Consider the following 115,772-nt stretch of genomic DNA (forward strand, 5'->3'; position numbering starts at 1 on the left):
AGCCTGGGCTCATGTACTCCCACCCTCACGTGTGCCAGCACAACCTCCAACATCCCTGCCTCTACCACACAGCTATTTCACTTCTTCCTTAAAGCATCCTGTCTGGAACATGCTGGGTTTGTGTGTTCCTCTCCAGGCTGTTTGCTGTGAGCTCAGCTGGCAGAGGGGTGTCCGGGCCAGGGAGGAGCAGCTCAACGCCGGCAGGCACAGGATCTGCTGTTCCCTCTAATGTAATTGTATCTAATTATATCTGTATATTTCCAGTGCTGCAAAGCCCCAAGTCTGTGACTTTAACCAGGGTTAAAAATGTTTTGCCTGGTCCAGTAAAGCCAGTGGGACCACGTGGCCTCGTGGCCAGGGCACGGGAGGTAGAATCAGAAGCACTAAGGCTGTCTTCCTAACTTTGCTGCTTCCTAACTTTGCTGTTTCCTAACTTCTGCCTTCTGGGGGAATTTGAACTGCAACAAGCCTTGTCTGCCAGATTTAAAATAGCCTTTCTTGGACTGCTTATCCTCCCTCCTGTCATGCATATCATTCCCTGCTCCTGCTCAGTACAGCAGAGCCAGAAGAGCTGAATGTCTCAGTGGGTAACAAGTTGTGCCTTTCAAAGCAAAAATGCTGCCTCTGCAAGTGCTGAGGAGCCGACTGCTCGATTCTCCTGGTGCCATCAGGCATTGGCCAAACCCAGCTGGGATTGGGAAGCTGGTGTAAGACCAGAGGAATGCAAAGCAGTCACATAACAAGTCGGAAAAAGGGCTGTGTCCTGGCCAGTTCTGAGTGTACAGATCACAAGACAGCAGAGAGTGTTCTGAATTGTTCCAAACCCAAATGCTTTTGTGTTAATATGAAATGTTTACCTTTTTTTTTTTTTTAATATATGACCCAAGGCAGAACTTTACAGTGGTTGCTGTTAACTTGGGGTGCAGGCAGTATTAAACTGCTGAACATGTTCACAATGGAAAGAATATTTTTGGTTGTTTTTTCTTCTTTTTTTAATCTGTATTTTGGCATTGGACCATCATGATTGTCCAGAGGGAAAATCAACGGCATGAAGGGTGTCAGTGTAAATGTCAATAAATCATCCATAAATTCAATTTATAGAAAAGCAGGTTGAGTTTAATAGGAAAAACAAATAGGATAGACTTCCTACATTCTGTAGAGAAGATCAATAAAATAATCAGGACAGAAGAAGTCAGCATGTTGGGGAATTGCAGGGCTGTGTGTGACAGCTTCTGCCTGGAAACAGCCGAGGCTGCATTCCTGCTGCAGGGAGTTGGGAAAGAGCAGGTTGCTTATAGATAAAGAGTGTTTGCTCACAGATCAAACAGCTCGAGGTGGGCCTGAGCTGGTGTGGAACCGAGCTTGAAAATATTTGGGTAGCTTGTGTTCAGCCCTGTTGTTACAGGGGACATGTGCAGAGGGCTATGGAGGAGGTGAAGAATCTGAGAGAAATGGACATCCTTTGAAGGTGGAGGTTGGACAAGTAAACTTCTCCTAGCCCCTATTTTTGGGTTGTAAAAATATTGTAAATAGGTATAAGAGTGAGGGGGGAACACAGGAACTTGCCTTCTGTGGTGCCCTGGGCATGTGGGGCTGTGCTTTCCCGGTGTGTGCAGAGTGAGGCCGGCGTGAAGCGGTTCATGGTGGCACCCTGTGCACAGACACACGGAGAGGGGGCTTTAAGCAGAGCTGGCCATGCTGTGCCTTTCAGTGATGCCCTCTCCAGGTCTGGCTGCCCCCAGGTCTCTGTTCCCCACACTCCTGTGCAGGTGTGAGTGCTGGTCTGCTCGCAGCTTTCCGGGGCTGGGAGAACGCTCTGTGCAGAGACACGGTTAAACTCACACTGCAAATGGAGCTGTGATCATGTGCATGTGCCTTATGTGAGCACAGCCCATTCCACAGGGTAAAGGAATAAGCCACAGCAACACAGACCCCACTGTCTGGCTGCCCCACACCACAGGCTTTGTTTCTTTATGTCTATTCCTAAACAGCCCTGGGTACAGAGGCACCAGGGCTGTGCCTGTCTAATTCACTTCCTGCATCACCTTTCTCTCCACTGCATGTCTGGCTCTGTCAGCCAGCCAGGGTCACTCCAGTGAGTCTGAGAGCTCTTAAGGGAAGGCCCTGCCCTCTGCATTAACGTAATTGCAGGTTATTTGTGAGATTCCTTCCATGGCTTACTTCCTGAAGGTCTGGCACAGAAATCCGGTTTTGTAATTTGAGCCCTAACGAGTGGCTGGATGTAATTATGGTCTCCATTATCCCAGCAGTCTCTGTAGTGTGGAAAGTAAAAGCTGTGTTGCCACTAGCACTGAAAATACAGCAGTTGGCAGCTAATGAGTCCCGTGTGCAAGCAGCGCGTGGGCAGTGTGTACACAGGTAGGACACAGGTTCACTGGGGCCTGCTCTGCTCTGCTCTGTTTATAAATGTTTCCTGAAAGAGGCTGACGAGATTTCTGGTTATACTCTCATTAAAGCTCACCAGAAGGCACAGATTGCACACAAAGTTTGTAACAAATAAGGTTAATAGATTCCCCACTAAAGCAAAGCAGGATTTGTGGGAGCATAATTTACCTTTCTGCCAGATGTCATAAATGGGGGATGAGCTGGACGTGCTCAGATCTACGGACACAGGGATCAGCTGCAGAACAAAGGGACTCACGGCGTGCCAAGGCAGCTGAATACTGGGAATGGCTTGGGAATGCTCTGGTCACTGGGAAAAGGCTGCTGGGAACCAAAGACGGGATAGAGAGCACATTCCTGCCAGACCTGCCATGTAAGCCAATCTGCAGCCATGCTGCGAGGCTGCATCCTGCCGGAGACAGGCCAGCTGCTGTCCGAGGCTCTGGGGAAGGGGCAGTTTCCAGGAAGGGCCCTGGTCTGGGGGAGTCTGAGGCCGGCCCTGTGGTGCTGCCTGGCTGTTCCATCTTTTCAGGCTGCAGGGATGGGATTGCTTTTCCATCTGTGCCTGTGCAGCACTAATTCAAAGGGTCTGGGATGCAGTGGGAGCCCTGACGAGCCCCTGCAGTGCAAACAGCACGTTGTGCAGTAAAGGCTGAGTTACACAACTCAGGCAGACTTACTCACACTCAATCTACATGCAGCTTCTAATCTTTACACTGCAGTTGGAGTCCCTTCCATGCTCCTGGGTCAAAGCCTTCCAGCTCCCACATGGCTCAATCCAGGCCTTTTTTTGGGCTGCATTTGAAGGCTGTTCAGCCGTGACTGTGCAAAAAATGGGTGAAATTTTCTTTTTTAAAATTTAAATTGAGATCCATACATGGAAGGAAAAGATGAATTGACCACTTGAATCCCACCAGTCTAACACAAGAAAATATTTAAAGTGCAATTCCATTACACAAGCTGGAGGAAGCTTGTGAGCTACACAGCTGTAATCTTTTCCTTTCCTTCCTTACTGAGCCTGGAAGCGTTGCCCTCTTGCCTTCTTTCTGTTGGAGCCTGCTTTTCCTGTCATACTGCATACTCTAAGAGAGCTTGGCATTTTTCCCTTCCCTCTGCAGCTCTGGAATGTTTTCTTGCTGTTTCTTAATCCCTGTTATGACTGCAAGCACGGCAGAGGTGGTGTCCTTTGTTTTGCTGCTGCTTTTAAGTCACATGATGATATTTGGGAAATCCATGGATCTGCAGCACTGCAAAATTACACCCACGATGAAAAACGAGTCCAAAAATGCAAAGCAGGTTAATGAGACCTTAAAGGGTCAGGTTCAGGTTTACGGCAAGGAGAGCTATTAATGGCCAGCAGTTTGGTTCTCCAACCTTGTCATTGCCCATGTGGCCAGAGAATTTAAAAAATAAATACAAAGACTGGATCTGTGTTTGGATGCCAGCTGGGGGCTCACCAGGAAAGTGCAAATGTAACCCTGGTGTTCACAAGAGGGGCACAGCTCCAGGGTAAGCTTCATCCCCAGTTTCTGGCTCCATTTAACAGCAGCTCAAAGGCACCATGACCGAGGCCTCTGTGCTGCTCAGCATTATTTGGAAGCCCAGCAAAGCAGCACATGTTTTATCCAAAGGATATTGCCATGTACCATCCATCCAAACTGCTGGATATCTACTGCAAGTAAGCTTTTTCAAAGTTTTATTTTAGAAAAGCTTGTGTGGGCTTAAGCAGCAGTTGCAATTAAATAGGGCAGCATCAGCTAATGGCATGAGTCATGGGGAGGAAACTGAGCAGCAGTTGGGGAAAACTCTTCAGTAACAAAGACTCTTTATATTCATAAATTCATACAGGCTGACACCAGGCTTACACAGAGGTTGTTTAAGAAGCAGAAAACTCAGCTCTGATCTTGACATTCTCCCAGTTGTTAAAGACTTACCTTTCCATCAGACAATTCCTTTCCCTCCTCAGTCCCTCCCCTACACCCCAGTTCTTAAGAAGACAGAGGAGGAAGGAAAGGCAATCTCTGATGGCTGGGCTGCTCCAGTGGCTTTTCTCCCCAGTGCACTGCATCCATGTTTAAGTTAAAATAAAGCCCAGTGTCCCATGTGTAAATGCTGCAGGTCTTTGCCAACCACTGACTCCACCTATGACAGTAAATCCCATTTCTGCCCCCAGCCCTTTGGTCAGTGCTGAACTGGCAGGAGGAGTGCTGTGGTGCAGCAGGGCTCAGACCCAGGGTGCTGCAACAAAGGCTACTCTTGAAGGATGTGCTGATGGTACTGAATCCAAATCCTGGCTCCCAGACTATGTGATTATAATCTAAAATCAGCTGGTCTAACTGAGAAATAATGTCACTGAACTGAATGGGAATTGCACAGGCAAGTTTAATGTGATTTTATGGATAATCCTGCATTGCTTGCAGTGGAAACACTGCAGGATGCAGAGGAGGTGGGGACTGGGAACAAGCTGAAAGCTCCTCTTGCTGACCCTGTTGTGTGATAAACAAGAAAGGAAACAAAGTCAGGGAGGGGAAGTGATAAAATCGAATTATCCTTTGGGGCAATGTTCTAACCTAGGCTGAGCTGATTAGTCATCCAGAACAATTAAAATACTGCTTTATAATATTTAAGTAACTTAACCTCTGCAATGACTGCCGTATATGGGGATGGCATTACTCACTGGGGAAGGGAAAAGTAGATACACAAAATGATCTCATTCTGCTGAAGTCTTTAGAACATGAACACATACACTGGGAGTGATTGTGATCAAACAAACTTCAACTGGGACTCGACAAAGAGCTTGTTTATAGCTCCAAGGCAAACGGGCAGACACTAACAGGGCTGTGTCCCTTTCCCGTGCATGCATCAGCCTCCATTTCAGAAAATACTCTGCTCCATTAAGTGCAATTGGAATATCTGAACTCTTACGAGGCCTTGATAATAGACTATTTCTTTTATCAGATCAAGTATCAGGGATTAAACTCCTGGTGTTTTGCATCCAAATGAGATTTCTACTGGAACAGAAATATTTGCGTTTAGAGTTGATTGTGTGAAACATCGTGCTACAATTTGAATGATCCTTTGATGACTGGGCTTTTTGGGTTACAAGTTCCAATGTGAGTATTTTGTACAGAATCTCTAATTTCTCTGGAGCATAATCCATCATTCTGTGATTACCATTCATCTAGTCAGATCATTTGCTGTCTCTGTTCTTGTTTAACAGATCCTGTTGCAGTCCGGGAGGAACTGGGAAGCAGAGCACACAAAGGAAAATCCGTGGTTTACCCTACAGAAAAGGTTTCTTCACGTTTTGCAATGTATCCGCACGTGCCGGGTAAGTCAGTAAAACACGGTCCCGGAGCGAACACGAACCCAGCGCTCGCTGATGAACAATCGGGCTGTTCTTCGTGGCCAGCCCGAAGCAGAGAGGTTTAGCGGCCTCTAATGCCCTCTGATGGACAAATGCATCGGAGCGGCGTCCTCGGAGCCCGCGGAGAGTGGGGAGACACCGAAGTGTCTGAGCAGAGGAGGAGCTGCAGCTCTGCCAGGGAGGCCCCGGGCTCCCCTTGGGAGCCTGCCCGCTCCGAGTTAAACCCCGCCTTTAAGGGGTTTGTGGCTGAGGAGTTTAAGTCACCTCTTACTAAAACCGGGGAGATCCCTTCCTTTCTCCCTGCCTTCCTCCTTCACTTAGGTTTGTTTGCTTGGCTTCTTTTATGAACAGGGTGGAAATATTTTTGACCCTGATGGCAGATTTGGCACAGTTCCCTCACAATGACACCCCATCCATCAGGAATTGGGATCAAACCTGTGCCTTACAGAGGAATGCTTCCAGAAGGGATGGGAAGTTTCTGTACCAAAGCTGATAAATAGAAACTGAAAAGTGTCACTCAGCGTATTTGAGCCTCTGCTGGAGTGTTTGACAAATGCTGGTGAAAATGCGAGACTGGGATGGGAGGAATGGAGAGAAAAAAGTCAAAGGAGGAAATAGAGTCAGAAGAAGAAAAGGTTTATAAATAAACTATTTGAGTTGAAAACACAAAGTAGAGGAAAGCAGAAGACAAAGATGTGAGCGGGCAAAAAAAAAAAAAATCCATATTGTCTGTCAAGAAGCCAAGAGAAGTGTCACCTCCAAGAGCCAGTTCAGGTGTAATTCCAGAAAGGCCCAGATCTCCTGGGTACAGTGTGGGTGATGTTCAGAAATTAACTGAATCTGAAAGGGTAAAATGCATCAGAAAAGAAGGAAATGCCACAGGGCTTCTACCTTTGAAGGGGACTTTATTGAAGGTGTTGTTAGCTGATGGTATCTATGACATAGGATCAGCACCTTCACTCCCCAGCAAGGACAAAGTGTGAGCTGAGAATTCCCTGAGGTTTTCCTGCAGACCTGGCCAGGTTGTTTTCACCGTGTGCCTCAACCTTCTCATCTGCTTCCTCGTCCTCTAACTCAGGCAAAAAGCAGAAGTGCCAGAATACCTCCAAGGCAGTGATTCAAGGGCCATTTTTGGCTGGATTAAAAACATCCATGGCTGGAAATTTCACGAGGGGGACTCCTCCCACACAGATAGATTTCCAGCTCACACTTTATGCCTTGGCTGTTCAGGCTCTAAAGCTCTGCTGAGAGGGAATAGAGACATGGCAGGGATTTCCCTGTGCCATGTGACTCCTGCCACTAGTGCCACTTTGACAACCACGATGGGAAATCTTTAGTGACGAAAAGTCATTGGCATTCACACCAAAACCTGACAACACTCTGTGGATGCCTTAGGCTACAATTCCTTGTTTTAGTTTACATAGAAGCTTAAGGAAGAACATAAAAAAGCTCTTGCTAAAGTGTCCTTAAAAATCCACAAGCAGGAGTTTGTCAAGACTGCTGTCAAGACTGCTGAAGAAATGGTGGCACAACTCAAGAGTTACCAGAAGCTGGGGAACTTGGAATGGTTCATCCTCCAACAATACCCAGCTGGCTGTTACAGACTGTCCTGTGTCTGCCTGGGGGAAGGCAGAATCAGGTGGGGGGTTCATGGACCCACAGGCAGGGTCTGGCACAAAAATTAATAGTAGAGATATTGTGGGGTTTTGGGGGCAACAGTGGGAGAATGGGTCTCCAGTCTAAATAATGGCTGAAATTTTTCTGTGAGTTTGGGGAAACACTGTGAGAGTTTCCAACACCACCATTCAAACCCCTGCATCTAAAATCTGGGAATACTACAGCAAATCGTGTTTGCTTTTAGGGAACAGATTTGCTTTGGGAAAAACACTGCCAGAAGCAGGAAGAAGCACTGTTTGTTTTGTTTAGTACATTTTGAAGGGAAGAAATAGCCTGTCCTTTTCTACCTCAGTCAGGAGTTCCCAGGATGCTTCTCTCTGGTCTAATCTTATCACCCCGATTTCTTTCTGGCATTTTGGGACATGTTTTTCACAACCATATCAGTCAGCTGAAGCCCTTTTCCTGCCCCTACATGAATTATTATTGTTTAGATTTTGGCAGAACGTAGAGATCCCTGTGAAGATTGTGGCTGGATTGCCTTCAGTGGAGATTATTCCTGCCTGATTACTGTGGGACACCGAGGGGTCAAATATATAAACAGTTGGAAAAGGAGACAAGAAGGGCCCAGCGGGGTCAGTTCTGCCTCCAGCAGGGAAACCCAGCCCCTAGGTTTAATTGTGAGTTAATAAACCGTCCTAGGTAAGAGCTGTGCTGCACTGAACCTGTGGGGTGTTTTGTGTTCATCTCTGTGCATTTGGTGTCCGTGTTTAGTGTTCTCTGCCTTTGCACTCCCTGTGACAAAGCCTTTGCTCTGACTCTGGGATCTCACCTGGTGCTGGCCCTGCCCCAGGTGTCCTCACACCCACAGCAAATCCGGTTGGAGCTGCAGTTCTTGGGAACAGAGCCCCAGCTTCCCCCTGGGGAGATTCTGGTGATGAAACAAAGCCCTGCACAGACCACGCAGGTGTGATTTGGGTACAGGACTGTATAACCAACACAGAGGAGGCTTTTCTGGAGCACCAGACAACAGTTAGCTTTGGAAACCTTCCTGAAGCAGGGTAGTGCTGGTCATGACTGCCCTAGGAGCAGAGGGATCAGTGGCTTCACTCCACAGCACACAGCAAATGGATGCTCCATGACCCAGGGCACTTCAGAGCCAGGGCTGGGCTCCCATCGGAGCCCGTGGGGATGCTCTCTGCATTTCCTGACAGGCAGAACCGCAGCATGTGCAGGCAGAAACGACTCATTATTCTTCAACCAGTTAATTGGGTTTTTTCTTAAATAAGATATTTGCAATTGATTTTCATCTTTTTATATAACATCTGCTCTTCCAATATTAGCTGTCACCCAAGTTCCTGGATTTGATGCTAGAATGCAATGGAATTGTTTGTCCTGTAAATCCAAATTACAGGATTTTTATTGCTCATAATTTACAAGGAAAGTTAACTCAGGATAAATTTGATATTGCTATTGCTGGTAATAATTCCTGTGTGCTGTGATAACAGCAAGACTCTCTGAGTCACATCGAGGCCCTGGCTGAGTTGGGGGACAGAAATTCCGTTTGATTCTCCAGTTCTTCTGCCAATTTTAAATCCGCTGTTCCAGAGCCCTCACCTCAAGCTGCATCTTTATTTATATAATCAGAATTTCAACGGTACTGTAGCATGAAAGAACATTATTTTGTGCTTCTGTTTACCCAGAAGGAAAAACAAATTAACATTCCCAAGAAGGAAAGTGGAAGTGGATGTTTATTTGTGTGTATCCTACTTTTCTGAGTCACCGAGTAAACAGTTGGCCGGGGCTGGTGACCAGGCTGGGGACGAAGGTGCCACACTCGGATCTGCAGTTACTGTCAGAGTTCTGCAGTGAAGACTTGGAACGTTAACAGAATAAGTTAATTTATAGAAACATTCGGGTTTATATTTGAAAGGTAGAATACAGCTTTGTATTCCGGCCTGAGACAGCAAACCTGTGGGTGATCTGTCAAGCACAGCGGTTGGAGGTGGCCACCGCAGGGGGAATAAAGCATCGGCCAAGGGTCCTGTGGGCAAGGGGAGCGGAGATGGTCCTGTGAGATGCCGCGGACACGCTGGGCTCCGCGGGGCGGGCGGGTGGAACAGTCACCGACACCTGCGGCCAGGGCAGGGGCGGGGGCGCCAGCAGCTGCGGGGTAACTGCGCTCGGGGGGGGTTCCGAGTGCGGTTTGTGCCATTCCAGCGCTCGGGATGCCTCTTGCGGACCCCGGCCCCGCCCCGCGCAGGCCCCGCCCCCGCGCAGGCCCCGCCCCCGCGCAGGCCCCGCCCCCGCGCAGGCCCCGCCCCGCGCAGGCCCCGCCCCGCGCAGGCCCCGCCCCCGCGCAGGCCCCGCCCCCGCGCAGGCCCCGCCCCCGCGCAGGCCCAGGAGCGCGCGGGCGGGGGCGTTGCGCAGGCGCAGTGCGAGGCTCGGTGTGCCCCTGGCGCGGCGGGCGCGGCGGCGGGGGCGGCGCGCGCTCCCGCTTCCGGTGAGGTGTCATGGCGGGCCCCTCGCGCTGAGGGCCCGCGACACCGACCCCGCCCGTGCGCACCCGCCGCTCCCCGGGCGGGCGGCGGCGGCGGGACATGGCGGCGCACAAGCCCGTGGAGTGGGTGCAGGCCGTGGTGAACCGCTTCGACGAGCAGGTAGCGGGGGCGGCGGCACGTCCCCCTCCCAGGGCCGCGGGGAGGGCCGGGGGCGCGCGGCGGGGAAGCGGCCCCGCTCCCCGGGCGGGGGCGGCCGTGGCAGCGCCGCTCCTGCCGCCCCCCGCCCGTGCCGGGGCCGAGGCCCCGGGCCCCGGCGCCCTTTGTGCCGGGCGGGCCCGGGGCGGGGCCGGCGCTGCCGCCGCACGGGGGTCCCGGCGCTGCCCGGGCCCGGCGGCTCCAGGTGCGGTGCATCCGTCCTTGTGCCGGCAGCGGCGGCGAGGAGGGGCCTGGCTCCCCTTCGCTGCTTCTCCCCCGCCTCTCCCGAAGTGTCTCTGCTTTCTCTAGACATTCCTGTGAAATTCTCGTCCTTGCTTTACATCATCTGGCTCTCCAGAAGGGAGGCAAAGCCTCGAGAACGAGGTTTGGGAGGGCTGGAGGCACCGCAGCGGCGGTGCTGCCCCTGCCCCCCGGTGCAAGGGCGATGTCGGTGTGCAGTCCCATTGCCAGCCCCGCGAGCACGGCTCTGGGGCGTGAGGAGGGGCTTCTAGCCCCTGCTTTCTATTGCACTGATGGATATTTACGTCTCCTCGCAAAAGTCAGGACTAGTAGCTTGAAGAAGGATTTTCTGAATGGAAGGGAGAGGGATTTGTTGGCCTTAGACTTTATATTTCTCTGATCCACCAGCAGGAACTGCTTACTGGGATTAGGTGGGTGACTCTCAGTGGGGCTAAGCTCAGTGCTTACACTCCGTCCCTACTCCCAAGGTGCTTTCCTGACGTGGGGGAGCTCCCTTGAGGCTCAATGATCAGTTCCTGTGTTGTCTGTCTCATTTTGCCACACTGTCAGTGCAGCCTTTGTGTCACAGGAGGCCCAGCTCTATGAGACCCTGCTTGGTGTAAATCCATCAAAAACGTGGAGCTGCTTCTCCAGACTGAGCCTTGTTCCTGTGCTGCATCTGTTCCTCAGTGCTGCTGGGCTTCAGAAAGATGTGGCCTGGTGCAAGGAAAACAAACTGTTCCTTTTTACATTTATATGAAGTTTGTTTTGAACAGGAAAATATCAAACTTTGTCTTTTGACATTAAATTGAGGCAGATTTTTGCAATATGTTGTAGACATATTTGTATAGTTACCTTATTCTCCCCCTTGAGTCACAGATCATTTTTTCCATAAACTTAGAAAACATAGGATTTATTATGTTCCCAATAATGCAAGTAAATATTTCTTGATGTACCGGTGTTAAAAGGCCCTGGGCTTTCTCTTCTGCTTTGTTAAGTAGATTGTGGAATTGGGCTTGCCAACGTCTGTTAGGAGTTACGAACTTCTTGGAACAGAATTCTTTTTCTGTACTTTTTATGGCGTGATTACGGATAGGTGTAGGGGAGGAATCCTCTGTAGATAGGAAGGAAGCTGTTCTGATTCTTGAAATGCTGAAATACTGGCATTATAGCGATAATACACATCAAATACATCATTGTCAGTCACAGTCATGGTGTCTTATCAAAATACACAGAATATATGCACATTATTTCAGTGGTGTTCATGCAGGTGTGAGGGCTTGCATCCTGTGTCTGCCTGAATGCAGGACCTCTCGATTCAGCACCAGGAGCCGCTGCTTGGCATGTCAGGAGTGTGTTTGAGTGAGGAGGGGGAGAAAGGCAGCTTGGGTCTGTTGTGTTTTGGTTTTTCTATGCAGGGGAAGACAAACTTTTCCAGGGTTTCTTCCTTCCTTTGCAAAGAAGGAAAGTGTAACCATCTTTCCTCCAAATTTACAGATGTAGACAGGCTTTTCATTCATTTGCTGAGTGCTTGAATTCATTTTAGGAAAGATGAAACAGCAAGCTGAGAGGATGTTAATCTGTATTGAGAACAAGGGAAATCAGGACAAACCAGTCTGCTCTGGTCTGCTCTTGTTTATTGTTATAAATGCTGCTTTAACCAAAATCTGCTTTTGTGTGTACAATTCTGTGGGCCTGGAGTGACTGGCAAGCAGAGTTTAGTGAATTAACCAGTGCCTGGCTCATGGAATAGATCCCTGGAGCTCCTGCCAGTCCTGCCCTGTGCTCCAGTGAGCCCTCACTTGCTGCAGGGCTGTCCTGGGGCTGCCCCCAGGCTTCAGCTGCTGCAGAAGAAGCTGTTGCTGGTACCTGTGAGACCAAACCATGCTGACATAGAGCACAGGGAGAGCTCTCAGCAGAGCCTGTGTGTAGTACTAGTTATTGTATTTCTCAAAACTTGGGGTGAGCAGGATAAAATTAGACTGCAGTAGCACAAAGAGCCTGGAAATTAGTGGAATTCCCTGTGATTTCAGACACAGAGCTTTGGAAAATAAAATTTTCTCTGTTTTTCCCCTGGAAATGTTCATTTCCAATTCTATGGGTTGTGTTTTCATAGTGCTTTAAGTGTGTTACAATGTGAAATCACAGGAAGGCCGGCACAGTGCTGGAATAGTTGTGAGCATAGTTGGAGGAGTCTGACTGCCCAAACCATTTACATCTAGACTGGTTTAAAACTGTCAGATGTAATAAAAAGTATTAATCCTTTGTAAACTTATGGCCATGTAAGTGGTTATTGTGGTCGAGTGCCCATCCCTGGAAGTAGTCAAGGAATGACTGGACATGGCACTCAGTGCTCTGTGCTGGTGAAAAGGTGGGGATCACAGGTTGCACTCAATGATATCAGAGGTCTCTTCCAACAGCAGTGATCCTGTAGTTCCGATATGCTTTAAAGAAAGAAGCCTTTTATTATGTGGATTTTAGTTTAGGCTCCCCATTTGCAGTTCATGAGGTATGATGGCTTTCAGTTAAGAAAGTGTGTAAAAACTGAAAGTCAGTAGTAATGTTCCATTCTCCCTTTGGTTAAAAGGCATTAAGTTAAAGCAAATATTCCCTCCTCCTGTTGATTTTTCTCCACAATGTTTGAAATTTGTGCAGAATCAGAGACCTGCAAAAGCAGTGGCTGCAGGTACCAGCTCTTGTTTTCCTCGTGGCTTGTTAGGAAATCACTTGTAGTAACGGGATGTATTGTGGGGCGTTTCCTGTGTTGTGCTGGCTGTGCCCCCCGGGGATGTACCTGTGCCGGGAGGTGAGGCTGGGCTGGGCAGAAGGTGCAGCTCCTTTCCACAGCGGCTGTGTGTGGGGCGGATTCCCCCAGGAGCTGAGGGCTGAGCCAGGCTGGAGCCCTGCCCTGCAGCTCAAGGTGTGCTGTTTCATCTTTCCCGTAGCAGAAACCTGCAGTGGCTGTGATGGGATGGTTCTCAGAGTGTGTGCAGTGGATGGGCAGCTGAGGTGCTGCTCTGCACAGGGCTGGTGCCCAGGGACAGGGCAGGGAATGGCCCAGTGCCACAGGTGTTACCTGGCTGCAGGAGGGAGCTGCTGGAAGTGTCCAGGCGATCCATGGCCCTTCCTCACCTAACGCAGTGTTTGTGTTGGCAGGATGGATAAATGCATAGTTGGTCACAGCACCAACTTCTAGTTCACCTTCTGAAAATGCTTGGTTTTTAGAGCGACCTGTTTAAAACTTTGGAGAGTTGTGTGTTCTTGGGAAGGCTGAGCAGTGAGGTTCTTTTTGGGGATAGTGCCTCTTTAGCAGGTGTGTGTTCATAAAGGGGAGGAAGATGCCTGTTGATTTTGAGGGATTTGTCTGGTTCTGATAGTGCTGATGCTGAGGAGGGGTGGTGCTGTGGGGATTTTCTGTCACCAGTTCGTGTGTGTATTATGGTCTGCTGAAAAGTTCCAAGAAATTGTTTGGAAGGATGAACTTAGGTGGATTTTGGGGCTGTTAAGAATAGCACTAGGGATTTTTTCCTAGATGTTGTGTGTTTCTCCAGACTGTTAAGTACAGACTAAATAGAGATGATTTGTGTTCATTAATTACAAGTGATAAAATCCATGGCTCAATGTAGCTCTTCTCAACAGCCTGAGTGCACAACTTACAGACACACTCAGGCCTGTCAGTGGTGGTAGCTCCAAACCAATGTCCATGTTCATTTAACAAGAGATTGGACCTTCTTGCATCAGACTAGAGAATACCTGGAACAGGTGCTGATCACTTCACTGCCATGAAAAACACGCATTTTTCTAAATAATTAGTATCTATGACCAAGGCAGGATTCTTTAAACTGAACGTTTTTGGATAAAAGTTAAAAAAACCTCCAAACACAGTAAATCTTTTTTCTTTCTTCATCTTGAAGATTTACAGTTTGATAGCTGTAAAGGTTCCAGATTTCATCTACCTATTTTGTCTTTGTCCACTGCATGAAATAAGGCCAAATTTAGACCCAAGTGGCATTGTTCCCTGTCCTCTGTGGCGTATTTGACCCCTTAAGGAGCCATCAGGCTGCATTAGGGCGGGGGAGGGCATGTGGAGCCCACCTGGGTGTAGGCTGTGCATGCCCAGTGCAGTTCCAGCCTCCTTGGCTGGTGCTTCCTGTGTCAGTGGTGACAGGAGCTGAGCTGGGGCAGTGACTGTCCCTTTGCTGCACTGGGGTGAGCTCAGAGCAGGGCATGTGTTCAGAGTTTGAAGCCAGTTATATTTAAGCTTTGTGCTCTAATTTCTGTTTCTAATTCAAATAGCTCTACAGGAAACCGTTTGTCAGTATTTCTTTTTTCTAAAATAAAATCAAAGTAAATGAAAGTAAAATTTCAGCTTTTTTCCCCCCCCAATGTTTGGATTAATGGATATTTGTAGAGAAGTAAAGTAGATTCTCTTTAGTCACTCAGCACTGGCACTACATTCTGTGAGGGGAAATAAAATGTTCCCGCGTGTCAGAGTGCACAAAGAAAAGAGCTGAGAATTAAAAAAACCCAAAATAACAGTGCTAATATTTCCTTTTTGTATAGTTTCTTATTTTAAATGATAGTATAAAAAGCAGTTTTACTTCTAGGTGACCTTGTTGTAGTGGCTGTTGTGGCAGGAAGCTCCAGAAGTGTGTAATGTGATGTTTCTCTGGCATGGGAGCACACAGAACTAGATCTATGACACAGTTTCTTTGAGAGGCTCTTCTCAAGTGTTTTAGCACTCGGTAGTATCGAGCTTTGCTGCTGCTGTCAGCACAGAGACTTGAAAATTCAAATAAAATGTACTGGCAATAGTGAAATTTTAAATTAAAGGTATCTATCATCCACCAATGACTTCCAAAAATGTACTGTAAAAATAACATCTGACAGTGAAAACAGAGCTTGAGTCATAAATGCTGTTTATTCTGCTTTTCCAGGGGTAAAACGAGCACATTAGAGCACCTCGCGCTGTTATAAGGCACTGCAGTCCAAACTGCCAGGGAATCACAAATTCGAGTGGAAATTACCTGGACTGCCCCATGGAACTTGTTGCTGTGGGTGGCTTTGCAGGTGGAGTCTCAGCCCTCGTCCTGGAAGGGCCATCCTGGGAGCAGCGCTTGGTGCTGCAGCTCCCGGAGCCTCAGGGACCTGCTGCTGCTCCGGGGTCTTTGGTCTGATCCTGAGTGCTAGGACCAGCTTTTTTCTCCATTAAGAGTCAGCCATTCTCTTAGGAAAGACCCAGCCAGTGTCCATAGGGATCCTGGTCCATGGTATCAAAAGAATTGAGCTTGAACCCACACCAAAGCACGGCTTACGTGGAGAGGGAGTCACCCCATGGCATCAGAGCAGGACAGTGTGTCAGAGGCCCTTTCCCTCCCAGGGGACAGGCTGGGTTAGGCACACTGCATTCAGAACTGTTGGACAAAAGTGTTCCAAGGCCCAAGCTGGAGTTCTTCAATACCATTCCTTTGGACTTTTCCCAGCAGACAGTGGTGTCAGGTGGCTGCACAGGGGGCAGTGGGGAGGGTGCCCTCCCAGAGCACCCAGCCTGGGAGGTGCCTCCTAAAGCACTTTGCAGCTGTAAAGCTGATTGTAATTCCTTGGAATCCTTCTTTTACCCTTTCTTAAATTCTCTCTCTCTGAGATAATCTTTTCTAATGCACAGACGTTACACCATGGCATTTCCATTGAGGTGTTGCTGTCTGTCAGAATACACCTTTATCCACAATTCTGGTCAAAATTGGTTAAAACTTGTAGTAGCGATTCAAGTTTTTATGGATAGGGAATTCCAAGGTCACACTTTACAAGTGGCATAAATTCCTGTATTTGTTTGCTTTTAAGAAATATAAATCCTGGGTAAAACAATTGCTTCTGAAGAGCAGTGTCCCAGAAGTGGCGGTTCGGAGCGGGCAGGGGGAGTGGGTGTGTGCCTGGGAAGTGACTCGTTTGTGACCCCTGAAGAATTTGGGTACAGCAGGAAACAAAGTGCCCAGTGTTCCCACAGCAGCAGGAACATCTCGGGGCTGTGCAGTTGCTCTCAATCTTCTCTTTCTGGGAAAGGATGGATTTCAGGTCTGGTTTTTACCACTGAATGTTAGGCAGGGACAGGTAACATGGGGCTCACTGGTGCTTCAAGTGTGTTTGAGGCTGAGATTCATCACTGAGGGTGTTTGTGGGGGGACCTCAAAGTTACCCACGTCCCTGGAGGCCACAGGTCCACTGCTGGTTCCTCCTTGGCCAGTCCTCTCCTGTGACAGAGCAGGGGACATGCGTGGAACAACTGCTACTGCTCACCTGCTCTGGGGTTTTGCCTCCCTTCAGGTCCCAAGATGCATTTTTTTCTTGCAGATGTTAGCCTTGGATGATTTTTGGTCGTTAATGAGCCCATTTTTAAAATAAAGGATATTTTCTTAGAATTCTATCTTACATTTTTCTACTCCTTTTGATTGCTTTGACATTCAGGTTGTAGAAAATTTATCACAAAATAGAGGTTTAGTTTCAGTTCAGAAAAAGGAACAGGTGAACTTAAGCACTTGGTTTTATAGATAGCTAATGGGAAGATTAATGTAGAGAAGACAAAGTAATGCGTTTGCCGTTGTCTCTTGTAGAATGTTTTTCAAGGTGGTTTCTGGTGTGTCACAAGTTTTTAACACATCTTTAAAGCTGTAAATTTCAATGTGTAAAAAGCTTATAACAGTTCTCTCTTGTAGCTTCCAATAAAGGCTTGCCAGCAGAATACCCACACCAAAGTCAGCACGGAGCACAACAAGGAATGTCTCATCAACATTTCCAAGTACAAGTTTTCCCTGGTCATCAGTGGTCTCACCAATATCTTAAAAAATGTTAATAACATGGTAAGTTTTCTCATTTTGCATTGTTTGGTGATTTTTTTCAAATAGTAATTTGGCAGAGAATTACTTGAAATTTAGTCAAATTGTTGCTTGCCTTTTACACTTAATTATTTTCTGTTCTGAAGTTCACCAGCAGCATCTGTCAGAGCCATGTTCCAGAGAAAGGCATTGGGATTTTGGGGCAGGGAAAGGATTTAAAACTTGGGCTATTTGAATTTTCCAGGCTGTTTGGGTGTTTTACTGTGTGTGTATATAAAGTATATGTATTTTTTAACAACCAGATGAATTTTAGTCAGAACTTTTGCCATGAGAAAAGTTTAGTTCATTGAGTTTTGAATCCATGGAATTTGGGATCATTTGGAGTCTCCCCAAATAGTTAACAGAAGTGGCCAGGCTCTGGCAGTACTTTTTATGGTTTTAGAGAGATTCTTTGGAGTGAGCCCTCAGCTGTCAGTTGTACAGGGATGTGCATCTGCTGTAACTGCAAAGGACTGATAAAATGAGAAAATAGGTTGCCCTGCTGCTAGGGATTTTAGGCTGCTTAAAGCTACCTGTAATCCCTTTGGGGAGAGAATTTATTTTAATTAAACTCTACAGGCATGAGGGAACATGTTGATGTGCAAGATGATTGGGTGATAAATGAGAGAACTGTACAGTTGAAAGAATGTATGTGATACACAGATTTTGAGAGGAAAGACCTAGCTAAAAGTGTCAATTAAAAAGTCAGCTTTTGCCCTTAGGAGCAAGTCTGAATGTTTGTCATGTGTGATGGTCTGAGCTTCTGTGGGAATCACCAATAATTCAGAAGGATTTCTGTAGCTGGAACAAACCAGTCCAAGAGACTGTCGGTTATAATGGTCTTGGTTTCAGAAAGAGTCTCAGCTGAAACCTGGGCTTAGGTGAGCCACCCTTCCCGTGGGTAAAATAAACTTCTCTGGGTGACTCCAACAGGTGCTCTGTCTGTGGGCACTTGTACCAATGTCTTTTTGGCTGAATCTTTCCTGCTTTATTTTGCTGTCTTAATATTGCTGGAGCCAGTGCCTGTTGCTGGCACAGACCTGTGTGCTGGCTGAAACACCCGAGGGAATCCTGCCTTCCTCCTGTGTCTGCAGTGGGACATCTTTTGGGAGGCTCTCCTGTGTTTCTTCCTGTGGTCTGGGCTAAATTTTGGAACAGTAATAAGCTTGTTGATAGGGATTTGTTGCAACATCCATTCTGTTAAGCCATTGGCGGTGAAATACGTAATTGGAAAAGAGTCAGCAGTAATTGATACCAAAATAGGTTCTGAAAAGGTGGAACCTGCGTTTTGAGCAGCTGATGGGCTTGATGGAGGTGAGGGGCTGCGGGGCATCTCCAGTCTTACTTTGCAGGGGCTGTTTGTCCCTTGTGATGTTTGGCATTGCAGACTGGACAAAGATATTTCTTTAGTGATAAGGTTTTAATTCCTATTTTAATCTGATTTTTGCTGGCTTTATATCTAAACTCCAAACCAGAGCAGTAATGGAGCCATAATTTACTGTGCCACTTTGCTGCTTCACTTTCGTGCATTACAAGTCAAATATCTGTGTCTCAGATGAATCCATATCCTTTCTACTTCTAGAGAATATTTGGAGAAACTGCTGAAAAGAATTTATATCTATCTCAGCTGATTATCTTGGATACACTGGAAAAATGTCTGGCAGGGGTGAGTAGGCTTGCAAAAGCAGTTGCTAACTTGGAATCCAATGGATTGGAGAATACAAGTCAAATGCTTGTGTATCTGTTGTTACTGCTACTAAACTTAAAACTCATCAGATTTAGAGCAAAGTAAGGTTAATGCCATTTAAAAAACACTAAAACTTCCTATGAATGCAAGTAGTTGATGTAATTGATGCATTAACGATAATTTTTCATGTTGTGCTTCGTTCTCTGCAGTGCTGAGTTTTCTTTAAATGTCTTAAAACTTTCATTTGTTGAAGTAATTTTCCATGTGCTCTTATATACCACAGAAACTTTTCTGCCACTACTCTAGAGATGATTTCTGCAGGTGTTTCCTAGATTACATTAGTTAATCATGTCCAAATGTCCACCGGGAGTCCAGGCCTAAGTTTCCAGTCAGAGCTGCTGCGAGGCAGTTTGCTGGTCCCTTTGGGAGGAGAGTGGTGCTGGTTGTACAAGTTACTGTGCTGAGCTGGAATTGCAAAGCCAGACTTCACTGAGAGAGAGATTTGCAGTGGTTTGTTCTTTTAACAAGAACGGGATTTTATTTTTAAGCTATATTCAATTTCCAGCTTGTACGGCTGAGGAAAATACCTCTTTTTGGCACTTTTTGGTTTTGATGCATTGAGTCAAAAAAACAGTTTGAACTTCAGAATTTACTTATTTTTAGATACTTCTGTGTATATTGTTTGAAACAGTGGTTTTCCTGATAGGTCATGATATTTAAATAGATATTTAAATTGTGCTGAATGTTTCTTGCTCTGTCGCTTCAAATGAGAGCAGTTTGAGGCAGAATATGTTAAATCAGAGTGAGCCAAAGCCCTGTACAAAGCGTGTTGTGTTCTGTGGTATCTTCAGATGGATTTCTTGCTCAATGTTTCATCAAGTTCTCATGGCAACAGGACTCAGGTCAACTAAGTGGGAGTCTCTGAAACTTCCCAATTCCCTATGGAAAATTCGTTGGTAGAATTTTAGAAAGCTTTAGTGCTGACCTTTCTGTTAAAACTTGCTCTTAGTAGAGCAAAGTTTCACTTTGAATTCTTTTGTAAATAGTTTCCTTATGTCTCACACTGTGCAAACTGGCAAAAATTAGATTTTTCTTTTGCAGGGAACTTAAGCCATTTTTGACTCGTATAGAGCAATTCCCGGCAAGAGTGAGGGAGAAGCACCTTTTTTTGGTTCATTTTTTAATATAAAACGCTCCCTGTCAAAATATGGCCACCAAGCCCCTACCTGAAGAGAGGTGAGGGTGGGGTTTGCCCTTTAGTCCTCAGTGAAAGCCAGGGTAGTCAGTGCTGTCCTGATCCTCACCACAGAGCAGCAGGGTGCATTCATCAGAACAAAGGTGTGCTGCTTCAGAAGCTGGTTTGATGTTTTGCTTGATGCCCGATGAGGTTGATCAGCTTCGTGTCTTGCGTTTCTCAGCTGAAGATGTGGGGTGGGTTGGCTGCAGTGGGGCATTGCTCAGAGGGGAAGGAGCCTTTCTGTGCAGGCTCTGTGCAGGTCGGGAGGTTGGATCCTGAGCAGAATTGAGGGGAACGCTGTTTGTTTGTAGCAACCGAAGGACACCATGCGCCTGGACGAGACCATGCTGGTGAAGCAGCTGCTGCCCGAGATCTGCCACTTCATCCACACGTACCGCGAGGGGAACCAGCACGCGGCCGAGCTGCGCAGCTCCGCCTCGGGGGTGCTCTTCTCGCTCAGCTGCAACAACTTCAACGCCGTCTTCAGCCGCATCTCCACCAGGTACTGACTGCTGCCTGCAGCCCTGGGGAGGGACAGCATCTGCACTGCTGCCTGCAGCCTCTGTCTGCCACCAGCTGTGGGCTATTCAGAGGAGCCAACGCTTTAAATGCTCTTCAGTAGAATAGTTCTCAAGAGGAATGCCCTCAACCTTTCAGGGTTTTACTTGGGTTTCAGGTTGTGAAATGGACCTGTTTCATCCCCATCCTGGGTTACTGCTGGCTGCATTTGTTGCTTCTTTAATCTGCTCTCAAAAGTACGAGTGAAAATAGGGAATGAAAATAATACAGCGGAAAAAGTTGAGTAAGTCCTTGTGGGTGCAAGGTGTCTTGGAAAAAAAAAGGATGCAGAAGTTAATGGTTGTATCCATTTACTTAAAAATTTAGAATGAAAACTGGTGATTGTCCACAGCTCTGCTGGAGCCCCATGGTTGTTTTCCTGCTAGGAAGCTTTTATGTTAAATCTGTCTTATGCCTGAAGGGGACAAACATCTGGGCTGTTTGTTAGTTGTTGGAAAAGACCCATTTGTCTTCTGACTGACTTGAGTTTCACAGCACATTTACTGTAAAAAATGACTGGATTTTCTGCTTTTCTAAGTAAGAAGAGAGACAGGCCCAAAATTTCCATCTATTCTTTGCTCTTTTTGCTCTGTTCCAGATCCTTCTGATGCTTCAGCATTTGTCAGTCCCTTAGAGTGGTGTGCTAAGCTTTTTAATACTGAAATACTTTGATGTTTTTTGAAAGGTGCTTGCAGTAGCTTAGCTCTTGTCACACGGTGTTACAGTTGACATCATTCTTGATTTATTAGAAGTGGAGCTTGGGCAGCCTTACATGGTCACACAGCAGTGAGTGAACCAATTTAATTGAAACAAAGATTTATTTTTTCCTTATATATTTATATATTTCTTTGGAAAATGTTTGTGTTTTAGAAATCAGTCTAAAATGATTGAGTAATTTGAAATTTAAAGTTTGTTCCCAAACTCCAAAGCCCCCGTCCATCATCCCTTTGAGCTGGAGCAGAGTGCTTTTCCCCTAACCTGTTTTCCCTTGCAGATGGCTTGTACAGCAATAGTTAAATGTTTGACCAATTGTTGCTGGTCTCCACAGGGGTCAGCCTGCTGCCAGTCAGCACTGCTGATCCCTGACCTGGGTTTCCTGTTTAGGCATATTTCTGGGCCTTGCACAGCAGCTGGGGGATTTTTGGCATGAAAAGCACAGCAGTGAGGACCTTCCCATTCCCAGTGAGGCCTGTTAAGTTTCCCTGGCGCTGAAGACATGAAGAACTGCCTTTGTGTCTAGTACTAGAAATCACATTCCATGTCTGAAACACATCTGTAGCCTTGGAAGGAGCCGTGGCAGTCCTGAGTTTGTGGGAACAGACGCTTTAGTGATCAGTGGCTGGGTGTCTGGGAGATGCTGAGTAAATTCTCTGAGACACGAGTGTGAAAAGATGCTGCTGTGTTTAAACTGGTGTGATTAAACTTCATCCTGTGTGCTCAGGCCAGAGAAATGTGGACCAAGAATGGTTGTAGCTTGCTCCACTGATATCCAGTACCATCAATCACTGCTGTACTCTGAAACCTTACTTGGGGCAGGCTGTGCTGTGAAGGAGCAGTAGCCTAAAGGTGTCAGGAGTCCAGACTTTAATGTTTAGTTGAAAAGATGACAAGGTTTCTGCCACAGGAGGGTGGATAACAGGAGGATTTAGGCAAATCTTGGGCACAGTCAATCCCCAGAAGGTACTGGCACCTTGTAAGACTCATCACTGGTTTTCTAGCTTCATTTTCAGTATGAGGATGGCACAAGGCTGTTACATTAACCCTTTATCATTCAAGATCTGTGTTTTATTTCTAAATCTGGAAAAGTTTTTCTGAGGTGATGGCACATTCCACTGCTATTGAAATGTACAGACTCACAGGTGTGTTCATACCTGTCTGACACAATCTGATGTAGAAGTGTATTTACTTTATGTATTTTCAGATTGCAGGAACTGACTGTTTGTTCAGAAGATAATGCTGATGTCCATGATATTGAACTTTTACAGTACATCAGTGTGGATTGTTCAAAACTCAAGCGACTCTTACAAGGTATGATCTGACCCTGTGTTTTGAAATATTTCTATTTGAATCTGGTTAGTCAGAGATGACACAGTGCAATTGATATATCTGGGTTTTATTGCTCTGTTTTACTCTAAAAAGTCATATATTTACTGAAGTATTTAAAAATAGTTAAGTAATATAAAAACATTGGTTTGAAAATTGGTTTGCACTTCAAATATCTTTTATAACCTGTGTTGCTTTTTAGAACAAGTTTCTGTTCTAAATGCAGAAATGTTTTATCTTTACAGAGACTGTATTCAAGTTTAAAGCCCTTAAGAAAGTAGCTCAGTTAGCTGTTATCAACAGTCTGGAGAAGGTAAGTGTTCAGTACTTCTGTTTCATTGCTTATTTGCAGACTTTCTCCTAGTTTAAGAATAGTTGCAATTCAGTAGTTTACTATAAAGTAAAAGTTGCTGCCTCCCTTTGCAAATATGTTTTGCAAGAAATTTTGAGTGGTAAGAATAAAACCGCTCTTTGTTTAAATGCATAATTCAGTAAACCTGTTGCAGCTCTGGAATGTAAAGGTGTTTTCCATTATCTGCAGGCATTTTGGAACTGGGTGGAAAACTATCCTGATGAGTTCACAAAGCTGTACCAAACCCCCCAGACTGACATGGCTGGTAAGGCATAACACATGACAGTGTTCAAGGTTGGTTTCTCAGACATCCCCAAATGCATTCGCTTGCATTTTGTGCCCTCTTTGCTCCTCGTGCAGCCTGCAAATAAGCAAATTTCTGTCACCCTTTGTCAGGGCAGGCAAGGGTATGTTCCTGTCTCTTTTCTTTCCTGGCTCCCCTGCTAAAGAGATTCATTTTGTGCTTCACAACACAAACAAATAAACCCCAAAAGATGGAGACTCTTTAAATGTATATTTTTCATCTTGATACAGGATAAAAACTTAGAGAACATCACCTTTACTTGTCTCTAGTGAAAAAGAGAGGAGAATTTATATTTTCAGGTAAACCATGTCTTTAACTGGGTTGAGACCATTTGATCCCCAGTAGCATGTCAGTAATGTGCAAACCAGAACTTTCCTTCTGTGTAGGTGGAACTATCCCTCTGCTCTTTTATACCTGTTCTTTACCTCTTCATAGTTAAAACTGGTATTGAACTTGGGCTTATGTTTTATGCAGATTGTGCCGAGAAGTTGTTTGATTTAGTGGATGGCTTTGCTGAGAGCACAAAACGTAAAGCAGCAGTGTGGCCACTGCAGATCATCCTCCTGGTCCTGTGTCCAGAGATAATCCAAGATATAGCAAAGGATGTGGTAGAGGAAACTAAAATGAACAAGGTAAGAAAACTATCTAAATTCTGACTCTGGTTTCTAGAGGATGCTTTGTTTTGCTGATTCTGTATTTCAGGGATATTTAATTTTGTCTTTCCTCCTTAAAGAGCACGCTGCAATTCCATATGTAAATTTATGCACTCTTTTTAAGTTCTCACCTTACATATGTTCTTTCACTGTCAGTAATTCATACAGATAGTTTGTCCCAAACAATGTTATTTCAGAACTTTTCCATCTCCTTGGAGATTTGAATCTCTGTGCTGTGATTTCCTCTGCCTCCACCTGCAGCAAACGGCTGTGCTGAGGTTCTGGGGTCTGCAGGGGGCTGTGAGCCCCACAGTTACAGCACCTGCAGGGTTTGATGTGGCTGCAGCATCATGGCTGAGAGCAAACAAGCCCCTCTTGTGCTGTTCTGATTGCCCCGGGTCAGTCCAAGGGAATGTCCTTAATAACGACAGGATTTCTCCGGAGTGCCGCATCCAGTTGGTTTTTGCCATCACAGTGTCTGGTTATAACTATTCCTGGTTTGAATTCTGCAGAAGCTGTTCCTGGACAATCTCAGGAAGGCCCTGGCAGGACACAGTGGGAGCAGGCAGCTGACTGAAAGTGCTGCTATTGCTTGCGTTAAACTGTGCAAAGCATCTACCTACATCAACTGGGAAGATAATTCCGTCATTTTTCTGCTAGTGCAGTCCATGGTAGTAGATCTTAAGGTAAAAATGTCTGTTTCCTAATTGCAGTGAAGAAAATTGAATTTTGAAATAATGGAGTGAACTTTCAATTTCTTCTTAATTGAATACCAGTGGTTTTCAGTGGAAAGTTGTATTTAAAGTAGCCAAGAATAATTATGGTATCTGATCTATATATTTATATTTTTCTGAATTATATAGAATTTGCTGTTTAACCCAAGCAAACCTTTCTCAAGAGGCAATCAGAATGCAGATGTAGACCTGATGATTGACTGCTTGGTTTCCTGCTTCCGCATAAATCCTCACAATAACCAGCACTTCAAGGTAAGAACACTGCTTATGGTAAGTCATTCTCTACATGCTATTGACGACCTGTCAGTTATGAAAGCTGTGCTAACAGCAGCTTGAAGCTCATAAATGAGTTCAACTGTATAAATATCCCTTAGTAATAAATCCCTGCATGTTTTGATAAATCTTTTCACAGCTGATTAGGCTTCTCTTGTTCAGATTTGACAGCATTGTCAATTTAATAAAAAGGCTCCAGAATGTTATTCAGGGTGATAAGAAAGATGGCAAAGACAAAGATGTTCCTAAGTGGCTTTTATGTATTTTTATTGTAGATCTGCTTGGCACAGAATTCCCCATCAACATTTCATTATGTGCTGGTAAATTCACTCCACCGAATCATCACAAATGTAAGTTCTGGCAGTATTTCATCAGCCTAGTGGTGTGGGGCTTCTGTTCAGATCAATATCTGCTTAGTAAATACAATTTGGATAGCGGACCGAATCTTGTTGCTTCTTGTATCCATGCAGCAAGAGTTGCTTGCTACTAAGGAAGGAGGTGCAGATCTGTTCCTGCTGTCCACCAGGGGATTCCCAGTGTGAGAGCTTGGGTTCCAGTATCGCTCTCTTACATAGAATGGCAAATGAATTGTATGGTCTCTGGTGTTATGATAAATAATGATACCCGAAGTTACTCTCAGGGACATGCACCACCTTCTGCTGCTTGCACTCTATTGACCTGGGGTAGAGTTGGCCCTGTGGTGGTCTTCGGGGATTTGGTGCAGTGAGATTTAAGTAGTGTGAAACGGTAGTAAGTGCTGGGCAATGAAAATATTTTGAAAGTCTGTGCAGTGTTCATCTTCAATTGTTATTGTACTTTGTCAGTAAAATACAACTTTAATTTTGACACTGTTCAGAAATATTTTCCTGACCAATATGAAAATAGAAGCAGTAAGTGTTGAGCAACCAGCAATCACTTAATGTATATAGCGTTTTCTATTTAATGTATCCAAACATTGTAATGAAAACACTATATTTGAAAAAAAAAAAAAAGCCTTAGGGGAGAAAATGCTGTGAGAGATGTGGTGGTGTGTGTGGTGGGGTAATACAGCTTTTGAGATATTATCAAGTATTTAAAATACCAATTTTCCATTTTGTTTAGTGTATCACAGGGAATTGAGTGCACGCTGTTTTGAAGTATTCCTTCTAGCATCCATCCACTCCCTTCTGCTCTTGTGAGTGCAGAGCAGCTCAGGGTTGGTGCCTATTCAGGAGGCAGAGTGACGTAGCGAGCAGCTAGGTGGGAATTTAAATGTTACGCGTTTGGTGGTGGGCGTGCAGAAGAATGGTGGGCATACCTGCACTCGGGGTGAGGGCTGGCCACGCTGCAGCCGCGGTGGCCGCGGAGCGCGGCTCGGTGTCAGCGCCGCCCTTGCCTTGCAGTCGGCGCTGGACTGGTGGCCGCGGATCGACGCCGTGTACTGCCACGCCGTGGAGCTGCGCAGCATGTTCAGCGACACCCTGCACCGCGCCATGCAGGGCTGCGGGGCGCACCCCGCCATCCGCATGACCCCGGTAAGCCTGGCGGGCCCCTCCCGCCTTCCCCGCTGCCCAGCCCTGCCCTCCTCTTCATCACCTTTGTACTGGAAACCAGAGGGGAGAAGAACGTGGTGATGCACAGAGCAGCAGGGAGCCATACGTGCTCTGTAGCCCTGCGGTGTTGGGGGATTGGCTGTTGGTAGTTCGATGTCTCTCAGTTTTCCTGCTGCTTTTAAACTGGCAACGTACAAGTATTTCTCCTGTAGCTGTCCTCTGTGGCTAACTGTCCATTTTGAGCTTTCTGGCTCTGTGAGTAGCCAGCTAACATGTCCATCCTTGCTTAATGTGGAAAACCAAAGCATTCTGTATGTGAAGATAATCACTGAAAACTGCAGTACTTTTACCATGATTGGCATGTTCATTTGTCTTGCTTTATGTTGAGCAAGTGACTGGTCTTGGTGACAGCAACAAAGTAAAAGATTTTTCAACCGTTATGAAATAAAGTCAGTATTCTTGGCTGTCCTGGAGAAAGTCTTGAGTAAATTCAGATTTGTAGTTCATCCAAATTCTTCCAGTAAGTCCACACACAGCTGTGTTGCCGCATTCTCCTCTGAACATTCCTGCTGTGGCAAGTGGTCTTGGTGGGTTGGTTTGGAAAGCCTAAAATGAGACATAAAAATACTCCTGTTGGGCTTCTCAAAGGAGAGCAAATGAGCACAATGCTTTTGGTTGAAAGCTACACCATGTTTAACTTGCTTTTCACCTGTGTGTATTCATCTGTTGGAGAATAGTTGCCCTGACAATACCCCTGCTCTGACTGGTGGTGCTTTGTCTTCTGCTTCTCACTTTCCCTCTGCCTGGCTGCTGTTGCCCACGTGGTCAGACGCCTGCCAGCCCCTGCTTTGCATGGCCCTGGGCCTCTGCTGCTGTAAGTATGACCCGTAACTACCGCAGAAAAGCCCTGCCTTGCTCTGACTTTTCTGTGCATAGTTACCCGCAGAGCCCGCCAGGCCCCCGGGCCGGGGGCTGCAGGGAGCCCTCACAGCGCCAGTGGAGCTCCTTCCCCCAGGAAGGCACTGTTGGTTCTGTGCCCAGCACCATGCTCTTCCCCAATCCCCCCGCTCTGGTTTAGAACTGGTTCCTAATATCCAGCCTGAACACACGGATGTTGATCCCCTCCGCGTCTGTCCTTGTCCGGTGCTGTCTGTCGGCGTCCCGCCGCTGTTGGTCCGTCGGTGCATTGCACAGAGCCTGGCCTGGCTCTGTTACTGGCACTCTTTAGTTTGGATTGTGTGGAGGCCATAAATGGCTTCACAGAAACAGGGCCTTTTCCCACATGCCTCTCCTAGAAACCCCTGAACTGTGGCAAACTAAGGCTTAGCACAGAGTTAGTTACCTCTACCACCATGCTATTGATTTCTTGGTCAGATGCTTTATGTGGTAGGTTTTATTCCATATATTTGTACAATAACTAATTATTGAAATAACATGAGGTCCTAATTTCTTGTAGAATTTAATCATACAATGTCATACCTCATCAGTTACCTTGAAGATGATTTCAACCTAGGCTTTCTCCTTTTGTTCAAAACTTACAAGTAGTTCACTAGTTTTTCACCTGGAGGCAGATTATTTTTATATTTGAGCGATGCCCTGTGTGCCTTTTAGAACTGAAAGGTTCATTTTCCAGAGGTTGTTGAGGTGAACGTGCAAACATCTGGGGCTGTTGCAGAAAATAAAGATATTATTTTGCCTTTGGAAAAAATTCCCTCTCATGTACTCAGAATGAGTTGGAAACGTTTATTTTTATTTCTATCTTACACCAGAGAAATACCCGGTAATTCTTTTTGGTCCTTTTTCCACTTTTCTTTCACCACAATTTGTCTCTTATGCAAAACATTTTCTAATGTCCACATGCAGCTCGCTGAAATAATTGTTAAGGGAACTTTAAAGATATAATAAAGTGATTGCCTATGAGAGAGGGAATTTCAAAGTAGAAGGCTATGCAACTATACTTGAGTTTTGTATAGTTTTAAGCTTTTTCTTGAATTATGGATGATAAAAGCAATACATTTCATAAGATGTTTAATTATAACTGTTATGTTTGACTACCTTCCTGACAAGGACTGTTATTTTTCTCCTTCCATCAGAGCCTTACATTTAAGGAGAAAATGACAAGCCTTAAATTTAAAGAAAAACCTACTGATTTGGAAACCAGAAGCTACAAGTTCTTGCTGCTGTCCTTGGTGAAACTGATCCATGCAGATCCAAAGCTTTTGCTGTGTGTAAGTAAATCCTACTGTCATACTGTTAAGTCGTAGTGGAATTTACTTTTGAAGCTACTAAATGAATAAAAATTAATGGCCACCTGGCCACACTTCCTACTCATCTTTTTCTCTGGTTATGATGCTCCTGTGGTTTTAAAGGAAAAAGAATAAAAACGAAACTGTAGGAGACTTTACTGGAGTAAATCAGAGTAACAGGAGAATCAGAGTAACACAGCGAGAGGGAGCATGAAGTTGTGTGACTCTGAAGAGGAAGGTGGGGGAAGGAGAGGGGAATAGAAGAAAATTGAAATAAGGGGGTTGGAAATTAGTCATCATTTCAGTGAGTACTGTCTTAGATCTTCCATTTTCTCAGGCCTGTGGTGGTTTAATATAAAAATATTCCAGTTCTGTCAGAGACATGATATGCAAGGCGTGTTACGGATTAAAAATAAAATGACAGATTCTCTGAAAGATCCCAAAATCCCCCTAGTTCAGCACCAGGAATGCTGCAGTAGCTGTCAGTAGTGTGGTCAAGCACGAGAAGGTTTTGCAGCTGAGCGTGTGTTGGTGTGTTTCCATGCAGAACCCCAGGAAGCAGGGCCCCGACTCGCAGGGCAGCACGGCCGAGCTGATCTCGGGGCTGGTGCAGCTGGTGCCGCAGTCCAGCATGCCCGACATTGCCCAGGAGGCCATGGAGGTGAGCGACAGCCCTGGGCTCTGCAGCTGGGCACTGCCACAGCCTCTCCTTTCAGCTGTGCCTGTGTGTGTGTGTGTGTGCGCAGCATGGCTTTGTACAGAAATGCCGGGGAAAACCGCTGGGTCTGCAGTATGAACGTGGAATAAAGATTAAAATGAAATTCTGCTGACACAGACTAACTGAACTCTTGCTCTTCTGTAGAAAATGCATTTTATATCTTTTGTTGTTCTTGAAACAGTGTAATGAGTATATGACTGTGCCTGTTTCTCTGCCTGTGCTCAGGTACTCTGTAAATTTCAGTCTTTAAGTGAAAGTCTCTTTGGCTTTAGGCCTTGCTGGTTCTGCACCAGTTGGACAGCATTGACTTGTGGAATCCTGATGCTCCTATAGAAACATTCTGGGAGATCAGGTATGTAAATTAACTTCTATAAACGAGAGAAATAGCTGTTTTGATTTGCCTTCTCTTTTGAAATAGCTGTGAGTGTTTTGGGAAAGCTTTGCAACAACAGCAGGAATCTTCAGTCAGAATTGTTATGTGTATTCATGGAGAAGTTGTATCTTCTTGCACTATACGAATTTACAAAAATGTAACAAACGCTTTGCTGCTCCCTTAAATGGCTCTCTTCAGCAGATGGTAAGGTGTAGAAATGATTATTAGTTTGAAAAGCTGGAGATTTTCACCCTCAGTCAAATGTTTGCTACTTTTTAAATTATATTTCATTCTTTCGGGACTGAGGGGGGAGTAATGCTGAGCAATTCCGGAAGTGTGGATTTGCTAACCTTGACTCTGAAGCTCTCACCTGGGGAAGGTGACCTGTGATCTCCACTGGTCTCTCCTGTATATTTATAAAGAAATCTAATTCATTAAAGTTGTCTTGCCTTTTATAAGTTCACAGCAGCTGTTGTGGTTGATTTCTTGGAAAATATGAAGGAAAATAAAGTTCCAGAAAAGTCAAAGTTACACAAAATGCTAAACCAAAAAGTAGGAATCTGTAAACTCAGAATTCTAAGAATTACATAAACTAAATAGTTAAAATTTTAAAAAATAATATTTGATGATCTGATCTGAGTTGGTGCTGATGTTTGATTGGAAGAAGGAAACAGCAGTGTAGGAGGAGTTTGGTTACCAGCATCAGCAGGTTGGGCTCGTGACTTCTGAGTGTGGGTCAGTCTGGGCTGAGCCCCTCCTTGTCGGGCCAGAACTGACACCTAGGGTTGTCATTTCAGGGAGTTCATGGTCTCTTCGGGCTGGGGGAAAAACCCATCACACTTGACACTAATTTGGACCCTTTGGCAGTTTTAACAGAGAGTGTGAGGCCTGACTGGATATGAAGAAGGAACATCCCTAGATGTGTTCCTTCCAGAGCAGAGTTGACACGTTGTCAGAGCAGTGTAGGTAACTCGTGCTGGCCTGTCTGTGCTGTCTCTGTCCTGGGCAGAGCTGGAGCTCCGGGCCGGGCTGCCCGCGGGGCTTCAGCTCCTGCAGGCCGCGGGTGCTGGGAAGGGTCCCAGGGGAGCTTGGCCTGTCCATGCACACTCTCACCTCTCTGTTGTACCGCTGAAAGCCCAGGGTAGTGTTTGCACAGGGTGTTCATGCTAAGTGCCTATTTCTATGTAAAACGTAGTGCAATACCTTCAGAAGTGTTGGTGCTCCATCAGAAGGCTGATGCTGAATTTCATTTTGCTGCAGTTCACAAATGCTTTTCTATATCTGCAAGAAACTCACGAGTCATCAGATACTCAGCAGCACAGAAATCCTCAAGTGGCTGCGAGAGATTCTCATCTGCAGGAATAAATTTCTGCTAAAAAACAAAGTAAGTGAACGTTACCATCTCCCTGTTGGGATCATTAACATGAATTGTTCTCTGTTTTGTTACTTCCTTTATTTACCAGGTTATTTTTGATTGGAAGAGATTTAATAGCTACTCCTACATGTTCTGTTCTCTGATTTCCTCTCTGGTTTGTGAGGCACCTTGGTTAGAATTGGTGACCAAAGTTAGGTTTGGGATTTTTATTTTCTTTTTTCCTTTAGCTGCACAGGTTGCTGTACTTGCCTGGAAAATGAATGTTTCACAGAAACCTGTGCCTTGTGCCTCTTTGCCTAATACAGGGAAATAGTCCCCAAGGTGAGAAAAAGGGAGGATAGTTATGGTAAAATACACATGTTCATGGATGAAATAAAAGTTTCCTTTTGGATCTCATGTTCTTCTGAGTCCCAGAATTCTGACTTCCTTCTTTCTGATATTCCTTAAGTATGAAGTAATGTATTTCTTAAGGGGAAATATAAGTCTAAGATACCATTAACATGAGGAGCTTGATAAAGCCCTGACAGCAGCAGTGGAAAAAGTACTGTGTAAATGTCCAAGAGCTTTTTACCTTCCTCAAGTCTGTGCCTTCTACTCTTCTAAAATATCAGTTGATACATTCTTTTCCTCCCCTCTCTTTATAGCAGTCAGATAGGAGTTCCTGCCACTTCCTCTTACTTTATGATGTCTCTGGAAGTGGAACTAGTCAAATTTCTCTTGACCATGATGAAATGATACGCTGTGCACCAGGAGCTACCCTCAGGAAAGGGAAGGGGAATTCTTCCATGGTAAGTAATACATGTTGATAATTAATTTTAACACTTGAGAAAAAAACCTGTGGGCAAGTAGAAATTAAATTACTTTTAGAGTAATTTTTGAAAATAAAATCAATAATTTCTGAGGAGGAAAAGACATATGTATCCTAAATAATGTATGTATTTAATATGCTGGTTAACAGTGATGTTTTAGACCTACAAAGTCACGTTTTTTCAGTTAAAATGTTGGTGAATATTTTTTTATTAGGATTGCAAACAGGATCCCTTGTGACAGCATCTAAGAGCTCTGATCCTGTTTAGGATGGCTTATTCCTACTAGAACAAAAGCAGTTTCAAACACAGATTGGCCAGGGCTGAATTTTAATAAAATTGCAGTATTCATAAGCAATGTTCCCCAACTGGGAATTCTGTTTCCCAGGAAAGCACCACGGGCTGCAGTGGAACACCAATCTGTCGCCAAGCCCAGACCAAGCTGGAAGTGGCCTTATACATGTTCCTGTGGAGCCCAGATATCGAGGCAGTCCTGGTGGCCATGTCCTGCTTCCGTCACCTCTGCGAGGAGGCTGACATCAGATGTGGAGTAGATGAAGTCTCAGTGCATAATTTTTTGCCAAACTACAACACTTTCATGGAGTTTGCATCAGTGAGCAACATGATGTCAACAGGTAAGTCATGAGTCAGTTAAAGTAAGTAACTTTGTACCTGGACAGAAGACTGTTACTTGTGTTTAAGTTCTTGAGGTTTTTGATTTGAGGCTGCTCTGGCTTTTTCTGGAATGTCTTGAATATTAGAATTACTAGAAAGTGTAAGGAATTTGGGTGACTGAGCTCAGGAGGATTTTACAATCGTGTAACAAGAAGCTACTTTTCTAAAGACTTTAGGGGGGATATGTTCCTCTTAATTTAATATTTACTTTCAAAGATCACAAATTTGTGTAGGTGGGTTTCCAAAAAACTTGGTTCGATGTTCTGTGTCCTTTGCAGGGAGAGCAGCTCTTCAGAAGAGAGTGATGGCGTTATTGAGGCGCATTGAACACCCCACTGCAGGCAACACAGAGGTGAACTAACTTCTCACTTTATGTGCTCTGAGTGCATATTAAAAAAGCAAACATGAAAATACTGTTGCTACAAGTAGTTTTGAAGTTAAATCTCAATCTGTCTTCTTTCAGGCCTGGGAGGATACACATGCAAAGTGGGAACAAGCTACAAAACTAATCCTTAACTATCCAAAGACCAAAATGGAAGATGGGCAGGTGACTATGAATTTTTCCAAAAGTTCAACCTTTAGAAATTCAAAATAAGTCTTTAAGCTTATTTGTTTTAAGGAATTTGCATTTACCGTAGCAAATGACCATTGTCTCCCAGGTGACTGAGAGCCTGCACAAGACGATCGTGAAGCGGCGGATGTCGCACGTCAGCGGCGGCGGCTCCATCGACCTGTCGGACACGGAGTCCCTGCAGGAGTGGATCAACATGACGGGGTTCCTGTGTGCCCTGGGCGGGGTGTGCCTGCAGCACCGCAGCAGCGCGGGGCTGGCCACCTACAGCCCCCCCATGGGCCCCCTCAACGAGCGCAAGGGCTCCATGATCTCCATGGTCTCCACCGAGGGCGGCGTGGAGACCCCGGTCAGCAAATTCATCGACCGCCTGCTGACCCTGATGGTCTGCAACCATGAGAAGGTGGGGCTGCAGATACGGACCAACATCAAAGACCTGGTGGGGCTGGAGCTCAGTCCAGCACTTTATCCAATGCTCTTCAACAAACTGAAGAATACCATCAGCAAGTTCTTTGATTCTCAAGGACAGGTAAAGTGGTGATAGATTATTCACATTTGTGTCAGTCCTGTCTTTGCCCTGGGTGACCGAAATGGGTCCCTGTTTGTGTTCTGTGCACACCCCCTGTGAGCAGAGTGATCATCACAGCATGTGTTAATGATTATTGTGGTTGTGATTCCAGGCTTTATTTAACATTCTTGCATTAGTGAGCTCTTGAGTGCAGAATCTGTGAGATTGTTTGTGGAATCCTTATAGCTGGCAGTGTTCACATGTTGAATCTTGACATGTATTGGAATTCTGTTGGCTTGGTGGTAACTAGAAAAATGCTTGTCCATGAGATTTTTGAAATGCTGCAGTATATTTGGCAAATACTCTTTTGTTTGGTTTTATGTGTAAAAAATTAAGACCAGACATTTTCTTCCTGTAGGTCTTGTTAACTGACACCAACACACAATTTGTAGAGCAAACTATTGCTATAATGAAGAATTTGCTTGACAATCACACAGAAGGGAGCTCAGAACACCTTGGACAAGCGAGCATTGAGACAATGATGCTGAATCTGGTTAGGTAAGGAGCCCTCTTGCCCTTCCTATACACAGGCATTATGTTTAAGAAGTGAATTAGAGCCTTCTGTTTTATATCTTTTCTGCTTGTGTCCATGGAGAAGCAGCAGCTGATTTTCTGAGCCTCCTCTTGGTTCTGACACCTTCAATAATCACGGAGATTGGTTTTGTAGCATAGAGTGCATTGCTGGAGAGTGACTTTTGTTTTTTAAAGAACTGACCATTCCATAACTTGGCCCTATTCCCCTAGGCATTCCTGGTTACTTTTTTGTACATTGGTGTTAGTGGTTAAAAACCAGCTGAAGGGCAGCTTTCTGTTCAGTTTTACACTGACAGAAGACTTCTTTGGCCAGAAGAAATTTGCTACTGATGCAGGGCCTTTCTGGGGGGGAGGAAGTGAGGTAGCATGAAGTATTTAATTAATCTTTTTGGTTTTTTCTTCAGGTATGTGCGTGTGCTTGGAAATCTGGTACACGCCATCCAAATCAAAACAAAGCTCTGTCAGTTAGTAGAAGTAATGATGGAAAGGAGAGATGACCTTTCATTTTGTCAAGAAATGAAATTTAGGTAAGAATGGCATTACATAACTTCCAGAGTAGTGTACTGTGGGCAAGTGTAGTTTACTTTGGTTATATGGTTAAAAAAAAGAAACCAAACCCCTGTCACACCATTCCTGCGATAGGGGTAGTTCCTTGTCTTTGTCTTAAGAATGATTCTGAGCCTGGTGCTCCGTTAAAATATTATTTAGTTTGTGGTGATACTCAACACACGCAACAGTTTAATGTGTGATACAGACTGGTTAAAAAACCCAACAAAGCTAAAGCAATGTATTTATATGTAACAGGAACAAAATGGTGGAATATTTGACAGACTGGGTAATGGGAACATCTAATCAAGCAACAGATGAGGATGTGAAATGCTTGACAAGGTAAGAAGGGACACTCTTCACCTGTAACAGTATTCCAGCTGGCATTTGATGTCCGTGGATTGGCTGGCATGTTGGGCTTCCTATAACAATAATAAGGAAGAGATGAAAACTGAAGCTGGAGCTTTGGTGAGCAATAGCAGAATTATATTTAATGCTTAGTCTTAAATGACCTGGCTCCTTTTAATACATTTTCTGGTTTAGAAACTGTAACACAAAATATCAGAGCTGTTTTCATGATGGACAGAACTGTAGTAGAATACCTTTTTATTATTAAAAATGCTATTTTTCATCTGCAGTTAGAGCTATAGGAAAAAGTGACGTATATTTTATTTGTTAAATTTTATTTTTCAGAGATTTGGACCAGGCGAGTATGGAAGCAGTGGTCTCTCTTCTTGCTGGGCTTCCACTCCAGCCTGAAGAAGGAGATGGTGTTGAGTTGATGGAAGCAAAATCTCAATTATTTCTCAAGTAAGTAGTGACTTTTAACTATTTCTCTATGCAATCGCTCTAAAGAGAAGCACTATATGACCTTTATTACAAACTGTATTTTCCTTCCAGCAGAAATAATTTTATTATCCCAACAGGCATTACCTCTTCTGTGTCCCATTTCAAAATCTCTGCCTTGCAGGTTTATTATTTTCATTTAGAAAATAATAAGAAAATTTGGCTTTGTTTCTGCTTAATGCAGATGTGTGTTTCAGTCATGGCAGGGATTAGCTCAATTTGATACTGTATTTTTATTTATTTTTATCCACAAAACTTAAACTCTCTTTGAAGACATCTGTTAGTAGAGGTACACCAGTGTTAGAGAGAATGTGCACAGAATTTGGGACACAGTGAGGTTGTTGGAGCACAGTTAAGGTTTGGGCTGTGCTGCGAGGAGGCTCTCGGGGCGGGGGTGAGGTTTTGGGGGGATTTGTTGTGTGCTGGCTGCCGTGGTGAGGTTTTGGGGGGATTTGTTGTGTGCTGGCTGCCGTGGTGAGGTTTTGGGGGGATTTGTTGTGTGCCGGCTGCCGTGCAGGGCGCGTGTGACCGTCAGGGCCTGTCCCCAGGTACTTCACACTGTTCATGAACCTGCTGAACGACTGCAGCGAGGTGGAGGAGGACGGGGCGGCGGCGGGCGGGCGCAAGCGCGGGATGTCGCGCAGGCTGGCATCGCTGCGCCACTGCACCGTGCTGGCCATGTCCAACCTGCTCAACGCCAACGTGGACAGCGGCCTCATGCACTCCATAGGTAACGCCCCGCGGGCGGCGGGCGCGCGGCTCCGCCTGCCGGGCACATCGCTGTGCCCCGTGCTTTTACATCCTCCTTAGTACTTCCGGCTTCTCTTCATCAGGCTTGGGCTATCATAAAGACCTCCAGACAAGAGCCACGTTTATGGAAGTCCTCACCAAAATTCTGCAGCAGGGGACAGAGTTCGATACCTTAGCAGAAACGGTGCTAGCAGATCGCTTTGAGAGATTGGTGGAGTTGGTTACGATGATGGGTGATCAGGGGGAGCTTCCTATTGCTATGGCTTTAGCCAATGTGGTGCCTTGTTCTCAGTGGGTAAGTTGATTCATGCATTTTATTTCCTACATTTTTTTAAAAATAATAAGATGTGAAATAAAAAGTGCAACAACAGTCTGGTACACAGAGAATAGAGCTACCACTGACAATAGCTAGCCTTTCTTAGTATGTTCTTAAAAAATTTACTGAATCTAAGTTCAGGTCTTGATGATAAACCGCATTTTTATAGTAAATTTTCAGTTAATGTCTAGGAATGATTTTATATACAGTTATTCTAATAAATGCATCTGGTCTGGTTATTTGTTACAGGTGGTGTGTGCTGTAATGTAGACACACAGAATTGTATTTGCTCTTCTAGATTTTAGCAAGAGGAGTTGGCCTTTGTTATACAGCAGAGTAACTGCTTGTCTGTCTGGATAACCAGTATGAATTTGTATGGCTGGATATCCTGGGGCAGAGTTTTAGACAAGCAGTAGCGTAGGAGATGTTTGCAGAGAGATTGTGTTTGTGTAATTTGATATTTACCTGCCAGAGCCCATAGCAGACATAAAGCTTTATTGTGAACTGCTTGGTGGTTTTGTCATAATAGTGAGTTTTATACTTGCCTTGGTTCCCTGCGAGTCAGATTAACACTTCCTCCTCCCTCTAAGGATGAGCTGGCTCGTGTCCTGGTCACACTCTTTGATTCCCGGCACCTGCTCTACCAGCTCCTCTGGAATATGTTCTCAAAGGAGGTCGAGCTGGCAGACTCCATGCAGACACTCTTCCGAGGAAACAGCTTAGCCAGTAAAATAATGACTTTCTGTTTTAAGGTACATTATCTCTTTTTTTTCTCTGCTACAGATCTCTTCAATAGCAGGAAAAGTTTAGTAATATGGAAATACAAACCTGCCAGTCTGGGGGGTTAAGCACTTGAGTAATGGGATTAGATGAAAACCATACAGTGTTGCCTTTGGGTCTCAGTTTTACTTGGTCTCAGCTCTCAATCTGTTAAGTTTAGGTAGTTTTCTTTTTCTGTTTTAACATTTCATGAACTGAATCTTGTAGATAACTTATGCTCAGGCCCTTAAAAAGTAGGTATCCCCCTGGCACTAACCCTTTGCCTTTCTGACTAATTCAATTATATGAGTGATTCTGGGCCAGTGCCAGCTGGAAGACTGTTCCTGGTAAAGTCTGAGGTCTTGTCTGTGCTCCCATTTCAGTTTAAAACGTTGTGTACAAACAGAGGGGAAGTGTGGAGTCAGTGCTCTAAGAAAGAATCCCTGCTTGTTAGCATCGTTGTTAGTTTTCTCTAAATTGGAAATTAATTAAAATACCTGTAGAAATTGATCTCAGTTGTGTTCCAGAGGGTGAGACTATAATATGCAAACCCAAATTTTTACAGGAATTTGGTTTATGCCAGAACAGATCAAGTGTTTTCAGGCTCTTGAAAGCTTCCAGAACTTGGTGGCATTCCTGTGAATTGCTGTGTCAGTCTGGCCTCTGTTCTTGTTTCCCCTGCACACAGGTCTATGGTGCTACATATTTGCAGAAGCTGTTGGAACCTTTGCTGCGGACTGTGATCACATCCCCTGAGTGGCAGCACGTCAGCTTTGAGGTGGATCCAACAAGGTTTGAGATTCAGGGCGAGCAGCAAATGTATTTATCTGTAAACATGATTCCCAGTCATTGTTTCTAATAGGATTCCTTTTTCCTTGTTGCAGATATTTTTCTCATGCTTTCATACTGTTGTACCTCTCACTGTTCCAGACACATTAATTGCCTCTGCAGCCCTCTTGCTCTATTGCTTTAAATTATCTCTAACCCTTAGAAAAATTATAAGTATTCATCTCTTAAGTAGCTTACCCAAAGACAGACCTTCTAACTGATATTTTAACCATCAAGTATCTGTGTCTACCTTAAAAATTCCTTTCAGATAAACCATCATGAAACTGATAATGCAATTATCAGTTGGAATTGTGTATGCATGTTGTATGAAATGGTCTGGGAGAATCCCACCTACAGCTGTCTGTTCCTTACTGAGTTTTACATGACCTTTTATTTGTACCTTATGTGGGTTAAAATAGTGATGGAAACTTTTGTGTAAAAGATCACAAGTATTTTCATAAGAAAGAGATGAAATGAGGTTCTTACCAAGGATGTAAGTGCAGCTTGTGTCGTGTTTGATTGCTGGTCATACCTGTGTGGGTCTGTTTCAGGCTGGAGCCCACAGAAAGCCTTGAAGAGAACCAGCGGAGTCTCTTGCAAATGACAGACAAGTTTTTTCAGGCAATCATTAATTCCTCCTCGGAGTTCCCACCCCAGCTGCGCAGTGTGTGCCATTGTTTATACCAGGTATGCTTGCAGTGGTTGCCTGCACCTAAGCTTTGGGGTTGGTTTGTGAAATTCCAGCAGTTTGTTTGTTTTTCCAGCAGTTTTCCCTGTGCTGTACACAGGGGGCATCTCTAAAGACTCTTCTCAGACATTTGTTAAATGACACAAGTCTGAACACAGGGGCTAAGTGGTGTTTTGAGGCTTGGGTTGGCAATCAGGAGGTGACTCAAAGTACCCAGGTTCCCTGACCTCCATCCCCATCTCCTCTGCTCTGTCCTGTGGCTGCTGAGCCCTGTGTCCTGCTGGGTCTCCTTGTGTGTTTCTGATGGATTCAGCTGCTGCTAAAAATCCGAGTAGGAGTTCCCTCGGGGCTCACAGGGAGTACAGTTTCCAGTCCAGTTGGAGGACTGTCACAGAAATGCTGTGCCTGGTGGAATATTGGAGCTGTGATCTCAGTGAAGTGCTCTGGAAGAGCTACTTCTGGCCTTCCAGCCACAGTCTGTGTTCAGGTCTAAAGCAAAGCCAAACAAATGGATTTTCTGACCTGTGTGAACTAATGAGTAACAAAAATCCTCCCCAGTCACATTTGTACAGGGAGTGCTGGGTGATCAGGGCAGCTGCTGCAATCCCCAGAGCTTGGGAGTGAGAACAAGGAATGTGTGTTGGAACTGTTGTGGTCTGGGGTTGTTCCTGTGAGCCCTTGCATTGAACCAGGTGTGCAGATGCTGAGCCTTGTTCCTACTCTGACAGCTCTGTAAAAGGCCTCTGAAGCCATCGGTTTCTCTTCCTGACTGTGGCTGTGTTGGGGTTGGTGGCAGAGTGACTTGGGGGTTTTTTGATGTGTTTGGTCTTTGTAGTCAGCAAATGAGGTGGGCAGATTGGTCTTTTTCATGGCCACGGTGTCACAGATGTCAACTAGAAGAATATTTGAGTGTTACTGAAAATATCACACACAGCCTTGGTTGTTCCTTCTGTTATTGGATGTTACATTCTCCCACACCTCATCCCAGAATTAGGTTTATGTGCTGTTACCAGGATGTATCAGATTACTGCCATTTCAGTGGTATGTTGGTAGAAATTATTTCTGTGCAAACCATTGGTAATTCCTACATAAAATGGAATTTATAAAATGTGCTCACCAGAAGGCGTTCCCAAAGATTCTTCTATGGAAGCCTTTCCAAGTCTGTTGGCTTTATTCTTGCCTTTACTGTGTGTGGTAATAAGGGTAATTTGTTCCCAAAAGAGACGATTTACTGGCAGGTATACAAGTGGTATTAACTGATATTTAGCTTCAATATTTACTACTTTAACTGTTTCTAGTAACAACTAGGTTTCTGTGCAAGTGTTTGTTCATCACAAAGTGTTAGTCATTCTGTACTTAAGATTCCAGAGAGTTTTGAAAAGTCTGGCCTTTATCTGAAAGAAAGTACAAACAAGATCTGATTTGGGGGCATTAATCCATTTTTATCGTAAGAACCAAATAGGTGATTTTTCTAAGATAACTTCCCTTTTTAAAAGGGGAATGTGTTCCATCCCAAGCCACTAGTGTGAGAGTAAATGAGGCTGAATTTTGTGGGGTTTTTTTTTGCTTAGAGTTTTAAAGTAACTGTGTGTGAAGAATGCTCACCAGGTGTGTTCTGTAAATGATCAGTAGCTGATTTTAGTCACTGTAGCAACCTGACAGGATCGGTGTCTTTAGCTGGATATTGGTATCTTTGCTGGCTGGTGTTTCTGTTTTGGGAACAGAGCCCAGTGAGTGTTTTCCTTTGGAAACATCAATAACTGGCTACTGGGACAGATTCGCCTGGCTCCTTACAGGTAATGTATGTTCAGGAGTGTGATGTGAGAACAAGCATGCTCACAGTAACTCCTACAGAGAATCTGTGCTGGCTCTTTCATCCCCACAACCATACATGTGGTTTTTCTTATGAAAGCAAGGTGGAAATTTTCCTTTAGCTGCAGTATGCCAGTGAGTAGAGTGTGTGTACAACTGCTCCAGAAGCCACTCTTGGAAATTACACAGGGAAAGTTGGCAGAGGTGCCACTGGTTAAATATTAATAGGTCCTGCACATGTTTCAGTTCACCTTGCTTTAGCAGGGAGTTTTACTGGCTGGTTTGGGTTGCGGTGTTTGCTTTTCATTCTGTTCCATCCTTAACTTGTGGAAGCTCTCTGCCAGTGCCAGTGTGATGCTCTGGAGGTGGCTGAGTGCTGCAGGCTGGCTGGGATCCAGCCCTGGGTGCTGCTGGAGGCTTCCCAGGGATGCCCAGCCCCGTCCCAGCTCCCGGGAGCATTGATGCACCTCTGGCTGGGGAGCAGGGCACGAGGGGCTGGGGCTTTGCTCAGATCCTGCGGGAATAGGACAGAATTGGAGTCTTCTTGGTGGGTCCCTTTGCATCTCAGTGAAATGCAGAAATAAGCACAATCAAGTCAGATCTCTTGATTTGGAAATCTCGAATAAATTAACATAGGCTGTAGCTTTTTTCTTCCTTTGTCCAGAGAGTTACCTCTCACAGTGGTAATAACCCTGATGCTTCACAGGTCTAACCAAATTGAAGGACACACAGAGAAACATTGGGAAGATTTAAAACTCTAAATTTAATTTTAAAAGTAATATGTATTTCAAAGGTATAACACTACTATTTGTACTGTTAAAATTATTTGGGGATGGTAAAATACATTTGAAAGCTGAGTACACCATTTCAGGCCCAAGATCGTGTATCATGAGCACATTGATGTGGTTTGACTTTTAATCTAGCCAGAAATAGTAGAAATGATTGAAATTCAACATTTGCTTGTTTTGTATTTAATGCTTTGTAAATAAGATGTAATAAAACTGTGGAATAAAAACTCCATCATCAGTCTTTAGTTTATATATTTCATTTTCTGTTGGTTATGTTTGTTACATTTTACTGTGTAATTTATGTACAAGTCAACGTTGGTTTTTTGTTGCTGTATGTAGTTGGTGCTGTGACTTGTTTGTGCTCATCTCTGTTCTGTAGGCAACTTGCCACTCTCTACTGAATAAAGCTACCGTAAAAGAAAAAAAGGAAAACAAAAAATCAGTAAGTTTGGAGACCTTTTTATTAGCCATTTCTTTCAAAGCACAACAGAAATCTTTTGCTGTTTGTTCAAAATATCTTCACTTCAGTCTATTTGACCTCACTGTAAAATCATTCTACTAATTCTGGCACAAAATAGCTTTCATTTCAATTAACACTGGAATTAAGTTAGATTTAAAATATTCTCTGTGTGCCTATTTGAGTAAATGAGACATTTTTAACAATACTGCTTAGTATTTAATATTCTGACTCTTCTAGCCTTGCCACCATCTTCAGATTAAAAAATTGTGGAAGAGAAATGTTTTCTTTGGTTTTGAAAAAAAATCTGGGTTTGAGCTGCTTTAACACTCTGGCAGATAACCTGAGCTTGCATCCTGGGCAAAGAACAATTAATATTTGTGGGGTACTGGAAAGAGGCTCGTGGGTCTTTTTGCTGACACATTTTCTTTTGTTTGCTTTGTGATTAAGCAAGAAAACCCCAACTTTAGCACTTGTATTATTTCCCGAGGAAAGCAGATTTCTCATTTTAAGTAACTTGCTGTGTTAGTTTAGATCTGTGGGTTGCTTTAGAATGTTGACTTTAAAAGTTCAGACTTACTCTTTACTTACTCTTTTCTTTGGCAGTGACCTCAAAATATTAACTATGAATCAACCAGAATGGAAATTTAGACTTTTATTAAATGCTCTCTTATTTTTGCTGTAACTGAGCAGAATAGTGATCATGTTTAAAATGCAAAAGCTGTGGGCAAACCAGTATTTTACAAGAAAATATCAGTAATTGCATCACACGGTAACTGACTGGAGTTGCTACTGAACCAAAGTGATTCTTGGTGTATTTTCTACTAATGGCTTTATCTGGTTTAAGCAGCATGGTCTGAAATTGCATTAGTTATGTTTTGAAGTATTTTACTAAACTGGGATTTGTTTGGAGTTTTTTTTTTTAATTTTAAACTATACGTGATAATACCAAGCTTGCTAATTTTATTCTGTGGAAAGGAAGAACCTGACTCATTTTGATTAACCATTGTTACTCATTACAAAATACACATACAGACATTGATGTTTTGTAAAACCACGTTGCATACCTAAGAACTTTATTTTTGTCAGGAAACTGTCTTTAACTTTTCAAAGTTAAACGAAAGATATCCAAAGAACAACTCTCCTCTTAATGAACAGTTGATTTCCTAACAGAAAAGAGATTTCTTAAAACATCTTCAGAATTATTTTTTTTTTCCTGAATGGCAAAGGACAATATTTTAAATCTGCTCAGTGCTTTTACACAGTGTATGTGTAGGCAGAGGAGTGCACTGGCCATTTAGCTCTGGCTCCTTCTGTCCTGCTGTGGACAGATGATGGTTCTGAAGGGCATTTCTGCAAATAGCTCCTCCTCACAAATTGAAAATTACTCCTGAAGCTGTACAGCACCAGTGTTATTGCTGGAGAGGCTCCTGGCTCAGTTGTGGAGTTACAAACACACAGAGAAAGGACGCAGTAGTTGAAAGGCGTTCCCTGTGCTGGGGGAGGGCAGTGCACACCTGAGTCCAGGGCTGCGGCACTCCAGGGGCAGGGCCCTGCGTGGGGTCAGCTCTGAGACGTGGCCAGGAGCTCTGGGAGCCATGTCCCTGCCAAGGGAGCTGTGCAGCAGCTGAGGGAGAGCCAGCTGCTGTCGGAGAGCCCCACTCCTTTCCCTCTTGTTCTGATTCTCTGGGATGCAAGAGAGTCCCACTCCAATGCACTGAGCATGACCGGTGTGGAAGGAATGCTTAGGCTTGGCTTGCCATGCAAGGCTTTTCTCAGCCCTTGCCTTTTGCTTAATGCAGGACTGTTGTGTGTAATTGTCCGTGCACAGGTGGTGAGCCAGCGCTTCCCTCAGAACAGCATCGGGGCCGTGGGCAGCGCCATGTTCCTGCGCTTCATCAACCCCGCCATCGTGTCCCCGTACGAGGCGGGCATCCTGGACAAGAAACCCCCGCCCAGGATCGAGCGGGGGCTGAAGCTCATGTCAAAGGTGAATCCAGAAAGATTTTTATGTGCCCATATTTTATGTTCTACCTGCTTCAGTATACTGCTCTTTGACCAGTATGAGAAAATGTAGGAAAACTTGGGAGTTTTTTTCACGTTTATTGAAAGTGCAGTGTCTGTGCTGTGTTTATGCATCGTGGCATTGTTCGAGCTCTCAGCAACGTACGGATGGGGACAAACACTTTGCCAAAATGATGGATAAGAGAGAGGAATTCCAGCCCTTCTCTTGAACTTCTCATTGGGAAACAAACAAAGAGACTGATGTTCCTGTGAGCACAATGAGGGTAACAGCAGCCAGCATTGATCAAGCTCATCCTACTACTAAAGAAGGAATTTTTGCTGTCTTTAATCTCATTTGGTCATACTTCTTGTAAAAAAATTTTAAAAAAGGTTTAATGATGGCATACAAATTCTGTGGCCTGTGCGTATTATACATTGTAAATGTTGAGAAATTGTATTTTTCTTTAAATAGGAGTGCGCTACTGCTTTTACTTACACGTCTTAAGTTCCAGGAGAAGTAGTTAATAACTTACTGCTGGTTTGAAAGATGATTTATTTTCCTAGTTTAAAGTTTATGAACAAGTGAACTGGTTTGCTGATATTTAAAAGTATGTGAAAGAAAAGACTTTGAAAGTGAATGTGTTTTAAATTAGTTGACTTACTGGCCTTTTGTTGTGAAACCTCAAGAAAACAAGTAAAAATAAACTGTTTCTGCCAGTTTAACTTCACTGGCAGAAATATTTGTGTTAATTATTGTAACAGTTAATGCATTAAGCCTTTGTGTGTTTTTGCCATCTTTTTTTCCTTTAGATCCTTCAGAGTATTGCCAACCACGTGCTGTTTACAAAAGAGGAGCACATGCGGCCTTTTAATGACTTTGTGAAGAGCAATTTTGATGCGGCACGAAGGTACGGCCTGGGGCCGGCACACAGGCTGTGGTGTGTGGAGAGAGAGCTCCGAGTGCCCTCACGGCCCTTTGCTCTCCCTCCCACACCGATGGTTATTCCTGCTTTGGAATGCAGGTTTTTCCTTGACATCGCGTCCGACTGCCCGGCCAGCGACACCGTCAACCACAGCCTGTCCTTCATCAGCGACGGCAACGTGCTGGCGCTGCACCGCCTGCTCTGGAACAACCAGGAGAAAATCGGCCAGTACCTGTCCAGCAACAGGTGAGGCTGCAGGCCTGGGAGGAGGGGTGTGCTGAGGGGAAAGGTGTCAGAGTCCTGGAATGGTTTGGGCTGGAAGGAGCCGTAAAGCTCATCCCATCCCATCCCTGCCATGAGCAGGGACACCTGCCACTGTCCCAGGCTGCTCCAAGCCCTGTCCAGCCTGGCCTTGGACATTTCCAGGGATCCAGGGGCAGCCACAGCTTCTCTGGGCAACCTGTGCCAGGGCCTCCCCACCCTCACAGGGAAGGATTTCTTCCTAATATCCAATCTAAATCTCCCCTCCCTCATTTTAAAGCTGTTAAATACTCTCCAATGCTTCTGTTATTACTGAGAAGAATATCAGTCATCATCAAAGATTTCTCATACTTACTTTAAAAATGAAAATCCAGCTTGTTGCAGTTGAGGGAAGGTTGGTGGGCAAAAAAGTGGGAATTGCTGAGTAAAGAAGGACTCTCCTGACAAGGAACATGCTGTTTTAGGGACCACAAGGCTGTTGGGCGACGACCTTTTGACAAGATGGCAACGCTTCTTGCCTACCTGGGGCCTCCTGAGCACAAACCTGTGGCAGATACACACTGGTCCAGCTTAAATCTCACTAGTTCCAAGTTTGAAGAGTTTATGACAAGGTAATGAGATTATTGTGGTGGGGACACACAATGTGGTTTTCTAGACTTTATCGTGTGAGGAGGTGTCAGCAGTTCTTAAGACTCTCTGCTGTCAAGACTCTCTGTTTTGAAGAGGAATTTAAAAAGCTGAGGCTACATAAACCTTCTAGGTTTCTGAGTAGATTTTAATTAAAAAACTAAATTGAGAACCAAAGATGGCAGTAACACGTGACCTAAGGAAGGCTCAGGATTGTGTGAACTCAATACTTTTGTTTAGAGATGGAAGTAAAGAGGGTTTGGGATTTTTAAAATTTGTTTGAAAGGCAGTTGTGAAAGTTGCTGTCAATGTATTACTTTTTAGGCATCAGGTTCATGAAAAGGAGGAGTTCAAAGCACTGAAAACATTAAATATTTTCTACCAAGCTGGGACATCCAAAGTCGGCAATCCTGTTTTCTACTACATCGCTCGGCGGTAAGAAGCCTTTCGCCTTCCCAATCTGAAATGAACCTGTCAGTCAGAGGTGTCAAGTGTATATAAGAGACACCAGCTTGGTAACAAACAAAAGTCTGAAAATAGCTTATTTGTTAAAATTTGCTGACAGTATTTTTGAGTTGTTTCCTAAACTAAAACTGTCATTTCATAGTAATTACACCCATGACAGGAGTAATTCCTAGAGGTGTTAAGGAAAGGGAGATCCCTGTGCTCACCCCAGGTGTGGTCAGAGCCAGCTCTGAGGATTGGATGAGCTGCTGAAGCTGGTCTTTGTGCTGAGGTGCTGCTGGTGGAGGTGTGCTGGCAGCACTGGGGAGGCTGGTTTGCCTCGGGGGGCCGTGGGAGAGCTGCCAGGGCTGGGAGTTCTCCAGTGCTGGTGTCACCAGGCACTTTGGGGTGCTGGCACAGCCCCTGGGGTGTTCATGGCCTGGTCATTGCTGGTGCATTCTATGCCTGTGGTTTATGCTGGTGCTGCAGCTGGAGCTGCCTGCGGCACCAGTGCTGGGAGAGCTCCTGGGGTTGCTTTGGCTCTTCCTGGTGCCTCTGCTGCTGGTGGGCGCTGGTTGGTGATGCCAGCGGGTGCCCTGGCAGCTGGTGTGCTGGGCTGTGACACGGTCAGGTGGGGCTGTGGCCCTGGGGACTCCTGCTGGGCTGGGGCTGGGAGCAGAGCCCTGCCTGGGCATGCTGGGGTTGCTCCGTGGGTTGTGCTCTGTGCTGGCTGTGGTGCCCTGGGTGGCAGTGGCATTGGTGGGGCCACTTCCTGTTGTCATGAGGGGCTGTCTTCAGTGCTGAACCTTCTGCAGAGCCCTGGAGTTGATGTGGGAACATGGAAACAAGCACAGGAAACCACTTCTTTAGCAGCATTTCTTCTGTATCCAACAGTTTAAACAGCACAAATGTGTTAACAAGTCACTCTTCAAGTTGCATGTTTCTAATGAAAGTAGTACCCAACAGGCATGTGCAATTTTTTCAATTAATTACAATTTTAGATCCTTAATTTCATTAAATTTCAAAATTTTTCACTAGGCTCAGCAGTGCTTTTTACTCTGTAGGTTCAGTTACAAATCTCCTTTGGCTTGGGAAATTGCCTTCCTTAAACTTTTCTTCATTTTCAACACCCTTGTCTCTGTGGATGGTTTGAAAGATGAGTAGCATCACTTATCTTCTGTCCTGATTTTCTGTCTTCAAAAGTCACACAACAGTCCATGAAACCTGCAGGTGTGCTGACAGAAGGGGCTTGCTCAAGGGCAGCCTGGATGCTTTTTCCCCCCCTTTAAAATTTATTTTTTTTTTTAGCAAGATCCCTAATGTTTAAGCCCCTTACACACAGAGTTAGAAGCGAAGGCAGTCTTTTGAATTCTCATTAAAACCTCTGTTTGCTTGCCACATTTTTCTTCTCCATTTTGTTCCATTAGACAGAGTCTTATTTCATGTCAAGTAAAACAAAATGCCTGTATTGTTATCCTGCCTTGTTCAGACAAGAAATTAGGCATACAAATGCAGAGTAGTGATAACCCATCTTAAAAAGTGTCTGTGCCTGGCAGTGATCCGAGGCATCCTTATGTATTCTGTGCAGACCTGACATGCAGTGTTTCCTTCGTTTGCAGAGCAAGAAATGGTTATTTCACCTGCAGAGAAAGAGAATTTCTGGAAGTAAATCAAGACAAAAGTTTGCACCACATGTTTGCTAGGCCTAGCTCACCTCCCTCTTCTTTAAAAGCAGAAAAAGTAATTTATCCAAAGCTGCCTCCCTGGGCAAAACCGTCACGGTCCAGTCAGCCGAGCGTTCCTGCCTTCAGAGAGAGTGGGAAGGAGCAGATTTCTGACCATTTTATCCAGGTGTGGGATATTAATGAAAATATTGTCGTTCTTTGACATGAGCCTTGCTGCTAGGTGAGTTATTACCTTTCTCTTCAGCAGCTGCACAGTTCAGTCGTCCTGGCGGGGCTGCCTTTCAAACCAGCAGGAAGGGCTTTGCTCTGGGATGATGCTCTGGCGTCGTCTCTTTTCATAGGGATGTGGCTAAGTGGAGCTTATTTGTGGTGTTTGTCGTCTGGTTCTGAGCCAGGTGTTGTATTCTCAAGGTGTGAAATGCAGAAAAACCGTTTAGATTGGAGCTGCCAGGCTGTTTGAGGGCTTGTGTTTTTTGGGGTTGTTTTTTTCCGAGTTTCTTTTTTTTCTTTCTTTCTTTTTTTATTTTTTTTTTGGTTTTTTTTGAGATCTTGTTGCTAAGGCATTGTTGAGTCATTTTACTGATATATCTGGATCAGTTTATGTCCTTCTTGTGCTGTGAAATTTAATTCCTTCTGTCATCTATCTTCACATTTTGTTTCCTGGGCAACAACCCAGCTTCTGGAGCCAGTGCTCTTCTGTTTTTAATCCCTACCCTGTTACTAAAATGATCCATAAATCAATAAATATTGATCCTGAACTACTGCCATTAGGTTTTAAAGCTGATCCCAAACTAATTAATAGGAATAAAACCTCTGAGTTATTGCTGCAGACCGCAGCAATCCCCACAGCAATTTTACCCTTTCCAGAGCGAGCACACAGCTAATAGAGGTGTGCCAGAGCTTTCCTGGGTATTTTGAATATGGCCCTAAAGTGCTAAATAGTTATTGTGGATACCAGTTTCACCGAGAATAGATTATTTTGTATTTCTGGAGGTCTGAGTGCGCAGCGTGTTTACAAACCCAGGCCCTCGGGCTTAGCTCAGAGTGGCTGCGCAGTTGCCCAGCAACAAGTGCTCGACTCCCACACTTCTGCCTCCTCCCTGCTGCCTTATCGACTCATTCGTATTCCAGAAAAATACCAGGAAGCCTAAATTCCAGTCTGCCTTACTGAAAGCAGTCTGAGCGAGAAGCCCTGGTGCTGCACAGCTCAGGCAGGGTTTGGGAGGGAGCACAGCCCTGGAGCTCACTTCATACCCAGCTGCGGGTCTGGGATCCAGCTTCCCAATCCTGCACGTGCCTTTGGAAAACCCCACAGCCCCATTTCCACTTCCAGGCTTTTATTAGCATGCTGAGGAGTTGGAAGTCTGGATAGCAAGTCCTTTAGGGTGGGGGCTTGCAATTTGCCCCAAATAACCTCTGGAAAACAGTGATTTCCTGTTGCTGGTCACCGGATTATCTCATTATGGGTGAAACATTCTCAGACCCTTTAAAGTTGATTCCATATAGGTTTTTTTAAGGCAATAGAATTTGGCATCCTATACTGATTCTGCAGCAAAGGCACATGCAGTATTTCCTGTAATTTCCTCAAATCAAGCAGTTCAGCCACAGCACCTCATTTTGTGATCAGTCCTGCCTTGCAAGCCCATCTGACCCACAGCGTGGGATGAGGCCATGTGAATGAGGCAGTTCTGGGAATGGCTGAGTTCTGAGCATGGGAATTAGGTTGGGGCTGTGTTACAGTCAGCCAGCACTTAGCAAACACAAGGACTGTCCAAAGAGAGTGGCAGCAGAGACATTTTCAGTGTTTCAAAGTTCTAAAGGGTAGGAAGGGAAAGGATAGTCCCAGTGTTGAGATCATCTCATCAGCTTATTGCTAAACAGTATTAGAGATACATCAGTATCTAAATAATGCAATTTAATACGACCATAATTTCCCCCATAAGGCATGACGATGGTCTGATAAAGCAACAAATGTCTGCTTTAAACAGGATTGTATAATACAATGCTGTGTATTTATTGGTAGTACTCTGCTTATTTGAAAAGACGCACAGTTGCTAGTTCAGTTCAATACAAACATAACTTTATTTTTACTTAAATGCCAATGAAACAACTGTACAAATCCATTGTGTAACATTTACTGTTAGAAATTAAAACACGTTTCCGGTTATAGAAATGCTGTTCACAATTGGAAAGTTGTCATTTCTCTGATACCAGTGGTTGTAAATGATCTACAGCCCCCATTGACACCTTAGGAGAAACAGGTGGAGGACTCCAGTCTCAGTTGTGAGGTTTTCTGGGTTTTGCAGCACCCTCATGCTACAGTAACTGGAAATTAAATGGCCTGGAATGAATGGAAAACATTGTATAAGATCTGTAATATTAAGTGGATAATACTTTTTCAATTAACTTGTTCTTCAGTTTTCATTTCATGCTGTTTGCAAAACTTCATCTGTAGTATATCAAGTACCTTTGCCATAATTTAAATAATTTTTCTAGAGTGGACAGAACCATGCGTGCAGCTATTTCTACTGGCTGACGGTGCAGATGTCGAGGAGAAGAGCTTCCATGCTCGCCCTTAGAAAGCAGGGATTTGGGCATGTTCAGTGCCATGGACTGAATTCATTCTCTTTGAAGTCACAAGAATCAGGATTGTTTCGATGACAGCTCGCCAGCTAATTGCTTAATTAATTTGTTACATGACTTGTGTTAGAGATTGGGCTGGTATTTCGTTTTACTGATAGTAGTTTGCTATGTTCTGGCTGATGTGGTAGTATTCTCTTAAGCAGAACATATTAACATTTCAGGATGTCACTTGACATAAAGTCAAGGAGTTCCAGGTCATTAATTTGGGTAGATAACTCCTTGGTGTTTGACAGTGTCACGGCATTGAACATCTGGCATTTTTCTCTGCTTTTATCTCTTTTTTTTTTCATCTTTTTTTTTTCTTTTTTTTAATATGGAGAGAGCAATAACTTGCCTGCAGTGTCTAAGTCAAGCCAGAGCAGAAGGATACCAGCCCCTACCACTGTCCCATGCTGAAGCTGGACCATGTTGCCTTCTCAGTTTACACTCTCTTAGCAGACATCATGGCATTGTCATATTTAATTCCTAAATTCAAAACTGTTGTTCTTCATATTTAAAATACTCTAATACATATGAAGCAAACGTAGATATACATGCTAGCGATTTTGCTCAGGAATAACTTCTGATTAGTGAAACAGCTCAGTTTAGTTCCTTTATTTTTTCCCTTTCTTTTGCATGTCATCATAACTTACAAAGAATCTGTGCTGCTATATTACAGGAATTGCTCACTGGCAAGTCAAGCAAGACAATGCAGATATGATACAGGCCTTCTGTTTTTTTCCAGTTGTTCAATGACAAAATCATACATAAAATCAGTACTTAAAATTCTGATGTTTTTATTCTGTGCAAGTAAAATGAAAAACGTAAATACAAAAAAAGCACATTTTTAAAAACAAAATAACAGATTAGTTGTACTCAATTAAGACATATGAAAATAAGTAGCAGCTTAGTATCAAGACATTAGTGTGCACGTCTTTAAGAACTGTTACTTTCTTTAGATCAGAGTCAGAACTTTGAATTTCTTTCATTCAGCTGGATGTGTTAACTCCAGCTGTGATCAGAGGAATAACCTCAGTGATTTCCACGAGGTGCAAGCCCTTAGTCCACAGGCAGGGCCACGGCGTGCAGCACTGCGAGATAAAGCAGCAGCCCCATCTCCCAGCGGCTGGCGCAGGAGGGCACGCGCGCGTCTGGGGCGCTCGGCGTGGCCTCCTCCTTCCTTAAGGTAGCGGTTGTGCTTTGAGGCATCTTGGAGTAGTTTGTTGGCATTCCACTGGTGATGCTTAAAGTCATGGGAGTGGTGGAGGATCCCGTGGCAGGGGCCAGGCTGGCGTTGCCCTCGGTGGGGTCCTGGACGTGGATTGTGCGTGTGGCTGCGGCCTCCTGGGGGCCGTCGGGGGAGTGGAGCAGGGGCCGGTCTGTGCCAGGGAACAGAACCGGGTGGCTTTGGGTCGCCAAGGGAGTGACTTCCTTGGCTTTAAATTGTTTGTGCGTTTTGGTCACTTTGGTGGGCTCAGGTGCCACGGCAGAAGTCTCCCTGTCCGCTGCCTTCGTGCCTTTGATCATGGGGCTGGAGTCCAGGGCCGTGGGCTGGGTGGGGGCTGGCGTGGTGCTCGCCCAGGGCCAGGGCTGGTCAGCATAGGGGGCCCCCACGACATGGGCAGCTGTGCCCTGAACCCACTGCAGCACGTAAGGGATGTTTTGGTTATCGCTGCAGGACCAGGGGTTGTTGTACAGAGTTACTACCTGCAGCTGGGAGAGCTGGTCAAAAGCTTTGTCAGGAATGTATGAGAACTTGTTGTTGTGCAGGTAGAGGCTTGTGAGGTGTTGCAGTCTCATCAGTGTTCCTGGGAGTATCTGGGACAAGAAGTTATTGGATAGATCCACCGTCTCTATGTTGTAGGGCATATTGGTTGGAACTGTCCAAAGTTTGTTGCTGCTGAGATTGAGAAACTTGAGACTGCTCAGTGTGTTGTTGATCAGGACAGCTCTTTCCACCATATTCCTGGAAACATCGAGTACTCTAAGATTCCACTGGTAAGCTGTATCAAGTTTCTGAAGAACTTTAATGTTGTTGTTTGTGGCATATAATTCCCATAAAGACTTGGGCAGATGAGCAGGAACATTCTTGAGCCAATTATTTGAAATATCAAGGGTCCTCAGATTGGTGAACCTCGTTAGCTGATGATCGAGATCTACAAACTGGTTAAAGGATAGATTTAAATATGTAAGGTTGTCTTGAAGTCCCTGGGGCAGTACAGTTAAGTTTCTGCCTGAACAGTCCACATTCCTGTCGTTTCCTGAGCACTTACAGCTAGAAGGACAGATACCCAAACCAGTGGGTATGAAAACCAGAAGGACCAGCAGACAGGTAGATGTATTCAATATGTGGTATTCCATTGTTGCCTGGAAATAAATATACCAAAATGACACCCTTTAAATCCATGTAATACATTTCATCTCTGTATAAGGGTTGTCTTGGCAATGGCCACTTGCAGGAGAAATTAAGTAAAAATATCAATAACCCCCTTTGTGGCACGGTCCTTTTTAGAATTGTTCAAGAGAGACTTCACAAAGCATCCCTTCAGCCTGTCATGTTGTCTGGCAGAATGAGACTTGTTTTTTTCATCTCCCTTTCCCCCTCCAGCTCAAATGAGGGCTTTCTTCCGAAAACGCAAGTCTCTTCCAAACGTTATACAATGTCTGCTTCTTGTTTTTAGTGATTTCAAGCCTATATTATGTTTGGAATAATGTGTTCATTTATAGAGGATGAAAAAATGGCTGTCAACGGGATCTTCACAAATCTCTGCAGTAATGTAGCAGTCCCCCCCATCCAGGCATGCTGTTTGCTTAAGTAAATTGGTTAAAATACATTGTAGGAATTTAGCTTGAAACCCAAATTCCAGTGTTCATGCTAACATGCACTGTAGCATTTTTCCCTCTTTACAGTGTTAATTACAATCTCAAAGCTGGAAACACATGTTTAGAACCCGAGTTGCCGTTAATAAGAAATCTCTGACACTGCAGCAAATTTCTGGTGCAAGCATCTGTCATCAGCTACTAATTCCATTCCCGTTTCCACCTCTGAGTTGGTAGTAGGCTTTTGTGAGTAAAATCAAAAAGCGCAAACTTACCGTGGTGTCCTGCAGTATCAGCACATCGTTTCTGTGATGGATTGGAGCTTAGAGGTCGCCTTGTTCTGGAGAGCAGCTCCAGAGGCTGCCGGGGGCTGTGCTTGTCTCAGCTGCATCGTACGGCTGCGCCCGGCTCCGCAACCACCTGATCCTCTGGGCACTGCAGAGCCGGCCTCGAGCACTGCCAGCGACCTGCCAGGGCTGGGCTGGGCTGGGCTGGGCTGGGAGCAGTGCTCCCTCCCTGCTGCACAGCCCTGCTGAGCTCCGGCTGCCTCCCGAGCACAGGCTGCCTGCAGGCACGGCTCCCCCAACACACCCGCAGGCTCTGGCAGCTTGGGCTGCAGTTCCACTTCATGTTTCTGTTTGAAAAGTCAGGTTAACTTGGGTTCTTTTTGCCTTCTGTTAACCTCTCCTCCTGTAATAGAGGTTAATGTGAACTTAGGCTTCCTAGCTTAAGGTTTTTTTAAGGTATGCTGCCAAAATATATTTTCATAATTTTAAAATGCTCTGTTTTCTGTTCCTTGGATCAGGCTATCACTGCATTGTCAGGTATAATATAGCTTGGCTTGTAGGATTTTACAGATTTCTACGGGAAATCTCTATCTGATTTTCTAAAAACAGTGTGAGAGTGAGAGTGTTTATAATGTTTCATTTATAGTGCTGTTAATTTTAACAGGGTGTAATGCAATGAGCCTTACAAAAATCTTTGTATAATTATAATGCTATTCTTTAGGCATACCAAATCATACAACTTATGTAAACTGTAAAGAAAATTGAAAATATATTTTCCTGTAGCCATTGTATGCACAGCAGCCTGGAATTGCATTTGCATAATGTACTGCTCTTTATTAGTGGTAGTTTGAAAATTTTGAAGTTTATTGTGTGCAAACCTGTGCTCTGTGCTCCATCCACAAATCTATTCCCTCCTCAGGTGAACTCCAAACTCTGCCATTTTGCACAGCTCTCATGGAAAGCTAGCTTCAGCATCTAGCAGCTTCTTTCTATAAATATAAATGTTTAACACTGGTAAAAAAAACCCATTAAAATGAATTTACTTCTAATACCAGCCTGCTATTTCCCACCCAACAGTCAGCCCAGCCAAGGCTGGTGTGGAAGAGATGAGCTGTGCTCAGGGCCCAGAGAGGAGCATGTAAAGCACTTGGACACTGGGAGTTCAAAGGAATCTGGCATCTATGAACCATTAAATGAGTCTGTGTTAGTAACTGAGGGCATTCTGTATCTAATCAAATATTCAGTTGGGCTTTAAGTGACCAAAACATCTTTAACTCAGAAAGCTTTATTAAAAGGAACTGGAATTGGTTGCATTCACTTGCACAGCCCAGTGGAGCAAACCCTGGTGAGAAGCCAAGTCTCTCGGAAGCTGGGCTGTCTCTGACATCTCCGTGTGTGTTACCTGTGTCTGGCTGTGCTGGCACACACAGCTGTGTACTCTGGCTTCTGGAATCTCTAGTTACGGGTGATGACAGGGCACAATTTGTATTGTAGTCAGAAATTTGCTTCAGGCAGAAGCAAGTTGTTCTCTCTTGTGAAAGCTGAAGTTGGGAAATACCAGGGAAATGCCAAAGAAATGCTGGGGCCTCACTTGCCTGCATCAACTTCTCCTTTTTTCACTTTTTTGAAAGTTACTCCACATTTTCCTTAAATCAATTATTCTGGAAATTAATTTGGCAGTCTACAAAGAGTGTTCTGGCTGGGGCAATGTTTCATGGATGGCCTGGATCAGTAGCTCAGGTGGTGGGGGCAGTGGTTCCTCTGCTTCCGAGTGAAGTGCTGAGTGCTTGCTGGGATCCGAGCTGGGCTCCTCGGTGGGTTCCCTGAGCCAGTCTGGGGGTGGTGGCAGGTCGGAGGACTCGGGTGGCGTGTCTGGGGGAGGACAGGGGTCAGCTGCAGTGTTGGCTAGCTCTGAGGCAGGAGCGGGAGCTGGGACCGTGCCGGCTCCGGAGCAGCCCGCGGCCGGCAGAGGCAGCTGCCCGTTCTCACTACTCGTAGTGTGCTGGGGTGGGTTCTCTGGGACAGTCGGGTCCTCCTGCAAGTTTGTGCCTTGTTTCAATTTCCAAGGCAACATAAATAAGACTGAAGAACGCTTGGTGCCCTGGTCAGAGTCCATGAAGAGATCTGGCGTATCCCCATCCGCGAAGGGAGACCGGCCTGCCCAATGGGACTCGGCCAGAACAGGCCTCATGCAGCATTTCCACAGAAGAATTACAATAATCGCCAGCATCATCCCAATCAAAATTATGCCAATTATCAGTGCTGCTACCCAGCTGCCATCCCCGGCATCCTTCTCTCCTGGGAAGGCCTGGGTTTCTGTAACAGCCAGGGATGTGTCAGACTGGTATAAACTGGGCCCAGTTGCTTGCAGTTGGTAGAGAATGAGTTTGTCTGCTCTTGGACTCCTGGCAGTGGTGTATTTGTGGCTTTCAGTCATGGCAGCGTGGTGAGGTGCTGCTGCAGAAAGGGATCTCCAGATCTCCCCGCAGAAGAGAACCAGCATGACCTGGTTGCTGGCCATTTCCCTCCAGCCTCTTCACAAGTGTCCTCTCCTATTGCAGGGAAGAGGTAGAACATGGTAACTTGCAAACTGCATTTTTGCACTTTACTGCTGCCAGACAGTTTTGTGTTAATACCATCACAGTGAAAATAACGCTCTAACCAATATTTCACATTTCAAGTCTGTTCCTATCTGCATGATCAGCAGGTTTGTCACTGACTTTACAAATAACAGCAGATTTTCAACATTATCGATCGTATTAATTAAGCGACTTGTTTGAAGGTAATGGCTTATTACCATCTTTTTTCACCTTATCAGAAAAAGACATTGGCAGAGCAGTCCTCAGAGGGTTTCAAAATAGCCTTTGTCAATCATGTAACTGGTTATGGACCTGGAACAAACTCTGCAGCATTGACAGACAGGGTTGTCAGAAGTGAAGAAATGGCTTGTTGTGATAGAAGCTGAGACAGAAGTGAAAGGCTCTTTTACAATTCTTTTCAACTTTTATTTCCTGTTCTCATCTTTCTTCAGCATAGCAAAATATTCAAAAGTTTTCCAAGTACTGATGCTGTAATGACACAGCATTCTAATGGCAAAGTGTTTTATAAATAAACTCCTGCATGCAGACTGTGCAAATGTTGAGTTGTTGGCATGAAACAGATTTTTTTTTTTCCCCTGTACTGATTGGAGTTCAGCTCTCTAAATGTCTCCATATGAAATAAATGTTATAAAATCTGTCCCCTACTTTCCTTCTGAAGTCACTTTCAGGCAATTTGAGCTAATTCATTAGCTACTATAGTGCTAGTCCTGTGAAGCTATTTCTGGGAAATTAATATGCATGAGTCTTTATGGGTTTACAAATACGCAAAATTAAATTTTAAATGCAGCAGTGTAAACACACATGAGCAGTAAGTTAATGACTCGAGAACGACGAGATCTAAACTGTCAGATTTGTAACGGGTTAAAATGATTCAATTCAGCTTTTATCCAGCTCCCCTCTTTTCAAAATAGAGTTAATACTTGAAGTTGATCCTTACCTGTACATTTATCTTCTCTCAAGCAAGCACCGTCTGACTTTGTTGTTTGAAGGCTCGGGAGGGCTCAGTGTGCTCAGAGTCAGACAGCGTAAAATGGCTCTTTTCATGCTGAAGTTTGTGCAGAGAGAGGAAGTTGCCAACACTGGCAGGAAGCGTCCGCGCCGGGCGGCTCGGGGACTCTTTATCTCGGAGATCGTGTGTTCTATGGGCAAACTCCTGCTCTGCCAGCACGGCTGGGCTCGTATAAACATGGGCTTGTGGCACCTCCGTGTGTTTATGTGCAAGTTCTTAAATACCTGTTTGCCTGTCTTTGTAGAAAATAGAGTTTCTTCTGTGTGAATCAAAAAGTGTGCAAGTTTGGGCTGGATTTGAGTTGCTGATGTAATCCAGTGGTGGGTTTGCTGTGGTTAGTGGGAAGCCACCCCGGGCTCCTTGGTGAGTCATGGAAAGCTGTGTGATCATGGGATGCTGGCTGCTTACACATCCTCTGTTGTGTAGCTGCATCAAGAGGCAGAGGGCAAAATCTGATTTCACCCTCAGCCTGTCCCTACTCGCTCGGTTGTTTTTCTCTGTGGACAGGGTTGGGACCTGCTGCCATCACTATGGAGGGCTGTGCTCTGTGCAGCTGCTTCCCCCGTCTGTCCCTGTCCATTCCATGGAGTGTAACTCAAGCTGCTCTCTTTGGTCTCCTGGAGCATTTCTGCCTGGAAAGGCTGCCTGGCAGAAAGAAACCCACACCAGATATGTCCTTGTGGCATTTTGCAATTGTGTTCTGCCTGTGGCTACTGACAGATTCCGCTGCAGCCCTTCCTGTTGTGCCTCTCTTCTGACTGCGCTGCTTCTCTCTTTCTTTGACACTCTGCCTGCTGCTGCAGCAAACATGCATCCTGATCACATACTCACACAGTAACTCGGTGTTTCTTGTCCGATTTCTTTGTCTCCTCCCTGTTCTCTTCAACCCCTGCAGTTGATTCCCAGTTCTAGGCTGAGCATGCAAACTCCTTCCAGCTTCGTTTTCCTCACTACACAACCCACCTCTGAGCCTGGCAGTTGCATTTTTTGAGCTGTGTCTCTCCTCTGGCTGCCACAGTGCTGTGGTCCTGCCTCTGCTGCTGCTGTAGCTGCCCTGCCAGCCAAATTAATGGCTGATCTAAAGGAATTGGGGTGGGGGATTCAGTCATGCTGGTCATCTCAAACTCGTGCAACCATCTTATGCGTCACAGCTGTTGGTTACAGCTGCACAGGATGTTTGGAGCTTTGGCACTGTGCAGTCTCAGCACTTGTAACCACAGCGCAACAGAGTTTCCACAGCCCGAGGAGCAGCCTGTGGAAAGCTTCTCAGGTTTCTTAAAACAGCAAAGCTCTGCTGCAGGGAGAGCAGCCACAGGCACCTCCCTGGAATTATGGGACGGTCAGGCCTCTGAAAATAAAGAAAATAAAAGTGGCTGTGGCTTGAGGAAATTCTTGGCATGTTCTTATTGGTGTCAGGAGAAAGTGGAGGGTATTTCCATGATGCAGAAATCACAGCGAGTCATCAGAGACCATTACTGAGCTCAGCCAATGTTACAGGAATATAACATTCCAAAATGCCTGGTCATGTTTTTTCTAGCATTTTGACTTGGAGAAATAGTATCACGTAAGTCATTTAGAAACTGATACTGCAAGTTTATTGAGGATAACAAATTGAACAAGTTCTCATATTCTAGGAAATACTACAAACTTCATTTATTCATAGACAATGTCAAAACACAATAAATATGGTTCAAATCAGTCTGCTTCAAATGTAATTAAGCTGGTTTAAGACATTCTTGGTGGAAAATCCAGAAGGGCATTTTGAGAGGGACTAGATCCTGAATCAGGGGTTGAATCAGAGTTGTGACTAATGTATGGTTTTCTTTAAAAAGCAACTTGGTTATACCTGTGCAGCATCTTAGTGTTCAGTGTGGTGGTCAGACTGACAGTCTGTCCCTTGTTCCCCTCCGTGGTCTTTGAGCATGGGCAGATTCTGTCCTTTTGGTTTATCCTGATCAGCTTCTGTCACCCTGATTTCTGGTGAAAGGAGTAAAACCAGTGTTGACACTACTTACAGAAAGCTATTTAACATTCTTACTGCCTTCTGGATCCACACATGGCTGCAGCATTCCCACTGGCATCAATAGAAAAACTCTAAACTCTGGCATTTCCTGAGGGGAAATTCTTGTTGTTACTTGAAAGTCATGTTTTTGCCTTACATTAACAGTGTAACAAAGGGAAAAGATTAATTTTTACCTGAGTGTGAATTAAATCTCAACTACAAAATTGGTTAAAATGGGATTGTGTGACTGGGATGGTTCTTTGCTGTCTTGTTCATTATCTGCTGCTTTGGTGAGTTTCTCAGTAGTTTCATCTTTGGTTTTCCTTTGGTTCACAGCATCCCTCCCTGGTATCAGCTCCTGCATTATCAGCTCAGTTCCACTTGTCTCCTTGGGCATCCTCTGCCACGTTCCTGCTGCCATGGGCCATAAGCTGTTGGTGGCCAGGAGGTCACCATTGGTCCTGGGCCTGCGTTTGCCCTGCTGGGCTCTTTTGAGATAGGACATTTTGTTAGCTACTACAACTGTGGACAGAAACAGGCAGGTGCAGATGAGCACAAGAGCTGCAATGATAATGAAGCAAATCAGTATGAGAGACTTATTGTTGTCACAGGTTTCTTTGGTCATTGGGCTCTTGGGTTTGCTGCTGGTCCCCAATCCTCCAGTGGTGGAAGCTGCACTCGGGGCAGGGGAAGTTGAATTTTGGGCCATTGTGGAGGAGAAGAATGGCAGGGTACTTTTAATTTCAAAAGTAGTCATTTGGCTGCTGAAATTGAGGCTCAGAGCAGAATTTGTACTTGCTTCTGTCCTGTTCCGGCTCCCACTGAGGTTTTGGCCGATGGGACTCCAGGTTTCATCTCTGAGCTGAGGGTAACCGGTGTGGTTTGCACTTGTTTGCAGCCACAGGCAGAAGATGATCATGACAGGGAAGGCCAGGTGTGGGTTACTGCATCTCTTGGTCTTCATCTTCCTGTTGAGTCCCCTGCAAAAATACAAATTATGGTGTTAGTTTAGCAAATGCTGGTTCTTAGAGGTTTGGATTGGACTTCTCGGGGAATAGCAGCCTTTTTGATGAAAAATACTTGGCCTCATTTTGGGGGGATGTAGGAGGATGAGTTCAAGCGCCCAGATTGTGAAAGAATAGATTGTCTCAAACTTCTGACAGTTTGAAGTTTATAGAAAACATGCGAAGATCAAAAAAGAGCATGGAGCAGAGAGAGAAAGAAAAGTGTTTCCTACTGAGTGCTTCGTGATGTGAGGGCAGACTCTGGGAGTTCCTCCTCTCTGGAGCTGCCCATGTTACACCCAGTCATCACTTCTGCTTTTACACGGAGAATGGAGAGACCATGAGGAGGTTACAGATCACTGACTGCTTCTCACCTCCCTGAGTTCCCCTGGGGCAGGCAGGGGAACCCTGCAGGTAACAGATGGGCAAGGGAAAAACTTGAACCCAAAATGTTCCTGTAAGTGACACCAGTAACTTACGTGAATTGTGTCTAGTTCCTAGCACAGCTGTCTGGAGTACTTTAAAATGCCCAGGAAAATCTTTGTTCTCTTATTTGTTCTTCTTTTTTGTACAAGAAGCTCTTTATCACAAATGTACTTCTTGTATTTTTCTCCCAAACATGCTACAGATTGTGACATTTTCTTTAAAACGCCACAGATAATTATGCAAATGAGAGTAATTATTCATATGTTCTGTTTCACATTTGTGGGGTATTCAAATCTGTACCTGTTGGATTTGTCTGGAGGGTAAGAATGTGAGAGTGGGGTTGGTCTGATACTAAGATAATAACCTCAAATTAAGAGTGACAACTCAGCCAAGCAGTGACCAAGGCACTGCTGCTGCTTGGGCCAGGCTGCTCCTGACCTTCCCGGGGCGAGGCTGGTGTCCCACCAGTGTCTTTCTTCTGTCTCTAGTAACAGATCCAAGTGTCTCCTTTGGTTGTTAGACCCTCTGCTTGGTGCAAATTTAAATGCTACAGAGAATGACCAAAAGTAACGCTGTTAATTTTATGTTTGTTCTTGAATAAATTTGTTTGTTGCCTGTAAAGGTAACAAAGTGTGCTTGTGTGTGTGTGTAAATATGAAAAATGAGAGAAGTGATGTTCCTGGTGTGTGCCCAGATGAAGGGAAGGCAGGGATGATACACCTGGTGTGTAAGGGGATCTCTCCTTGCACGACAAGGGAGCAACAAAAGATCTGTGTCTTTAATTTTGCAGTTCACCCGTAACATAAAATTATTCTCCATCCTGAGCTGAATCCTGTTTGTTCAGTTTGAACTAGAAACCATCTTAGTCACAAACTACAGCTCAGGTATCATTTTTGTCTGTATATGGTAGAAGTCACCTGAGTGATGCCTTGTGGCATACTTTGAAAAGAAAAGCAAACCCAGGAAACCTTGGGGTTTTTTAACAACATTTCAGCTATTTTGAGCAGAACAGGCAGAGCCAGCACAGCCACGCTGCAGTGTTCCTGTTCCTGCCCCGGGTGCAGCTCCCTGCTCTGCCTGGGGCACACTGAGCCCAGTGTTCATTGTGGGCTTCCAGACCAGATGTGCTTTTCTTAGAAATCAGTGGGCTCATGGTGTGAAGGGCTGCACTTGAAACCATGAGAGCAAATGAGCTGGTCTTTAAAGAGCTGGTTTTCTTTTTAGTTCAGCCCTTTGTGTCTGGGTGTTGATGGGGTCTCAGTACCCAGCAAGATCTGCAGTGCAGGAACAACAGAGCTAAGTAGTGACTGTCACTGTTAATGCCTAGGAGTCTGACTGTGAATAACCTTTAACATGACTAAAATACAGTTTATCAGCTTCCCTCATTCAGTTGGAGATAATATTTCTACAGTTACTATTTTTGAGTTACTCGAACTTTAAAAATACTTTTGCATATAATTTTCTACGAAATGTAGGAAACTTTGAAGTACAACTTAAAATAGGAGAACAAAAATGTGTACTTACCTTGCCAAGATGTAGTCAACAGAACATGGGTGTTTCAGATATTTAGTCCTTTGACAATAAGATTTCTTTGTGCATATATGTTGCTCCTAGGATGCAAGCAACCATCAGTGTACAGCAGGGAGATTTGGGCAGTGCTGGTGTTTTTTAGGCAAATCTGTAACTGTGATGACATGTGGCTCTAAGTGGGGAACTAAAACCACAGTGATGACACACTTCCTTTGGGTAACAGCTATACCATGAGACGTTGGGGGAAAAACACCAACTTGCCCAACTTAGCTCTCAGAACCACAGGAGGTAACGGGAAGAATAATCTCCTGTGCAGTTGAATGCTCTGTGTTCTGTCTCCGGTGTTGTCCTGCACTCAGGTGCTATCGAGAGAAGTGTCCCAAAACCCTTAAAGCTACACCTGTGCTGACAGCATTTATCAGCTCCTATGTAGCCTGTTGTTTGCCTTGGAAGAGTTAATGACAGCTCAGAGCAGTGACAGGTATTTAAAAGCACCTTAAATTTTCACAAGCTACTGATTAATTTATTTTTAATTAATTCTTCCTACTGGAAATCTGTCTGCTGTGTGAACTCTGGAGATGTGGTTTAGGCAAATGCATTGCCCAGTCTCAAAATTCAGAGAAACTTTAAGTGAGAAAAAATATTCTCAATTATGTGAACGTTTTTGAAAAGAGTTGTTTTTGTAGGCAAATCCTCTGTACTCCTCAGAGGACTGACCATTCTTAGAAACACCCCCCAAGCATTAGAGTGCTGCAGGACAGAGTAATTGGAGTGGCCCTGAGACCCTCTGAAAAAGTTGGGGTGTGGATGTTTGATTATTCTTAAGACTCCTGAGATAAATATATTTTTCCACGTACAAATATAGATACAATTTGAATCTCTAAGGTTGTTAAAAAGTTGTGGGGCTCTTCAGGAGGAAGTTGAGTTAAATCCCAGCTCCCTCATCCTGGGCACTAAACGTGGCTGGAGTGTGAGGAACTGCCAGAGGCAGGTGCGGTGTCCCCGCTGTGGCCCGAGGGTGTTTGCAGGACCATGAGGAGGGTCAGTCTGGCTCATGGACGGGACTGTGGGTGCTGTTGGTATGCCTGGACACTCAGGTGTTTGTGCTGTGGGCCTCAAATGTGACCCAGCCATGTCTGTCTTGTCTTACAGGTTCAAGACTGGTCAGATCAATGGGGATTTGCTGATCTACCACGTGCTGCTGACCCTGAAGCCATACTATGCAAAGCCATATGAAATCGTGGTGGACCTCACACACGCTGGCCCCAGTAATCGCTTTAAAACAGACTTTCTTTCTAAATGGTTTGTAGTTTTTCCAGGCTTTGCTTATGAAAATGTCGCAGCAGTTTTTATTTATAACTGTAACTCTTGGGTCAGAGAATACACCAAATACCATGAAAGGCTCTTGACAGGTTTGAAAGGGAGCAAAAGGCTTGTTTTCATAGACTCTCCAGGGAAGCTGGCAGAGCACATCGAACACGACCAGCAGAAGCTCCCAGCAGCTACCTTGGCTTTGGAGGAGGACTTGAAAGTGTTTCACAATGCTCTCAAACTGGCTCATAAAGACACCAAAGTTTCTATTAAAGTAAGTGCTTTTAATGCTGTTCCTAGTGATCTGTTACATTTGTATAAGGATTGGAATATGATTTTACTGTCCCTTCATTCTCCTCCCCTGTCTCGAGGAGAAATCACAACTTTCTAGTATACCCCTTTAGGAAGTACAAAATTTGATCTGTTTATCTTTTCTAGAAGTAGAAGTGTCAGGCTGTTCTCTCTTTATGTGATTACCAGGAGGTGCTGCAGCAGTTTTTTCTTGTCTCCCCAAGGTTGGCTCGACAGCGGTGCAGGTGACATCAGCAGAGCGTACGCGGGTGCTGGGCCAGACCGTGTTCCTAAATGACATCTACTACGCCTCCGAGATCGAGGAGATCTGCCTGGTGGATGAGAACCAGTTCACCCTGACCATTGCCAACCAGGGCACCCCACTGACCTTCATGCACCAGGAGTGTGAAGCCATCGTCAGGTCCATCATCCACATCCGCACGCGCTGGGAGCTGTCCCAGCCCGACTCCATCCCCCAGCACACCAAGATCCGCCCCAAGGACGTGCCCGGGACGCTGCTCAACATCGCCCTGCTCAACCTGGGCAGCTCCGACCCCAGCCTGCGGTACAGGGCTCTGGCATTACTGCCCCTCTGCTCACAAACAGGGAGCCTTCCCAGGGCTGCTCTAGTCTTAGAAATTCTCTCTTGAATTTTTCTTCTGCCACAGCTCCATAAAATGCAATTTTTAATAATTAAATATTGAGTTTCTATAAGTGAAGAAGGGCACACACTGTCAGAGGAAGTGAAGGCATGAAGGAAGCTTAATTTCCCTTTATAAGGGAAATACTTCTGCTTTGCACTCTGCGTTTATTGGGTACATTTGATTTCCATGGTGTTGAGCTTCTTGTTTAAGAACGTGGGAGCTGTACCCCTTAGATTTGTGTCAGAACAGGCTCCCCCAGGCTGGGTTCTGGCCAGGGGCACCCCTGGGCCCTGGGCAGGCTCTTTCCTAGCAGCTCAGCTACACCTGGAGGGATTTAGAATTTCCTGGAACTCCAAGCTGTTCTGAGAAGTCCAGTAAAAAGCCCTTCAAACATACTCTGTAACCTTAGCAGAAATTGTTCAGAGCAAGTGGAGGAATAATTTCTTCTATTTCTCCAAAGAAATTTTTTTTTTCTCCTAATTGTAACCAGTCCAGGCAAAAAGTTCAGGATTTAGATGTAATTTCTACTACAGCAGCATTGATTTGCTGTTTGAAATGTCAATACTGTGGTGTATAACATGTATATGTTCAAAAGTACAAGAAAGCTCTTACAAATCACATTGTTTGCTTTGTTACAGGTCTGCTGCCTATAATCTCCTATGTGCCTTAACCTGTACCTTTAATTTAAAGATTGAGGGCCAGTTACTGGAAACTTCAGGTCTGTGTATTCCTGCCAACAACACACTCTTTATTGTATCTATCAGTAAGACTCTTGCAGCAAACGAGCCACACCTCACCTTGGAGTTCTTGGAGGAGTGTATTTCAGGATTTAGCAAATCCAGTAAGTAACTCCAGTGCTTGTTAGTGCCAGCCATGAGTTTGAAAAGATTTTAATCTCTAGAAAGATTTTAGAGCTAGCTTAGTCAACTGAGCTTCCTCACTGGCTCTGCTGCCCTCTCCTTTTGCCATGCCTTTTTGAAGCTTCTCTGATCGCCCAGTGTTCTTTGCCCAGCTCTGACAGTAACTATTTTGGGCACTAAAACTGAAAGGAAAAGCGCTGAGGAAGAGTTATTTATGAAGAGAGGCCGGTGCTGGCTGTGTGTGACGAGGTGGGTGTTGTTGCAGGCATTGAGCTGAAGCACCTGTGCCTGGAGTACATGACCCCCTGGCTGTCCAACCTGGTGCGCTTCTGCAAGCACAACGACGACGCCAAGCGCCAGCGCGTCACTGCCATCCTGGACAAGCTCATCACCATGACCATCAACGAGAAACAGATGTATCCTTCCATTCAGGCCAAGATCTGGGGGAGTCTGGGACAGGTACAGTTCTGCATTTGTAAACAAACACACGTTTTCTTGCACTTCAAATCAGGTTTCTTCTTACTGAGGTCAGCATTTTATAAATAGTTATACTTTAATGTGGGAAGTAAAATACAAATAGTGCTAACTAAATTACAGTTTCTAGTTCTGAAGGATTGGGAGTAAAACGTAATGGAATTCAAGTCACTAAAAGCGATGCTTCAGTTTCTGGTAGTTGTGCATCTTCAGCTGAAGAAATTAATGATTGCTGTGTAAAGGGTGGTTCACTGTGGAAAAGTAAAGTTAATCTGACTGGTAAGAAAGGAATTTTTTCTCTGTCAGATAACAGATCTCCTGGATGTAGTGCTGGACAGTTTCATCAAAACCAGTGCCACGGGGGGCTTGGGCTCCATCAAAGCTGAGGTGATGGCAGACACAGCTGTAGCACTGGCTTCTGGCAATGTCAAACTGGTGTCAAGCAAAGTGAGTTCCCTCTTTGCCTTCATTTCCTTTCATAGAATAATTTCAACTTGTTTGCTAATGTGACACTGAGATGCTTTCTGGTAACTCAGGACAGGCAATTAATGCAAAACCCTCGATAAAATAGGTTCCAAGCAGAAGAATAATTTCAGTGTTAAATGGTGATGGGTTTTACTGAAATTCTGAGCTGTGCTCCCCGTTTGAGTAGAACAAAATGGTTGCTCTCTTTTCAGGTGATTGGGAGGATGTGTAAAATCATTGACAAGACCTGTCTGTCCCCCACGCCCACGCTGGAGCAGCACCTGATGTGGGATGACATTGCCATTCTGGCACGGTACATGCTCATGCTCTCCTTCAACAACTCCCTGGACGTGGCAGCACATCTCCCCTACCTCTTCCACGTGGTGACTCTGCTGGTGGCCACGGGGCCCCTTTCCCTCAGAGCTTCCACTCATGGGCTCGTCATCAACATCATTCACTCTCTTTGCACTTGTTCACAGCTTCACTTCAGTGGTGAGCTTTTTTGGATTTTCAATGAAGCTGATTGCTCCTTAATTTGTTTAACAAATACTTGAGTTGTCTTTCTCTGCAAACTATTAAGAGAGTTTGAAAATAGTGGGTTGTAGTTCAGCATGAATACAAATCAGAATGAGGATATGATCAACAAGAAATGAGTATGGAATTAAAAAATATCTCAGAGCAGGTGCATAATGTAAATTGTTTGTATAATGGGTTTTAGAAAAAGAGAAGAAAGTAACGTGATTTTCTGGCAAGGCAAAGGAGAAAATACATCTGTGCTAAAACTGGCTCATGTGCATCTTGTGAAGGGTTGCATAACATGATAACAAAAATACCAATTACATAAGGGAATTGTGAAGTTACAGTGTTAAAACAGGTCTTTTATCTACTGTTGTATTTTAGCAGTCCTAAAATAATTGATATTAGCAATTTGGCACTTCTTACCCCAGAAGCACAATGTAAAACCAGGCTGTATTTTGTGCAGAAAAAAAAATCAACGTTTATGTGATCTTGCCTTTTTTTAAGTATCTGAAATCTCATTTTATGTCTGTACCTATCATCAGGAGAGTGGGTGCACACACACACACGCAGAGGTGTCTGTGTGTCTGTGCTCTGATGCACGGGGGTGCTGAGCCTCCTGCTCACGTAGTGGGTTTGAAGTGCACTGAAATCAACTGAAAGGTCAGAACTGTGAAGATATTCAGTGCTAGAGCAGGGCCATCATTTTCTTCTGCTTTAAGTGGCTTTCTTCATGTGAGTGCCAGAGCCAAAGGCAGAGTCTGCTGCGGTTTGAACTTCCAGTTCTGTTGGTATTTCAGAGAAGGAACAATCTGGATTTCCATTTTCTGAATCACTGTGAGGAGAACTCACAGAGCCACATCTTTAAACAAGTTCCTCTGTAGCAGACTCTAGAATCCATTTCTTGTGCCTGGTTCCAGCAGTCAGGGCAGGAGAGCAGAGCTGCTGTGCCTGACTCGGGGCAGTAGCGAAGGGAGCAGTGTTGCAATGGGCGCAGGGACCTCTTGGCTGTTGGTGTTCCTGGGGGAGGAGCCTCAGAGGGGGGAAATGTGGATTTGAATTTCCCTGGTGTAAATCTCATATGTACAACTTTATTCAACAGAGGAGACCAAGCAAGTTTTAAGGCTGAGCTTGACTGAGTTCTCTCTGCCCAAATTTTATTTGCTGTTTGGGATCAGCAAAGTGAAGTCGGCCGCGGTGATCGCGTTCCGCTCCAGCTACCGCGACAGGTCCTTCTCACCCGGCTCCTACGAGCGCGAGACCTTCGCCCTGACCTCGCTGGAGACGGTCACCGAGGCGCTGCTGGAGATCATGGAGGTGTGTGGGGACAGGGGAGTGACCCCTGAGGGACAGGGGCACTGCTGGCCCTCTCAGCAGGCAGCGGTGCCGGGGCTGTGCCTCCTCCCTGCTGAAGTTAACAGCTGATTTCTGAGAGCCAAACTTCTGCACATTCCCAATTGTACAAATACATCTTCTCCATGTTACATCCATTCAAACAATCTATTTTTCTCTTTAGGCTTGTATGAGGGATATTCCAACATGCAAGTGGCTGGACCAGTGGACTGAACTAGCTCAAAAGTAAGTCATAGATCTCAAACCCTGAGCCCTCTCTGCCTGTGCAGTACACCCAGAGTTTTCAGCTTTTCGTTATATGTATTTTTGTTTTTGTTGTTGTATATATGTTGTTTAATGCAGTGTACTCTGTTTCTTCACAGGTTTGCATTCCAGTACAACCCCTCCCTGCAGCCAAGAGCACTGGTTGTCTTTGGCTGTATAAGTAAACGAGTGTCTCATGGACAAATAAAACAAATAATCCGAATTCTCAGCAAGGTATATGGGTCTGTCTGTTTTCTTTTGTGACTCATAAAGTAGCTATTTTTAGCTTTATCTTCCCATTAAATATAGAACTTGGCATAATTTTAGGATAAATGTTTTTTCAAGCATATTCTTAAATAGAACTGATTGGAAATACACTTTCTATAGGCCAGGCTTTTGAATTTAAATTGACTTAGTGGCAATAAGTTCCATCACTGCTGTGACTTCTAGAGTATCAATAGGTCTCAATATTGAGTTTAACATTCCTGACACAGGTGGATCCAGCAGTCAGTATTTAAATAAATGAGAAATTTTCTCTTAAGGCATTTACCAGCACGCACATGATTCACAGCTTCCTTTTTCTCAAAGGAAGTGAATAACCTCGTGTGTTGTGAGTAAGTATAGTAAAGAGCTGATTTGTATCAGAAAACTTTGAAGCAGGTGCCTGGCTTGACAGTGATGTTCAGTCATTCCAAAGTAGGTTGTGTTCCATAGCAAGTGAGCAATGTACTAAACATGTGTCCTTTAAGCATTTTATTAGAGTTTTAGAGACACAAACTTTAATTTAACAGTGTCTAAATGATAAAGAGCTTTTCTCCAGCTCTTATGCCCCCCCTGCAGCCTGACTGTTTGGGTACACATTGCGCAGCCATGCATTTATTTCTGCTGTCTAAATCTCCATTTGGAAAAATTCTCGAGAGTTGGTTTAGAATGAGCTCAGGCTTTTTAAATAATTGAGAAAAACTGTTATTGTGCAGAGCTTTGATCTTCTTTTTACGAAGCAAAATGTAATTATGGTTGTATTTTTAATTACTCTCTTTTTTCAAAAAGGGACTTGAGAGCTGTTTAAAAGGCCCTGATAATTATAATAGCCAAGTTCTAATAGAAGCCACAGTTATAGCCCTCACCAAGCTGCAGCCTCTTCTTAACAAGGTAAATAACTGGCTTTTTAGAATAAGCAGAGAATGTAAGTTGTGATTATGGGTGTAATCTCAGAAATACAAGTAAGTGTTGGGGTTTCTGAAGTTCACACTTCACTGTGACTCAAGCATGGAAGTAGCACATATGGGAAGTGTGGCAGATTGTGGGACCAGTGCAAAGGCTTGAGAAGTGCTGGGGAACGTTCTGTTCTGCTTCCCAGAGCGGGGCCCTGGCAGTTGGGCAGAGGCTGTGCCCAGGCTGTGCCCGTTCCTTCCACAAGGCTCCAGTCCTGCCTGCAGCTGTCTGTGCTGGTGCCCTGCACGCCGGGGCTGGGGGAATGGCCACGTGTGGACTGCTGCTGGTTCAGCCAGCCGGGGTCACTGCCCGGTCTGAGAGCGCACCGGGGGCACAGCAGGAACAAAGAGCCCCGTGCTGCTCCTGCTGGTGAATAAAACTTGTTCTCAAAAAAGCTCTGCTCAGGAGACCCAGGATGTGTTGAACGCCAGTTCCTCTTGTGTGTAGTTCTGATTTTGACGAGGAAGTGCCTGGGCAGGTCTGTGTGCAGAGCTGCAGTCCGTGTTCAGACTGAGAACAACAGACCCATTTCTGGTCAGGCTGGCACAGGGCAATGTGGGTCTGACACTCTGTGGGCAGGCAAGGGATGTAGGAGAGGAAGAATGACTTGGGAGGTGCAAACAAGGCTTGAAATTAATTTCCTTTCTACTGTTCACCTGTGAAGTGCATTAACAGGTCCATATGAGCACCTGTTTCCTTGGAATGGCTGTGGCTGAGGACAGAACCTGCTACGAGCGGGACAAACCCTCCCCTCTGTCCTGGTTGTCTTTCACCCGCAGGAACTGACTCCCAAGTGAAATGGTGGCTCTTTCTCTCCCCCCAGGACTCCCCTATGCACAAGGCTCTGTTCTGGGTAGCCATGGCTGTGCTGCAGCTGGATGAGGTGAATCTGTACTCAGCAGGAACAGCCCTGCTGGAGCAGAACCTGCACACCCTGGACAGCCTGCGTGTGTTCAACGACAAGGTGAGCCCGCAGCCTGCACTCATGGCAGCAGTTAGAGCTGATAGAAAAGGGGAAAAAGCCCAACTTTGTCCTTGTGAACACTCATTAAGCAACTAAACCTGAAGATTACATTAGAAATTGTTTCACTTGGGTGGTATCCACAGACAAAGATGTGGAGAGAAGCTGTCATTATTCTGTTCGAAACTGGAGCAGAAATGTCCAGGTGTGATCTGTGAGAAAGTGTTTGATATTTTCCTGTAACCTCTTAAAAGAACTGTTCTGTCACTTAAACAAAAATCTCAACAAACTTGAGATATACTGAGTAACTTTCAGTGAGGTGCTCTTGTGTTTTATCTTTGTGGGTCAGAGCCCAGAAGAAGTGTTCATGGAGATCAGGAGACCGCTCGAATGGCACTGCAAGCAGATGGATCATTTTGTTGGGCTGAATTTCAACTCCAACTTTAACTTTGCACTAGTGGGACATCTCCTGAAAGGTAGGACTTCATACTGCTCTTTGAGATGAGCACTTGTACTTGAGGAATAAAAACAAGTCAAGGGATAAAGGGGCCAAACTGGGTGGTGGATTTTAAGTAATTTGGATTACAGAGTAGGTACAGATTTAAACAGTCTTGGATTAAAGGACTTTGCCAGGTTTCCTTTATAGTCTTCTGTGAAGGTCTTTAGTGCTGCTGCTGAAAGTTACGAACTGTCACAGGGTGCAGACCTTCATTTGCTGCACTCTTTTACTTCTTCCTCCAAGAATGTGTCTCTTTGCCTGTGCTCAGGCTCACCAATTTTTTTAGCATACTGATTTTCGAGATAACAGATACAATGTATTTACAGACATTTGAAATGATGCAGCTTTGAGGGGAGGGACAGAAAGCATTAGTCTTAAATGTGCCATTTCTGGTAGCACTGTGCTCTCTTACCCTTGAGATGGAATGTCTGAGGATGTGCTGGAAAATATTTATAAATGCTTTCAGAATATTAGTGCTTCATAAATACGGATTGAAAAGTTAAATACAATCTTTTGTTTCTCAGGGTACAGGCATCCTTCCCCTACCACTGTAGCAAGAACAGTGAGGATTTTGCACACACTCCTTGCTCTGGTTAACAAACACAGGAACTGTGACAAGTTCGAGGTGAATACCCAGAGCGTGGCTTACCTGGCAGGTAATGAACCAAACCTGCTTTCCAGTCTGGGCTGACTGAAAAGGAGTGGATTATTGTGGAATTCCTTCAGGTTCAGGTTGTTAGAATTGTACCAGCACAAAGAAAACTTGTAACTGGTGGACAGGAGTGTGGGCAGGGTGGGCACATCAGGAAGGCTTTTTGGGAACTGAGGGCTCTGCCAGCACAGCACCTCCTCTGCAGCTTTGGGACTTCTTCAGGAAGGCTGGAGGTTTCTTGGTGTAAATACTCCAGTGTGTGCCTGAGAGCTTCAGGTTTCTAGTGATCTGGACATAAAAATTATGACCATGTGAGGGCAAATGTGTAAATCTTGTCATTGTAACTGGATGGGGAACATAATTCTTTTTAAACAACCTGCTTTTAATCTGTACATTTCCTAAGGTGTAACTGCAGCTCAGTGGTGTTGATGTAAATGAACACTGATGTATGCAAAAAATGCAAATGGATGGAATATTGTTTCTGTTGTTCACTGCATTCCTGCTGTGGAAAGCTTCCTCTCCCTTTGTTTGGCTCTGCAGCCCTGCTGACGGTGTCCGAGGAGGTGCGGAGCCGCTGCAGCCTCAAGCACAGGAAGAGTCTCTTGCTGACAGACGTCTCAATGGAAAATGTTCCTATGGATACATACCCCATCCATCACAATGACACTAGCTATAGGTTGGTTGTCTCACTTTTAGATGAGTTACCCACATTGCAAAGCCTGTTTCCTTTAGTAAGTGATCTGTGGTGTGCTGGGAACTGAACCCCACTGATGGCACTGAGTCCATGGGCTGTGATGAGCAGTTTGCTCCTTACACTGGGATCAGGAGTCACAGAGAAATTTGGATGTAGAATTTGTACTGATCTAATTTTCAGAGCTTAACTGCTCTGGAGGCTGTTAAACCTTTTGCTAAATCTTTCTACAAGACCTGATTTAATCTCATTTATATTTTAGAAGAACATTTTGTTTGTCCTTTTAAGAGCTCCAGGGCATATACTTGTCTGTGTCACTGGGAAACCTTGACACCTTGTTACAGCCTGTGTGCAGCCAGAGAGATCAGCCAGGAAATCAACTGGAAGTGCCATGGAGAGCCTGTGTCCTCAACAGGAAGCACTTCACTCAGGATCTCTCTTTTTAGCACTGAGATTGGAGTAGCTGATTACTAAATATGTTTCATCTTGCCCCATAGGCTGATTTGCTTGTGTTCTTTTCATTGCTTTATTTTTTTATCTCTTCAGCATCACATTCACATCAGATTGTTTGTTTCCACTAGCTCAGACATCTTTGCAAGCAAAGTAATTACTATTTCTCAGTATGTATTTTGGGGAGATTAACCTGGTAGGAAAGATGGGTTTAAGAAAGGATAGTTTGGCTGTTTGGAAAACCTCTGCCTAAATAGCACAGTTTTAAGATTTTCTTAATTGAATTTCTCTGCACTTGCAGGACACTAAAGGAAAACCAGCCCTGGTCATCCCCCAAGGGGTCAGACAGACACCTGGCTGCCAGTTACCCAACAGTGGGACAGATCAGCCCTCGCACCCGGAAATCCATGAGCTTGGACATGGGGCAGCCTTCACAAGCCAACACTAAAAAGCTTCTAGGTTATTAACATAACTAATTTATTGGTCTGTCTACAGAATACCCTGGGAAGCGTTACTGGAGAAAAATTGTTTTAGTTATGACTTTAAGGGCTTATTCCTCATTCAGAGGAATAAGTGCAGTTTCTGCAAAATGCAAATTTCAGGGCACTGGACAGTTAAAGAGGACTTTTGGTTATGAGGGGGGAGCGAGAGCAATGCTCAAAATGTGCATGTTGAAGTGGACAAAAAAAGATATTCCAGATGCTGAAGATTACTAGTGCCAGTTTTGTGCTCCCAGCCCTTTCCAGCAAACCCAGGAAGTGGATATTTAGCTGCTCCATTGAGTGCTGTGGTTGGGGCTGGAGGAGATGGTCCCAGAACACGGCAGATGTGTGTAAACAATCTGATTTTTACTCATGGCTTCTCAGTGCATCATGTTTACAACAAACTCGTGTATCAGAGGAACGAGCTGAGTTGCTTTCCAGAACTTGTGGAAGCCCTTTGGCATTACACAGGTGGAAGAAGAGGGGCATTTCCTTCATTCCAGCCCTTTCCTGCTTCCTTTTCAGTAACCACGTCCTGGCATGTGTATTCTGTGTGTGGGGGCCAGGAGTCCATGGCATGCCCCCCTGACTAATTGCATGCTCCCTCCTGTGTATTGTGAAGCACTTTGGAAGCTGTGATGGAGAGCGGCATGGTGTGATCGTATTTTCTGTCCCATCCCTGAAAATGGTGAAAAGGTCCCCAAATTCCTGTCAACACATGGTAGATAGGGGAGTAGCTTGGCCAGAAAATCAGAAGAAGTTAGAATATGGATTTAGGTTTAATGTTTTTAATTGCCTGATAAATTGTTTTTAGGTACAAGGAAAAGTTTTGACCATTTGATATCGGACACAAAGGCTCCTAAAAGGCAAGACATGGAATCTGGAATCACAACGCCTCCCAAAATGAGGAGAGTAGCCGAAAATGATTATGAAATGGGTGAGACACAGGACTAACATTTTAAGAATAATACTAATTATAAACGCTTTGTATATCTATACAAAGGACTATTTCTAAATTCAGTGTTCATTTACCAAGGTTACTCCATGGTGAGGGAGAAGCACCTTTCTTAGCAATGGCTTTTGCAGGGTGCAGCCTTCATATCTCTGGCAGCTGCATTGGAGCTGCTCAGTTTACAGGTGCAGAATCAGGGGCAGCTCTAAAGGACTGCATACAGGAGTGCAATGAAATAAATAGCATTTGGCTTTCTATAAGTTAATAAGCCCCAGCTGCAAATTCCTGCAGGAGATGGAACGTGAGCTGATGCCTGGAATGCCTCTCTTCATCTTCTCCCCCATCTGCTTCCTGTGCCCCCACCCCCAATTGCAATGCAAGACCAGGGTTCTTCTCTTGTATCTGCCTGACCCCGAATTTGGTACTTACACCCCTGGGCCTGTATTTCACTGAAGAGGAAATTGGGGTTTTTGTTTGCCATCCGATAACACATCCCATGTAGTGGTCCAGTGCTGCTGCATTACAGCGCAGTCGTTGCTTTGACCTTTGTGACAAGGCCGGTGAATGCCGAGGTTTGCACATGACTGACTCTGTTGTGCAGAACCTGATTCTGTCTTGCTTTGGGTTTATTTTGCTCTGGATGAGTTGCTCTTTTTTATCTGGCAGAAACCCAGAGAATATCACCACAGCAACACCCACACCTCCGGAAAGTTTCCGTTTCCGAGTCAAACGTCCTCCTGGATGAAGAAGTTCTGACTGACCCAAAAATTCAAGCACTGCTGCTTACAGTTCTTGTAAGCTTTCTTCTGTGTGTTGTTTGCTATTTTCTGATGTCCTTTTGTCTCCCAGCAAAACAAACACGTTCCTTGGAGTGTTTCCTGCCTGAGTTTTATGACACGCTATTTTGTATAATAAAAGGTTATTGATATCTTATAGTTTAAAAGAAATGAGCATTATTGGAATCCCAGCATAATTCAGTTTAAAAGTCATTAACTAGTAATAGAGGTGCAGTCTGATAGCACTTTCTTCAGCTGTACCACTGCAGTTCCCACTCCAGGTACGATTCAGAAAGACTCAGTTTTGTAAAAAACTGTCCAGATACATTTATTGCCAAAATACTAGTTGTTGCCAATTGGTTCTGTTGTTTCTCAATAGAGACATAAATCAATCTTTTGTAATGCTGCTTTCTGCTAGTCAGAAATCTTAAACCCTTTAAAGCTTAAAACCTTTAAGCAAAGGCTGCAACCACCCAGGTGAACTAACGGCTCCTTCCCTGCCAGGCCACGCTGGTGAAATACACCACAGACGAGTTCGACCAGCGCATCCTCTACGAGTATTTAGCAGAAGCCAGTGTTGTCTTCCCAAAGGTCTTTCCTGTTGTGTGAGTACCTGAAGTTCTGGTTACATTAACTCTGTACCTGGCTCTTCTTTAGAGGTCTCTGGTCCAGGACAAGCATCTACAAGGCACTTGCTTGTGTGGAGGTTACAAGCTGCAGTCTGTCCATGCTGGTTGATTTTAATTTGTCCCGAGTGTTTCAAAGCTGATTTAAAACCTAGTGCAGGGGCTCTTTGGGTGTTTCTTCAGACACCTGTTGTAGTTTTGCTGGAGTGAATGTGTGTAAAGGAAACCCAGCTGTCAGAAGTCAAGGTGAACAGGCATTCACAACTGACCTGAGCACATCATCAGAGTTGTCATGGAACAGAGTTAGGAATTGTGTTCTGAAATCACTGGGGAGATGAAAATCCCACCTGAACTGCTGTTTGCTAAAGTCACTTGGGAACTGCAGGTTTATTTTATTTAATGACCAAAAACTAAGCCACCTCTCCTTTCCTCAGGCATAATTTATTGGATTCCAAGATCAATACCCTTTTATCGCTGTGCCAGGATCCAAACTTGTTGAATCCAATTCATGGGATTGTGCAGAGTGTTGTGTACCATGAGGAGTCTCCACCCCAATACCAAACGTCCTATCTACAGAGTAAATATTTTATCTTTTTTTTTTTTTTTTTTTAAGTAGTGCTGTACTGGGAGCACTCTCTGGCGGCTCTGTCAGGTGAGAGCTGGGCTTTTATGGTGGTATTCCATTTGTTGTTGCAGGTTTTGGATTCAATGGGCTGTGGAGGTTTGCTGGCCCCTTCTCCAAGGTAAGAGCTCTGTGGGGGTCTGGACTGGCCTTTCTGGGGCACATTGGTTCTGCAGGAAAGATGCTCATAAGGAGCACCACTCACTTATGAATGAACAGAGAATGTCAGGGGCACCTCTAGGACTAAACTCAACCCTGGGCCTGCAGCAGGTGCTGGGATAGATAAGTTACCAGAGCGGGGTAAAAGCAGCCAGGTGTGTAAGTGCAACTTTCCTGCTCCCAGGGTCACTTTATTACGTGTGTCTTACAGGGTAGGGGGTTAATTTGATAAGTGATGATTCCACGAGGCTAAATTTTGTGTTGGAGCAGAGGCAGTGGAGCACTGCCCATGTGTCCGGCCATCCCAAGGGAAGTGGCCCAGGTGTGGGGCTGGGGCAGGGGCTCTGCAGCCCCTCTTGCTGCCCCTGGGCTCCCACGCACTGGGGTCACACTGACGCCTGGTCTGCAGTGTGTACATTTAGATTGGTCTGGACAAGATCACTCAAGTCAGTTTGTAATTACAGATACATCAAATGCTCTTAAAAATTTGCAGGCGAAGCAGTGGGACTTGAGGGTGAGCTCTGGAGCAAAGCTCAAACTGACAGGAAAGTACAAAGGAAAAAACAATCTATTTTCCCCCCATCTCCCACAGCAAACCCAAATCCCAGACTATGCTGAGCTCATAGTGAAGTTCCTTGATGCCTTGATTGACACGTATTTGCCTGGAATTGATGAGGAAACCAGTGAAGAATCTCTCCTGACCCCCACATCTCCATATCCTCCGGCGGTGCAGAGCCAGCTCAGCATCACTGCAAACCTCAACCTCTCCAACTCCATGACCTCACTTGCCACTTCCCAGCACTCTCCAGGTCAGTGCCTGTTCTGGTACCACCTGGGTGGGGGAAATGTGGGAATTTCCTGGTTTAGGAGGCTCGCTGGCTCTTCGGATGTGTTTATGCATCAAACATTGGTGCATTGTGGAGTCAAATGAATATTAAACTGTTCCTGAGCTATTACCCTGTTGGTTCAGATCCTGGATTTTATCCATCACAAAAGCTGTCTCCTGGGTCGCTCCATGTGAAGGGAAGAACATTAAGGGCATCAGAACAGCAGCACCTTCATGTGGAACATGTGCAGCAGTGAGAGCTTGAAAAACTAATAAATATAAACATACAGTCAAGGTAATTTGCTAGGAGAAAAGGCTGATCTGGGCACTGCAAGGTGTAGCATATGTTGGGAAGAATAATCCCTCAGTGCCCAGCAGACTGGTGTGGGCTGACACTGCTCCAGTTGCCTGTGTGATCCAAGGCCAGTGCTCACACGGGCATTGCGCTGGGGTCGGGCTGTGCCTTCCAGGAAAAAGAGTTCATGTGGGTCCTTTAGACTGTTGTATTGCCAGAAATATGCTGATGGTGAAGTAAGGGTGTGCAGAAAAAGTACAGTCATCAGAGGCAGTAAATGGATAAAAATACCCAGCTTCTGGCATGGGAGAAGGGAATTGCAGGGGAATGCGGAGGTGAAATTAAACAGCAAAGATTTGCAGGGTGAAAATGAGTAAAGAGTTATTCAGTACAGCAGCACAAGCCAGAGAAATTAAATATAGGAAGAAAATAGAATTTATATCAAAGAAACCTACATGAAGACTCATGAAGTGGCTTGGGAGGGGTGGCTCATATATTGAGGAAATACTTTACTTTTTAAATAAATATTATACTGTGGGATATTTCTTCAGTGATGATTTAACTTCTGCAGTTCTGAACACTCACATCAACCAACCTTTTATTTCTGCCTCATTTCTAACCTTGATGGAAGGCCAAAACCCCCTTGTACTGAGGGATAGCCTTTACAGAGGTGTTGCTGGCTGGGCTTGGCTCTGTGCAGGAATCTGCCCTGGCTCACAAGCACTGGGATGGTTTGTTCAGGGTGCAGAGGAGCAGCAGGGGTAAGGCAGGGCTGTTGGAATGATTTGGGGACAGGGGTTTCTTTGGGAGCAGACCTTGCTGTCAGTGTAGAAGGACATTTGGGCAGCACCTTTCCATTTGGAACACCGCATGGGTTGCAGCTCCAGCAGTTCGTTTCCAAGGATGAGGTGATGGTGCAGGATTGAGCTCTCTGCAAGGGAAAGAAGCATTTTGCTCTGTAAATGTCCTCCTTCCTTCTGCCCCACTTTCCATTCCCTCTTCTTTACAAGCTGAGAGGAAGGAATTAATCCAGCTCGTCAAACATTCCTTCCAAGTGCTGTGCAAACAGATGGCTTTTGTCAAAGGCTGGTTAAGAGTCTCCACAAACAGAGTTGGGAACTAGGGAACTGGTTCAGGTTAATAGTGAGTCTGAAACAACACACTGGCATTCTGAGCACTGTTTGCTTGGAAATTAAATTTCAAACACCAGTGTGAAGGCCACGTGTTCAGCAGCACTGAGTTAAAAGAAACATTTTCAGCCAACTGCATTTTTTTTATTATGGCTACAAATACTAAGTTGCAGATACATGAAAATTTCATTTCTTGCATCTGGAAACAACTAGGCAGGATCATTGTTTATAAATGTTTTGTCTGTCACCATCTCTGTTTCTTTCCCTCCCCGTCCCTGTCTCATGGACATTATTCACTTACATTTATTTCTTTCATTCTGTGTCTGTGAAGCTTCTCTGCCTTGCTCTAAGTCTGCAGTTTTCATGCAGCTGCCTCATCCAGGTACTTTCTTCTTTCATCATATTTGCACGAAATGCTGCTTGAGCTGCGTTAGGGCCGGGCTGTGGCATGAGGAGCAGTTTCTGACACGGGAATGGCTTCAGCAAGTGCTAAGCTGGTGCATTTCTTGGGGGATGCCAGTAATACCTGGTGGTAGAGCAGACAAATTCACCCACAGCCTTGAGAATAAATCTGGTAACAGACAAGTGGATGCTTAATACTGGAAATCACTCTGCTGCACGTGTGAAGCTAAAATGAACTGTTTGGTGTGAGCTCTAGATTCACCAGGACTCAGCTCTGGCTGCAGGGGCACACGGGCAAACAGACATGAGTTCTTTGGACTAAACTGCAGCAGACAGAGGTGCAGTAAATCAGGAGCTGCACACTTCTGCATTGCTGCCTTGTGTGGAGAAGTAAGAGAAAGCTGCAGAAGAGGGTTTTTTGCTCATGCCCATGGGTTGTCCCTGTCCTCAGCGTAGTTTGGGGGTTTTGTGCTGCCGCCCACACAAGGAGAGGATGGTGCAGCCTCTGCAGGGTGTTCTTTGTTCTCACTAATGCCAACGCCAATCAATTTCTTGCACATAATTGTGGATATGTCACTTACAGGAACAGAACTTTGTTCTAACCTTTGTATTTGCTGTCAGACATCCCAACTTTTGCTGCTGATTGTACTTGCATCCTCACCAGACAGACACAGTGTGGCAGCTACACAGAGAGGCTGCTGCAGGGGGGTTAACTCTCAGCAGTTCCAGCGTAGAGAGCAACAATGGATCGGGAGCACGTGTGCACTAAGCTCAGCTCGGGGCTTTGGGTGTGCAGTGACAGTGCCCGAAGCCATTGCTGAGGGCTCTAATGCCAGTGGGGTCTTCACTAAAGCACTTCAGTTTTGAGGTTTGTTTGATAGGAGACTTTTAGCAAAGCATAACAGAGTTTTGCTCTGCAGGACCTTGTCCCAGCCTCACCTCCTCTGTGCCTGTTTCCTGTCAAGACCCTCCTTAGGAAACTCTTTCTTTACTCATTAAGAGTGAATTTAATGGTTTGTTTTGCGTTTTCCTCCTTCCCTCACTTAAGCAGACTTTGGTTTTCAGCAGGACACCAAGTTTTCTTGGTTTTACTCTCCCTTTGCTCTCTGCTGGCTCCACAGGCTCGAGGGCAGGAGCGAGCGGCTCAGCAGCCCTTACCTGCCACAAATCGTATTTGATTCTTTTCAAACACGTCCCGGCGGTGCCGGGCGGGCGGAGCTCGGCGGGGTCCGGCCCCCTCTGGGACCCGCCCCTCCGGCATTCCCGCGGCTGGGGCGGCTGGGGGCTGCCGGCAGCGGGACTCAGCGCGGCCCCTGTGTCTCCGCAGGGATCGACAAGGAGAACGTGGAGCTCTCGCCCACCGCCGGCCACGCCAACAGCGGGAGGATGCGCCACGGCTCCGCCAGCCAAGTGCAGAAGCAGCGAAGCGCCGGCAGCTTCAAGCGTCACAGCATCAAAAAGATCGTGTGATTGTCGCTTTTTAATTTTATTTTTTATTTTTGGACCTGATGACACGCGCGGCCCCTCGCGAAGGGCCCTCCACCTGGTGTGATGCTGCACTTGATCTGTACAGTTCCCATCCCGCCAGCCGCGTTGCCAGATGATCAACTCCTGACCCACTGCCTGAGTTAACGCCTTCATCCCCCCGTGTTCGGTTTCAGCCGGTGTTCCAGAACCACGCGTGTGCCCCGGGGGAGGTTGGAGTTCTGTAGCGCTGCAAAGCCGCGTCTTGTCTGAATCCAAAGCCATTTCCCAGCCCCGCCGTGTGTCTGTTCTGGCCTCGGGTGTTCCTGCTAAGGGAAGTGTTGATCCTTAACCCTGTTTGCACACCTCAAGGTAGTGGCTTCCTGAGCCGGGGAAGTTTCTCTAATCCTGGTTTTAATCCAAACCTGTAAGATTTTAGCTGTGTACTTTTTTTTACCACACTGAGAAGTTCATGATAGCTGCAGTACAAGGCGCTTAACAGAAGTGGTGATTAGGTTAAATTTCAGGTAATTAGCAATAAAGGGGAGAGGAAAAGGAGGCTGCAGGAGTCCCTCATTCCCCAGACCAGGCTTCACACGCTTGGACTGTACATGGACCAGACTGGACAAACTGGCTTTTTTCCCCAAGCTTTTTTTTTTGTTTTGCTGTACTTTATCTGCCCTGAGGAGGTTGTACAGGGGAAAATCCCTGGGAACTGACCCTTGGGCTGTCATTGTAGCACCTGCTTTAGTTCTGCCCTTCCCAACAATGCACACCTTCCAGAGCTCCTGGCAGAATATCTAGTAGGGAATGGAGGGGAAATGGAGTAGATTCATCCCAGCTCTGGGGGATAGTATGTGGCAAAGCTGCCCCTGTGCTGCCCGAGCAGGGACAGAAACAGCCACATTGCTCAAGGTACATGAATTTAAATTAACTGACACTGTGTCCAGTCCCAGGGCCGTCTGGCAGAGTCACCTCCCGGGGCGGGTTCGGGGTCCTGCGGGGGTCACACAAGCCTGAGGTGCTGTCACTGTCAGGGCTGCGGGTGGCAGTCGGCACCGGCGCCTGGGGACGCGCACCGCCGCCGTGCTGGCAGGGGAGGGGGCGGTGCTGGTGCTGCTGTGGGGCCCAGTGCTGTCACGGGGGCTGCTGCTGGTCCCGCTGTGGGTGCCGCTGCCCCGCGGGCACGTGCAGGGTGGCTGAGTTTGGGCTGAGTTCAGGCAGGGGCTGCGTCCCTGGGGGCTCACACAGCTCCTGCTCAGAACCAGATCCGCTTCCCAGTTTCAGATCCCTCTGCTGTGGTAGGAATTAACAATCCTTCAGTGGCTTTAAAGGAAAAAAAAAAAGTATATCCATTAGGTAAAAGCTAGTCCTCCAGTGCAATCGTTAGTGGCTTTCAGTAAATCAAACTTCACAGCTAAATTATTAGAGAATGGTACAATTAAGGGTTCCGATTTTATTGCTATAGCACATAATTCCCATGTATCCACACAGTAACAATGTAACATTTATGTAAATAAAAATACCTTTATTGTATTGATTCATAAAATAACAATTTCTTTAATTTGTTTACAGTCCTGGAAAAACTATGAACACAAACTTCATATGCAAATAGTTTGCCAAAACAAGAGGAAAACTTAGAATTAGCAGTCATGGAATAAACAGGTTAGAAAGATGAACTGGTGCAATTAACCAAATCCCCTCACTCGGGTGGTGCAGGCGCCAGGGCAGGAACATGGTCACTGGTGACACAGAGTGGGGTCCGAGCAGGGCCGTGAGGCTGAGCTGGGCTCAGGGACAGAGCAGGGGCTCAAGCCTTGGCTTTGGGGTCCCCAGGTTAGAAACCATTGTCACCCCACAACTCAGATTGTGAGGAGCCACCCCTGGTGTCACTGGGGTTTGCACTGGGTTGTGCCCAGTCGAGCTGGTTCCAGCCCTTCCCGTTTTGCTGAGGACAAGGAATTGTAGAAGCCTGAGGATTTGGAGGTGGGAGGAAAACAAGAATCTCTTGTAAAGGTGGTGTGCTGTTTTCAGTTGTTTGTCGTATGAGCAGGTCTGCAAACAGGAACTGCCCAACTGATTTTGTTTGGGCAGAGAGCGAGCCCTTCAGTGTTGTGCATTGCCCATGTCAGAAGTGTCCCTCCATCAGAACTGATGTGTTTGTTCTCTGCAGCACAGAGATGTGAGAGCAGAGGGGACAGGGATGAAAGTCACCTTCCCTGTGAGAACTACTCCAGGCTCTCAGTCCCAGCTGAAAAACTCGTCTCTTCATAAAGTCAGTGAACAAAACTGAATTTCCTCTTTTCCTGGAAAGAGGGAGTCGGTTGGAGTTTTCCCTGTATGAGAGATTCATTGAGAGGGCCTGGGCCCTGGCAGAGCAGGGGTGTCAGACACCTGTGCCAGGTAATGGGGGTGGAATTGGGGTGTAAGGACTGCTGATGGCCAAGGTTTAATTTGGGATTGTGTGTGCCCCAAGAGACAGGGACATTGTCTTCTAGTACTGGTGCTTGGGAAGCTCGTGCTTGGCTCCTAGGGAACCATGGCCTTTGTGTAATGATTAAACTCCCATCAGTAATTAGTTGTTGAGTGCCTTACTGTCACTGCATCGCTCTCCCGCTCCCTCCAGCAGCCGCTGCTGGGATTTGCCTCTTTTTCTTTCTCACGTCCTCCTTCCTTTGTTCTTTCCCCGTTTGAGCACTCTCCACCCTGCCCATTCCATCCCTGGGAGCGCTGCTCCCATCCCGGGCTGCTCCATCCTTTCTCCACCTGCTGCTCTGTTCTCTGGTGACCAGCAGGTTGTTGCTGGTGACAGTGTAGGTGTGAGCCCTGACCTGACACGCAGGAGCCCCATCCCAGGGTCCCCAATGCCGCTGCACTCCAGACAGCCCGCGGGCTGCTGGCAGTGGCTGCTGCTCCAGGCTCTGCTGCAGGGCTGGAGCTGCAGCCCCAGAGTCCCTGTGCTCTGACATGAAAACTTAAGATTCAGAAAAATCCAGTTGGAACACGTGGACCATGTAATGCCCTCCTGGGGAGCATGTGTGACCCCCCCGGCTCAGAGCCCGTTCCCGGCCCGCACTGACCACAGCTCAGTACTGTAAAGACAATTAACATTCTGTTTGTGTTTGTATTTTCCCTGACTTAAAGATAACGCAGTAGTATTTGAATAGTGCATAACCTACCTGTAATGATGCCGATGTTTCTGCTTTACTGTGCATGAGGTTTCCCAGGACAGGGAACGTTTCACTGAGTCTCGTGGGCTGAGCCCCCGGCGCGTGCCGGGGCTGGCTCTGACCCGGGTTGTAGGTTTTAGGGCTTCTTCTGTTTCATTCTAAGGTTAATTTTTTCCGATGTCACAAAGCACGTCCTATTGTTATGCAACAAACCACAGACAGTCACTCAGAGTGTTGGTCCCACCTTTTTTTTTATGCAGTATATTCACCTGTAAATAGTTTTTGTGTAAAATTTGACAGAAAAGTATATTTACTACACTGTAAATACATGTGACAATATATTGTATTATTTTGCTTTTTTTGTAAAGCAGTTAGTTGCTGTATATGTATAACATACAAATTTGATTATTCTAGTGTTAGTAACTGTTAACTACTCCTCCTCCCTCCTGGTGCGTTACATCATTTAAACCAGAAGCTGTGTACGACACACTCACCCCGTGTATGATCTCACTGCTTCCATCCGGCCTCGGCTTCCAAAGGGTTTCCGTGATCCCAGTCCTGGTCATGCCGTAAAACCGAGCGTGTGAGCCTGGAGACCCCGCTCGTCCCAGCGCCGGTGGGAGCTGTGGGTCAGAATGGTGGAAACCTGGTTTCAGATAATTATTGTTCACCCCATTCTCCCCTCATGTATGTACTTCCCCCTTTTTTTTGAAGTAAAATGTAAATTCAACCTGCTCCCAGTTGTTTGAAGGTCATTCCCGGGCGCTGCGGGGTGAAGGTGGTGTACACCGATGTCCTCTCTCTGTTGGGACAAGTTTGGGTGGGCTTTTTGGGGCTGAACCAAGGGATCCGGCCCAGTCCCAGACCCAACCCCCCACTTTTTCTGGGGAAAATTAAGATTCCAGTTAAAATCCAGTGTCTGGGGTTTGTGTTCCCAGACTGGTGCTGCTCTGGGTGTGGGATCCTGCACAGATCTAAGATTGCCTGCGGTGACTGAGGAAGAAGAAAGCCCATTGTCATGAATTTCATGTCACTTCAATAAGATTATCATAACTGAATAATAAATCAGAATATTTCTTTTTAAAATGTAAATTTAATATTGTAATAAAACAGCTGCTTGGTCTTTAAAGAACAATTCAGTATAATTTGTCTATTTGAGCTTTTTTAGCCTAGAAGCTTGAGGTTTCAGCTGTCAGGCAACTTCTCTGACAAAAGATTAATCACATCTATTTTTCTTTTAGGGGGGATACATTACTTTCCCATTAAAAATGTATAAGTACTTATATTCTGGCTTTGTGAATCGTAAAAGGATGTAAAGACACATTAAAGTGTGACTGCATTGACTTCTTCTGAGACATCTTATTGTTCCTGCACGGTGAACAGACAGACCTGCAGACACCTGGACAGGTGATTCCCGTCGTGCTCCTGGTGCCAGCTGGGGCTGCACGAGTGGAAGAGCAGCAGTGTGTGAACTGTTAAATTTAATTTTCTTTACTTCAGAGGAAATGTTCCTTAGTTCTGAGTTGGACCTGGAGTGGGAGCCAGGCAGGAGCCAGCCCCTGAGCAGCACCTGCTCAATCACTGCTGCCAAAAACATTCCTAAAGTTCCTCTTTTGGACAGTCAAGCCTCCTTGCTGCTTGAGATCACAAATACACTGTAGCCACAGGGAGGGAATGAAAGGAAAGTTTTATTTCAGTTACGTATGCAGTTGGAAAAACTGTATTTAGGGGAAAATTGCACCATTGGAGCGGGCAATTCTGTCTAAGGAAACGGCTTCAAAACCCCTGCCCAGCTGATGCGGCTGAAATATTTTACAAAGGAAAATAATAAAGTAAAAATGCAGAACTTACTTATCTTAGGGTATGAATTCTGTTCTGGAGCTAAAAACTGCACAAGGAGGAAAAGAAAGAAAGTTGTTCATGGCTGACCCCAGGATGGCTCAGAGCTGTTGGTGAAGGTGCCCCAGCACTGTCCCAGGTGAGATGGGCGATACCTGTTCCCTTAGGTCCTGTCATAGGATTGGATTCTGCCTGGTCACTTATGCCATTACCAAATGCGTTTCATGTGTCCGTGCTCCCTCAGCCCCCTCTGAGGACAGGGGACAGAACACCTGAACTCAAACAGCTCTGAGGTGATGGATGAGTCACCTGTGTCACAGAACTAACGGCCAAAGCCGCCCTCCTGCAGCTGTGCAGTGCTGAGTCCCTCTCAGAGCAGTGAAATGCCTTCCCCGCTACTGGAGTTAGGATTTTCAGGTGTGAATCCTTTGTGCCTTGCAACAGCGGCTCCTCGGTTGGCTGCTCCTCTGCTGAAGCTCTCAAATGAAAATCACTCCCAGGCTTGTGTGGGTGGAGAGCGTAGAAAAACAATTACCATGATGTGACTTGTTCAAACAAGTATGGGTTTGTTCTTCAAAGGAATCGTGAAAAAACCTGATGACGGGATCTTCTGGGATATTTAAATGACAGTGCTATAAATAGCCAGGAGTAACTATGTGCTCAAGAAAACCCCCCTGAACTATTAAATTGTATTTTAATATTTTTTTCTCATAGCATACTGTCCTTCAGACAAACTGGAAATATCTGTTTTGCTGCTTCCACCCCCAGTTAGGAACTGGGAGAGTGAGGTCTGCCCCGGAGAGCTGGCTGTGCAGCAAGACACGGTGCATACGCTGAGGAGCTGCTCATCCAACCCTCCTCCTCCTCCTCCTCCTCAGGCTGTGAGGACACGGGGCAATGAAATGGCCAGGTCCACAAGAGGCTTCAGCTGTTCTGGTCCCACTGTGTGTCTGACACAGGCTGTGGCTGTGACCTTGACAAATCCCTGAATGTTTGACCACCAGGCACCATAAATGCTGGAATTGCCCAACAGTAACAGCCAAGTTACTGTTGTAACTTCCAAGAATTCCAAGCTGGGAATTCTTAACGGACAAACTTCTGAGATCCTCAGATTAGTGACATCAAAAGGGCAAAGTCCCCACACCGATGGATTTTTTCCACTTTTATGTGTGGCACAATTTGTAGTTTTTAAGTGGGTATTTAGTATTAACTCCCAACTGCTCTAAACAAAAAGATTTGAGGCAAATCAGGAACTTTCACAGAAAAATACTTACACGAATCGGTGATTTAGGAAGGGCAATCCTGCTTATACAGGACTGTGATTTCTCCAAGTTACTCATTTATGCTCTCACGTACCAACTGCCTGCTGCGGGCACGTGTCAATAAACAGCGGGCAGGTTTGGCTTCAGCCAGCCTGGCCAGCGCAGCCCTGAGCTCCCCCGTGCCTGCAGTGACGGCGTGTGCAGCAGGTTTGTGCAGCATTACCTGGTGCAGAGGGTGCTGCTCACACCCAGTGAGCTCTGGGAACAGCAGTGGCTCTGCAGGATGAGCCCGGGGTACTGCAAAGGGAGGAGGCTGACTGGGGCTAATCTGTGACTGCCGGACGAACAGAAAGCTCAGGCTCTCAAGCTGGAAGGAGCCTTGAAGTGCTTTCCTGCACTGCTGCGGCCACCAGTGGATACCCCCAGGAGCTGCTCTGGTTTATAACTCACTCTAGCTCCGCTGCTCCCTGGCCCAAAGCATGAGCCACCTCTCCCTGACCTACTGCTTCCCTCTGACTTTGCTGCTAAAGTTCCAAAAGATTTAAAAAAGCAGCTGAAGTTGTTCCACTGGGAAATCCAGAGCCACCTGTCCCCACAGAGACAGGTCCAGTGACAATCGCAGAGCAGTCTCCTCAGAAGCCCCAAAGCAGCACAGCATCCTGTGCCCTCTGAGCTGCCTGGCTGGCTGCATGGGAAGGAGCAGCACCCACAACACCTGGCTCCTGCCACTCCGTGTGCTACCATGCAACTCCGCTGGATTGTTTGGAGAGAGGATGCACCACTCCCAAACAACTCTTCCCACACAGACCCAGGGTGGAGGCCTAGCCCCTCCCGCTGTCACAGTAACACAGAATTCCCAGTGATGCCCCGCAAGGGTCAGCACACTCTTCCCAAGACCTGGCTTCTGCTTGGGCTGCTCCTGCCACACCCTGGGGCCTTTCCCTCTCTCACCAGCCTCCTCTGGAAATTCCCAGCCTCCTTAGAACAGCATCAACGATTTCCCAGAGTCTCCTCCGAGTGCCTTGCCTACAGTTGTCCTGGAATCTGCTGTCACACAGCCCACAGAGCGTGGCAGTGCCAGCGCTGACCAGCCGTGCTTCACTACTGTGTATCCCCCCAAAACCTCAGAGGTTCCTTGGGACACAGAAATCATTTACACAATGGATCTTCTGTAAGGATGCCAAAAGCCCTGGCGGGAAATGTCACAAGTATTACACAACAACGTGAAAAGTCTCTATTAATTCCAACTTGGTACTGCTGGAGCTGAGCAGTAACCTTGCCTGAACACAGATTTGCATTTCTCATTGCAGTTCCAATCCATTGCTGTAGCTTCTGGCTAATATTTGCTCACTGATGTGTCACCACCAGCCTAACGTTTGTGTAAAATTCTGTCTAAAGCTCAGATTCAGTGCTCGCGTGTCTGGCTGTGTTAGCAGGCAATGAGGTGCTCTGGCTCCGGGGCCGGGCAGGCGGAGGATGCTGTAGCAGCTTTCAACAGCAGTGACAGGAGCCACTCCAAACGATTTGTGGAGGTGCCCAAGGCCCGACCGGAACACCTGGCAGAGGCCGGGCAGGGAGCGGGGCTGTGGGAAACAAACCCGCATCAGTGCAGCGGCCGGGAGAGGCCCGGGATGCGGGACACGGCGGGAGGGGGCCGGGCTGGGCCTCGGCGGCCGCACGGAACTCGTCTGCGCCCGTCCCGCGACTACCGCGGGAGAGAGGGAGGAGGGGAGGGAGGCGGCGCGTCCGGACTGTCTCGGAGGCTCGGCCGCTGGAACGATCTCGGCCGGCAGCACCGGGCCCGTCCCGAGCGCTCCCTCAGGCGCCGCCACCTCAGGGCACGGGGCGGGGCTGCGCGCGCGCGCGGGAGTCTCGCGGGGAGCGGCGCTCTCGCGAGAGGGGCGGAGCGGGGCGGGGCGGGGCGGGGCGGTGCCGCTGCATGTCCGAGCCGGGCGGCCCGGCCGGGGCACGTGGGGCGGCGCCGGCACCGCTCCGGACCGGGCCCGGCACCGTTCTGGGCTCGTCCGCCGCGCCAGAACATCCGTAAGTACCGCCCTGGGCCGCTGCCCGCCTGCTGGCGGAGTGGCGGGGCCCTCGGCCGCGGCTGTCAGCGGCGGCGGCGCTCCGGTCCGGCGGCGCTGAGGGTGCTGCCCCGCTGAGGGTGCTGCCCCGCCGCGCTCCCGGCCGTGCTTCGCGCGGGCCCCGCGCGCGGCCCGTGGCGGGAGCGCTCCCGCGCGGCCCAAGGTCAGCGCTCCGGCCCCGCGGTGATCCCGGAGCCGTGCGCTGGGGCCGGTCGTGCCGCAGCGCCCGGCGGGCACGGGCGGGCGGGGGCCGTGCGGGGCAGGGGCGGGGAGGCGAGCGGCCGCTCTGAGCCCTGCGGTGCGCTTGTGTGTTGTGCTCGCGCTTTCCCGGCCGGCAGCGGCCGGGCCGGTTCGCCCGTTCTGAGGGGAGCGCTGCGGCGGTGGCTCCCCCGCTCGGGGCCGGCCGCGGCTGCTTGGCGTGAGGGCGGGAGATGGCACGGGCGGTGCAGACTCGGCAGTGAAGGTTAAGGCACCTTGTGCTGTCTGCTGTGTGTCTGGTCTGGCAAGCCTTGCTTGTGTTATGGTAATGGCCGTAAAAACTGTTATTAGCAAAACTTTTAATGTGCTGCAGTGACTCCCTTTGTTTGTAAGCCAGAACAGAATACAGGCAGGAGCAAAGGAATTAAATTATATTGCTACTGAGGAAGTGATGTTTTGGTAGCCTTGCTTTTCTGGGAGAATCCTTGTTGTTTGCTCTTTCTTTTTCTTCTTCCCCCTGATTGAAGCAAGGGAGATCTAAGTTAACTCCTCTTCCAGCGATGGGCAACTTGATCTGTGCCGTGCCAAGTTCTTTATTGCAGTCCAGTAATTCCATGAGGTGGGGATCACAGAAAGGACAGGCATCTCAGCAAGGGCATCCTCTTCGTGGATGTTATCCATAATAGCAGGAAACAGCACCAAAAGCTGCATTTGGCCACAGCCCATCTGTTTAGGAAAAGTCAGGGCCTTTCTGTGTTGCCAGGGTCGTGCTGCACCTGCCGAGCATTATCGGGCTCTGTGGACTTTGTCTCAGGTGGAAGGAAGTGGCTGGTTGCTGGAGAAGGTGTAGTGCTGGTGTAACTTGGCTTTGCTGCCGGTAGCTTTGTGGCTGTGAATGATCTGCAGAGCAGCCAGGCCACGAGCACATGGGGTGTGGGAGTGCAACACAGCTCCCCGGGACCGGACCTCTCCTCGGGAGCACTTGGGCCAGAGCTGACAGAGCAGCTGAGCAGAGCTTGCTCCTCTGCTGGGATCACTGTGGGATCCAGTTCAAGTTATTTAACCTCCTCATTCTTTAATGAGCTGCCTGTGTAAGGGGTGAAGGACTGTCCAGGCACCTCCTGACCTCCTGTACCTGTCTTCTAGTGATGCCCATGGGCCTGTGACTCTGAGAAAGGGCAGCACAGCTTCAATGTGTGTATCTCATTCTCAGTTCCCTGGTGTGCTTGCATGTGCTGCAAAGTGCAAATGCACTGGAGGAAATGACAACTCTTGAGTAAGTGAAAAGCGGGAAGAAGCCTGTTGAGCTTGAGCAGTGCTTGAAGTGGGATAGAATCCACTGGAATCCATCCATGCCTCGCGTGCTGTCCTGGTCTTGCTCACCTGACAGTCCCTCAACTTCTGCTTCAGTGTTTCATTGAGCTCCTGAAGGACTTTTTAAAGCTCTCATGGGGTTTATGCAGGTCAGTCTCTCACCACAATTGTAGCAGTGTCTTCTACACCAGGCTGTTTGCTCTCAGACGTGAAACTAATGATATGTTGGGGTTGGAGGGTCTATGTGGATGGCAGTGCAGGAGCCCAGTTGTTCTGTGTGTCAGTAGCTGTTTCTTACTCAGGAGTGTTCTCTGTATTCACCCTGGGTTTAGAAACCCATCCTAGGAATCAGATTCCCTCGGAAGGAGCTTTGGAGATGCTTTGAGATACTAAAACTGAAAATTGCGAACTGCCTAGAAAGCCTTGGCTTTAACCTAGACACTTCACAATGCCCAAAGTGGTGTAACAGGAATTCCCTCACTGCTCAGGATGTGAGTTGACAGGACCTGCAGCTCAGATCCACCACAGTTTCTCTGTTCCCAGAGGTGCAGATTCCCTATGGAGTTAACTGTGACAGGAGTTTGCAGCAGGAGTGCAGCCAAAGCTCTCAGAGCCAGCAGCAGTTTGATTTGTGATGGCTGAGACTCTCTTCACTTTGAAAACATTGCAGGCTGGCTGCAGGAGGATTGGAGAGCAAGTGCACTTCTGCAGGAGCAGTTATCTGAAGAGCATAATGCTTTTAAAGCAACATAGCCCACTTATCTGTGCCTCTCATCCTTCATGTGCACTTAACTGATGTGAAAAAACGATTTAAGGTATTTCTAGTGTCCAGGGAGCCTGTAATAGAATCAGGGCTGGTATCCCAGTTGCCCCTAGCAACATCTAGAACTAATAAAAAGCATTAATTGCAGCATTAATTACTTATAATTGTTTCATGTTTCTGATCTAATGATTAGCCTTTTTAAAATCCTGATTTCTAACTGCAGTGCTTCTGTGGAGCTCTTAATGCAAATGGCTGGTTAGGCTTCATGAAGTGATGATTAACTTCAGGCAGCCATGCTCAGATATTCAGAAAAAGCTATTTTATTCAGCAGGTGTTTAATATTTCCTAGAAATTGAAGCTGTTGCATTTGTTTCTCGTGGGGATTGCTAGAAGGGGAGATATTTGCATGTCCCAAACTGCTTTTTCAAATGTTCTGTCTTCAGCTGATTCACTGAATGTTTTTTTATTGTCCACCACGTGGATTCTGGTCAACTTTACTGTTCCTGCATTTTGTCAGCTGGAAGCTGACTGGATTTTTGGCTCCTGTACACTTCTGCTAGCAGAGATGAATATTTCGTAAAAGATCATTTAAAATCATTTTTGAGCAAACAAATCACTGCTGCAGACCTGTCCTGGTCGGGGTTGCCTTTGACCTCTGCTGCCACCTGGCACTGAGGATGAGAAACTTGCCATGTGCTGTGGCTGGTTTTTGACTCTGGGTATAAATAGCAGCAGTTCCTGGCAAAAGTTCATGATTTTCCTGTGTCTCTGGTATCAGGGGCCTTAGCTTTGCATGGGGGTGAACCTGGGAACTGGGAATTTTGTCTGGGACAAGGATTGTAGTGTATAACCCCATAAGTCTTAGGGCTGTGACCCTGTGCTTTCCTGTTCCTTAAAGTGGAGCCTCTTTTGTTATGAACTTGGACTTGTATTCGGTTTCTTGTTAAAATGCAGGGTTAGGAAGAATTCTTTGGTGTCCAGGGGTGCAGGAAAAATTAGCATATCCCTTTCCTTAAGTATTACAAGTTGAGGATGGGCTCCCATCTCTCCAGATGGAATACCTGTCTTCCTTTTCTTGTGTTTCCTCCAGCTCCACGTGGCTGTAAGAAGGTCACTTGATCTGTGCCCTGGCTTTGCCTTTTAAGAAAAGCTGAGGAGAGGAGCAGCCCCTGTTCTGGGGGAGGCTGTTGTGTGTGAGAGCTGCCCTGCAAGGGCTTGGGGGTGCTGGGGTGGTGTGGATCACAGTGATGTGATCTCTCTGGTCAGGTTGGAGTGTGCTGTGTCACCCCTCATAGCCCTTGTTCACGCACACAAGTGTCTTCCTGCTCATTCACCATGAGCAGCTCTCAGTGAGCCTTTGCTGTTCCCTCCCAGCACAGGTGAATGCAGGGCACCCTCCTCACTGTTGTTTGCTGTCCTCCCTCTCTGGGCGCTTCTGTGACTTCTCCCCAAGCCAAGGCTTGGGCACAAAGGACTCCGCTGCTTTTTGCTTTTCTGCCTGAGCCTAGTCCAGCTCTTGTTTTGGGAAGCTGGTTGTCAAGGTCTCGTGGCTGTGCCCAGCAAACATCCTGTGAGCGGAGCTGCTGCTGCTCCCCAGATACCTGGGGACCTGTTTGGTCTTTGCTGCTCCTGGCTCTTGCAGCCCTATCAGTGTGTTTGATGTAAACCTCCCTGCTCTGTCTCCTTGAAAATCAAGCCTGTTTTTTGTCTCCTGTGCAGAGTATATTGGAAGCACTTGGTTAGTTTAGTCTCTGTTTTGTGGAAATTGATAGAGATGCCGGGCATCTGACTCAGGTGGCTGCTTTTAAATTTTCATTTATAAGCTGTACATGTAGTGGCCACTACACTGTGTAGCCCATAGCAAGGGCTGCATTGGCTTCCTTGTGTAGAAGCAACCACGGAATGCTAAGTATTGGATGTATTTTTTTCTGAAATTCTGGAAAATAATTTGTTCTATTCTCCAACCTGAGTGAAAATGCAGAAGGAATGAAAGATGATAAAACATTTCCCAAATCCAAATTTTTGTGATGTGTTGATAGGTTATTAAGGTAATAACAGCTGCTTTGCCTGTACTGTGGGGGTACTGGTAAAGTGGTGCAGAAGCAGTTTTTGACATTTGCTGAAGTATCTGAAAGACTTCTCTGGGAAAGTGGGGTAAAAGCTCTCTTGCCTCCCTCTGCAGTAGAGGATTCACAGGGAGACACTAACTTGGGTGAGGAAACTATAAATAGTGAAACAACTGGAGCAGGGAGGCAATAAGATATAAAGTGCAGTGCAGAGCTTGATAACCTGATAGGGTTAATGTTAATTACAAGCTGTTCATTACTGCAGAGCAGGAATACTCAGGGCCCTGCCTGAGTCCATGAGAGCAGTGCTGAGGGTTGCTGGGGGTCAGTGTTTGTGTCCTTGTGAGCTTCTTGATGATTTCCAAAACATCTATTAAAAAAACTCTACAGGTTGGCTAAGCTGATGCTTTTATTGTAAAGCTCTGAGTGTAGAGATAAATAGGAACTGTTCTGAGTCCTGCATTCATGCAAAGGCTGTTGCAGGAGCTGTGCTGGGCCAGGGTTAGGCTGCTGAGTGGGAGAAAACACACAGAACCAACAATCAGTGTGGCAGCTCCAGCTGAGAGCGGGGACTGAGCTCTTGTAGGAACAGCACTGATGCTGATTACACTGAAAGCAGTTTTTATCTCGGAGATAAAAGACAGCCTGGTGTTGGTGGTGTTTCTTGTTCCAGAGCACTAGTTTAGCTCTACATCAACCAGCTTTTTCAGCCTTTTATTTAAGTCACAATTTATCCTTTTGCAAATAGGAGACTGCTTGTTCTTAAATATTCTAAGGTTGTGGAGTGACTTCACTGGTGGTTTTCATTCACAGAGGAGCCTTGGGCTCATAGCCTGTGTTCATTGGGCTGTGAAAAGGTGGTGTTGCTTAAGGGGTATCTCTTGCTGTTCTAGTCTTTCAGTGCTGCTGTTTGAAGCAGAAATTGCTGCAGAGCACTTGCCTTTAATTAGTTAAGTACAGAGAGACTTCCCTGTTGGCTTCTTTTTAAAGTAAGTGCCACCCAGTTTGAGATCTTGCTGGCCTGGCTCCTACCTGTCTCTGGGTGTTTGCAGCTCCTGAGTCACACTGTCTGAGCTCCTGGCTCTGGGTGGTGTTGGGTTTGATGGGGGGTGCTCCAGGCTGGCCAAGAAGAGGACTGGAGAGGCTGTGGAGTCTGGTGGCCGAGTGACACCCTGGTGATCCAGAATGTGATGCAAGGGCTGACAGGCTGCTGTGGCTTCACAGCTCCCTCCTGTAAGCTCAGCCCCAGGGGTGCTGCCGACCTGCATGGCAGAAAACCCCCTGTGCTCTGCAGCTGGAACAGCTGGAACCACGTGCTGCAGCAGGACCTGGCAGGAGGTCCCTCCATTGTGGATGTTCTGCCTCCTTCATCTTGTATGAAGCACAAAGAAGCTGCAGTTAGATAATGCAGTGCCACGTGCCAATTCAGCTTTCGATGAAAATATGCCTCATGCCAAGGGTGGGTTATGTAAGTCCTTACGTCTGTTTCATTGCAGCAATTTTTCTTATTTTAATCTTAACAGTAGGGCCTCCAGTTTCTTAGGTTTTTGTTAACTCCTGTTCTTATGCCTCCTATAAGGCAGAGCATGTGCTAACAGTTATTTTTAGCATAGAAAATTTTAAAAGCCCACGTGGTCCCATTTAGTTTGAACCGTGCCAGCCTGTCCAGTTCTCTTTCACCCAGATAGTATTTATTTCCCAAGTGCTGCTTCACTAACTGCAGGGTTTGTCAGGAGGCATCCTGGCCTTGCTATTGAAGCTGCATTTCCAATTTGCTCTGTGGTCCTTTAGGACGGGCTTTAATTCCAGCCTTGATTTCCACAGCTTTCAGGGTTTGCAAACCTCTCAAGTGCAGGGGCAGAGGGAAGCAGAGGAGCTGGGACCGGCTGAGGGTACATCCCTGCAGAGCATGGGGGCTCAGTCACTTGGGAGTCACTGTGGCCTCTCTCCTGGTGGAGACTCGAAGCAGCTCACCCTCAGAACAGACTTCCTTGTGTGTAGAAAACCCTGAAATTCTGAGCAAGTGCTTGCTGAACTCCTCTTGGACCTGGAGAATGAATTATCTGGTGTCCTCGGGAACCTCATGCTGCGAACATTTCTGACCTTATAAGGCTGTGAGTGCTGAAGGCTCTGTGTCCTGGCCAGGAAACAAGGTGGCTTAGAACTGCTCTGGGACCTTAATGCAAACGAATAGAGTAAGTTGGCTCCCCTTGGCTTTTTTTCTCAGGTAGGTGATGCGTGCATTCTTTCTTGTCTTCGTCTGCCTGCTCTTTACCAGGAGTTTTCCATAAATCAAGTCAGGACACAGACTTGGAGACCTGACTGACCCCGCTCTCCCCTTGGTGTGTTAATCCCATCCTGACGTGCTGTGGGAATTATTTAGCGTGTTGGAGAAGTCTCATGCCCCAGCTGCAGCTCTCCAGCCCCATGGTACAAGGTGTGACATTTAGGCCGGATTCCCGGCGTGCCAGAGGGAAGGGGAAGTGGCTGGTGCTGGGGTGAGCGCACACAGTGCGTGAGCTCTGCACTATTTTTGGTGCAGGGCTGATGGGGCCCTGCCTCTTGGGAATGGTGCTGGAGATCCAGCGTTTTCTGCGGCTTCTGGCTCCTACAGGCTGCTCTGCTCCTGTCCAGAGCCTCTGGAGCTGCTGCCCTTCCCAGCTGGCTCCTCCTGCCCAGAGAGTGCGGGGCCTGCCGAGGCTGGGCTTTCTCCCACTTGGCAGTGCTTGAGGGCATGTGATTTGACGAGTTGCCATTTTCTGTCCTGCTGCTGGCAGGAAAATCCCAGGCTTTCTTCCCCCCACGTGTTAAAATGATCCAGTTGCTGCTGCAGTCCTGAGCTGGCTGTCAGATCAGCAGCGAGGAGATGGCTTGGCTGTTCTGGGACAGGTTGGGAAGTGGGTGTGGGCTTTGGGAGCTCTCCTGGGGACGAAATGGAGGAGGAGCAGTGTCCCAGCCCTTGGGATGGGCAGGTTCGACCCACTGTCCTCAGGCATCACACACAGCCAGGCTGTGACCAGCATAGCAAGATCCGGCTGCCAGAGCCCTCCTGCCACGTCTGTGTAAGGAGATGTTTGTTGGTGTTGAGCTGTTCCCCAGCCAACCCAGCACTCCGGGATATCTGCTGGCATCTCGTGGAGAGCCACTGCCTTTCAGCCTGTTCTGTCTGATGGGAGGATGTGGAATTCCCATTTAACATTATCACTGGTAGTGATGCGGCTCTGGCTAAAATAATAAATTAAAAACATGAAATCAAATGAACATTGCAAGGAGCCGTCAGCTAATCCAGTAGTCCCCACTCATCCAGGTATCACAGAGGAGTGAAGATCTTTATCCTAAATGATGATAATGTTCAGAATGACTCATAGAACTGTTTTGTCTGCCAGACTTTGGGACAGGCTTGTCCCTCTGTGGGGCATCCTGCGACTGTCTCCCTGCGCTGCAGAGCTGTGTGGGACTATTGTTTGGACAGTTGGTGCAACTTAGTAGGGAATCGGATAATAATAGGGCTGTCTGTTTAATTGGGAATGCTTGCTGGGAATGGACTTATGTGAGCTACTTTAATTTGGGTTTGTAGTATGCCTGAGAGACAGCTTGTAGGGTAGTTCTGCATTAATTACAACAACTTGGGCACGCAGCAGGTGAGCACTTGCAGCTCACAATGTGCCATTGTGCTGGGCAGCATAAAGGGGAACCTTTTGTCCTGGGAATGTACAGCCTTCGTTCACCCTTTCCGTTTGCCAGCTTCCAAACACCGAACAGCCACAGTACTGCATAGGTTTGTTGGTTTTTTAATTCCAAGATCCCAGATGTTGCCATTAACAGAGGTTTCACCCTCAGCAGTGAGCCCTGCTCCCTGACTATGTACAGACAGCTGGAAGTAACTGGGATTTAGTTGCTTCTGAGTTACTTAGTTTATTTAATCAGATACAAATGTCTGATGAACACACTCATCATTCTCCTGTGTAGAACAACATGAATGCCTTATTTGTGATGTACTGGGGATATTACTGAACTCCTTAAATCATGTCTGCAGCTGACCTTTAATTTGGGATTGAACAAGCAATTTTCTAGTCCCTGCCTTTGCCATTCATTCACTCATTTGTGTGCCTCAGTGTCTGGGCCCTGCAGGAAGCAAGGCAGGGTCTCAGCTAGCATGGTTGAAGTTGTGTGGATGCTCCTGTGAAATGGAGAGTGCAGCTGCAGGAGGTGAGAAATCTGGAGTGAGTATTAAATTATCTGAGGCTCTGACACTGGGTTTGAGCCTGAGGGAGGCATAGTTTTATCCCTCAGCTAGAATGTCATCAGCTCCTTGTGGAGATTGTGGCCTGAAGGAGTGTTGCACTGAGAGCTGCGGTTGGGGCATTTGCCCTGATAACAGAAAGGGGTTTTTTGTTTGAGACACACTGAGCATGGGGCCAACTGCCTTGGTTGTCTTCTTGTCACAGAAATATTATACTTCTAAAGAGGAACCAGATAATGCTCTTTTCCAGTGGGTGGCTCCCATTCCTAAGACTTTGCTATCTCCTGAAAACAATCTTTATTTTTGTTGCTTGCTGGCAAGAGTCTTGAGGGCTGTTTGGATTAAAGCCTGTCTGTGTAAGCACCCTCAGACACGTGGTGTTTTGCTTTAATTCCTGTGCAGTGAAAATATAAACTGTAAGTGCTTTGCAGCAAGGCTGTTTGGGATGTGGTAGCAGTTTAGCTTTGCATTCCAGTTGCAGACATTCCTCAAGCAAAAGGAAAGGCATGGCAGCCCTGCCTCGTGTCAGCCAGGTGAGGCTTGCCAGTGAAGGAGCATGACTGGGTGTCTAGGTGGGAAAGAAGTCACAGGCCTTGCAGAGGAAAAGGGAGAGCTGTCAGCTTTTGAGTCAGGGGAGTGGCAGCTGTCAGTGTAGTGGATTTGGATGTAGAACAAACTTCAGAGCTGGGTTCCTAAGGCTCGATAGAAGTGTGTGTCATCAGACTCCAGAACCCTCAGGAATGGAGTGCTGCCTTTCAAGGGGAGAGCTGGGGAGCCCTGCTGTGTGCCAAGCCTGTGCTGTGGAACGTTGTAGTCCAGCTGGGCTGTGAGCCCAGCCTGGTGCTGGAGGAACCTGCTGTGCTGGAGGCTGTCCTGGGGGCAGGACTGACGTGCAGAGGTGTGAGGCAGAGGAAACAAGGGGAAATTAAATGCAGAGGTGAGGTGGGGTTAAGTCATGGAGTATGATGATGAGACATGTCCAGATATCCCTAGTCTTGGGTAAGGATCTTCTGTGGAGTGCTGGCAGAGCAGAGATATGAATTTCTAGAGCAGCTGGAAAACAAGCCTGACCGTGCTAATAGCAATACCTCAAGGCACTTATGGGACTTCAGCCTTCCTGTCACCTTCCCTGTGACTATTTTAAAGTGATTTCTGTTTCTGCTTCTAGGTATAACTGCTGAAGGTCTGCAAGATGGCTTTACGCTTCCGCAATTTCGTCCCGTATGCCATTCCTGGAGTGCTGGCACTTCTTGGCTGCTGGTGGATCTATTCCTGGAGGAAAAAGCACTCAAGCTATCGTGACAAACAAGCAATAGCCATTCAAAGGGAGAAGCAGGAAGAAGTATCAGAGAGTGATTCACGTTCCAAACCAGAAGCATGTGTTCCTCGAAGACTGCCTCTTCCGTCGGAAGAAGAGTGCCTGCAGAGCCCAGCCCTGACCTCCCTGCCGTCCGCAGGGCCGACGACGCCCTCTCTCCTGCGCCCAGCTCACGAGAGGCCGGATCTCTCACGGGACCTCCCAGACCTGTCGGCAGCGACAGCTGGGCCCAGCACCCGCGAGGACGACAGTGAAAAGCTGGAATCGATAGGATCTCGAGAGGGAAGCGGTGTCCCCGCTCGTGCCTCCCCCCCTCTGCTCTCAGAGAGCACCGAGTGTCGCCAGAGCGCGGCGCTGAGCCACGCACCGCAGCCAGGCTCGGGGACAAAGCAAGGCCAGCAGCCACCCCCAACACAGGAGTCTTTGGGAGTCAGGGAGGACATCAGCAACGCAGAGCAGTCAGATGAGTTTTTGTTTAAGCCCCCTAAGGAAAAGCAGATGCCAGGAATTGTGCAGTCGGATACTGGCTCTATGACAGCCCGTTGCTTGGGATTGGAGAAAGAAGCCAATGCCCCACAAGCCTTTCTCAATGAAGCTGAAGTTGTATCAGGTCACGAGGATTCTGCAGTGAGTGTGTTACCAGGGAGTTTGGAGTCTGCCTGTCCAAAGCAGTCCAGGGAAGAAGAGATGTCCGAGTCAATCACTGGTACTGTACCAGTGTGTCAGAAGGACACACAGCCTAAAGGAAATGAGTCTGAAAGAGAGAAGATTGGGGGAGTGAGTTTGGACAAGGAAGTTGAGAAAATTGAGCAAGTAGCAATACAGATCATTTCCAAGGTCATTTTGGCAGCAACTGAGGAAGTGCTGTCGGGTTCTGCAGGGGATGCATCCCCTTGGCTCTGCCAGGCCACTGCCAGCCGAGCTGAGGCACCTCTGGGGATGGAGAGTGTTGCTGCCTCTGGTCAGGTGCTTGTGGAGGGAGCCACGGCAGCTGATGAGAGCATGGCTGCAGGGAGCGGTGCAGAGGAGCAGAGTCTGGGTGTGACAGATTCCAGCTGCTCATCACACGGCTGTTGGGCCACCCCTGTTCAGGGAAACACAAAGGTCTGTCGGGTGAAGAGCCAGGTGTGCAGGGAGTCCCAAGGAGATGATCGGACTTGTGTGGAGAGCTCACTGGAAAAGTCTCCTCTGGCCATGGAGGACTCTGGGTACAGCACGCACACACCCGGAGGTGGGACGAGTGTAGAGGACACCCTGCAGAGCACAGTGCTGTCTGTCACATCAGACCAGCACTCGGACTCACTGAGCACATCCTCAGCCCCAGACACGTCTGCCGAGCAGAGCTTGGTACCAAGGGAAACCCCCCCTGCTCCTGGGCTGCCCGAGGGCAGCACAGTGCCCTACAGCAATGGGATCCTAAAAGAGGATGGGCCAGACCTGAGTCAGGAGTGTAGCAGTGCACCAGGGACGGATGGAGACCATTCAGAAGGTAACGGACTGGAAAATCATCCTGCAGAACACATGGTGAACAAGCATTGCTGGGGAGCACCTTGCAGGTGTGAGACCTGCTCATGCCAGTGGTTTCTAGTGACCTCTAGGAAGCCCTGGGTGCTTACCCCTGTTTATGGGCTGCTGCTGACAGGAAGGTGAGGCAGCTTCTGAGGTGCTGCTGGAGGAGACAGAGCAGAGCTCTGATGAATTGTGATAAAATCAGCCGGTTGCAGAGCAATTACCCTGAAGCCTTTTTGTTTGGAAGGGCAAGTGCATGCCAAGAAATCCCAACAGGGAGCAGTATTCATGGCGTTCCCCCATCTGTCTGTGTTGCTTTTCCCTTGTAGATGCTGGATGATGTGCGCCTGGCACAGTACATGTAAAGCTGTCTGAGCAAACATTAGCCTGTGTGACCTTGGGGATGGATGTTCAAATCCTTTGTAGGGCCCTGTGGTGCCAACAGCCCTTAATGACTGGGGATGTCTCTTGTAATTGCTACAAAGCATTTGGAGCATTGCTTGTTGCAAGACATGGGGATTGAATTTGCCAGCAGTGAAGGATGGAACCCACAGAACGTTTTCACTAGTGAGAGTAACCCCAGGAGGAGAATGATGTCGCATTGTCGTGAATGCTGGTGTGACAGGAAGGCCCGGGAGCGAGCTGTGGAGCCTGGTGGCACTGAGACCCTGAGGGTAGGGAGCGGGGAATACAGCAGGTAAAGCTGGTAAGGTGGCAGTGTTGGACAACAGGTCACCAGCTGACCTTCATGTCCAGGCTGGGAGTCTTAAATCTTCCCTTTGCCAGTCAGTGCCAGCAGCTGCACTCTTGGCCTTTCTCAGCCTCTCTGCTGTGTTACCCATTAAGATGTGGCAAATGTGAAGCAGCTCTTGGGTTCATTTTTCTCTTTGGTCTCTCACTGCATGGTCTGAATACTTGCAAGCAAGTGAGGATCATCATGCTTCTGTTTGTTAATATGGAGGAAGGACCAAGCTTATGTGCCACCAGCTGTATCTGGGATCTGATCAGGAGGAGGCTGTTGGAGTTTGTCCTTTTCCCAAGCAGAAATGTTCCTGGTATTGACCCTTGGTTTGGGAACAAAATACAGTTCAGCTCTTGCACCTCGTTTCTTCAAGCATAGGGCAAATTTGGGCAAGAGGCAGCCCCATACCACCCCTCATAGTGGGCACACCTGGCACTGGGGTCACTCTGCAGCCCTTCCCTTTGGGGTGGGAATCTAAGTGTGGGTCACAGGGGCTGTCTGAATGCTTCTGCCTGTCTTGTAGGTTCAGATGTAAATAGTGTGGATTTTGTGGACAGTGGCAGTGCCATGAGGAAGACAGTGGCTCGCCAGAACGCGAAGCTGGAAGGAGGATCCAGCAAGCCTGACTTCGTTATCTGGGAAATCGAGGTCCCGAAGGTAACCAGCTGCTGGCCGGCTCACCATCCTGCCCTGCCCTACACAGCCACCTCTTGGTCCTCCCGGTCTGGTGCTGGCCCAGTGCCTTCCCAGGGAGATCAGCAGCAAGTCCAGGAGGACTGGAGTGTTCTGCTCCCGTTAGGACTCACAGGAGTGAAGAGCCAGTGCACAACTGTAAACAAGCAGCACTCCAGGGCTACACCCAGGGGAATGGTGCTTGTTGAACTTGTTTTTCCCCATTATCTTCCACCCAGTCTGGGAGTCCAATGCTTTGAAAGCATCCAGGAAGCTTTGAGGGTACACAGGTATTAAGAGCACAGGATTATCAAAATGAACTGTGCTTACTGGTCTGGACTCGTCCCAGACCAGCTGAACTCTGCACTGGTCCAGCACTGCCTTGTATTTATCCTGCCTGTGATAGAGGAACTGAGAATGCGGGTGGTGTAAGCCACAGAGAGCAGGGATGTTTGATCTGCGTTTCTCTTCCTGACTGTTGCTTTCTTGTCCCTTTCCTGAAGGAATTAGTTGGCCGCTTGATTGGCAAACAAGGGAGGTTTATGAGCTACTTGAGGCAAGCGTCTGGTGCCAAAATTTATGTCTCAACACTACCTTATTTCCGTGACTCCCAAGTCTGTCACATCGAAGGTGAGTGGAATGTGTCTCTGTTCATGGTCTAATGTGTGTCTTGGGGGCCTTAATTAGATGGGCAAGGAATTTAAATGGATTTAGTGCCTTCTGAATCCAGTGCTTTTCAAAACTCCTCTGGCCAGCCTGTTAAAACTTACATTGTTGATGCAGTGCAGGAGGATCCTGGCAGTTGTATTTCTTCAAGTGACAGGACTGGAGGTGTCCTCAGCATGTCCATGCTACAGAGTTCCCGTGGGATTTTTGTCTTCCAGGGACCTCGCATCAAGTAGAGAAAGTCCTGAGCCTGATTGGCAAGAAGTTTAAAGAGCTGTGTCTCACCAACATCTACACCATCCCTCCGCCGATGCCGCTGCCGCTTCACTCCCTGCTCGTGTCTGCCTGGGTGAGTCCCGGCTCTCTGGCTGTGCTGGGGCTGGAGCTTGCATTGCCAAGAACACTCATGACAGTTTTTCCTCCTCTCCCACGGCAGCTGTTCCTCCCTGATGGAGTCACTGTGGAGGTGGTGGTGGCACACCAGGTGGATGCAGGGCACATGTTCCTGCAGCAGCACACGCACCCCACGTTCCACGTCCTGCGCAGCCTCGACCAGCAGATGTTCGCCTGCTACTCTCAGCCCGAAATTCCAACCCTGCCCACTCCGGTAGAAGGCAAGTCATGGATGCTCATACATTGAGAAAGTTCTGGGCTCCTTTGCAAGCCTGTTGTCCCTGAGTTCAGGTGTGGGAAGTTCGCAGTGGATGAGGATGTGATAGCTGACATGTCACCTCATCTTTAAACTACTGCCAGAGTGCAGATGTTGCTCTGCTCTCCCTTACCCTGCTCATCCCTGGAGTACCTCCCGAGCCACGTAGCTGCATGTTGAAATTCAGAGTGAGATCAAGCCTGTCTCAGCTTATTTCCAATCAATGTGGCATCTGGGGTATTTCTGCTGACAAAGTGTGGAGCTGCTCCCAGACCTTCATAGTGTCACTGTGTCCATGCTGTGTCTGCCCCTGCTGTGAAGTGAAGGGAGCATCACATGGAAAGGGGTTGTGTATTCCTTTGTGGAGACAGACCTTGCTGTTACTACCCAGAGGCTGGAAGGGAACTGGGTACCTGGGTAGGGCAGCTTGGTTGTGGCAGCCAGAGCTGAGAGTAAAACCCACCAGTCCTGTGTCTCAGCTGCAGGCCTGGTCTGCTGGGGGTGTGGAGGGGTGTTGGAGGAAGATGGAAGCAGCCTAAGAAATGCTGTTGGTTCTCCATAGATAACTGAGCAGCACTGCTCATGCCTGAAGTGCTGGTTTTTGGAAATCCACTTATCCTGAGCCTTTCTTCTCTGCGTTCTGGTGTTTTGCAGTTGGTATTATCTGTGCAGCTCCAGGCCTGGATGGGGCATGGCTCCGGGCTCAAGTCATCAGCTACTTCGAGGAGACCGATGAAGTGGAGCTCAAATATGTGGACTATGGAGGATATGACAAAGTGAAGGTCGACACACTCAGGCAAATCAGGTCTGTAGATCCTTTCCCATGGCCTGAGGCCATGTCTGGCTCAAATCCTAATCAGAGGGCTCTGTATTGTTTGAATTCTTAAAGGCTTTTCCACAGCTGAAGTGGGAAATGGTGGAAAAGTTCAGCTCAGCAATGAGTGTGGGTTCTTGGGAGCACAGCAAGCTCCTGCAAGGCTTTTTTGAAGGAAGGGGAGAGGAAATGGCAGCTTCTGCCACTTCAGTGGGGAAGCTGAGGAAGAGGATGCCTTCAGGAGACCTCAAAGTGTAATTGAGTGATGAGCCAGGAATAAGCTCGTGATTCTTGATGCCCTGGCCCCACTGGCTGAGAGAGCTGTGTTGGATCAGGGGTTTCTTACAGAAGCCCATTAAATACTTGATTGTGCCCCAGAGGTGGGAGACAGGCAGCACAGCCTCCCTGGCGGAGGTTGGTTTTGCTTGGAGCCTGATCCAGCTTGGCATGTTAATCAAACAATTTATTGCTGCTCTTAAATTGCTGGGAGAATAGTCTGATTTTTATTTTTTTTTTGTTTGACTGTCATTAATTTAAAACCGAATTCCTGTTAGAGCAATTTGATTAATCAATGTCACATTGAAGAATGCAGGAGTGATTTAAAGCCCTGTTCTTACTCTGATCCTCTTTTCTTTAAAAGGTCTGATTTTTTAACACTACCTTTCCAAGGAGCAGAAGTTTTACTTGACAATGTGGTGCCACTTCCAGGTAATGGAGCTCTTGATGTACTGTTTGTTGGTCCTTCTCCTGCGGGTTTCCATGGATGCCAGATGTGTCCAAGCCATGATTCTGTCTAAACCTTCTAACTTCTATTGCCAGTGCAGCCTCTGATGTGACAAGAGGAAGGATTGGAAAAATTGTATTGTGTTCTTCTAAATGTGCTAGCATGGCATAACCTGTCAGAATCCAGGGGAAAGATGATAAATGTCCAGGCCTTTTCCTGCTTGGAGGAGAGAATTAATTACTGTCCTAAGCAGCAAGTTGGCAGGACTGGCAGGGTATAGGTGCAGTAGCTGTAACTGCTCTAATTCTTCTGTCATAGAGCTGCTGTAAATGTAAACTTAGTTTTTAATCTGCAGACAAATACCTGACATTTTCCTCTTGAAATGACTGATATATCAAGTTCTGTGTTCAAGAGCCAAGCCTGCAAGCACTGGGACAATGTCAGTCAATGCCTAGAAACACTTTGGTTTGCTTTTTTTGTCCTTGGCTCTGCTCAGGTGCTAGGCACCCGTGGTACAGACACTTTTAAGTTCCCAGAGCCAGTGGTGCCCCATGTGCAGGGTCAGCAAAGCCCTGAGGGACCTGAGCTTAGTTTATTGAGGATCAAAAAACCAATGGCAGCTCCAAGATTCTGCAGAAATGTACTTTGCTGTCTTTAAAGCCTCCTGATTCATCAGCCACTTGTGTTCACACAATCATGGCTGGTGGCTATAGGAAGCTCTTCATCCCTTCCCTGGAGAACCAACAGCTCCAGGGACGGGATCAGCTGGGCCATGAGGGTTCTCTGGCCTAGTGTGTGTAGGAGGCCAGAGAGTATTAGCTCAATAGTCCTTCCTGGCCTGTGAAGTCTGTGAAAGACCTCATTTGTTTTCTCTGTTGTCCTTTTTCCACAGACGAGGATCGCTTTTCCCCAGAAGCCGATGCCGCTGTCAGTGAGATGACCAGAGGCGCCGTCCTCGTGGCACAGGTACAGGACATGTCTGCTGCTGGTGGCACTGCTGGTGTCCTCTGCCCTGCCCTCTGTGTTTCATAAAACCCGAAGCCAGAGCCTACCAGCCAGGCTCCTGGGAAGTCCTGGGGCTGGGGACTTCCATGAGCACCTCTCGGGACGGGATGAGTATCCCCTCTTGTTTCTGGTGGACGCAGGGGGAAGGGGACCTGGATGGGTTTACAGAGCACGACAGGAGCTGTTGTCCACTGGATCTGAGGTCCCCTGGTTCTGCACTGCTTTGCCAGTCCTCACTGGCTTTGCACCATGGACATGTGGGATCCAGCTCCAGCTGGCCAGAGGCTGCGTTGGGACTTCTGGTGATGTCCCAAGGACTTTTGCAGGCAGCACCTGCTTGCAGTCCAGTAGTGCTTGCCTCTTCTGAAGTGCTTCTGGTAGTGGCTGTAGCTGTCCATGTAAGTGAGTTGGGACCAGAATTGCTGCACACTCACATTTTTCTGTGTTTCCAGGTCACAAATTATGACAGTGTCACGGGACTGCCGCTGATACAGCTGTGGAACTTGATGGGAGATGAGGTGGGTATATAGATGTATATGTTGAAAACTCCTTAATCATAAACCTTCTATTGTTGATTAGGAACTTGCAGAATCCATGTTTGTTGCTGCGGCTTGTTCACTTATCTACTCTTTTCTGGGTTTTTTCCCCCTCCTTTTAGGTGGTGTCAATAAACAGGACTCTGGTGGAAAGAGGGTTTGCTCGGTGGCTCGACTACTAGCAATGTCCTAGATGCCTTGACAACTCTTTCTGCAGAGAAAAAACAAAAGACAAAATCTTGTTTTGCACTGTTACAATTCGGTTTGGCAACTTCCCCCGAGGAGACCTGTTTACACCTGCCTGCGGAGTTTTGTGGTCCATTGAAACATGTTTTGCTCAACTGTTACCATTTCACTAGAACAGATACCTCATCTCCTGAAAGGGGGTGTTCAAAGCCATAATGACAGATACTGTAGCTTTAAAGCAAAAAATCCTCCCTGGCCTCTGCTCAAAATTTAAATGGAAAAAAACCTTAAAACCTTTGGGTCTGGCTCGAGGCAAAGGCCCCCGAAACCGTAACCGCGCTTTGGTTCTGGCTGTGTCGTGCCCCATGAACTTGGTGTCTGCTTTTTCCAAAAGTTGCATCGGTTGTCCTTTTTTAAACAGGCCCTGCCTATGGAATTAATGGATGTTATTAAGGAATTTAATGTTCAGTTATGGATTTTTCTGTATTGTGCCAGTAACCTGCACAAACAGCATCCATCTTGTGTCTTCCTTGCGCCGGGAGGTGGAGGAATTGCGTTCCCGTGTCTCACTGCAATCATGGATTTTAGGCTTGATCCGTTCTCCCTGCAGGGGCTTGGAGTGCAGGATGTTACCACTACAGTTTTTGCTCTGAAATGTCATGTATTTAAAGAAAAGAAACTGCTTGCCAAGCCCAATTGTAGTTTATATTTTTCTAGCCGTGCAAGTCTGTAAATATATATTAAAAAAATCATTGTAATATTTTGTACAAGAAAAACACTGGAAACAAAGGGAACTTTACAGAAACTTTTTCACACCAAAATGTCCTATATAGGTAGAACTGGTATGGAGTGCATTAGGGTAGCCAAATTATTTGGAGCACTTGAATGTTGGGAGTGTTTCAGCTCTGCTGTATGAGGATTAGTGTCCCCTTAGGTTGCTGTCTGGTTGAAATTGTGATCGCTGCATCCTTTGCTATGTTGCTGTACAGGTCTGTTTAAAAAAAAAAAAGTAACAACTTGGCATTACTCTTGCAGTGGTGTTCTCTCTCAATTTTTTTTGTTGCTCCTTTTTAGATTTCTATTATATATTTAAAATTTCGCTCAAGTAATTTAAGCTGACTTAATTCTCTTAAAGACATGCCCTCTAATGTGTGTCATTTTAGATATGGATTAAGCTGGGATTTATTGCTGGCAGAGAAGATGCTTGCCAGAAATTGTTGATGTAGTCAGTCCTCAGAAGTTGCTTCAGGTAATTCAAGGATGTGCTCACATCCTGTGAGCTGACACACCAGGGCATCACACATTTGGACAGTGGCCTGCTAAAGCCTTTGGTCCAATCCCCTCTGCTAGGGAATGGTTATATCCTTTCTTGGGGTTCTCTCCTGTTCGGTGCTTTGATTTAATGTTCATGTTTGCAGTAACATCCAAGGAAAACTAAATTTGGTAACTCAGATCTATAAAAAATATATCCTTTTGGAATGTTTCTTTCCATTTCAATTAAAGCTCAAATTTTAAGCTGTCTTAATGAAACTGTGATGACTTAAGAGCCTTCATTTCCTGCCTCCATCAGAGCAGCCCTGGGCTCCTTGCTCTGCACCCATGGGGTGGGTGTGTTGCTGCTTATTGTTCATGGCAAAGTTTGGCTTGTCTGAATGTTGGTGTTTTCCCTTCTTTGAGAGGTGTGGAAGTCAGGAATCTACAACAGGGATGGGGAGCTCTGCCAGTCCCTTGTTTTCCTCTGGCCTGCACTGTGGAAGAACATCCTGTTCCCTATTTGTGTTGAGCACTGCCTGGTTTTTAAACTGCAGTAAAATAGAACATTGCAGGGTGACAGGAACTGAAAAAAGGAGGTGTTGGCAGGTAAGAGATACACAGCTCTTTTTTCTTTAAAATCATAACTCTCAGCCTGTACATGAACATTAATGGGGGGGCTGTTTTAGGTTTGAGGTTTTTTATACTATGGACAAAAGTGAGTGGATTTATTGAGATGGGGGAGGGTGTAGTTGAATATGGACTGCTTGGAAAAGGCACAGATCAAAAAAGGCCCAGAGGAGGTTGTGGCAGTGGTGCTTTGTGCCCTGTCAAACCTCAGGGACGAGGCTGTGCTGGGTTTGGAGTGGGTTGTGCTGCTCATAAATCCATCAGTGGCCCCTGAGCAGCCCCATAATCCTTGGCTCAGGCCTGAGGCTGAGCACAGGCACATGGAGCTGAGCTGTCCCACGGGGTGCTTTGACTAAAGCCCTTCCAAGGGGCTTTTCCCTTTGGAAAGTGGTAATTTTATTACGGGTGAAATGAATGAGGTCTCTGGAGATGCCTCATTTATAGCCTCCTGGAGAGCTTCCATGGGCTGCACGGCACACTCCAGCACTCCCTGCCAAGCAGCCCCTGGATGCCCAGATCCCCTCTCTGGGCTCTTTCCATGGATGAGAGGTGCTTCCTAGGAGGCCTCCTTCCCATGGCTGCTGCCCCTTGTCCTCCTGCTCTGGGTGCAGGATCAGGAGCCCATCCCTGGGCAAGCAGCACCTTCCTGCCAGATCCTCTGGAGTGCCAGGGCTGCTCCTTTGGCACAGCCTGGAGCTGATTTCCCTTTGGCACATTGATTTCAAGGCTCCTCAGGGAGGGAAGAAGGCAGAGTTTTTGGAGCAGATGGAGAGTAAGGGGAGCCCCTGCCTGACACTGGTGTGTGGAGCACTGACACAAGGAGCGGCTCAGCTCCCACAGCCACGGGTGCAGCTTGGAGCCTGGCTCAGCACATCTCTCATGGGAACTTCACTGGCAGAGGCTTTTTCCTAAAAGAAAGAAAAATGAGGTGCAAGCTGTATTTTGCCTTCCATTCCACTGCATCACACAGTTCCACGAGTCCCACCTCGGTGCTGTCCCTGGGAAGCTGGTGTGTCGGAGGCTGCTGAGCAAGAATTAGCGGACATGTGTCTTGCCTTTAGTTCATTGCCTCAGGGGCTGTTTTGGCTTCAGTCACCTCTGCTTCCTCCCCCCTTCCATCCCCACCCCATTCAAAAAAAAAAAACCCAAACCCCAGCACCGAGAGATGAAAAATTCTGACTGCATTGGGCAACAGGGGCAAGGATGGCAGCTGGAGGAGACACCTGGGGCTCCTTGCTCCCCTGACACAGGGGCAGTGTCAGAGCAGTTTTGCCCGGACAGCCCCTGGTCCCAGCTCCTCAGCACTGCTCAGCCTGGTGCTGCACACAGGCTCTGAGTCTTCACAGAGAACCTCCCCTGTGAGTTGGTGTAAGGGCATTTGAGGCCATTTGTCCTTCTGACCTTCATGGCTCCCCCTGGCAGTATGTCCCACAACTTAATTATGTGTGAGTGGAAGAAGTGCTTCCTGTTTGTTTTCGAAATTGTCCAAAAGCCTCCCTGGCTCATCTGTCATCCCGGGAAGGTGAGTAATGGCCCTGCTGTGGTTTGTCCACACTCCCCCTGAGTTCACAGCCTCCTCTCCTGCCCTGCCTCTGCTCAGGCTCAAGCTGCTGAGTTTTGCTGCCTAGGTGGGAGCAGGGGGCTGCCAACTTCCCCTCAGACCCTGAGCCCTGCACCCTCTCTGGCCCTGCAGAGCCTTTGCTGAGGTGAACTCATGCTGGAAACTTTCCCCCTCTTGCGGAATCAAGGTTGTAAAGAAGCTGCTACACATGCCCAGGTGTTTTAGTGTCTGAAAGCAGGGTTGGATGTTTCTGACTACATTCTTCATCCTCGTGGAGAGCAGGAGAAAGCAAAGGGAGTTGTGCTGTAGCTGTGAGTGCACCAAGGTTTTAACCTCCCCCTGGGAGAGGGATTAGAGGGACTCTGGTTTGTGCACTTCATGTCCCAGCTTCAAAACCCTGTGTGTTGCCTGGGGGATGTTATTCTTTTTTTGTGCCCTGACTCTGCAGTTTGGATTCAAGAACGCTGAAGAGACATTTCATGCTGTTTCAAGTGAGATGCCCTCATTCTGCATAGCAGCACTCTCAAAGTAATCCGTGGATCTAGGTTTCTCTCCTGTGTGTTGTCTGTCGCTCTCCAAAGTGCACCTGAAGCACTTCTCTGGCCCTCAAGTACTGTTCTTGTTTGCAGCCACGAGTGGCAGCATGAGCATCTCCTGGTTCTGTCACATCCCCCTGAGCTCTGCCTGCTGCAAGGATGTTCCCTGGCTGCTCCACAATCTCCCAGCATGGCTCCAGCCCCCCAGCCTCCTGTTCTCCCCCAGATTTCCTGTCCCCAGTGCTCAGGAGGGATTCCAGGAAACCCAGCCCTAAGGGAGACACTTGTTCATCACTGGAAAAGTTGTTTTGTCAGAGCAGGAAGAAATGCTTGGCTGCCTTGTCAAGTCTGTAGCTCTAATTCTGCTGTGGGACAGTGACACAGTGTCATGTGCAGGACGGGGTGAGGGATGGCAGGGTGAAGTGCTGCAGGTGCCCAACCCTGTCCCCAGAGGCTTCCTGAGGACAGAAAGACACAACAAATGGTGAGGGAAGGGTCGTGGTGGAGAAAGCTTGGTTCGCTTTTTTTGTATCTGCCCTGTCCCCTTGACATCCACACCCCCACCGCCGATCCCGTTCCTTCCTCAGGAGAGAAGCAGCCTCTGGTCGCAGTGACAAGAGGAGGAAGCGAGTCCCGGTGGCGAGGACAGAGCAGCAGATGGCACTCGAGCACCAGCCCAGCGCCGCTCCGCCGGTTCGGGCTGAGCCGCGCCGGGGAAGCGCGGCCGCTCGGGCTCGCAGTCCTTGAAGGGAGATGTATCATCTCAGCTATACACTGCGTCTGTAGGACCTTGATTTACATGCCTCGGATGTTCCTCTCTGCTCGCAGGTCCAGATTGTATCTCTGCTTGTGCAAGTTTGTCCTTACACAGTGTCTGGATGTGAGATGATAAAGGGAGAGTGTTGCTTTTCGCTCACAGAGACAGACCCCTAATTTGCTTGGATGTGTTTTGTGATTGTGGCCTGCCTTTCCCTCAGAGCTGCCTCAGAACACAGAAACAAGATAAATTTTTTTCTCAAATAAGATCATTTTTCCCCTCCAGCCAAAAGGAAGTGAGTTTGTTGTCCTCACACTGAAAATGGACTTGTAAGTGCAGAAAGTGAAAAGCAAAGTTCAGCGTGATTGTAACAGAGGCAACAGCCAGAGGAATGAATGAATCAGGGGAAAATGTTCCTGTTGAGATGGTCACAGTGTGTGCGGGGCACGAAGAGAGGTCCCCTGGGTGAGGAGCTCTGGCTCCCCTCGGTGTCCCAGCACCGCTGCTGCTCCTGGCAGAGCTGTCACATACCAGGGCTGGCAGTTTGCAGGGACAGCTGAGCTTCCAAATACACAAGCCCTGACCCTGGATTCAGACCATGCTCATTCTCCTCTGGACCCCTGGGACACTTGCCAGTGGCAGCTGAGATGGCACAAGCCCCCTGAGGTGCCACAGCCTGTGCCAGGCTCTGTTTGCCTGGGCTTTGCCCTTGAACAGGGCAAGACACCCGGGGTGGGTTTGGCCAGGAATGGGGAGGAAGCTCTTGCCCCAGTGTCTGCTGAGCACCCCGGCCCCAGGCTGAGTGTGCTGTGCCCCCTGTTATTGAGAATGGGGGGGAAAAACTGCTTGTGAGCCCCCAGCTCTCCCATGTGTGAGATCCATACAAATCCAGATTTTTGTCAGCAGCTTGACCTCTCAGGCAGTGTTCTGGCTCTGCAGTGAAGAGGTGCCCTCGTTCTTCCCCTTGCCTGACTCTTGTGTAATGGAAGGGCTAAATGCTTATTACTTTTTTGTAGCCTTTTCCACTTGCCAATCAAACGTGTCTGGTTGGGGTTTGTTTTGTTTCTGTGTTGCTGGGCCTGTGCAGGACTCTCCATCTCGCTGTAATTATGGTTCCATCATTGTCTTGGCGCAAAAACATCTGCTGTCTCCCTGTGATCTCCACTTCCCTGTTTCTTTGGAGAATTTCATGGATCCCGATGACCTTCTATTTTCCATGACATCTCAGTGTTCGCAGCTGTTCCTCTTGCATTCCCCTGTCTCTCCATCTACCTCTTTTTTCCTATCAGCATCTCCAATGCATTTGGAATTTCAGCTCATCTGCTTATCAAATCAATATCTCGCCGTCGCCTCTGCGCCGCAGCCACCGGGAACACAGCACTTTGCCCCCCACTGCTGGGCTGCCTTCCCTCTGAGCACAATGCCTCCCCCAGCTCCCGCCTGGAGCCTTTGCTTTTCTCATTTAACATTTTAAAGTCCATTTTCTCAGGCTTTTTATTTTGATTGTTTTGTACCCTTTGGCTGTCTGGGTCTGAGGGCTGTCAGTGCTGCGGCTCCTCCTGAGCAGTGACGTGCTGGGGCATGGATGGATGGATGGATGGATGGATGGATGGATGGATGGATGATGTTGCCACTCAAGGTGATGTCACTGCTGGTTGCTAGTGACAAACTGAGCAAAGTTGGAGTGTGTGAGGAGAGGAGTTCTGAAGGGTCTGGAGAAATACAGGCTCAGCTGCTGGTTTCGTGTGACCTTGTTGAAAAAGCGTGAGGTCCATGAGAGCAATGAACAGAGATACTTCAGGTTTTATTCTGTTCTGGCACCTTTTATTACTAGGACTTTACTCGTATGCCTATTCTCTTAAAAAATATTAATTAAAAAATCAGTCCGATAGCTGCTTCAAATGGACTAATAAAACTGGGATATGACAGGACCTTAAATCTCTGCTTTGTTCTGAAAAGTGCGCATCCAATTTTCCACCTCCCACTCCTGTCTCACCTGCCTGCATGGCAGGACCCCAGCCTAGCCCAGGATACTCCATGATGCTGCAGCAAAAGTAATCCCTAGAATATTAAAGACATTTGTGGTTTTGTTATTTTAGTCACCTTTAACCCATGGTCTGTGTACATCTGAGCTAAGAATATCCTGTTCTTGAAAGGTTTTGCAGGAGTTTGGCACCTGGAAGGTGTGACAGAGGAGAGGGGAGCAGGTAGGGAGCTGGTGGAGATAAGGAATCACACAATAACTTCATAGATGGATGGAAATAAGACTGTGTTTGTATCACAGCTTTTCCTCTTTCAGGGGTGTGTTTATGCAGAGCTGGTTTTTATACAGATCTGCATTGCGTATGGGTGCTTGTACCTAAGTAGGGCTGTGAAATCATGGATTAAGGGTTCTAGTCATCCAGAAGGAGGGATGTGGCAGCTGGAGTGGATAATGACTCCTGACTGGGGAGGAGAAATGCTCCCATGGAGATGGGAAGCAGTGGGTTTGGTGAGGACTCACCTCTGTGTCCTCACCCAGGCAGAGCTGTTGGAGCATCACCAACAGCAATTCCTGTTCCCTGGTGACAAGGACAGTCAGCAGCATCTTCACTGGGCTTTTGCCCCTGTACAGGGAGAAGGCACAGCAGCAGCCTGGCTCCAAAACGGGGGCTCAGGTGTTGGGCCAAGAGTGGATCTGGAATGGGCCAAACCAGAGCAAACCGAATGGGAATTGCATAGGGAATAAGTGTTAGAGGGAATAATCTGCATCACTTAATGCTCCAATGACTTTGAAATAATTGGCTGTTTCCTGGGCATATCCAGAAGAGCTAAAGTGTTCTCTGTTGCCTTTTGCCTGGTGATCTTCCAAAGACCTGACTGTCTGCCTCTCCCTCACCCTTTACCTCCTTGGCCCCCCTCCCTCAAATTTCTCCTGGAGTTTGTATTTTTCCCCCAACAATGTCTCTAAAGAATCACAAATGTGTAACGTGTGTCCCAATGCTTGGATTTTAATAACATGCAGCAACCCTCATCAGCACAGGCAATTTCACATTCAACACATTATTGCTATTTAAAGCGCCGAGGTATAAAAATGATTGGCAATCCAGCTCTGCCAGCCCGCGCCGCCGCTGCCAGATTGTGATTTTTAATATTGGCTGCTCTGCGCAGTTGTTCCCTCACCTTTGACTTGCAGATTTCCCAACGTCAAAATAGCAAAATCATTTTGGGTTGTACCAGGCACATTGCTCGCTGCTGAAAAGAAGCAATTATCATTAAATATCCCCCTGGCTGGATGTACACAGACACACCCGCACGGGCTGGGCTGCTCCGCGTCTCCAGCCCGGCATTTCCCCGGCTCTGCAAATACCTTCTACCCGAGCTGCTGGATTCTGGGGGGATGGGGGACCACGGGCAGGTGGGGTATTGTGTTGTCTTTCTGTTGTGGTTATGGAAGAGGGAGGACACTGGGATTCATCCCAGAGGTGCTGCTCCAGGAGGGCTGGTGATTTTCGTGTTCCCAGGGCTGTGACAGAGATCTTGCATGGAGCCCAGAGGTGTTGGTTGTGTCAGGGCTGTTCCCATGAACCTGTTGCTCTGGGTTAATGTACAGTGTGAGTAAAGATTGGACCTCTGAGAATTTCTGTTTGAGGCAACCTCTCCCTGCTTACCTTGAGGTGACCAGAAAACTGCCCTTCTGGCATGAAAACAAGACTGTCTTTACTGAGATAATGGCCCTGGAAAGTTCTCTGTGTGCCATACAAAATCAAGTGACCACATGACAGGTGGGTAATTTCTCTCCTGCTGTTGCTTTCTGAGGTCCCTACTCCAGGCCCCGCTGCAGGGTGGCTGGAGGAAGGCAGGAACATCCTCATCCTCAGCTCTGCTCGAGGAGCTGTGCGGGGAGCAGGACCCACAGCAGGGTCCCGGGGGCAGGCAGTGCAGTTCTGGGGTCACACCTTGGGCTCCCACAGCTGCACAGCCCAGTGGTGACACCGGGAAGAGCTGGGAGTGGGGATGAGGCTGGGTCGAGGGATCGAGCGAGCTCACCAGCACAGTGACATTTAACAGTGGCCTTTCTCTCTTCCAAGAATACCTTTTCCCTCTTGTTCCCCACAGCAGTGGAGGAGACGGTGTGCCAAATCCACCTGCTCCAGCAGCTTTTGGAACAGGAAAGAGGAAATCTTTTGGGTGATCTTGGGGAAATCTTTGTGCCTTGTGCAGATGTGGAGTGAGCAAAGCCCTGGGAAAAGGCGGCCCCTGGAGCCAGGGAGCAGTGGCAGCACTTTGTCACCATATTTACACTTCCACTGGCCCAACATGAAGCATTTGGCTCTCCTCCACTTGCAGAAGGGATTAGCTACTTCATAACATCCAGACAAGATAATCTCTCCAATTTTGCCTGGAAGAAGTCCCTGACAAAGAGCAGCAAAGCAACAATAATGCCAGATGAAGCAGTAATTGAGTTTCCCTTCTTATT

At 46.7% G+C, this 115,772-nt stretch overlaps 5 protein-coding genes across 12 annotated transcripts; 2 read left to right on the forward strand and 3 right to left on the reverse strand.

Moving 5' to 3' along the window:
- Nucleotides 1–9,888: 9,888 nt before the first annotated feature.
- Nucleotides 9,889–84,726, forward strand: NF1 (neurofibromin 1). 5 transcript variants are annotated; one of them, XM_048324713.1, is made up of 58 exons: nt 9,902–10,044; nt 17,031–17,174; nt 18,772–18,855; nt 20,425–20,615; nt 22,593–22,699; nt 22,960–23,027; nt 23,256–23,331; nt 23,845–24,002; nt 24,536–24,709; nt 24,887–25,009; nt 25,306–25,380; nt 26,413–26,544; nt 28,656–28,790; nt 29,356–29,469; nt 29,799–29,878; nt 31,160–31,283; nt 31,919–32,062; nt 32,469–32,715; nt 33,034–33,107; nt 33,219–33,302; nt 33,415–33,855; nt 34,253–34,392; nt 34,833–34,955; nt 35,233–35,316; nt 35,668–35,784; nt 36,369–36,550; nt 36,654–36,865; nt 37,477–37,638; nt 38,334–38,437; nt 39,025–39,160; nt 42,141–42,203; nt 44,050–44,208; nt 45,033–45,130; nt 45,245–45,391; nt 45,871–46,017; nt 46,358–46,468; nt 63,615–64,047; nt 64,289–64,629; nt 65,347–65,549; nt 65,834–66,027; nt 66,349–66,489; nt 66,720–66,999; nt 68,126–68,340; nt 68,540–68,601; nt 68,739–68,853; nt 69,670–69,771; nt 70,658–70,798; nt 71,145–71,271; nt 71,819–71,950; nt 72,487–72,622; nt 73,389–73,546; nt 74,384–74,506; nt 75,188–75,315; nt 75,802–75,902; nt 76,358–76,500; nt 76,620–76,666; nt 77,297–77,513; nt 80,685–84,726. In XM_048324713.1, exons 1-58 carry the CDS (start codon nt 9,985–9,987, stop codon nt 80,825–80,827), a joined length of 8,502 nt encoding a protein of 2,833 aa, XP_048180670.1. In that variant the 5' UTR covers nt 9,902–9,984; the 3' UTR covers nt 80,828–84,726. The 5 variants fall into 5 exon arrangements, with proteins under 5 accessions (XP_048180674.1, XP_048180673.1, XP_048180670.1 ...); XM_048324714.1 differs by having other exon boundaries at nt 31,922–32,062; XM_048324716.1 differs by lacking the exon at nt 74,384–74,506 and having other exon boundaries at nt 9,901–10,044.
- On the reverse strand, nt 50,226–53,969 carry OMG (oligodendrocyte myelin glycoprotein). The gene is made up of 2 exons (XM_048324718.1): nt 53,880–53,969; nt 50,226–53,151 (listed from the first exon to the last, which is right to left on the reverse strand). The coding sequence occupies exon 2, from the start codon at nt 53,143–53,145 to the stop codon at nt 51,844–51,846; it is 1,302 nt and encodes a 433-aa protein (XP_048180675.1). The 5' UTR covers nt 53,146–53,151; nt 53,880–53,969; the 3' UTR covers nt 50,226–51,843.
- EVI2B (ecotropic viral integration site 2B) lies at nt 50,226–58,609 on the reverse strand. The gene is made up of 3 exons (XM_048324719.1): nt 57,429–58,609; nt 53,880–56,443; nt 50,226–50,503 (listed from the first exon to the last, which is right to left on the reverse strand). Exon 2 carries the CDS (start codon nt 56,410–56,412, stop codon nt 55,573–55,575), a length of 840 nt encoding a protein of 279 aa, XP_048180676.1. The 5' UTR covers nt 56,413–56,443; nt 57,429–58,609; the 3' UTR covers nt 50,226–50,503; nt 53,880–55,572.
- Nucleotides 59,070–62,637, reverse strand: EVI2A (ecotropic viral integration site 2A). 2 transcript variants are annotated; one of them, XM_048324722.1, is made up of 3 exons: nt 62,457–62,637; nt 59,697–60,482; nt 59,070–59,611 (listed from the first exon to the last, which is right to left on the reverse strand). In XM_048324722.1, exon 2 carries the CDS (start codon nt 60,464–60,466, stop codon nt 59,708–59,710), a length of 759 nt encoding a protein of 252 aa, XP_048180679.1. In that variant the 5' UTR covers nt 60,467–60,482; nt 62,457–62,637; the 3' UTR covers nt 59,070–59,611; nt 59,697–59,707. The 2 variants fall into 2 exon arrangements, with proteins under 2 accessions (XP_048180679.1, XP_048180677.1); XM_048324720.1 differs by having other exon boundaries at nt 59,070–60,482.
- Nucleotides 84,727–89,025: 4,299 nt separating the features above from the next.
- AKAP1 (A-kinase anchoring protein 1) lies at nt 89,026–108,108 on the forward strand. 3 transcript variants are annotated; one of them, XM_048324677.1, is made up of 11 exons: nt 89,026–89,135; nt 98,926–100,564; nt 101,850–101,983; nt 102,502–102,628; nt 102,883–103,013; nt 103,101–103,278; nt 103,968–104,118; nt 104,768–104,835; nt 105,744–105,817; nt 106,309–106,374; nt 106,515–108,108. In XM_048324677.1, exons 2-11 carry the CDS (start codon nt 98,950–98,952, stop codon nt 106,572–106,574), a joined length of 2,604 nt encoding a protein of 867 aa, XP_048180634.1. In that variant the 5' UTR covers nt 89,026–89,135; nt 98,926–98,949; the 3' UTR covers nt 106,575–108,108. The 3 variants fall into 3 exon arrangements, with proteins under 3 accessions (XP_048180634.1, XP_048180635.1, XP_048180636.1); XM_048324678.1 differs by lacking the exon at nt 89,026–89,135 and adding an exon at nt 95,241–95,741; XM_048324679.1 differs by lacking the exon at nt 89,026–89,135 and adding an exon at nt 95,241–95,709.
- The last annotated feature ends 7,664 nt before the right edge of the window (nt 108,109–115,772 follow it).

The sequence above is a fragment of the Corvus hawaiiensis genome, chromosome 20 (genome assembly GCF_020740725.1).
Source record: "Corvus hawaiiensis isolate bCorHaw1 chromosome 20, bCorHaw1.pri.cur, whole genome shotgun sequence".
In the NCBI taxonomy this organism is placed as follows: Eukaryota; Metazoa; Chordata; class Aves; order Passeriformes; family Corvidae; genus Corvus; species Corvus hawaiiensis.

Excerpts from the sequence above, each read along its gene's own strand:
- NF1 (XM_048324713.1), top strand. The coding sequence starts at position 9,985 with ATGGCGGCGCACAAGCCCGTGGAGTGGGTGCAGGCCGTGGTGAACCGC. Across the intron at positions 34,956-35,232 it reads TGTCAAGAAATGAAATTTAG|GAACAAAATGGTGGAATATT; the intron begins GTAAGAATGGCA and ends TATATGTAACAG. Across the intron at positions 67,000-68,125 it reads TTCACAGCTTCACTTCAGTG|AGGAGACCAAGCAAGTTTTA; the intron begins GTGAGCTTTTTT and ends TTTATTCAACAG.
- OMG (XM_048324718.1), bottom strand. The coding sequence starts at position 53,145 with ATGGAATACCACATATTGAATACATCTACCTGTCTGCTGGTCCTTCTG.
- EVI2B (XM_048324719.1), bottom strand. The coding sequence starts at position 56,412 with ATGGCCAGCAACCAGGTCATGCTGGTTCTCTTCTGCGGGGAGATCTGG.
- EVI2A (XM_048324722.1), bottom strand. The coding sequence starts at position 60,466 with ATGAAGACCAAGAGATGCAGTAACCCACACCTGGCCTTCCCTGTCATG.
- AKAP1 (XM_048324677.1), top strand. The coding sequence starts at position 98,950 with ATGGCTTTACGCTTCCGCAATTTCGTCCCGTATGCCATTCCTGGAGTG. Across the intron at positions 104,836-105,743 it reads CAATGTGGTGCCACTTCCAG|ACGAGGATCGCTTTTCCCCA; the intron begins GTAATGGAGCTC and ends CTTTTTCCACAG. Across the intron at positions 106,375-106,514 it reads GGAACTTGATGGGAGATGAG|GTGGTGTCAATAAACAGGAC; the intron begins GTGGGTATATAG and ends CCCTCCTTTTAG.